The following is a 142,071-nucleotide window of genomic DNA, read 5'->3' as shown; positions in this document are numbered from 1 at the left end:
CCAAAGTTTATACAGAAAGCCAAGCTAAAAAAATCATTAAGCCTACAGAGGAGAAATCAGCCTACCTGATTTCAAGACTATTAAGTAAGAGTGACACACTGGTAGAGAGAGAGATCCATAGGTTAATACAGCAGAATAGAGAAATAAACATAAACATTTCCAATTGGATTTGACAAAGTCCTGAAGTAACTCCAAGGAGGAAAAATAGACTTTTCTTGCAATTGGACACCTACAGGCATAAATCAATCCATAAATCATACCTTACACTAAATTTAACTCAAAATGGATCTTGGATATAAGTTTAAAACTATAAAGCTTTAAAAAAAATAAATAAATAAAGCGTGGTGGAAAATCCTTGAGCTCTAGGGGCAGGCAGTTTTTAGATCTGACGCGGAAACACCAGAGGCCCTGGGGAAGGAAGCTGGGGCTTCTCCCGCCTTCTGCGGCCCGGGCACCTTGCGTGGAGCCGAGGCTGAGCAGGCAGAAACGGGAGGAGCAGAGCGTCCAGGCGGCCCCGCTGGTCTTGTTTGTATGTGACTGAACATGGAAGGAAAGAGGGCAGGAACAAGGAAGGAGGAAGGAAAATGAGAGGAAGGGAGGGAGGAGGCAGAGGGAAGCCGCGAAGACGGAGGAGGACGCGGGATTGAGAGAGAGAGGGGGAGGGAGAGAGAGAGAGAGAGAGAGAGAGAGAGAGAGAGAGAGAGAGAGAGAGATGGAGAGAGAGAGAGAGAGAGAGAGAGAGATGGAGAGAGAGAGAGAGCGCCCGGGGTCGGCAGACGGTGTGGGCGGCCGAGGAGCCGGAGCGGCCGGCGCCAGGCCCCGCAGCGCCCGCTCTGTGCGGACCACACGCAGGGGCGCCCGTGCCGCGTGGAAGAAGTCGAGCTAAAGGCGCCCTTCAGCCACAAGCCCACCCGCCTCCAGCCCTCGGCGTGGAGCTTTCAAAGCTCCTCGGGGCCGCCGGGAGCACGAGTGTGGTGGCGATTTTAGCGTCGGCAGGTGCCGGTGAGATCGCTGGACTTTAGCACTTCAGGGGCGGGTAGGACTGTCTTTTTAGTTTGTTGAGCTTGACGCACAAGGCGTACAAGACAAGGCAAGGGAGCAGCAGAGTATTTTAAATTCGGAAGTTTTCAGAAGTGCTACTGGCTTGTTTCTAAGTAGTTGGGTCGGTAGGGACGCAGGATTTAGACTACGAAGGGTAAGAGTGTGAACCCCTGGGTGAGTCTAATGGCTTCGTCTTTTCTTCCGCAGGTTTCTTTCTAGACTCCCACGGGTACTTTGGCAGAGGGTCCCGATGTTGCCCATGTCCCGCTTCTTGAAGCATGAGGAGTGGGAAGAACCAGTTATCGCACAATTAGGAGGCCCTTAGAAGAGCAGAAAGACGGCAGTGGCTTGGGCGTGCGAAGACAGCAATGCGAAGGCGCAGAAGGCGGGTAAGACGGAAGAATTCTGCCAGGGAGGGCGTCTCCCAGTGCCTACCTGACTTCCTTCACAGAAAACTCAAGGACTTTTTTGCGTGACTTCCAAAGTCATCAAAAATACTGAGGCTCTCAAAGAGAGGAGAAACCCACTCCCTATTCCTGAAGTAGGCAAAACCAGGCCCTGTTCAGCTTCCTCTGTGGCTTGAGTTCTGGACTGAACAGGATCAGGAGACCCCGGGGAGGGGGGTGACTGGCTCCTCAGCGTACACCTGACTCTGAGTGTCTCCTCCGACTTTCACAGCTTCTCAGACTTTAGCATCATCATCACCGGACTCCACTCTGAGTTCTTGATGCAATAGATTTGGAATTGGTCCTGGAATCTGACATTCCACTTGAGAAACCTAAATGCCCCTAACAGAAATCTTTGTTCTATGTCCACTGCGGTTAATATCCCGCTGTTTGTTTAATGTGTCTGAAGAGAAAGAGTGGCTAATAGAAAGAGAGATTACATGGAATATCTGCATTATCTCATTCAAAAACGTCCATCCTAAAACAAATCAATAATTGGGCCCAGCACATGCAGCCAAGCTGGCTGACTTCACCAGTATTCCTCCCAAATGCCTGCAAAGGATATTTTAACTACAGAAGAAAATCCAGGACATCCCAGCCTGACGAAGAATGGCAGTTAGACTGATGCATTTGGAGCAAACATTGCCTTCCTTTTGTGCTTTAAGACACATTGATTCAACAGGAAATGTGTACACAGGTAGAAGCTGTTTTGGAACCATAAAGCATTGGAAATTTTTTAAAGTTTTCATCTGTGGATCAGAAATTCCTAGGAATTCCTTATTCATACAAACCAGATGTGATTGGACTGATGAAGAAAGAACAGAAGGGATATTTGTTTGGTTACCAGTGGAAGTGCTCAACACACCTTGGGATCCACTCGCCTTCTACCGTTTTCCATTCTGACTGCTGCTGCTTCAGCTGTGGACCTCTGTTTGCTGCTAATGGAGATTCACAGGCCACTTTTTTTTTTTTTTGAAATTTGAAACAAGGAAAATGGGATGACAGAAGGAACATAGAGAAAGGAGTCTTGTGGAATATCAGTTGGAAATGTGTTATTCCATATTTATTTCTCCTGTTGTCATATTGGAAGGTATCTAATTTTCCTATAGTCTGCATTCCAGTGACCAGCGACCTGCCACTCATTCATCTAAAAAGACTCTAGTCACAGCAGTCCTTGTTCATTGCTGGATGGAGTTTTTCCCTGCGCTTTCTGCCTAGAGACTGGTCGAGAAATCAGTCAACAAATACTTGTACTTCTGCTCTGTTTATTTGGCCCATAAAACAAAAATAACTATAATGAAATGTTCACAGAGCTCTTTTTTTCCCTTCTTCTCGTCTTTCTGTCTCTTTAGTGATAGTACAAAATGGGAGCCAAAGTGAACAGCCTGTGAATGTGCGCATTATGATGTGGGTTCAAGAGTTGAAATCCCTTTGTTGAGTTCTCTTTTTGTCTTCTTTCTGCTCTCCCAATCATCTTAGCTGAAGTGGAAAGTCACAGCATAGAGATGCAGGAGAAAAATTCAAGGCAAACAACGGGTTGAGGTTTTGCTTCCTATGTGTGCATAAACTGAAAAGGAAAAAAAAAAAATTTTACTGAGGTTTTTTGAAAAAAGATCCAACCCAAGTCAGGGCAGACTCACCACACACTCTGGAGGTGCCGGGGATCGAACCCGGGGCCTCATACATGCAAAGCATGCGCTCTACCACTGAGCTACACCCCCGGTAGGGGGCAGCACATTGATGGTTAATACTTGTCTAGAGTAAGTTTTGTTTTCTGTAGCTTTCCATCTCTGATAACTGGGGCTAGTGGTTAGTGTTAGTACTCAACAACATTGGCAACTGGCTTGGGCAGAAGGAACCAGCCGAGGATACAGATTGTTTATAGTGTGAAACCCAAAATGGAAGGTAAAAGATGGGAAACACGTGTTCGGTAATACTCACAGAAGTTTCCACTGTGGCTTTAATATACCACATTGGTAAGGTCTCCTTCTACTGTGCCTGGCAAAGAATCAACTCCCTATTTTCGATTCTTAGGATTTCTTCCAGATATGTCCTAACCTGAGACATAAGGCTATTGAAATCCTGTTTTCCCTGCCTGAAACACTTCGTATTTGTTGTTCACTCAATTGGAATATTAACGAGTGCATTTGTGAAGAAAATTCGAGAGTGAACTTTGAGAATTTCATCTTAAGGATCTTTTTGCTCCGGATCTAGGCACACGAATTAGGCCATCTAATTTAGGAGGCCCTGCCAATGGTCCAAAAGGGAAATTGATAAAGTCTCAGTGAAATAATAGATTCAAGGAAGGAGGAAAGGTTTGAATTATGAGAGGGAGAGCAATGACAAATAGAAGATTTACAGGATAAAGAGGAAAAAAAATCACACTAGCAGCCAGAAGGAAGCACAGACATGGAAAGGTTTAATAATTCTTTTGGGAATGGGAGAAAGTCTCAATGATGGAAAAATGGACTATTTTGCTTATCTATGGGAATTCTTGGGTTTTAAAACTTTAAAAAATAATCTGTGTCAGTTAACTTTTTTTTTTTTTTTTGGAAGACCTCAGTGGACTATACAACCAAAGGAGAGAGTGCAATGTTGTTCATATAATATATTTGTAAACATCACCTTGATTGGATTTGCCAAAGGAAACACACACAGCAAAACTGCTAGTTATTGATTGGATTTGCAAAAGCCAGTGAGTGATATTTGCACTTCTGTGATGCAAAGTACATCAACTGCATAATGTCAGCACAGCTGCCGAAACCCGGGATTGAACCAGGGACCTTTAGATCTTCAGTCTAACGCTCTCCCAACTGAGCTATTTCGGCAAGCTGATACTGCAACCTCTAGCCATTCTCCCAAATATAAAAATTTTCATTTTTCAAAGAGATCACACAAATAAGACAAGTATCTGCTAATACTAACTGATAGAATCAAAAAGGGAGAGAAAGATCCAACATGGGAAGTGGGATACACAGCAGACTCATAGGATGGCAGATGTCCTAAACAACACTCTGGCCTCAGAATCAGCCCTCAAGGCATTCAGATCTGGCTGAAGAGCCCATGAGAGTATAGCAGGCATGGAAAGCCAAGATATCATGGAAAAAAAAAAAAAAGACCTAAATGAATGATCTCTGTGAGTGAAATCCCAGTGGGAAGAACGGGGCCATCAAAGAAGGAGGTACCCTTCTCCGAAGGGAGGAGAGAACTTCCACTTTGACTATGACCCTATCGGAATAAGACCAAAGTCAGCGAACTCTAAAGGCTTCCATAGCCCTGGCAACTCATGACTAGAGCCTAGGGAGATTACTGACGCCATGAACAGGAGTGTCAAATTGTTAAATCAGCAACAGGAGTCACTGTGTACTTACACCCCATGTGGGATCTGTCCCTAATGTGTCGTCTAAAGCGAAGTGATGCTATAACTAGTACTGAAACAGTATTTTTATACTTTGCGTTTCTGTGTGGGCACAAACTGATGAGGTCTTTACTAATTATATACTGAATTGATCTTCTGTATATAAAGAGAATTGGAAATGAAAAAAAAAACAACCTGGTGTTAAAATGGAAATGGCATAGAAAATTAATTAATTCGAAAAAAAAAATTATGTAGGATCTCTGTCTTTAATGTGCTGTACATTGCTATTTAATGCTATAATTAGTAATCCAATGGTAGTTTTTTCACTTTGTGTTGCTATATGGGCAAAATGTTGAAATCTTTACCTAATATATACTAAACTGATCTTCTGTATACAAAGAGAATTGAAAATGAATCTTTACATGAATGGAAGGGGAAAGGGAGCGGGAAGGGGGAGGATTGCGGGCGGGAGGGAAGTTATGGGAGGGGGGAAGCCATTGTAACCCATGGGCTATACTTTGGAAATTTATATTCATTAAATAAAAGTTAAAAAAAAATCCACTTTTTTAAAAGCTGAATAAAACATGCAAGTACTGAAAAAAAAATTTTTTCATTTTATATACCGTGTTCTCATTCTTCAACAGCTAACCTTATGGTGTTCAGTGTCACCCACCTCTCCTCATCTTCTACCCCAAAATAATATAGACTCAACTACAATCAAGGTCTAAAAATAGGATCCAGTTTTGGAGACAATGATAGATTGGTAGAGGAAAGGGGAAAGAATAAATAAAAATAGGAAGGTGCTTTTCCACCTCTTGCTGTTCCATGACCCAAACGCTTACCTGAAATATATAAAGAACTCCTTAAAAAAATCCTTCAAAAAAGACTAAAAGCAAGAAAGAGCAAATGAGCACGCAATTGACAAAAGAGGATACCCAAAATAGCAATCAAGCAATATAAAAAGTGCTCAACATCATTAGCTATCAGGGAAATGCAAAATAAAAACACAGTAATACTAAATATTAGTAATATTAAATATTAGTAATACTAAAAAAATACAGTAATACTACTTTTCACCGATGTCACTTAACACAAAAGACCTGATGATATCAAGTGTTACAAGTCTGCGGAGCAACTGGGACTCCAGATTATTGCTGATACCTATACTGAGAAACTACTTGGAAATATTAACTTAAACTAAATATGCATGTAATCTATGATCTCAAAACTGCACAACTACACTTATACCAAGAGAACTGCATGAATGTTTGCCTTGAAAGACGTGAACAGGAATGTTTGCAGCAGTATAGGACATTTCAGAAAAAAAAAAAAAAACAACAACCTAGGCGTAATCCAATGACGTTTAAAATGGATTAATAAATCATGATGTATAGTATTCTTCCAGTGGAATACTCAAGCAATGGAAAAGCACTACAGCTACTAGCAACAACACAAATGTATCTAATTTTTTTAATGTTGAAATTTAAAAAAAATCTATACTTGAATGAGTACATACTTGCTGTAGTTTGAATGTGTCGCCTCCAAAACTCAGGTGTTGACAGTGTGATAATATTGATATAGGGAGCCCTGTAGGAGGTCGGTAGGATGTGAGGACGCCCATCTGGTGAGTTGGTGTGTAAAATGCAGGGTTTTCCTCAATTTACCAAAGCATAAAATTATTTATAATGGACCATCTCTCACAGCTGGTCTTTTGGGGAACCAATTTTGGCGAGTGTTGGTCTGGCACAGGAAGTCAGACAGGAGAGAAGTACCCAGTGTGAGTTCTGGATGTTTTAGGCATTGCTGAAAGGGCTAAGCATGGTACTGGAAATGCCGGTTTACCAACTTCAGAATTTCTCCCTCATCTGGACTCAGCCCTAGGACTTAAAGAAAACCACCAAAGTTGTAAGAACTCAGTGATACAGTGAGTGTAGGAAAGCTGTGGCCAACTGTGCTCTCTGGATAAGAAAAGCAAGATTGATTGATTGATTGATTGATTTAGGGGCAGAGGCAGATGGAGGGAGAGCGGTCTTCCATCCGCTGGCTCACTCCAGCCAGCATTTTGGAATTCTGGAAAGGCTGGGATTTGGGTCCAGTCTTTTTGTTTGAAGATGATTTTTTTTTTAATTAACACCTTTGGTAAACATTTACTACTTGTACGTTTGCATAGGGTACGCTGCAATTTTTCAACACGTGTACATAGTATAAGCCTTTTAAGCCAATTAGCCTGTCATTAATGTGTTTTGCAGCCTGCAGCTTGTACCTAAGAAACGGTTTGGTTTTTTCTTTTTTGCCCATCTGGAGATATTAGACATTCTTACATCAATTATAGCAGGAGCTCCTCCTGCTAAATCATATAGAATCAATGTTGGGGTTTTCTGAGTTTCAGAAACTTCCTGCTGCCTCGGGACCACCTGGGAGCGAATTGTAATAAATTTTCTGGACAGTTCTGAAACCGTCTAGTGCTCGCTAAGAATCGAGGCTTCTTGCTTTTAGCCAACATCCTAAAGATTTATTTCTTCCTCTCCGACGGTCGGAACCTTCCCGGAAACAGGAAAGAAAACGCCATCTCTCGTTCGCCTCAGCCACGGATCTCTCCAACCCCGCCCCGCCTCAGCCTCTGGGAAAGAAAAAACTTGGCAAGCGAGGTGGAAATACAGATCTTCAAGTGGCGTAGACGGGTCGCGGTGCGCGCTGGACCCGTCGGGAGTGGAGCCGGGGCAAGGCGGAGGGGGCACTGAGCGGCAGCCGGGCCGGGAAGGGCGGAGACGCGGGGGGTGAGGTAGAAGAGGCAAATGGGGTCGAGGAAGAAGGGTAAGTCTGTCCCAGAAGAGAACCTGGCTCGAGGGGCGGCGGCCTGGGAGAGTCCGAGAGCGCCGTGCGGCGACCGCGTCGGGTGGCGCTTTAATTCCCTGTGCGGGAACCGCTGACAGTGATAGCTGCTGGGGGAGCCGCAAGGATTGCCCGATTCTCTGGGGAGCAGGAGTGGGGTGCCGGCTGCCTCGGAAACGGCGGGAGCGTCTGGTTTCTTCAGGGTTTGCTTACAGGCAAAAGATGAGAGCCCCACTTTGCGCCTTGTATTTCTGTTAGAAAGAAGCCTGTTGAAACGCAGCTTTTCTCCGGAAGAAGCGTCCTGGCGCGGTTGCACCGAGCTCCTGGACTCCTCGCGGGCTGCTCACGGTTCCAACAGCGGGGAAGCGCCGCACTGTGGCTGCGCACAAGCAGAGCCGCGGGGCCATGGGCATTGGCTGCACCGACAGGGAGGAGTGAGACTCTCACAAGGGGGATGACCTGAAAATTGACTGCGGGTGGCTTGTGAGCACCTAGCGTAAGGCCACCACAAAATGCAGCAAACACTGGAGTTAGAGGAAAGGCTTATTGTTGGGTGGGGGAAGCTGGAGGGGCTGGGTGGTGAGGGCGAGCGAGTAAGGGAGCGCAGGTTCGGTTTGGGAAGCAGATCCTGTTAAACCTTTGCGGGAGGGCAAGGAGATAGGAGCGGCCAATTCCATTAGGGTGGTGGTGGAGCTGACACCTGGGGTTGGGTCATTTGGTCACCTGGTGTCCAGCAATGGCAGTGGGGGCTAGAGCCAAGGATGGTGTCTGGGGCATAAATCACGCCACAGATAAGACTGTGCCATTTTACTAACATTCCCCCCTTTTGTATTTTATAGAGCAAGTGTTGTATGGGATTAGATCAGCCCCAAAAGTCCATGAGGGATGGAGGGACAATGATCTGTCTTTAGAGCTGCTTCCTGCAAACATAGGGTGACAAGTTACTCTCTGCTGGCATGGGGGCGATGCCTGAAGCTGTGATCTCCTGGTTGGGGAGCCGAGTAGATCCCTATAGCACTATTTGGTTGATTGATTGCCAGGTTGGTGAAGGCTGTGGTTCATTCTATCATCACCTCCTGTAAACACTTAAACAGACAAAGTAGCAGCCAGGATTAAAATAGCAGCCGATGGTCCTAGTAATGGCATTAACCAAGTAATAAGAGGATTTCACAGAGGATGGGGGTGGGGGGTGGGTGCGGTGTCCCTGGACCCCAAGTGAAGACTGTTAGATGGCTGTGGTTTTACGTGACCTGATTGGTTAACATAATAACAACCCTGTTAAGGTCAGTCTGTTCCTTAGTACCACACCTGTTGGTGAGGTGATATGGCCTTAGAGACCTCAGATGGCATCAGCTAAGGTCTCAGTGGACCTGGTAATCTCCTCTTGTGACTGGAGTTGTAATGGCATCGAGATGACGTTGTGGCCCAAAGCCATTCCTGAGATCACTACTGGGGAGAGGGAGGCTGCGAAACTGATCCCAACCAAGACTAGGAGAAAGGCAACTCATCTCTTGTGGGTAGAGGGGCTTGTCTGTAGAAAAATTCTGGACAATCATACTATGTTAGTTGGGGAGAGGACCATCAATACACCAGGTCGAGAGTAGAGCCATTGATGTAAGAGCAGAGGGTATGATTACAAAGGAATGAGGCCCCAAGTGGGCTAGACAGGGTCTAGAACAAAGTCATTATTGGAGGACCAAAGAAAGGTGCTCTATAAACCATGAATAAGTTTTCTGATTGAGAGGCAAATAGAAACTGACAGAAGGGGCTTGACAATAATCAGGTGGGATTTAGGGCCTTGCCAGTTATGAGGCCCAGACCTATCTATCTCTTTATATGGGGTACATAATAAGGGAAGTGTGAACCTCCTTGGGGAAGGCACCCTGTTGACTTCAGTTACCTAGCTGGCCTGGGAGGAGAACTGGCCAGGTAAAGGCAGGTGGCATCTCTAACAGGAAATTTACAGTTCTGCCTGCAATGTTACTGATCCTATTTGGCCATCCCCTCAGCAGTGGTGGTTACTTTGGAAGCTGGGCCGAGTGAAGGGCTTTTCAGCTTAGAGCTGCCACGCCCACAGCTGTGATACCCGCGTGGCAAGATGTTGCTGCGTCGGGGGTCTAAAGCTGCAGGGTTTTGGGGTGCGCGCTCTGTTGGAGTTTAGCCTCAGGCGATTCCTGTGCAGTCCGTGGTTGTAATGACCCCCGACTCACATTAAGGAAGCCAAGACTGTCCTTGCTAAATTTTGGGGGACACCGTGTCTCTGCTCTGCTGATGATCTCATTATGCATTATCTACCAGCTGTGTTTACACTTTACTGCTTACCCTCATAATTCTCAGAAACTAAAAAATCAAGAAAAAGAAGTTTCCCGTAAGCCAGGAATGCAAGTCAAAACATATCATTAGGTTCCCATTGTAGTAACAGAAAAATGTTAAGGTTACTCAGAGGTTATCTCCAGGTACCTAGAGGGCAAGCAAAACCTTGGACAGTTATTCCCCTAAACAGTTCAGTAAGTAAAACTAAGCCAAAGGTCAATTCTCATCCTCAGTTAGTGAAACTAAGTCAAAGGTCAATTCTCATCCTCAGTAAACGAAAACTAAGCCAAAGGTCAATTCTCATCCTCCGTAAATTGTCTAAAAACTATGTCCCCACTAAACCACTCATATGACATCATTGTTTTAACTCATTTTGTCAACCTTTGTGATAAAAGTTTTTTCATTTGCCTGCAGCATTGTTCTTTACTATATAAACCCAAGCCTTACTACAATAAATCGCAGCAGTAACATACACATAACGTGTGTGTGTCTGTCTGTCATTTCCCCGCCGATTTCTGACTCTCCTGGCTCTTCGTTCCCTCGTTCTCCCTCGGTCTGAGACTCCGCGAGAGCCGGTCCGCGGCATAGAGCCAGCAAGATCTGCGGCTCTGACCTGGGTGTCCTTCGACTCCAGGGCAGATCCATTTCCAGTGACCCAACTCTTGGCTGGCAGAGCTGCCAGGACTCTTCATAAGCTAACTTCTGAAGCCCAGGCTTACCACATTGAAAGCCAATGCAGTGGACTGGCCTGTTGGGTGTCCTTGATGGGAGATCACTGTGCAAAGCAGCCATTATTGGCCTGCCACCTATCTTTACATTGCTTCTGATGCCCAGCCTTCTTTTCCTCTGGTTTTTGTTAAAGCAGACCAGAGGATGCAAGTCAAGGGAGTGCCCAAGTCCCATCTCTAATCTTTGGTGGCCTAAACTAGAAGCCTACAGTCATGGGCATGTTCTGATAGTGGTTTTTCTGTGAGGTAGACAATGCCCATGAGGAAAGCTATGTCCTCACTTTAAAACTTTCCCTCCCTTTGTTTGGTCTGAAAGCAAGATTATGCCCATTTACTGTGCCCATGGCGAAGTAAATCTAGCCGTGAAATCATAATTTAAGCACTCTTTTTGCCTATGCTATTATTACAGAAAAATGTTAGCCATCCCTTTTTTAGAATTAAACTGTACATCCCTGGAGAGTACTTCAATAGAGTCAGTTTCCCATCTTGAAGAGAATAGAGAAATGAGGCAAAAGGTCAGGCTTTCCAGATCATTTACTGACAATCACAATATCAAATGAAAACTTAGCAAGCAATTTCAACCATTAAATAACAACGTATGAAAACATTTACCAGAATGTTTAATGTAAATCAATGTTTTATGAAAACATTTACCAGAATCTATACACTTTTTTATTTTAAAGATTTTTTAAAATTTATTTGAAAGAATTACAGAGAGAAGTAGAGATAGAGAGGTCTTCCATCTGCTGGTTCACTCCCCAGATTGCCGTGATGGCCAGAGCTGCGCAGATCCGAAGCCAGGAGCCAGGAGCCAGGAGCCAGGAGCTTCCTCCGGGTCTCCCACATGGGTGCAGGGACCCAAGGACTTGGGCCATCTCCCACTGTCTTCCCAGGCCACAGCAGAGAGTTGGATAGGAAGAGGAGCAGCCAGGACTAGAACTGGTGCCCACGTGGGATGCCGGCGCCACAGGTGGAGGATTAACCCACTGCGCCACTGCACCGACCCCAGAATCTATACATTTTGAGACAAGAATACATGTATTTGGAAACATCTCTTAAATATTTGTTTGACCAGCAAACTCAAGCACAAACATGTCAATGACTTAAGCAGTTTTAGGTTCTTTCTACCAACAAATTTAAAATATTTGATACAGACATTCAGGACACAAACCAAAATGTGTCTTCAATTAGCTTAGCAGTTTAAATTTATGAGCAATCTTTTATCTGTAAGCAATAAAACAGTTCTTAATAAATGTTCCCATGTAGATATACAATATATATACACATAAAACATACAAGATAGAACAATACAGCAGTTTCAGCAATAGCTTCTTAAAATATCTAACTTTAAAAATATTACCAATTGATTTGAATTACATTCTGCTCTTAATAACCTTGATTAACCATACTTTCTCTCAGTTGGAACCTGTAGTGCATTATTGGTTTCAACTGCTTACAGAGCCATCCCAAAGTACTGAATACGATAGAAGTCACTAGAAAAGTCCATCAGAACCTATAGGAGGACACAGTTAAACACAGATGCAACAGTGTTTTAGTTTTATGAGCAGCAAGTCTGATTTATAGTATTTAGAGGAGAACACAAACTATGGATGACAGAAGACTTTAAATAGCCATGTGTTAAAATTATAAACTTATTCACCAACAAGAGGCACTTGCTCACAATATTTTTGAAAGCACCTGTAGGACTTTATAGCCCTTTTCGGCCTATGGGTCTTTCTCATAAAGATAACCATCATGTCTGGTAACACAAGATCATTAGACTTTCTGACTTTTGGGCATTTTTATAGTAGCATTTCACATTATCATAACTTAAAATTTAGCACTACTTCACATCTTGATAGTACCTTTAGTATAATCTGAATAGCCTGCTTAGTTGGTGTCTCTGCAAAATGAGAGACATATCCTTTGACATTTCCAGGGCCTAGCTGGAAATATCAAAGTCCAAATTCTTTGGAACTTTCATTTTTTGAATGCCTGTCAAGGATGCATAGAAGGCTTAAAATATCTGATATAAACAGGATCCCTTAACATCATGACATAATATAGACCAGATTTGAGCATTGTTACAAAGTGATTACTCAAATGCTTTAGAATGAGTATATATTCAAACAAATTATAACTCCTTTAAAACTCAGTTGTTTCTAAACAATAGAGGACACAATAAATTATTTTAACAGAACACAAAATTGTCTCTCTTTGGTTGTTCCAAACATCGAAAATAAAACCATAAAGAGTTAGTGCATGAAATCATATTCCATAACTTGGAACAGTTTTAACGCTCAGAACGAGGGAAGAGAAAATAGCTTACTGGAGCTGGCTAGAAAAATGACAGAGTCCCAATTAAACAAAACTATTAAAAGGAGATGCTGCAGGGTTTAAACAGATTTTAAGATGATTTCAAGATATTGTAAAAACCTCATTGCTTTAACAGAGGATCAGATTTTAGTTCTATGTGAGACAATAGCTTTTGCTTTCCATATACTTGATGTGCATTTTGAAATAACCCTTTAGAAATCTCCAAATTAAGACAATATTTTCTAAATAAGATAACACATTAAATTTCAACTTTAGTTACTTTCAAGCAATATTGAACTATTTTCATATGGACAATTTATGAAAACATGTTAGCAAATTCAAATAGTTTTTTCCACAGAATATAAGGTGCTAAGAGTACCAAAGTCTACAGTTAGACACATTTATCTCATTTGCTTTACCCAATTTATATTTACCGATTACACTTGGATGACTAAAGATGCAGATATTATACCATACCTCTATCTGAATTATAGATTTCTACTCCTTTTATAAAACTCTAGCTATAAATTGGTAACATTAAACCAGAGACTGCAAAATCCACTTTAGGTGCTATGATGAGTATTGATTACCCATTGTTGTTTCATCGAGTACTGATTACCCATTGCTATATCATTGGAAACCTGCTAAAACAGATTGCAAAACAAGTTCAATAAGTTACAAAGCTATATTTTTCAAGGCAGCAATCTTCCTAGATTCAAAGGGAGAAATTCCTTCAAACTCAATGTCCAGTTACAGTTGAAACAAATTCTCATGCATGAGATTGTGATTTACCAAGGACATCTTTTTAGACTTTAATTGAATTTGCTTCTAGTTTTCCTTTTACCCAAAGAACACCTTAGGCCAATGGTGCCCTAGTCAATGGTCAGCTAGTTGGGACTGCCTCTGAAACAAAAGTTCAGGCAGCTTCCAGACAGGTCCCATGGGTGACTGTGGAATAGGGGCTGATGTGCCAGGAACAAGAAGTCCAGTGGAGATTATTCACCATTATGTTAGGTTTAATGGGAGAGGGCATCCACCAGAGCAGGTGGACACCCCTTCAGAGATTCCTAAGGAGGAGAATCTGATAGCTGACAGAGTAGGGGGCAGTTAGGGAAAAGGAGATATGTCTGGAAATGGTCATCAACCCAGTGAGCTGGCTGGTTTGGAGGGCCAGTCTAGGAAAGGCTCACTCATGGGACCAGGAAATCGGGTTTGTAGGGGCTGAGGAGATTTGAGCATTGCTTCAGTCTCACCAACAAATTACTCTCTGAGGAGGGAAGAATAGAAATGCAGTTAGTTTTCAGCCAACCCCTTACAGGCCCCAAACCCATCAAAAGACCTGATTATCCTGTCTGGCTTGCTCATAACAAAACAAAAGAGCCATCAGAAGGGTGGCCTAGGTGATGTGAGAGCTCAAGAGGATGCTACTCTTTAGGTAAAATTGGAACAGGAAGGGGAGGGGTGAAGAAGGCTGTTCCCAAACTTGCCTTTGCTTCTCCAGGAGGAGGATGTTAGAAAGGATCATAGATAAGGCAGGGGGAGTAGACTTTGGACAAGAGCTGGTTCTGAGATAAGGTTGGAATTCCCAGGCAGGAGGGAGAGGTATAGTGAGCAAGCCAGAAAAGTGAATGTAGAATAAAGGGGTTTGGACTTTTTAGCGAGAGCTTTGGAAGTTAAGAGGACTGGAGCTGGAGGTTTAGAGCTGAGATAGGAGAAAGCTTAGACATAGGGAACTTTTTCCACTTTCCCAAATGCTCACAGACGTGATAAAGATCCTGAATAGTGTCAGGGTCAAACGTGGACTGGTTGTCAAGGTAGGAGACAACTGAGAGGAGGGCGGGACAGAATGTGGGTCAGAGAAGTTCCCAGGGTGACCTATGGAGTTGGACTGGTGGGTATTGAGGGTCCCCAAGATCATGGCCATCTGACGGGGAGGGTATGAGAACAGAGTGTGGGTTGTCACCCATGCACCCACTGGAGCCTAAGGCCTAGAACCCGTGGAAGGCGTAGAGACCATGGGAGGTTATGGTGCCTGAACCAGGACTTTGAGTCAAAGCAGAGTGGAACCATAACCCATGGTAGAAGTTGCCGAGGGAATTCCCCATTCCCTGTCTTACCTCAGGATTTGGAAAGGCCGATGTGTGCATCGGGATCACAGAGCATTCAGTGGCATGGAGGAGGTCCAGGAGTGTTTTGTGGCTAGCACAAATCCAGGATCCTGAAGCAGCTCAGATCCCTCGGGGGAGAGCAAGGTCAATGGGGAGCCTGGATCTGAGTCATGGCACCAATGTAAGGCCACCGCAAAACACACCAAACACTGAAGTTAGAGGAAAGTTTTGTTGTCAGGAGGGGGAAGCCTGACAGACCAGGAGTAAAGAGAGCACCTGTAAGGGAAGAAAGTCCTGTTATATCTTTGCCAGGGGGCATGAAATTAGGAGCAGGGAATCCCATTAGGGTGGTGGTAGAGCTGACACCTGTGATTGGGCTATCTGGTCATCTGGCTTCCAGCTATGGCGGCCATGGCTAGAGCCGAGGATGATGTCCTGGGCATAGATGGCTCCACAGATAAGACTGTGCCATTTCTCTAACACCCAGGAGGTGAGAGACAGGCACAGTTTGGAATGTGAGAACAGGATGGGATGCACTGTGGAAAGACTGTCATTGCTTGGCTTCTATAAATGTAGGAAGAGACTGCTTTTCTGCTTTCTGGAAATTTAGTACAGCTTTGGGCAAAACAGTGGCAGAGAAAAGATTACCTCGGTTCTGTGTCTCACATGCAAAACGAATTTCCAACTGGACAAGGCAGAGAGAAAAGCAAGATTTGTTTAAGTTGGAGACTTCCTGGCAGAGTGGCCAGGAGCAGGGCTCCAAGAGAGGCAAAACCCAAAGGGGCTGATGGTAGTGGGGTTTTTAACACAATTTTGGGAGAAAGAAAAAAAAACTGACTCAGTTAATTATCACTTCCAAGGTGGGGACAAAACCCATCAACAGACCTGATTAGTAATCTTATTTGCCTGTGTGGCTTGCTCATGATAAAACAAAAAGCCATCTGAGGGATGGGATGGGTAACTTGTTTTCAAAATAAACTTGAGCTCAGGATGGACTCGCCACTCCCTTGCTAGTCTCATGATAAGACTGGAAGCTCCTAAGGAGTGGGGCAGGCATTTTTGACATTGTTAAAGAGAACTTTTGGGGGAAGCAAGAATTTTGCACCCTCAGTGTCCACCAGGACCGACCTGACTGCCTATTAACCCATCTGACTCTTCACAGTATCTTGTCTGCCCCCAATTGGTGGAATGAAATAAGGCTCAAAATACATTTTTTTTTTTTTTCTCTTGAGCAAGATGACATTACTGTGCCCAGGAAGCATCTTCCTGTGGATTTCTGCTCAATGCTGGCACCAGAATCTAATCAAGAGTTCCGATCTAGAGATATGGATTGTTCAGCAGCATGGAAGGCATTCTGGAGAATAAACTTAATGAGTTTGAAAAGCATCCACTGGGACTGGGAAAACAAAAGTTCATTTATTGTATTATGAAAAACAAGGAAATGAGCTTTCCCCTAGCCTGATCTTGGACCCTGGAAATCCGAGCACTTGCCTTTTCAGGCCGGAAACTTCTTCACAACACCCAGAGAAGTGCTATTCGCTGTACCACAGCAGAATGGTGTACGTGCTGTCACAGGTGGAGTAAAGCTAAGCGAACCTGGTGCTTAGAAAGTAAGAATGCAGGTAGTGAGGCTGGAGCCCAGGACTTCATGCATGCTAAGCATGTGTTCTATCACTGAGCAGAACCACCTTGCAATAATGCCAATTTTACAAGAAACGTTTTCACTTGGGACTGCTATTGTCTTGGGACTGCTGTTAAGTCATGAAAATTAAGTTAGCTTGTGTTTTCATTTCTGCTATTTCTAAATTCCCTACCCTGTGCTATTTCTTTTACACATGGCTGTACCAGAAGAAAGAGACCTTAGTGACACAAGGAATGATGCCTCCTGATTTATGGGCTGGCCACAATCAGCCAGCCCCAAAGATCGCCTGGAGCCTGCTTCCACTGCTTCCACTTGAGTGATCGCAGGCCTGCAATGTCTCTTGCAGCTTTTCTGAGAATTGTCTATGTTCTTTCGCTTCTTGGAAACATAATAATGTTCCACATAATCAAAAAATAAAACTGACTCAGGTGCATGTGAAAATACTCTGAAATTCAACACAAATGGGAACAAATCTAACTGCATATCAAAAGAATAATAAAGGCATTGAAGAGAAAAAGAACTCATCTAAGAAAAGGCTGATCTCATTGAAAGCACAGACAGCAAACACACCTTACACTCTGTAGCAGTGCTATTTTTTGTACTGTTAAAGATGTAGCGATTCTGATTTGTTGTGTGAATTTTAGGATTGAGAAAATGAGTATATTCACGTATTTTATGTATGAATGTGTGTGTGTTGAAACAAAGGCTTTCACTGTGGAAGAAAAGGGAAAATAATGAATAGTATTGTTTATGCTACACTGGAATTAGAGACACCAGTATGGAGTTTTATGATCTATATATATAATTCAGGGCTGTGCCAGGGAACTGAAGATATATCTTGCAGTGCTAGTATGTAAGTGCTCAGAAATGGTGGGGATGATGGATTCAAAAGTCTACAGAAGGCTGCTTGAAGGGAACCTCACTGGACAAATCTGAGACACTGAGCATAAATTATGACAAATTATTTTCACTCTTGGACACTTATAAGAGCAATCTAATTCACTAAAATCAGATTTAGAAAGCATCTTTCTTGTTTGATGATACTCAAATTCGTTGATAGCCATGATGTTATAGGGCCATGCACTCACTAATTCCCCTAGTGTTTACTGCCCTCTCGGGCTTATTGTTGAACCAAACTCATCGCTAAGATGAGTAGAGAAATCAGTAGGAGGACTTCTGGTTTCTCATGCACATAACTTCACAGAAAACAAAGGAAACTAAGGTGACTTTTCCTCAGGATTCATTTTCCCCTACACTTTCCTTTTTTCTCTTTCTCTTAATAGTTCAAAATGGAAGCCACAATGCCAAGTTTGTTCTGATGGTATCACACTACGCTGAGTAATGCCTCCCAAAGAAAGCAAACCCTGGAACCTGTAAGTGACCTTATATAGAAACAGGGTCGTCGTGGCAATGATGGCAATGTTGATGCTGACAGCAAAAATGACCCCCAGTGGAACTGGCTGGCTTCACTGCCCAGGTGACCACCTGAACCATCCAGGCCAAATCAGCGCTGGCCATCTCCTATACTGGATGGCACACAGCTCACATTGCATGCAAGTTTGCTGAGCTTAAGGGAAAGAGTGATCATGATTCTGATAAAAAGCTGGAAGGTGGCCCTAAATTCTTGAAATCTGGCAATGCTGCCATTGTTGATTTAATGCTGGTGAGCCCATGTGTGTTGAGAGCGTCTCTGACTTCCCTCTTCTGGGTCATTTTGCGGTTTGTGATGTAAAACAGGCAGTTGCTGCAGATGGGATCAGAGCAGTGAGCAAGAAGACTGCTGGAGCTGGGAAGGGCACCAAGTCTGCCCAGAAAGCTCAGAAGACTGAATGAATACTACCCGTGATACCTGCCACTCCACTCCTAATCAGTGGTGGAAGAATCGTCTCAGGACTGTCTCAGTTGGGCATTTAAGTTCAATAGTAAAAGACTGGTAAATAAAAGCACATCATAAAACATTCAGAAGAAATGGAGAGTGTTTTGTGGACCTTCCTGCACCCGTGTGGGAGGCCCAGAAGAAGCTCCTGGCTCCTGGCTTCAGATCGGCACAGCTCAGGCCATTACAGTCATCTAGGGAGTGAATTAGCAGATGGGAGACTTCTCTCTCTGCTTCTGCCTCTCTGTAACTCTGCCTTTCAAATAAATTAATTAATAATAATAATAATAAAACAGCATTTTTTAAGGGAAACAACTTGACCAAAAATCTGCCACAGAATTTTGAGACGCATTAAAACCAAGTTTAATGAGATAAAAAAAAATTCCTCTCCGATAGATTGCACAGCTGTCTCAGGTCAAGTTACTCACTTGAGTAATCATCTAGAAAAGTCAATTCCCAGGTAAGCGTGAAGTAGTGGGAACAAACTGGAAGCTCATGAGCTTGGAGATCTTCAGTGGACACAGCTGTCCCAGCAGCAGTGGGTCCCTAAATTCGCTGATGAAAACGTCTCCATCTTACAGCCTGGAAACAAAGACAAGGAGGGGAATTTGCAGCTTGCAATTTTTCTTCTGTGAAACCTTTCCACCTTGATCTTTTCTTTCCTGCTTTTTAGATGAAGAACACTGTAAAATGGAACCAAACGTGCCTGGCCTGGTTAATTGGGCGACGCCCTTGCGGTTCTGGGGAGAGAGCAAGGTCCCTCTCCTTGGTCTATCTTTTCCTTTCCCGGCGGTGCCAAGCTCAAGTAGAAACGGGCAGCACTTCCACGAGCGGCGGCACTAATTTGAGCAGCACATTGAAGTGAAACAGGTTCACTTTCTGTTTGAGAAAGGGAACTGACGCAGAAAAGCAAAAAGCAGCATCGCTCAAAAGCAGGAAGAAAACTGGAGGTGCCGGGGATTGAACCCGGGGCCTCGTGCATGCTAAGCACGCGCTCTACCACTGAGCTACACCCCCTCGGCCTGCAGTTTCTCTCGGGAATATATTCAAGCAGAAGAGGGCTTGTTGCTAGGCACCGGCGGCGTTAAACTGGGGTCCACGCCACGTGACCTCGGTATCTCCGGGTGTGCCCGGCTCGGCTGAGAGACACTCCCAGGGCATCGCCCGCCGAAGGCGCCTGCCGCTCTGGGGTCCCCGCCACCTCCGGCAGCGCCCAGACGACGCATTTTTCTCTGGTTTCTTCCCTCTCTGCTCTTTCCCCGGGTAGCAGAGACTGCGTGAGATCCCCGCGAGCAGAGAAGGCCGGGGCGCAGCTGCGCGCTCTGGACGCGGGCCGGGAGGGGCGAGCGCGGGGCCGCGGCAGCCACGGCCGCGCGTGGCGGGCAGAAGCCGCGCCCCCGCCGCCGGAGTGAAGGCTGCGCCTCGCTCTCCGCAGGTCCCGGCTGCATCCCAGACCTCTCGCCGGAGGACATCCCTGCAGTCTCCGATGCTACGGTGCCCGCATCGGGGTAAGAAGGACACCCGTGGTCCTTGAACAAACTCTAAACCGACCTAGGGAGCCCCGAATTCAAGAATTAACTGGAATTTTCACTGCAGAAGGGCGTCCGGGCCCTGTGCCTTCGTCCCCACCTCCATTTTCGGTGGTACAGATAGAGCGTTCCCGAAACCGACCACCTCTCAAGCTGCGAAAACCAAGTTCAAATAGAACTAATACAGACAGCAGAGCGAGAACTTTTTAACAAAATAAAAATTCGTTCAACCTGAACTCTTTAGAACATTCTGCAAAGCAGTTTTTGGGTTAAAAAGAATTAATTAATTAATTAATTAATTTCTTGAAAAGGACAAAAATGCAAACGTGACGTATCAGAATCTGTGAGATAAAGATAAAGCATTAGAAAAAAAGTTTCATTCCATATCTATAACAATAGCAATGAAAATAATATAAATGAATCACATCACCAAATATACAACAAAATAAACAAAAAGAATGCAGAAGGAAAGGTTAATAAACATAAAACCAGAAAATGAATTACAAAAAGTAAAACCAATTTTTAAAAAAAGCTGGATACTTGAAACAATCAGCAAAACAGACAAATCTCTGGACAGCCTAATCAACAAAAAAGAGGATAAGTGCAAATACAGTACACAGTATTAGGACCTCTGGGAGGGAACATGGCGGCCAATATGTACTGGGTCAGAAATTATTTCTACTCTGAGAATTCCTCCAGCAATCCTTATCTAATCAGACACATAGAAGAATTCAACAAAACTACAAGTGGCAATGTGGAAGCAATAATAGTGTGCTGTTATAGATGATGAGATTTTCCAACATGTTTATAATGCCTGTGAATAAGCATGTGAGTCCATTATCAGAGAGCTGGATCGGAAGTGGATTAGCTGGCATTGGAGCCTGTGCTCGATAGGGCATGCCAGCGTTGCACGTGGCAGGCAGTGGTTTAACCCACTGTGTCCCCCAAGCTCTGTCTGTCATTTTTTTTTTTTTTTTTAAAGGCAGAGTTACAGAGAGAGGGAAAGATGGAGAGATCTTTCATCCACTGGTTCACTCTCAAAATGTCCACAGCAGTCAGGGCTGGGACATACTGAAGCCAGGAGCCAGAAGAAATTGAGGAAGAATTTGAAACAACAGTTGAGGCCGACTTGACTGATAAACAGAAACATCAATCGAAGCACAGGGAACTCTTTTTGTCCTGCCGGTATGAATCCTACCTGCAACAGGTATTGGGGAAAATGCAGTGATGCTTTTCTGAATGAGACAGAAGCTGTGTTGTCATATCTTGATAAAGAGGATACCTTTTCTACTCATTGGTGTATGACCACTCAGGGAAGAAACACTGTTTAATGTCAAGGAAAATGTGCATAAAGAAAAAAAAATGGCAATGTCACATGAAATAATTAATATTAGTAGAAGGACAGAAATTATAACTTATAAAAAGAGCCAAATGGAAATTCTAGAATTGAAAAGTACAATAACTAAGATGAAAAATTCACGAGGCTTGCATTAGCGTTTTCTGAAGAAACAGAATCGATGAATCATCCTGTTGAGAGAAATAGATGGAGAGAAAGAGGCAGATGGAAAGAGAGAAAGAAAAAATTGAGAGGGGAGAGAAGGATGGAAAGAGAGAAATCTTTAGTAAGGAATTGGCTCATGTGATTTTGGAAGCTGACAAGTTTAAAACCTGCTATGTGGACCAGTTGGCTGGAATCCAAGAGATCCAGTGGTGCATGTGAACAGTGCTCCTTTTGTATTATGAATTAATTCCATGGTCTGAGCACTGTGAATGAAGCTATCGGACTGGAAAACTGAGCTAAACTGACACACAAAACTGCCAGTTTCTCAGCCAATATCATAGGGAGCCCTGCAGTATACATAGGGCTTTCAAAAATTCATTTAAAAAATGAGTCATTTTCTCAAAAACTGCATGAATTTCAAAATTTCTGCACCCAAATAAATTTATCTTTTCATTTTTCCACTGACTTTTTTGAAGTATTCTTATATATACCCTCTCAGAGTAGTCCTGTGGTAAGCCAAAATGGCAGGCCCTTATATCTCCACTGCAATATAAATTTTTGGAAGATTTGTTTTCTGCATCTGAGATTGACCTTGGAATGTTGGTAGCACTCCCAGAAATTTAGGCAATCGTTTTCTTCTGAGAGAGTATCTAGATCAGAGTTCCTAATGTCCTCCACATCTCCACATCTTAGTTATTATCTCCACAAATATTATCTCTGCTTTATTCTCTCTTATCCATTAAGTATTCTAATAACACAAATATTAAATCTTCTTACCCTCTCTTCCACCAGTACATTATTTTGTATCTCCATGCTTTCTTCTTGATAATTTCTTCTGAGTTCTTTTCCAGTTCACTAATACTCTGTAGTCATATTTAAATAGCTTTTAATTTGTCTTTTGAACTTTTAATTTTGATTAACGTATATTTTCATTATAAATAAATTTTTGATCTGCTGCCACTGGAGGTGCAGCTGGAGACTAGGCCGGGTTCTCTACCACTGAGTGAGAGGAGCAGTCTCCTCTGGGAGCGGTCTTCTGTGACCTGGCAGTCAGCCCCTTGCTGCCGACCTGGAGGTAGAAGAGGATGAGGAGGCCAAGGCTTCCTCTGGGAGGACGTTGGCTCTCTGGATTATCTGGGGTTTGTAGTTGACATTGAATCCAGGCTAAGGATGGAAGGTGTAGAACTTAAAGAAGAATGGTAGATGAAGTTTTTCCAATGCCCACTGGAAGAAATTAATGACTCCAAACATTGGCCTGACACCGGATCCTCGTGATGGTTCTGTGTTGTCAGATGACTTGGATGAAAGTGGAGTGATTGATTTAGATGACTTAAACACACCGTCAGAGAACAGTAATGAGTTTGAGTGGGAAGATGACCTTCCAAAACCCCAAACTACGGAAATAATTAGGAAAGGCTCAGTTACTGAATGCACAGCGACAGAGGAAAAAGAAGAGGGACAATGCTGGTGTATGTTCAGGACTGGGGAACAGGACCATAGGGTTGATATGAAAGCAATCAAACCCTTTAAAAAAGTTATCAGCCACGGAGGATATTATGGGGATGGATTGAATGCCATTGTTGTTTGCTGTTGGTCTTATGCCTGAGAGTGATCAACCTAACTATGGATTTCTGATGGACAATCTCTTTAAATATATTATTGGCACTTTGGAGATGTTAGTAGCAGAAAATTATATGATAGTTTATTTAAATGGTGCAACAACGTGAAGAAAAATGCCCAGTCTGGAATGGTTCAGGAAATGCCATCAACAGATTGATAGAAGGTTATGAAAAAACCTGAAGTCTCTAATCATTGTGCCTCTTCCAGGTCTCCCACGTGGGTACCAGAGGCCCAAGCACTTGGGCCATCTTCTACTACCTTCCCAAGCCATAGCAGAGAACTGGATTGGAAGTGGAGCAGCCAGGACCTGAACCAATGCCCATATGGGATGCCAGCCCTGCAGTTGGCGGCTTGACACTCTATGTCACAATACTGGCCCCAAGATCAGTGCATATTAGAATTTGTTTTATTTTGTAAATGGTTAAATACATTTCCTGGGTAACTTAGAAAATTAAGTGTCTCACAAGGTGAGGGACCGTCAGACTGATACTCATGAATACCCAAAGGTCATGTGTATAATCTAAGTAGATTAGTACCATCCCCAACTGTTGTCTAACTTAACAGGTATTGTCCCTTAATTTGAAAGTGCAGCTACAAGTGCATTGCACATTTTTTCCTTTTTAAAGACTGAAAGCCATTTTTAGAATTAGAGGACTTAAGAGGTTAAGAATTGGAGTTTGTATATATGTATATATGAGACATTTTATCTTCTGGTCCAAACTCAGAAGTTCATAAAATCTTAGGTTTGTTCACTAATGTGAAATAAGTTGTATGTCCAGGGTATTGCTGTCTTCCGTGTGTGTGAATGCTGTGAAGTTCTGCAGAGAACGATGAGTTATTTATTCACTCTCATGACTTTTTCTGTAGAAAATGGGCTGCTTTTTAAACTGCTCACTCGGGGCACTTTACCAAATACTTCCACATCAGTTATTTGAGTTTAGTGATTTGATCTGGTCAGAGATGGTCTGTCTTCAAGTTTCTGTTGAATTATCTTTGTCAGTACTGTAAATTAGGTTAAAGCATCGTGCTGTTTTGGATGATAGACATGCTTAATATAAGCATATACACTCCTTGTTTCATTTGGTAAGTACCTGTACATTCAAATAAATTGTACTTTGAGCTCAATTACGTACCAAATCATTCAAAAACAACAGATGGGTCTAACACCATATCATATATTTGAGTGACTCACATGTTTGGTAAATTTAATATCCTCCAGACTTGAAGGTCACACTATCTCCAGCCTTTTGTGTGTTTTACAAACGAGTAGCAAAAAATGGAAGAGAGCAGAAGCCTTTAAGGTTTATCCTGTCTTCTACTAAGCATATATATTTATTTATATAAATATCATTTATAGTATGACATTTATAGTATTTATTATTTATAGTATGATGTTCATTGGTTCTATTTCTGGTGTCTATTGTATCTATTGATTTTCCTTCATGGAGACTTGTCTCTTCATGTGTGCACATATTTGATTGTATGTTACATGCCGTATTTGGGAAAAACATTTATTTATAGAAATAATATGAAGTCTACATTGTTTTGTTCTTGAAGAGAAGGCTTTTCTTTGCACCTTCAGGCACCTGGACACGATGAAATCCAATCCAGACCACCTGAAAGCCAGCATCAAGGTTCGGGGTTTTATGGGCTACCCACCTGATATAGTAAGCCAGACTGCAGTGTGTGAGTGTACAGGCTTACTCAGAGCTCCTCCCGGCTCCTAGCTAGCAGCCAAAGAGAGGGGAGTGATAACCAAAGTCCCCACGCTGGGCATCCCGGGGTCTCATTTTGTCCTACTAACCCTCTGAGGCTGGTGAAAGCCTAAGTCGATCTCTTAGTGTCTGCTTCCAGATTAACAACTGTCTTCAGGGGAAAAGTGACTGCAAGTGCTGTATCTGTTCTTTTACTGTATCTCAGCAGGTAATTAATTATAAGGTTATTATATTTAAATGTTTTATTTAAAGAGAATTATTTTTATATATCATCCAACTTTTTTGCTGTCTTCAACAGGGTGATTTGTAATCCATTATGAGGACCAGAGTTATATCTCTCTTCACTTTTTATAACTGAAAACTAGAGTCAGCAGCCCTGAATGCCAGATAAATCCATCACACTTTAATCTCTGGAAAATTCCTGTATTATGAAAGTGTAACTCTGCCTATAGCAATAGTAATGTCAGGCTTAAATCTAGTTGTTTGATTCCAAAATGTTAACTACAATAGTAAATAGTACCCTAAGATTTTATTTTAGATAGAGGATATTCAAACCAAAACTTTATTTAAGGAATAGAGGGTTAGAGATATAATCCATTACCTCATATCTATGCTACATGCTCATACTGCAGACTTTGTATGACTTCACAGTGCTGACCTCTTCCTCAAAACTTGAAACCATTGTCTTCAAAACTTGAAACCAATGTTCCTATCCTCATCTCAAAAATTGCCAGCACTACTCATGCATATGCATGAAGTAGTTAGGGGGAAAGGAAGTAAGAAAGTAATGTTGTTTCCGCTAAATCTTTAAAAAGCATTTATTGGAATAGTAAATCTTTGACCTTGAGTGCAAGTTAGAAGAAGACAATTCAAACTCACCAGACCACATCTAATTACCTCTCTCATTCTCTTTTGCCTCCCCTATGCTTAATTATGTATACATTTAAGTATACATATTGTAAAGCAATAACTTTAAGGGGGAAAAGTCTTATATACTATCACTAGAACTTCTTATAACCTGGACTTTTAAAATAGAGCTTATCTTGGCCGGCGCTGTGGCTTAACAGGCTAATCCTCCGCCGGCACACCGGGTTCTAGTCCTGGTCGGGGCGCCGGATTCTACCCCGGTTGCCCTCTTCCAGGCCAGCTCTCTGCTATGGCCCGGGAAGGCACTTGGGCCATGCACCCACAAGGGAGACCAGGAGAAGCACCTGGCTCCTGGCTTCGGATCAGTGAGATGCGCCGGCCGCAGCGGCCATTGGAGGGTGAACCAACGGCAAAAAGGAAGACCTTTCTCTCTTGTCTCTCTCTCTCACTATCCACTCTGCCTGTCAAAAAAAAAAAAAAAAAAAAATAGAGCTTATCTTTTGGAGTGGCTTGAGATTTACATCAAAATTGACTGAAAACTGCAGAGTTCCCATACATTCTGCCATATACCCACAACCTCCCCCACTAGCAACATCATCAGAGTTGTACATTGGTTACAGTTAACAAAGCCCACGTGGATGCATCATTGTCACCCAAAGTCCATAGCTTATATTTGATTTCATTCTAGCTGTTATATATTCTTTGACTTTTAGCAAATGCATAAAGACATGTATCCACTATTATAGTATCATACAGAATAGTTCACTTCTTATCCCTGGACTTTTTACATCAAAAATAGAAAAGCCATGACAAAAGAATAAAGGGCTGACATAGTAAAATATATAAGTATAGTTTTCTGAAGTTCTCATGATACTATCTTTTTCTTCTTGTGGGATGAATGGGAAAACAAAGACCAGCACGACATTTTACAAACCACTACCCCCAAGTTATCTAAATATTAATAAAGCAGACAAATTTTGATGTTTTAATGTGGATACTCCCATGTAATTCTGCTGCGAGAAGGAAAAGACCTTTGTATGCAAAATTAGGTGGAGATTTTTAAGAGAATGTCAAGACTTTCTAACATTCTGTAAAAGGAATTCGCTGTTTATTTTCGTGATGACTCAGTATTGGTCTAGACTCAGCACTTTCTACCGCATGAGCTCAATTCATCATCTGGAATTTTCTTTTGAATGTTCCCTTAGCTCGGAATTATCTATTAGGGATAAGAAAGTCAAAAGGCTGCCTCTTTGCAGTGGGACTGATGACACTAAAAAGACTAGGCACCTGCCATGTGTCCATTTTCTTGTGACAGAAAGTCCACTTTAGGATGACTGCACTACCACTGGTTGTATGGAGACTTCCTTGAAGCAGTTAAGGAAGCACTCCTGCATGGGAAGCTACTAGGTAAAGGCTTCAGGGCCCTTGGCTACTGATGCTTACTCCCTGTCTATAAGTGTTTCCCAAATATATGTTTGTATGTTTGCTTGTTGTTTGAAAAAAAAAAATACCATTTTGCGTGTGAAAGAATACCCACCTGTTAAAAAAATTCTCATACAATTTCCATGGAATCTGTGAAGTGATGAGAAACAAAATAGTGATCTGAGACACATAAGGGAATTTAATAAAAGGAAGGCTAGAAACTAAGAATCTATTTCTCCATGTCTCTGGGCCTCTACTGAAAACTAGGAATGAGGATAGGAGGTGAAGAATTTGCCTAAATGAGAACAAATCATTTATTTCATTTACTGTACCTGGTGCTGTATGGTTGTTTTAAACAAAAAAAAAAAAAAAAAAAAAAAAGAAAGAAGAAATTGTTCAGAGATAGTGAATACTTTGTTACTTGTCTCTCTTTCTGGTTAAAGGATCTCAGGAGACTCATGTTTAAATCCCATATTATTCTTTCTTGGCTTTTACCCTGAAGTATGATTTCAAGTAGGTGGGAAACTGCTTTAACACAATGAGTCCCCAATGGAGTTCCAGGCTCCTGGCTTCAGCTCGACCCAGCTGTCATAGTCATGTGGGAAGTGAACCAGAGGCAAATCTCTCTCTCTCTCTCTCCTCTCTCTTTTTCTCTCTCTCCCTCTCCCTCTCTGTGGTTGCCTTTCAAGTAAAGTAAAATAAATCTTTTAAAAAAACATACAGTGTGCCCTTCTCATGTCACCGTCCCACAAACCAAAGTAGTCATATTCATCTGGAACCAGCGTGTCTCTCATTGGTCATTTGCCAGTCTCAGAAGTTGTTTCCCTGTGCCATGGATGGCATGTGATTCTCATTCATCACAAGGATGGTGTACATATCTTCTTAAGGAAAACGTAGAGTTAAACATTGTCCTGAGGAGCGATTAGGGAAACACTGAGACAGAGAAAACAGACTTCTACTGACGTAGGACTTTTCATAAACTACAAAGAGGTATCTATGGTATGAGCAAGAGTATTTCAAAGTGGAAAATTTAAAATGAATCTTATTAAGATCCAGTCTAGATAAGGTGGTTTCCTGTACCAACCGCCGAGTTTTTTGAAGAGCAAGTAATCTGGGGAGATCAGACGTGAGAGAATTTAAAAGTTGGTGAAGAAGACTGAGGGAATCAGCTAGCAACTGATATTAGTATTCTAATGAGCCACGCTTGAGCCCTTTATCAGATAAAGAAAGAGGAAAACTCAGACTATGGTATACTGATTCAACAATTCTGATTTGTTGATGGTTCTTATCTAAAAATTCAAGATATAATTTTTCCTGGATATACTGTAAATTCTTAACACTATAATGGAAGCCAAATCCATTCAGAAGACTGAATAGTCTCAATTTGAACATGACACCTTGGTAAAGATTTAATAGCTAATAAGGATACTGATGCTGTATATGATTTTAGAAAGCTACAATAGGAAAATAAAGATTTTTAACTGCCTTGGACACTTCAATCAAACATGGAAAAATATTGATGATGTATTAGAGGAAAATCAACATCTGAAAAGTAACTCTATGGGGAATATTGAAACCCATTTTAAAGCTAGAACTTTTGAAGCTTTATAAAATTCCCTAAACAAATACTATCTGTATTGTAAAAACAATTTCTCATAGTTTTAAAAACTCAGAAGGACATACTCAAAAACAACAGAAAATATATTGATTAACCATCTCAAAACTCTCCTATATAGCAAAAGATTTTGATGTTCCCAAGATAGCCATTTGGTGGCGCCTAAGTTGTTCTCTGGAATTTCGAAGCTGCTATAACACAAAAGCAATCCTAAGGACAAAGACAAAATTGTTGAAATTTATCAAAATTTTTGCATAAAAAAATTTAACCAAGGAGCTCTAAAGGGTGACTGAATATTTTCTTATCTGTTTATCTTAACTCTCCCCACACACACTCCCAAAACTAAACTAGGATTATCGGGACATTTCAAATGGTTTTTATTCATTTGTCCAAATTTTTAAAAATTTAACATGGATCATTAATATGCTCAAAACTAAAACTTTATAATCTTTGGCTGGACTGAAGTTTTCCTTCCAGAATAATTCAATTTGGTGTTCTCAAGCAGAACTTTTTATAATAACAGAAATGTTCTGTATCTCTGTTGTCCAAATGGCAGCTATTGTGTATTTGAAATGAGACTAGTGGAAATTCCTGTTGCTCAAAAATAATAATAAATATTTTAAAAGCTTTTAGGCTTTATTTTTCCACTTGAGAAATATTTTTATCACTCTTAATGGATAGAAAATTCCATTTCAATGGTAAAATTCTTAAGATTTTCTCATTAAAATGTATACTTTATTGTATCATTCTGAAAACTCTGAGAAAGTAGTACAAATTCATGCTTTAAAAAAAATAAATATTTTCACATTTTCAGAAGAGCCTTTTTAGCCTAAAGCTCTATCTCTAGCCCTAATATGATCTAGCTACAAAATCTCTGGAACTCTTACATTATCAGAGAAATATGTAAAGTTTAGATTGACTGCCTCTGACAGCTCCTACCTTGTTATATTCTAATTTTTTAGGTATTGTCAAAATCCAATATCAGGTATCTAATACTATGTTCAGCAGACACAGTTACATTTCTAAATAGATATACCCTTGAGTCAGAAAACTGGGTGTTTTGGAAAAGACAACATGAAACTGTTAACCTTAGAATTACATTGGAAAGGACCATTTTGGATACTGTGAAACAAAAATAGGTCTTTACACTCTGAAGCATCCAACTAGCATCATACTTAACCCTGGTACTTGCTCTCTAGGCCCTCTCCTGGTCTTGCGTATATCATTGTGGGCATGGAGTTCACACTCTGTTTACTTGGGTTCCCAGAATTCCCCACCAAACTAGCCTGGATCCTCCTGCTAGGGCCTGCAAAAGCTTCTTTCCTGATGCATCCTTGTGAAAGCAGACCAGCCTATTAGTGTTCATGCCCCTACTCCTAAGAGGCCCAAGAGTAGTTCTTGGCCAGGCATGTGCAGGACATTTGAAGATGTATGGTTATGTTGAGCTGTTCACAAGAGCATGAGTAGACTTTGCAAAAATAAGATGGAATTAGGAATGGAAAATGATAAGAGAAATGTCTGCGATGTCTAAATTTAATTGAAATGGAGGAAAGATGGAGGGAAGGAGAGATGGTGGAGGTTATCAGTCGACAAACTATGGGCTAAGAACCAAAGATTGTTTCATGTTCTTGAATGTACGTTAAAACCGTCACTCAAATCCCTTCACACTCCCTTAGCCTCACTGCAACCAGCTCACAATCCCGAGCAGCCCAGAAACAAGAATTATTGTTCCTTAGGGAATACCCTCCTATCCCCAAACTCTCCTTGATTGGAGTTACCTCACCCCACTTATCAAGGTTCAGTGTGTGAACATCTGCCTTCCCTCCATTTTATAATTTTTATTATAAAAGATGCTCTTAGTCTGGAAAGTTCTATATAGGTGCTAAATTAGTTCCTTCTGATACTTGTACAAATTTCTCCCAAGGTGCATATGAATCTACTCTCTGATGAAGCATAAAAAGGGAAAAAAAAAAAGTTCTTAGGACATTTTCCAACTGCTCTCTGGCCTTGAGACCAGAAGTTGCTGGAACTTGTCTCGGGAACCGGTCCCTTTTTTGGCTAACATCTGTGATGGCTCAATAAACCCTTTCATTTCAGAGATGGAGCAGAAGATGTGTATCCTGGTTCTCTCTTCCCCCTCTACCCCGGCTTTTACGACTAACTAACCACGCGCTGCTTCCCGTGCGTCCACAACAGAGACCTTCCAAATGGATGCGAAGCCTGTATTTTAGTTTAAACTTTCTGATTAAAGTTGGGAGCAACAACGTGTGAAATAGGAAGAGAGCAGCCGCGAGAGGGCACGAGCAGAGAAAGCAGGGTGCGGAGGCCTGTTTCCTTCCCTCTGCTCTGTCCCTGCTCGCAGCACTGCTCGGAAAACCCAGGGACCCAAGGACACCCTGGATACAGCGTTTATTTCCTTCTGTGTCCTTACTGTTCAGTAAGACAGAGATGTAACCAGTGGTAACCAATGGGGTTGGGTGTATTGTTTTGGTGCCTTGCTTGTTGTTTGGGTTCTAGAATCCCGATTCGGTGCTACCCGGATCCCTTTCACCCAGTCTCCACCCAAGGGTGGAGTTAAGGCTTCGGGGTAGACAAATTTCGAAATTGCAATAAGAATCGGTTTTGCTTCCCGTGCGAATTAGAAATGAGAGAGAAGAAAAGTGCTAAAAATGAAGAAAGCGTGGAACAAAATTTCAGAATCAATGAGCTGGTCCCGTGTGAATTAGAAATGAGAAACGAACATGCAAAAAACAAGGAAAGTGATTTATAAAAAAAAAAAAAAAAAACTGGAGGTGCCGGGGATTGAACCCGGGGCCTCGTGCATGCTAAGCACGCGCTCTACCACTGAGCTACACCCCCTCACGGAATAAAGAAGGCCTAAACACTTCTATTGCCTGTAACTACCATTTTCGGTTCTGGAAGATCTCTTATTTTAGCAAATCCAATTCTATACCGAATACTTTCGCCGCTACGCTGGAAAAAAGGAAACGGAACGCGATACCGAAAGCCCCCGCTGTGGTCCCGGGATCTTTTTCGGATGCCCCCGGGACGTGCACCTGCCGTGGGGCTGGGGGTAAGGGAGGCAGATGGGGAGAAACCCCGCCTGGGGCACGGGTCTCACAGTGCAGGAAGACGGAAAGCGATAAACGCTGCATGGGAATTTAGGTCCAGGTGACGGGTCAGGCGGGGAACTGCGGGGGTGTTGCGTGGGTCGCGGCTGCGGCAGCCTCCTGCACCCAGCTTCCCGCTGACGAACCCGCGCGGGCTGCGACCCCGCAGCTGTCAGACTCCGTTGGTGACCACCTGGGCGCGCACCGGCGGGAAGCGAGAGGCCGCAGCAGCGTTCGTGGCGCCCCCTCCTGGGAGAAGCGCGCCAAGTTCTAAGCGCTAGGTTCCTACTGCCCTTTGCTACCGTTGGCACGGCATTCAACCCTCTTCTGTTTAAATTTTCTTCTGATTCTCCCACCACTACGGAACCTAGGACTTCATGGATGCCTGAAGCCACCGCCTCCCTGCCCCCGGGCCTCCAGACCAGTGATTTGCTGAGATCTAGCTGGCCTGGGCATTTAGGGTCAGACGGATGTGGGGCGACCACAGGCGACCTTGTGACCCAGAGATGAAAGGGAAATAGACGTCCATTGACTGAGTTTAGAACACACTCCCCCCCAGCTATAGCATCTTGGCACTGAGAAAACAGCAGCAGGTCTCTGGCATCTTCTCCCCCGAAGTGAATCACAAAATCGAGCTGATCTTCCCCTTAAAGTCAGGTCACAAGATGCTCATCCCAAAGCAGGTATCCCCTACACCCGGAGGAATGACATGGGAACGCAAAGGATTGAACAAATAGGCCTTGCTAACTTCTCGATTTGTTACCATTAGATCATAATTTGTGGCCAGTTATGTTTCTGCAGGACTATTTACTCTTAATCAACCTAAGCATAAGAAAATCCACATAATTCCCTGCCACTTTGGGTCTTCATTTCTTGTGTCTGCGACCATAGCACCCTGAACATGCCCCATCTCGTCTTTTCAACAAATTGCTGTAAGACATAACCTTGGATTATCTGACTGGAGTCTCAAGTTGTTTCCTCTCAAGTCACCTATCTCTCTCTCTGTCCCCCCCCCCCCCACACACACACCCTATAATAGTGGACCATTCCTATGCCAGACCTTGTGTTAGCGGCACAAATGCAAAATGAAAGTTAGTTAGTTATGATTATTACTATTACTAGCTAATACATTGCTAAGTTATATTGATCTACTAACATTTCTCTCAGTGACAATTTACTGAAAAAAGTCACCTTTCTTTTTTTCTTCTCAACTCTGTTTCCCTCTGGGAGTTAGTAGTCTGTGACTTCTGAGTACAATTTTCTAAGTTTTCTGAACTCTAAAGTTTAATTTTAATGCAAGAAAAATAAAAATTTAGAGTCAGAAAGCCTAGAAAATTCTGAAAATGTTAAGCATTGCTTTGAGAGTTGGGTTAGAACACAGACCCACATTTTTTGTCATATATCATGTTTCCTTTCTTTTAGAAACAGTTTGCTGAAGCAACAGAAGTAGTCACAGAGCAAGCACATCTGAGAATAGCAGCAGTAATATTGACAACCACCATTTATTGAATAACCAGGAGACTTGCCATTGAGTTGGGTACTGTGCTAAAGATTGCACATGTACAAGTACGAGTACCCTTATTTCATTCTCATATACCCAATGAGTCGATACTATCATTATTTCCATTTTATAAGATAAGAAATGGAGGCTTTGAGAGTTTAAGGAACATCCCCAAGACCCTACAACTAGTAATGTCAATTGTAGTGATTTTTTCTCCAGAGCCAATGCTCTTAATCACCAAAACATATGGCCTCCAAGGAAATCAACTCCAGAGAGGAATAAGCCTGAACATGTAGCCAGAATAATCAATGGTGTGGAAAAGAGAGAATACTATTCATGAAAACGGGTGAAGGACAGTGGAGCAGAGACGGCTTTGGGATCTGGAAAAGCACAATGAGTAAAATGACGTTGAAATGACAGCGATGGGAAAAGCAAACCAAGCTCAATCCCCTGAACCCTCTGAGAGTTTAAGAATTGAGTTTGTGAAATAAACTGACAGCAGGCAATTAACAGGAAAATATATTCAAGTTTATGAGGTCCACAGGGTCAACACAAGAAAGAAAATCGAACAACCCGAAGCCCCACTGAGATCTAGAAGCTTACAGTGCAAGAGAGAGGGGAAAAGGGATGTAAGAAGCTTAAGGGAGAGTGAATGATTTTGGGGATGGATGAATGGGCCCTCTTAAGAATAAGTGACAGCCGGTGATAAAATCTGCCTGGGCCTGTGTCAACCTTCAGTCTCTGGTGATAAAATTTCTTTCCTGGTGAGTTTTCTCGGGAGGGATTCATGAAAGTGTGCATGTCTGAGACTTTGTCTTTAAGCCAGTGAGAGTTCAGAATAAACCTCTCCTGCCTTTGATGATCCTCAGAGCTACAAAACTGAGAGATTTTCAACTAAACTCAAGATCTAAGCACAGAATTTCAAACTTCCAGTCTAATGCTCTGCCAACCAAACATTTTCTGCCTTGCCTAGGGCGATCATTTGGTGGATGGGCTTCCCGAACTGATAGTCACCATGAAGGAAAACCTCCCACGCCCTGGGTAGGGCTCGTTTAAGGAAGAACTATTCAGGCTTCGACTGTTTTTGGAGGTGCACATAATGGCTGGACCCACTTGTCCCAAGCCTCACAGAATAGCGTCTTTACAGTCTCGTAAGTCATTGACCCTATTTCATATTCATTCATTCATTCTTCCATTCATTCTCTCTCTCTCACTGCTTGCTCCATTACAGTTCGTGACGTCTACTTAGATTTTCAAAATTTTAGAAGTTTCCGTGAATCGTCTGCTACAGTAAATTTCAATTTCAAACAAGGAACTTCGGAATCTGTTAGAAAAGCCCTACCCCCATCACGCTGCTTTCTCAGCATCATATGTGAAAACCCTGTTTCACCAGGTGGCCGCGTGGCCTAATGGATAAGGCGTCTGATTCCGGATCAGAAGATTGAGGGTTCGAGTCCCTTCGTGGTCGTTGTTTTCCTTTGCCGGTGTGGTCCGTGGTCGGCTGGAGTACATTTGGAAAACAGAAGATTCGTGGTGCCGCATTTTCCTTGTTGCTCTCTTCACTTGGTCAAGTAGAACTCTTTAATTTAGTAAGTGTGCAGAAGGGATCCGCCTGACGCCGTGGGACAAGTGCCTGACAAATGAACAAGGCAGAGACAGAACGCGTCCTCAGGGTGCTTACCCTCTCCTCTACAAGACACAGAATCAAGTCAGCACTGAGCTAGACTGAAGCTTGCTTAAAGTCATGAAAGAAATAAGCAAGGGACTGAAATTAAAAAATTAAAGAACAGATGGACTTTCCCGTAGGCAGCCTCTTGTCCGAGGTCTAGACGAGCGCTAACACTGAGAATCTGAGTTCTGGTTACTGAACACCTCTTTTTGGGGCAATAGGGAAAGTCACTACATAAAAAAATCAACAAAAAAGAGGTAAAGGTGGGTTCATCTTTGAGGAGCAGGGACTCTGACAAGGGTTGTCTGTCACGAAAGCTCTGAATAGGATTAGAAGTGAGTGTTCTCCAGGGTTTCACTAGCTCCCACGAATCCAACTGCCATCGCTTCTCCAATTCTGGTATCAGAGACAAGCCCGCAGGCAGAAACTGCCAAAAGCTCTTATTCTATGGCAACTTCTATTAGGGTTGCCACAATAGGTTCAGTTTTAGCAAGAAGAGAGCAAATGTGAATATTATACAGAGAAAGAGCAATGAGAAATGGATAAAAGTCCTTATTGGAATTGAGCTCCAGTAGCTAAAAGTAATTCTTGAGAACCTTTGCTTTACTGAAAATATATGGTAGTAGAATAACATGCTTTAAAAGAAACAATGCAATTCCTACACTTAACAACAACAGCCATTAACATTTACTGAATGCATACACTGTGCCTACACTACTCCAATTATGATAGATTTGTTAGTATTTCTATTATGCAGATGTCAAGACTGAGGTCAAAAAAATTACTTCTTGCCCAAAACTACACAACTTTTATGTGGTAAAATCTATTACTGGAACTGAGACAAACAAAATATGTTATTTCTGGAGTTCAGTCTCAGTCTTACGTATTTATTTATTTCAGTTTTATTTACTTGTTTATTTATTTTGAAACTCAAGAGTTACAGAGAGAGTGAGGGAGAGACAGAGTCTTCCATCCACTGGTTCACTCCCCAGATGGCTCTAAAAGCTGGCAATAACTGAGCCAGGCAGAAGCCAGGAGCCAGTAGCTTCATCTGGGTCTCCCATGTGGGTGGCAGAGGCCCAAGTACTTGAACCATCTTCCGCTGTTTTTCCCAGCTGGGAGCTGGGTAGGAAATGGAGGATCCAGACAGGCACCAGTTCCCAGATTGGATGCCAGATCACAGGTACCAGCTTTACCCACTAGGCTATGATCCCTAAAACATATTTTTGTTGTTTATTGTCATGATGCTGGTTTTTGCTTGTTTCTGGTTTTATTTGGTAAAATACATTCAACATAAAATTTGGCACTTCAATCTTTTTTAAAAATATATTTTAATTGATACATAACAACTACATATATTTGTAGGGTACAGTGTGGCATTTTAATACATGCATATAATGTATAATGATCATTTTAACCATTTTTAAATATAAAATTCAATGGCATTAATTATCTTCCCATGGTTGTACAATCTATTTACAAAACTTTCTTGTCATCCCAAACAGAAACTCTGTAACCATTAAGAAGTAATTCCCAATTTCTCTCTCCCACCCTCAGTGTCTGCTCATCTCTAATCTACTTTTTGTATCTATGAAACTGCCTCTTCAAAGTGTCTCACATAAGTAGAATTATACAATATTTGTTTTTTTGTGTCTGGCTGGCCTATTTCACTTAGCAAAATGTTTTTAAGATTCATCCATTTTGCAGCATGTATCAAAATTTCACTCCTTTTACATATTAATACTATTTCATTGAACATATATATCATATTTTGCTTATCCATTCCTCTGTTAATGGTTGAATTACACCTTTAGGCTATTGTGCACAGTGCTACAATGAACACGGTTTTGGTTTAAATATCTGAGTCCTGCTTTCAATTCTTTGAGTGAGGAACCACCAACCTGGATTCCATAATGGCTGCAATATTTTACATTTCTACCAGCAATATATGTACCACATCCTTATCAACACTTTTTATTTTCCATTTTCCTGTTTATAGCCTTTTAGTGGTGTTAAATAGCATCTCCTTTTGGTTTTGCATTTCCCTGATGAATAATGAAGTTTAGTATCTTTTCAAGTGCTTATTGGTCATTTAAAACTTTCTTTGGAGACAAGTCTATTTGAGTCCTGTGTCCATTTTTTAATTGGTTGTCTTTTCATTTTTAGGTAGTATGAAGATTTTTTTTTAAATCCTTATCAGATAGGTGCCTTGTAAATATTGTCTTCAATTCTATAGGTTATCTTTTCACTTTTTGAATGTTCTTTGATGCATAAAAATTTTTAATTTTGATGAAGTCCATTATATCTACTTTTTTCTTTTGTTGCCTATATTTTTGTTGTCAGGTCTAAGAATCTATTGCCAAATCTAAGGCCATGATTTGCCCCTCTTTCTTTCAAGGGTTTTCTTATAATGGTTATAGCTTTAAAAAAAGAAGAAGAAGAAGAAGTGAAAAGAAAAGCAGCAGCTTTCTAAAGGCAAAGGGTAGTACACACTCAGATATGAATGCAGGCAATGTCACAAGGGAGAGTTGCCTCACTCAGGCTGGGGTCATCCTTTCCATAGGATAAGGGGTGGTGCTTGGGGCAGGGCCTGACTGAAGATTCAAAGGAGGCTGGGTTTGGAGTGGGGCTGCAGTACATGTGGTGGTCTCCAGGAAGGTATCACAGCACATGGTACATTATAGTTGTAGCTTCTATATTTAGGCCATTCATCTGTTTTAAATTAAATATGTATATGATTTAACTAGGGCCCCAAGTTCATTTTTTTTTAAAAGATTTTATTTATTTATTCGAAAGGTAGAGTTACTGACAGAGAGAGGGAGAGACAGACAGAAAGGTCTTCCATCCACTTCCATCTCCAAATGGCCACAACTGCTGGAGCTGTGCAGATCCGAAGCCAGAAGACAGGAGCTTCTTCCAGGTCTTCCAAGGATGCAGGGGCCCAAGCACTTGGGCCATCTTCCACTGCTTTCCCAGGCCATAGCAGAGAGCTGGACAGGAAGAAGAGCAGCTGGGACATGAACTGGCACCCACTATGCCACAGCACCTGCAGGCCCCCAAGTTCATTCTTTAGTTATGTGCAGACCATGTACCATCTGTTAAAAGACAATGCTTTCATCACTCACTGGATACAGCACTCTTATCAAAAATCAGTTGGTTAAAGAGCCCGAAATAGTCAAAATAATCTCGAAAAAGAACAAAGTTAGAAATCTCACATTTCCTGATATGAAAACATATTACAAAATAGCAATAAAACCATTGTGAAGCTGGCAAAAAGATAGATACACAGATTAATGCAAAGGTCAAAGAGCCCAGAAATAAACCCTCATGTATATGGTCAAATGGTCTTTATCAAGAGTCCCAAGGCCACTCAATAGGACAAAATAAAATCTCTTCAAACAAAAGGTATCAGAAAAACTGGATATTCACATAGATAAGAATGAAATTGATGCTTAACACATACAAAAATGACTCAAAATGGATCAAGGTACCTCAATGTAAGACCCCAAAGAATAAACCTCCTGGAAGAAAACACAGAGAAATCTTTGTGATATTTTACTTAACATTTCTTGCATATGACATCAAAAATATGGACAACAAAAATAAAAATTAGACAAATAGTATTGCATCAAACTTTGTGTAGATTAAGGTATGAAATCAACATAATGAATAGTCAACAGATAGAATGAGAGGAAATATTATCAAATCACACATAATAAGAACAGATATGAGAAGCTGTCACTTCTTCCCCTCAGGGTCTGTATGGATGGGAAGCTGCAGTCAGGAGCCAGAGCAGAGACACTAACCCTAGCACTCCAATATGGGACTTAGTTACTAGGCTAAATGCCTGGTTTTTCATCAAATTATTTGGTTTGCTCTTGAGTTCCTCATATATTCTGGGAATGAATCTCTCCACAGATGAATACTTTGCAAGTATTTTCTCCCATTCTGTAGATGGTATCTTCACTCCGTTGATTGTCTCCTTTACTGTACAGATTTTTAGGTTGATGCACTTCCATTTGTTTTTGTTGCCTGTGGTTTTGAGGTCATGTCCAGTACATTTTTACAAAGAGAAATGTCCTGAAACATTTCTCTTATAATTTCTTCTAATAATTTCAAAACTTCAGATCTTCCATGTTAAGTCTTTGACTCATTCTGAGTTGATGTTTACATGGTAAGAGACAGGTACCTAATTTCCTTCTGTACATGAGCACTCAGTTTTCCCAACACCATTTACTGTAGAGCTTTTCCTTTCTCCAATGTATATACTTGCTGCCTTTGTTGAAAACCAGCTAGCTATAAAAATGTGAATTTATTCCTTGGTTCTCTATTCTGCTCCATTGGTCTATGTGTCTGTTTCAATGTCTGCCATGTGCTGTGTAGTGTGTTTTGAAATCAGGTATTGTGATTCCACCAAGCTTTGTTCTTTTTCTTCATGATTATTTTGACTATTCAAGGTCCTTTGTGGCTTCATGTGAATTTTGTGGGTTTTTTTCTAGTTACTTGAAGAATGTCATTGTTATTTTGATAGGAATTGCACTGATCATTAGATTGCTTCGGGTAGTATGAACACTTTAACATTTTTAACAGTGTATGGGGGCCAGCGTTGTGGCATAGTGGGTTAAGCTGTCTGACACCAGCATCCCATATGGGTGCCAGTTCAAGTCTCCTGGCTCCTGGCCTGCCTTCTGCCTGGCCCACTCTAGCTGTTGTGGCCATTTAGGGGCTGAACCAGCAGATGGAAGACCTCTCTCTCCCTCTCTCTGTCACTCTGGCCTGGAAGAGGAGCAACCGGGACAGAATCCGGCGCCCCGACTGGGACTAGAACCCGATGTGCCGGTGCCGCAGGCGGAGGATTAGCCGCAGTACCGGCCCTCATGTGGGTTTTTGTTTGTTTGTTTTTTGACAGGCAGAGTGGACAGTGAGAGAGAGAGAGAGAGACAGAGAGAAAGGTCTTCCTTTACCGTTGGTTCACCCTCCAATGGCCGCTGCGGCTGGCGCACCGCGCTGATCCGAAGGCAGGAGCCAGGTGCTTCTTCCCAGTCTCCTCTAAGTGGACCCATGTGGATGGGCACCAGTAGCAGTATGGGGCATCTGTCAATGTCAGGGCTGCTTGGAAGCCAGACCATATCACTGCAACCATACTGGGTACCTGCCAATGTCTGAGGACTGCATGGGTAACTTCATGGTGCCTGCTGGGGCTGACCTGATCAGTGCTGTCTTCCCAGCTGCTTCCTGAGACGGTGAGTGAGGAGGACCGAGCTGCTGCTTTTCAGGGCCTCAGTGGGCCTACTCAACTGATTCTTCAGGACACAGGAAGGTGAGCAGGGTTACCCAGTAGCTTTCTGGTTGCCGTAGCAGGTAAAGCCAATCAGAAAAGGAAGCTCAGCCATTTCTGTGGGCTGATCTGCTCAGGGCTGACTGCCTGGTGCTTTTTTGGGACCATGGATATGTGGGTAGATCAAGTGGGTGTTTCTAGGGCAGCAGGAGTGTAGATAGGGATGCTTGCTTACTCTCTGTGGCCAATAGTATGTAGATTGTGCCACCTAACTGCTTCAGGGACAGTGAGCAGGTTGGATCTGCCCAAATGTTTTCTGGGTGCGTTTGCAGACTAAGACACGTAGGGTGGGCTTTCCAGGGGCTACAATAGGGTGGGAAGAGCCTCCTGGATTCCAAGTAGGCAGGAACTTAAAATAACTCTTTGCAGGAAGAGCTTATGTAGAGGAGGGCACAGTGAGGACTCGGCTCTTTCTTGAAGGCCACAAGGTTCTGTAACAGTCTACTGCCTCAGGTGTCTGTGTCACGAGTAGGACTGTGCAGGGCCTCATCAAGCAAAGTCCCTCTTGGTTCAGCCTTGATCTTGAGACAGAATGGCCCATGAGGTGTACTTCATTCCCTTCTTTATAATATCATTGTGCATCTCTGTATACCGCAATGTCTATCTCAGTACTCACTGTACTGCCCCACTCAGCGGAAAGTGGAGTCTTTCTCTGAGCTATGCCATCCAAAGTTGGGAAATGGGGGGCAGAGGCAGTCCCTTGGTCATCTGGCTAAGGTTTTCCAGAGGTTCAGCTGGCAGGTACTGGCCTGGTGTTAGGGACTCTGGGGCTCTGCCCAGCACTGGGTTTCACTATAGCAGGCCTGGGACTGGGTTCAAGTTTAACAGTTGCACTTAATTACTTATTCCTTTCCCAAGTGCAAGGTGTCTCTCCCCCGACTTCCTGGAGTGGGGGCATAGATGATGTGGGCAGCTCTTTCCTCCTTTTCTTCAAGGCATCTTTTTTGTTGGCATGCTTTCCTACTGGTACACAGTCTCTTACTCAGATTCCTCTGCTCTGTAAACTGGTATGTGAATGACTTCAAATTGGTGTCTCTGTCAGGAGATGATCAGTGAAATATCAGACATCATTTTGCTCCATCTCCCATCATTTCATTTTAATTAAAAACTGAATCTCTTTTGAGAAGGTCAATTCCTATTTCTCATTTCAGAGTTTCCTTTTAAAAGAAGAGCATACAAGGGCCATCATTTGGTGCAGTGTGTTAAGCACAACACGAGCATCCCATTCAAATCCTGGTTGCTCCACTTCTGATCCACTTCCATGCTAATGCACCCTGGGAAGCAGCAAAAGATGGCCCAAGTACTTGGGTTCCTACCACACACGTGGGACACCTAGGTGGAGTACCAGGCTCCTGACTGCAGCCTGACCCAGCCCAGGCCATGGAGGCCATTTGGGGAGTGAACCAGCAGATGGAAGATCTCTCTCTCTCCCTCTCTCTGTCACTCTGTCTGTCAAATAAATAAAATAAATCTTATCAATAAACAATATATGGATAGCATAAAGGGTGGCTATTGAGCACAGTAGTTAAGATTTTGCTTGAACACAGTATTAGAGCACCCAGGTGTGAATCATGGCTCTGCTTCCAATTCCAGCTTTCTTCTATGTATACCCAGGGAGGCAGTAGGTGATGGCTCAAGTAGTTAGGTCTTTCCTGCCCACATGAGACATCTGGGTTGAATTCCTGACAGCTGCTTTCAGGCTGTTCTGGCCCAAGCTATTGTGAACACTTGGGTACTTGTTATGGGCACATGATATGAAAGACCTGTCTCTCCCTCTCCCTCTCCCTCACCTCTCTCCACCTTTCAAATTAATTTTTAACTGCCAATAAAAGGGGGCCAGTGTTGTGGCACAGTGGGTTAAGCTGCTGGCATCCCATATGAGCACCAGGAGGATGGCCCAAATACTTGGGCCACTGCCTCCACATGGGAGACCTGGATAATGTTCAAGGCCACTGCAGCCTTTTGGGGAGTAGACTGTGGACAGAAAATCTCTCTCTACCTCTGTCTCTGGAATTTTGCCCTTCAAATAAATAAATAAATCTTTAAAAAATATAAACTGCCAATAAAAGAAAATTAAAGAAGAGCACAGGGCTGGCATTGTGGTGTAGTGGGTTAAAGCCACCATCTGCAGTGCCTGCATTCCATATGGGCGCCAGTTTGAGTCCTGGCTATTCCACTTCCAATCCAGCTCCCTGCTATGGCCTGGAAAAGCAGCAGAAGATGGTCCAAGTGTTAAGGCCCCTGCACCCTCATGCAGAAAAAGCCCCTGGCTCCTGGCTTTGGATGGGCCCAACTCCAGCAGTTGTGGCCATCTGGAGAGTGAACCAGCAGATGGAAGACCTCTCTCTCTGTCTATGCCTTTGCCTCTCTGTAACTCTTTCAAATAAATAAAAAAATTTTCAAAAAAAGAGCATACATTAGTTCATTTCCAAAGTAAGTAAAGAAAGGCCATTTCATGAATAAGCTCAGAACAATATACTGAGTGTATTTCACAGACTAATGAAATTTGAGAAATTTAACACTGTATCATACTATTATATAGAATAGAATAATTTCATCAACAAGTACATTGCATCTAAAAATTGATTTACTTTTTATATATTTAAAAGCTTAACTTAAAAATATCCCCATTTGGAGCCGGCGCCATGCCTTAACAGGCTAATCCTCCGCCTTGCGGCACCAGCACACCAGGTTCTAGTCCTGGTCGGGGCGCCAGATTCTATCCCGGTTGCCCCTCTTCCAGGCCAGCTCTCTGCTATGGCCTGGGAAGGCAGTGGAGGATGGCCCAAGTCCTTGGGCCCTGCACCCCATGGGAGACCAGGAGAAGCACCTGGCTCCTGGCTTCGGATCAGCACGATGTGCCGGCCGCAGCGGCCATTGGAGGGTGAACCAACGGCAAAAAGGAAGACCTTTCTCTCTGTCTCTCTCTCACTATCCACTCTGCCTGTCAAAAAATAAATAAATAAATAAATAAATAAATAAAATCCCCATTTGGTCAAGCCAATAATTCTTCCAGCCCAGTATGTACAATTCTAAAACTGGAAGGAAGCAGTGTCCTCCTAGACATCGTCTCATGAAATGTATATGTGTGTTCAGAAGATCAGAGATTTCTGCTTTCGTCATCCTGATGACATCCTGATTACATGACTGAGAACAAACTCCAAGTCTGAAAAGCTCACAAAAAGCCTGTGCAAGCCAGCTCAGCCGCACCTAATGGCCCCTGCCCTTTATGGCGGGCAGCCTGCCTAATTCTCTGGTGGTGGCGAGGAACAGTCACCGTATGGCAGGAGACTGGGCCTTCCGGAAGTGGACAGCATTCTGGAGGAGAGATTGTCCAAGCAAGGAAAGCTCCTTATCCTGCGATGGCTTAAAGAGGCAGACCAGGGAATGAAGAATTACGTATTCCTTCATCACCATCAGTATGGAAATTTTAGCGTAATTCATCTGTAAAATGAGGAAAATAATAGCTATAAGATTGTGGATTTTGTTTGTAGAGATTCATTTGTTTATTTGAAAGAGCTACAGAGAGAGATCTTTAATCTGCTGCTTTACTCCCTAGATGGCTGCACCAGTCAGGGCTGGGCCAGGCTGAAGCCAGGAACCAGGAGCTTCCTTTGAGTCTCCCACCTGGGTGCAGGGACCCCAGCACTTGGACCATTTTCTGCTGCTTTTCCAAGGCAATTAGCAGGGAGTTGGGTCTCCAACCAGCACCCATATGGGGTGCTGGCATTGCAGGTGTTGGCTTAACCCTCTATGCCACAGCACTGGTCTTGAGAGTATAACCTTTATTATTTATTTGAAAGGCAGAGTGACAGATATTCCATCTGCTGGCTCACTCCCCAAATGGCCACAATTAACGGGGATGGACCAGTCTAAAGCCAGGATCCTGGAACTCCTTCCGTGTCTCCCACATAGGTGAAAGGGGCCCAGGTATTTGGGTCTTCTTCCACTGATTTCCCAAGTACATTAGCAAGGAGCTGACCTGGAAGCAGAGCAGCCAGAACTGGAACCAGTGCTCTTCTCTGGGATGCCAACCTCGCAGGAAGCAGCCTAATGTACTGTAGCATAATGCAAGCCCTGAGAGTATGACCTTAATTGGCTTCAGGATGGAAACCAATTAAGGTCATAGAAAACTTAAGAAAACTGGCATGAAAAAAGAAATTTTGAAATGAAACTATTTTAGTTAGTAGTTATGTTTATGGTTTTTGGTCACATTCTAAAGAAAATTTAACTTTTATTACTAGTCAAAAATGAACAGCACTTATGAATTAAATAAACATATTACTTTGAGATGTTGAGAAAAAAATGACTAATTATAACCCAAGCCTAAAGCCCTGGTAGGGGATAGTTTGATAATTTTTAAACCAGCCTATGATGCTGCTACTACCCATTCCTTCAATTATTCTATATAACTTTCTAAAGTTAGTATAATCTGGAATTAAAAATATATATATTTATTTAATTATTTATTTGAAGGGTAGGGTTACAGAGAGTCAGAAGCAGAGAGAGAAGTCGTCCATCTGCTGGATCACTCCCCAAATGGCCGCAACAACTGGAGCTGTGCTGATCCGAAGCCAGGAACCAGGAGCTTCTTCGGGTCTCCTATGTGGAGGCAGGGGCCCAAGGACTTGGGCCATCTCTACTGCTTTCCCAGGCCATAGCAGAGAGCTGGAGCCAATATTGGAAACCTTTATCTTAAAGACTATAAGTCATATACTTTGGTAAAACCAAAGAAAGTAATTATTTCTCAATTGGACTATGACAATACTCAATACTACTCATTAAAATAATCTTTAGTGCAGAAATAGCTCTTTGTCCTCTGCTATAAGATTTAATCATCGTTCTGATTTTTAAATAAGATCTACCCAATGGAAAAAAAAAAAAAACAAACTAGGTAAACTGGGGCAAGTGCAGCTGTGATGCCACTTAGAATGGAGTGCATGGGTTCAAGTGGGGGCTAGACTTCCAAATCCAGTATCCTGTTAATGTACACCCTGGAAGGCAGCAGATGATGGCTTAAATAATTGGGTCCCAACCGCCACATGGGAGACTCAGAAAATGCCTGGCTCCTGGCTTCCACCTGAACAGCATCAGCTGCTGTGGGCGTTTGTCGGGTGAACCATTGGATTAAGGTTCTGTGTTCCTCTCTATCTTTCACATAAAATTAACATAAAACATTTTTAAAAAGCAAGTTACCAGGGCCAGCGCTGTGGCATTACTAGTGAAAGGTTTTGGTCTTAGAAAAAAAATGAAAATCTAACAGGCAAAAATCTAAATTCTAAAAGAAGTTTTGTCACAACTGACAGAAAAACTGTACACTGACCAAATAAGAGATTTCATTTAACCACTAAATTTTTATCAGCTTTATTGAAATATAATTCACATATCATAAATTTCACCCACTTAAAACATATAATTCATGATTTTTAGTATATTCACAGGTGTAAAACCAGCTATCAATTTTAGAAAATTATCATCACCCAAGAAAAATGTGCTTCGTAGTTAATTCTCTTTTTCCCATTTTCCTCCAAAGTCCAGGCAATGAGCAATCTTTTTATGCTTTTTTTTTTTCAAAGATTTCATCTCTTTATTTGAAAGGCAGAGATACAGAGAGATATTTCATCTTCTTGTTCACTTCATAAATGGCCATTTTTCATTCAGAGAAGAATCAGAGAAGAAAAATTGGAAGCATTGTTCCTAGTGGTGTTATTCCTAATTGCCAGAAAGTATGAACAATTCAGAAATTCAGATATCCATATATTGAGAAATGAATAAATAAAATATTAGCTATAAGAAGAATGAAGTACTATTTCACGGTACAATATGGATGGACATGAGAACAATGATAAATGAAGAAACCCCATCTTAAAAGACCACATGTTATATATGATTTTAGATTAATCAAAAAGAATGAAAAGTGGGTCATTAAGACAGTTTCATCCAATTCTCTGCTGCCTTGAGCCTGTGTCCAGCTTTAACGTCCAATGCTCTCATAAATAACCACTACAGTCTCTTAAAAAAAGATTCAGAAATAGCTGATGGAGAGTGGCCGTTCTTCCAGAAATTGTCCTTCATGAAAAATAGTTGAAGGAGAGGAAAAATAAACTGAATTTTTTTCTATCACGTATTATTCACATGCCTAAAATATATAGCATTAACGATATTCATGAAATAAGCCAACATTTTTTTGAAGATTTATTTTTTCATGTGAAAGGCAGAGTTACAGAGGGAGGAAAAGATAGAGACTTCCCATCCACTGGTTCACTCCCCAAAATGGCTGCAATGGCTGGGTCTGGACCAGGCCAAAGCCAGGAGCCAAGAGCTTCATCCAGGTCCCCACAAGGGTTCAAGGGCCCAAGGACTTGGACTATCTTCCACTTCTCTCCCAGGCACATGAGCAGGGAGTTGGACCGGAAGCAGAGCAGCAGAGACTGACACCCAAAAGATGGGTTGAGGGAAGGGATGGTGATGCAGGTGGCGGCTTAACGTATACACCACAATACCCGTCCCAGCAAATTTTCATATAGAAAACACCTAAATTTAGTAAACCTATCAGTAAAATAGGTCTTAAAAAATATCTCCCAATCTACTTTATGAGATTGTTCTACAAAGTAATCCATACCCTCATGTCCTCACCCCTGTAACATTGCACATTCATGTTCCCTATTTTTCCTTAGCATTCATCTTTAATAGATGGTATCATCTTATTATTTTGTTTACTTCCTCAAGAATATAATCTGCATGAGTATAGATTTTTTTGCCTGTTTTTGTCATTAACTATATAGCAAATACCATGTGTTTGCTGAATAAACAATATTTGCTAAATGAACATGTATTTGTACAAGGGTACTTCAAAAAGTTCATAGAAAAATTAAGGGTTTATTTTGATGCAAAAAAAAAAAATCCATTCGGGATCCCTGTCACTCATATGGAAACCCAGATTAAGTTCTAGGCTCCTGGCTTCAAGGCCAATCCAACCCCTATTTTAAGGGCATTTGGAGAGTAAACCAGCAGATGGAAGACTGATCTCTGTCTCTCTGCCTTTCAAATAAATAAAATAAAATCAGTGTAAAATTTTACAAAAAGAGTGCCTAAAGTGGGCATCCTGGAACGGTGAGCCAAGCCACCGCTTGCAACTCCCACCTCCCATATCAGAGGGGCCTTTAAAAATTTAATGGAAAATACATGTTATGAAAAAAAATGGAAAGGTAGGTTGGATGAATAATTTGAAATACCTTGAATGTTTAGTAGCACAAGGTGATTAAACGCAATAGTATTTACCCTGAAGAATGATTTTTTTTCCCCTTTGTAAGGAAAAAGAATGGCTGTCCCTTTGTTAGGTGAGTGTTCCCCATGGAAAGAGCACAGGATATAAGTGAAAAGCATGTCAGAGCACCTTGGGAGTAGTGCGACTGCATTTCTATAGTAAATAAACCAAACGTTTACAAAGAGGTGTGTGTTAATACAGAGGAACAAAGCACAGAAAAAGTACAACAAATTGTTGCGGGTGATTCCCTCTGGAAGAGGAAGTTACAGCTTTCATGTTTTATTTAGGACTTAAAGGTACTCGGTTTTAACTGAGGACACAAAACCATAATGAACGAGAGTATGAATGTGCATAATTTACAACGGCATGTTTGAAAATTAGGACGATGACTTAGAAAATGCAGAGGATGTGAAGGGTCTGTGCAAGGTTTGTGTAGAAATCGCCCTGTGGACTCAATTCTAAGCGTGGGCTCGAGTCCGACTAAGCTATCCGCGAACCCCTCGCTTCTTCCGCACCCCACGGCAGGGAACCAAGGGGTCCCACATTTCGCGATTTACGATAGTTTGGAGATGCTAACAAGCTAACCCAGTTAGTCTCTGCTCTTTGCCCCGAATGTCCCGGCTTCTTACTATCCCGATGCTTCCGCGTGAGTTTTTTCCCTGCCGACGGTTTTTATTTTTATGAAAACAGTTTAAAATATATGGGTGGTTCTGTAAACCGCTCAAATTACATTTTTCCTCAAAGTAAGCGGGAGAAAAATGGATGTGTCAGAAGTGGGATTCGAACCCACGCCTCCATTCGGAGACCAGAATCCCCAGCGCGGGGAAGCGGAGCTTGAGTCTGGCGCCTTAGACCACTCGGCCATCCTGACACCCTGCCGGAGAGCGGAAATTTTCCGCTAAAACAGAGCTCTGCGGGCGAGGTTTCTGTGACGTGGCCACCGCGATGATGTCACGGTTGCTTGGTAACGGCGAGAGACGACAGCCACCTGTGGATCGAAAAGGGAAATTTGACAGAAGTAGAAAGAGCCGTTCATACATAAAAGTGAACCCAAATCTCTGGGATCTTCAGCTGCAGAGGGGCCCGCCCAGATCTCGGGACGGAAGGAGAGGAGGCCTGCAGGCCCGAGGTCACACGCTTGAATGGGGCCCTGACAGGAAGTGGTGCTCCGACCAGACCGACCGCCCTGGACTGCCGGACTCGGCGCTGACGCGACCTCGGCCTGCCAGAGGCCGCCGCGACTGTGCCTGGTAGGCACGGGGAGGGCTCGGCACACACCGTGCTTGAACTCGACTTGCGTCCACGGCTGTATTTTCGGCTGTGAATTTCAGAGACTAGAAATACGGATTTGGCTCAGGTTAGGTTTTTTGTCTATATAACTTGAGTTGTAGCAGACTCTTAGATTTCCATAAACTCCCGTGTTTTTTTCTTTTTTTTTTCTTTTTTCTTTTTTTTGCCAAGGAGAAAAGGGTGGTGAACATTAGTTTCCAAGTCGATCTCCCTTCAGATATGAGATTTACCATATTTCTTTTAAGCTATAATCCTTTTGGAAAGAAGGAACTGGTTCCTTACATAGCCACAAGTACCTCTTCATTATTTGTAATTTTTTCCTAGTTGCAAAGTCCACATGAATTGTATACAATAAAAAATAAAAATTATCCATAATCATGGTCAGAAGTAACTACTTTTAACATTTTTACAAATTCAGCTAGTCTTCTCCATGGCATGCATTTTTCTTTTCCAAAAATGGTGATGTGTAGTACATACCTTATGATTTTGCTTTTAAAGTACTATATATATACATATTTTCCAAGTAAATATTCTTTTGTATATCCTTTAAAATTCTATATACTATATTTATTTGACAGAAATATCTTTCATCTGCTGGTTCACTCCCCAAATGTCCACAATGGCCAGGCTGAAGCCAGGAGCCAGGAAATCAATCTGGGCTCATAGGTAGCACAGATTAACTACGTGAGCTAGCACCTGCTGCCTTCCAGGGTGCACAATAGCAGGAAGCTGGAATATGAACCAGGCTTGGGCATCCCAAGCGGTGTCTTGAACTGCTGTGCCAAACACCCACCCTTTGGATAAGTTTTAGTGACTGCAGAGATCCCATTATCAAACCAGCTTTGCTAAACATTAGATTTCTACTTCTTCATTTTCATGAGCAATGCTGTAAAGAACAGCCTACTGTAGATACTTCCAAACACAATTTCCTTACATTACTAGAAGTGGAATCACTACATTGACGTTCATCTAGTTTTAAAGGCTTTTGATACACGCAGTCTTGTCTGTCTCCCTCTCCCCGTCCTCATCATGTGAATCAATTTACATACGCCAAACCTGACCAACACAGGATACTAGGGTTAAATGACAACACTGAAAATAACAAAACACTTTAATAGGCAAAATAATGGTTAAGAATTTTTAACTGTTAGTGAGGTTCAACATTCATATTTAAAGAATTTCTGTACTTTTTCCTTGGTAAATGGCCAAGTTTTTATTGAGGTATTCATCTTTCCTTAACAATCTGTAAGACCCATTATTTAGAATAAACCCTTGTTATATAGTTTCTTTTTTAAAGATGTATTTATTATTTGAAAGGCAGAATTACAGAGAGGCAGAGGCACAGAGAGAGAGAGAGAGAGAGAGAGAGAGAGGTCTTCCATCTGCTGGTTCACTCCTCAGATGGCCGCAAGGGTGGGAGCTGCACCAATCCGAAGCCAGGAGCCAGGAGCTTCTTCCAGGTCTCCCGTGTGAGTGCAGGGGCCCAGGCACTTGGGCCATCTTCCACCGCTTTCCCAGGCCATAGCAGAGAGCCGGATCAGAAGTGGAGCAGCTGAGACTTGAACCGACACCCATATGGGATGCCAGCACTACAGGCAGCGACTTTACCTGCTCCGTCACAGCGCCAGCCTATATATAGTTTCTATTTACTCAAAAACCAAAGCAAATTCCTATCCATTACCAACAAGATTTCCAGGAAGTCTCTTAATTATTTGATATATTTCCATCTCATGGAAACTATGGGCTATAAAATTAACAAGGTTGTCATGCTAATGTTTAAAACCGGTCTATGGCCCACACTTGATAGATCATGCTATATATTAATTGACTTTTATTCCTGGTCATTTCTTCTCTCATCCTTATTCTTTCTTTATGGCATGTTTTTAAATGCTGGTACCTTGACAATATATTTTAAATGGCTTTAAATTATTTTAGGAATAAGGTGAGATATAATATATAAATATTTCATTATTTATTAACAGAAAACATCTGCTAAAGAGATTTTGGAGGCATTGATAATTTTTAAATGTCATTTATTTTCTTGAAAGGCAGAAATATAGAGCTCTCTCCTGTGCTGGTTCACAGCCCCCAGGGCTGGGTCAGGCTGAAGTCAGCAGCCCAGAGCTGAATCAGGGGCTCTCAGGAACGTGACAAAGCCCATCCCCTGCTGCCTCCCAGGGTGCCCATTAGCAGGCTGATGGAATCTGGAGTAGCCAGGCAACAAGGGCATCTCAAGGGGCATCTTTCTTAACTGTTAACTGCATGCCTGGTCCCTAACCAATTACTTGGAGTAAGGAGGGGCCTGAAATGAAGACAGGAATGACAAAACTAAACAAGTAAGGACTTAATTCCCAAACTCAAATCAATCTTTGACTCTTGTGAGGCTCATAAAATTATGATTTTTCAGATACCATGTTCAGGATTTAGAATAACAGGGATGGGAGTGGAAACTGAGATGGGCTTGACCATAAATCAATAGTTGTTGAAACTGGGAGATGGGTGTGAATGTTTCAATGTTTTCCCTGTACTTGGGAATCACCATGGTTTCATCAAAAACATCTATGCTAACATTTTAACAATTTTTTTTCAGTTTTTTGAAAAAATATAGATTGAAAATGAGATCTTTCTACATTAAAATTATCTTCTCACTTTTTTTTTTTTATAGATTTATTTGTGTATTGGAAAGGCAGAGTTACAGATAGAGAGAGGAGAGAGATTTTCCAACCATTGGTTCACTGCCCAAATGGTCACAACAGCTGAGGCTGGGCTGAACTGAAGCCAGGAGCTAGGAGCTTCTTCCAGGTCTTCCAGATAGGTACAGAGGACCAATCGCTAGGGCTATCCTCTGCTGCTTTTCCAGGTGCACTAGTGGGAAGCTGGATTGGAAGTGGAGCACTTGGAACACGCATCACAGACGGCAGTTTAACCCACTATGCCAGAACGCTGGCTACTTCACTCCTTTCTATTACATTCCTTTTGAGTGTCCCAAACCCCAAACTAGGTTTGGCAGTTACAATCATACACATTCAAATAAATTCTGTATGTGCAATGATGTATCTAGTAAAGAGACAAAAGTGTACCTGAAAGGTTACCTTCAAATGCAAAATTAAGCCAACAAATAAGCCAGATGTGAGAAATGTACTTACTCTCCAGCACAGAAGAAAATGTAACTGAGGCACTGTCTGTTGTCTGCATGTTTTGAATATAAGCCAGTTCATTTACATCCCTGCAAAGCCAAGCCCCTTTCAATAACCCCATCAACACTGCTTTGGTTGGGCTTCTCATTATTCTTCGCAGACACCTTACACTGGAGAAATTTCCGGGTTAAATAGGCGTAGGATTTAGTAATTTAACTACTTTAAGGCAATACTTATTGCAAGACTGAACACCAGCCCCCCAGCCTCAAGAAAAGGATCCGTGGGGCAGAAATGCAGACTGGTATTTGAGCTTCCCGTCAGATTACTGCGGGACATGCTGAGGTTTCCTACAGCACAGCTTCACTTATCCCCACAGAGTCTTTTTGTGCACTTGTCTTTTTCACGTTATTTCCTCCCCTCTTCACTGACCTTAATTTTTCTAAGGGCAGAAGCCATGTTCTCTTGTATTCTCCCAAGGAGTCAAGTTCCGCAGGCGAACCCAACAGTAGCTAATTGTGTATTTCAAAGAATCATTGTCCTCCGTTTGTGAAAAAGGCAATTCACCCACCATCAGTCCACTAGGAACCTTTTCAGGTGTTTTCTTTTTCCCCTGGTAGGAGATTTGTGATTTTCCCACGCTTATATTCTTTGGTGTGGACCTCAGATAAGGAATTAATAAATGGTTCTCAGTTACCACCTGATTTATTTTGCCTTTAGGTGACAGACAATTCCCATGTACATTTTCTCCTCTTCTCACTCACTCGGTTTTTCTTGTTGTTTTAAGATCTAATTGTTTGAAGGGCAGGAACCAGGCTGAAGGCAGAAGCCTGGAATTCCATCTGGGTCTCCCAGGTGGGTGGCAGAGGACCAAATGCTTGGGCCACTATCTGCTCCTTTCCCAGGCACATTAGCAGGGAGCTGGATGGGAAGCAGAAAAGCTCACACTCAAGCCAGCACTTCCATGTGGGATGTTTCCATAAAAAACGGCAGCTTAGCCCAACATGCCACAACGTTGGCCCATTGCTGCTTTCAATAAAAGTGAATTAAGAAGCCACTCCTAACGCACTAGATCTACTGGGAACAAGGTGGACTCATTGTGAGATCCTCTGAGTTAGTCTGGAGACAGCCCCATCAGCAGGGCAGCAAGAGTAGGAATCTAAACCAAGGGCATGTTTCCTTGTGAGCCTTGACTCTCCCTCCCTGCCCCAAAGTGGGCTAAATTCATGGAGAGTGGATTGTGATTTTGAGTGAGACTGTTTACCCCAGTTTCCATAAGTGCAGAGCAGTTACAATGCAGGTATTTGAGGTTAAAGTACTGGCACTTCTCTGCTCTGCCCCTCCCGTGCAGAAAAGCACCGTCCATGTAGCTATTGTAGGGCAGCGTTTAATGTATGTGGTCATGTTCCACCTCACTTTAAATGCTAGCTTTGCACTTCCTAGCTGTGTACTTGGATAAGTCATTTACTTATGACTTATAATGTCTGCTTCAGTTTACTTATCTGCAAAAGAGTGCAATGGCACACACTTCATAAGCTGTTAGGAACATTAAATAAGTTACCACGCATAAAGGTCTTCATGCTACATGCCAAGCACCACTCTGTGCCTGTTGTACTTTACATACACATATGTATCTTGCAAAATGTATTCATATCTCAGTGTATTCAGTAAAAGCTACTCTGGCCTCCTGGAAGCCCGTTTCTGTAGCCCCTGCTTATTTTTTCTTCCCATAAACTGATAAATAAATAAGGACACAAACAGGACATGCTATCAGCAACTTGTGGTCTTCAGCCATGGAACCTCAATGCGTGGTACACAATGAAATCCACAGCAGACAGAATCTAAGCTCATGTCCTCAAGTGGAAAAGCTTCAATCCCTAGGAATAGGGCTCTTCCCTCAGCCTGGCACTTCCTCCCTTAGGGCATCGTGAGACTATTCAAGTGCCTGGGTTGGTGGGTTCTGGAACAAAGTTTGGGCCCTTTGATCTACACCAAGCACTGCTGCATTAATTCATTGTTAATTACAAAAAGGACTTAATACTTTCCTAGTGAAACTACAGGATGTCCAACATTACTTTCTCAGTACTAGTAGAATGCAGTGACATAGTTCTAAGAAAGTAATTTTAGCATCCAACGGGAAGCAAAATATTTATCAGAACAGAATTCTGGGCTCATATGGGAAAGCACTACCACCACCACCATCGCTCCCCACCCACACTCTAACATCTGTGAACCCACTTACTAAGAGCCAGAAAATGACAACAATGTAAACATTCATATTTACTTTATTTTTAAACAGAGAGGCATGTACCCAAAGAAAAGAAACCATCATGGGGGCTCATTCAAAGTGATCTGCCTTCTCACTCTAGAATGTTGCATGATTCCATGGCCATGGGGATGGAGCTGCCTCTTGATGGTACGCTCATCTGAAAGGTCAATCCCCCTATCACCCAACGGAAGTGGACAAAAGGAGGCAGGAAGTCAATGAATCCCTGAAATACTTCCCCAGAATCCTTCCAGGGATGTTGTAGGACCACCAATCCATATATGTGACGTGGAGGGGATCTACAAACAGTAGACAGTGTTGGGCAGAAAATTATTCTGGATGATGTGCATCCAGCACCAGGATACCTCTTTCATTAGTATGAAGGAAGCAGATGAATCCTTCAGAAAAGATAGAGGCAGAGACACTGGTTAGAACATTATCTCATAACAGAGGTGGGGCATTTTCCACCATTAGTGTAAAATAACTGTAACTAACCAAACACATGTAGGCCTTGTTAATTGAGTTATTAAAACTATGGCAGACTGGAATCAGGGCTCAAGGTACTATTTCAAGAGAAAAAATGAATACAAGTGGCCATGCTGATAGGGCCTTGACATTCCATTCAAAATTTTTAGATGACAGCAAATACCCTTGGTTGCTCTGTAGGGTTGAGCCAGAAGGTGGCATGAGGATCTTGAATGGCTCTGCAAATCCCAAGACTCTCTGTATTTTTACCACCTCAGGAAGCATGTAAAACTAAAACGTATGAAGCACTGGAGGTGGACTCTGATTTTTATTTTTGGGAAATCTTGACACTTCTCATTACATCTCTGAATTCCCAAGGGAAGAGAAAGGATGGTAGATAACATGGGCATCCTATTTCCCACTGAAAGAGCATGGAAAACGGTTAAGGATGCCCAGAGTGACGGACAGGAAGCAGCAAGGCAACAAGATGCCTTGTGCCCGGGACAGGATTATGTCCAAGAGCCCTTTTGGCCTAAGTTCGCCTCCTCAAGGAGAAGTCTCCATGGAATGACCGTGATTCCCAACGTGGCCAGAAAACCCATCAATCCCACTCATGGGACAGATGATCAGAGGAGCCGCGCTCTTCCCTCCCGAGTAACTCAGACTGAAGTAGGGCCGGACAGGACCACAGAAGGTAGCATGAGAGAAAGTGAAGGTGTGACACCTCTCTGTCACGTTGTAGAAGGACACCTCACCTGCATCATAGTCCAAGAAAATCCCTACCCGCTGGAGAGGGGTCCGCAGGGGCAGGGCAGTCATTGGGGAAGTGAGAGCCCAGTATTCTTTCCCATACCACAATGACACTGCCCAGAATCCATTCTGGGGGGCTGAGGTTACGCCACCTTTTCTGCACACTGAGTCTTCACAGACACCTATGGTCCACTTGGCTTTATCTCCCACCTCTACCTCCCAATAATGTCTCCCAGCGATGAAGCATGGAGAGCCCAAGACACAAGGAAACAGATTGAACCGCTCCGGGTTGTCAGGCAGGTCCTGCTGAAGGTAACTGTAGCGCACTTGCCGCAGATTATCAGAGAGGATCAGGCTGGGGTAGGCTGTGTCGGGGTCCAGGGTCACATCCACTGCAGAGACACAGATGCAAGAGTCAGCCTGAGGTCAGGAGAGCCCACTCGACAACTCCCAACCTTTCTCCTACCTTCTGGAGAAGTGAATGAGAGCTCCCCACTAGAGGTTGCGTCCATTTGATGATGAAATAAATCCTAAAATTCACATTTCAAGAATTACTGCTTGGGGGTGGCCAAGACACTGGTTAAGACCCATGTCCCACAACAGAGTGCTTGGATTCACCATGTCCCACAATAGAGTGCTTCAATTCAATACTCAACTCCAGCTCCTGACTCCAGCTTCCTGTAAATGCAGGGGTGATGGCTCAGGGAACTGGGTTCCTACCAACATAGGGAAGACCCGAATTGAGCTCCAGGCTCCCAGCTTTAACATTTCCCAGTCTGGCTGTTGCAGGCTTTTGGGGAGTGAGCTAGCAGAAGGAAGCTCTCTTGCTGTTAGATAAAAATTTTTAAAAACTTACTTCTTGGATTAGCTAGTTGCCTTTATTAGTAAGGATATATTAAGTATTGAAAATTTATCCCCATTCCCTTTCTTTCATGTCTTAAGCCACAATATCCACTATAACCTGAATTTGAGGTTTTCTTACATGTCTGCAATACCTTATCTGAAAACTTTAGGAACCAATAGTTTTTCACAAAATTCAGAATGTTAGATTTTTGATAGGCAGTCTATGAAACATAATCAATGCTTCCTCACACAGGATGATGCCTCTACATAGACCCACCAAAGTTCAGCTTTTGCTAACATAAGTAACATTATAGAGACCTGGGATTTGAGAGCTGTGGATAAGGGGCTGGGAACATGTACCACTTTATCCACCTTTCAAATTGCTCTTTATTCATTCTGAGGCCTTTACTCTGCAATCCAAACTCTGTCTTCTAATGCCTACAATCTCAAAGTTCTTCTTAGCCAGTCCACACCATTCTATTCTACTTGCTCTTAATTTTAAAACTATATATTACCCATGTCATATCCTCTGATAAAAGCATTTAGCATTATAACGTCTTACAATCATGAGGTACTTTCCTGCTTTAAAAGTACTGGTGAGTACTCTCACTTGCTCTTTACATCTTGTTCAGAGGATTCTCAAACATTGCTTCTCAGAAAACAAAGCTTGTGTAGGCTAAATGACTCCCACAACAGGTTCAAGACAGGCAACTGGCAGAGCGATCAAGAGCCCCAGCACCCTCACTTCTTGGCTGAACAAACTGTTCCCCACAGCTGCCCATTTTTCTTGTGTCCTGGGTACACCTCATAACTTCAACTAGACAATATAAACTCCAAGAACAGGGCCTTATACCTTATACCCTCTAAAACATCCTGCACAATGTTAGTGCAGGATGTGAGCTAGATGCTCAGTTAATGCTTGTTCAAAGAATTAAATACAGGTCAGACATATTAAATGTTCAAGTGATCATATAGATAGGATTAAGTATTAATGGGATCATATATAAATAACATCAAGTGTATGGTAATAATGACAGAATTAAAAAGGAGAGAATGTTCTAACATGGGAAGCAGTTCACAACAGATACGTAGAATGACAATTGCTTTAAACAGCACTCTGACCCCAGAATCAACCCTTAAGGCATTCTGGTCTGGCTGAAAAGCCCATGAGAGCATTTCAAGCAAGGAAAACCAAGACACTGTGGCAAAAATATGTCCTACATGAAGGATCTGAGACAGACCCCAGTGGAGTAGCCATTAAAGGATGTGCTTATGGCCTTGTCTAAATACTGATGGAGTTTGTGGAGTCAAAAGGCTCCATAGCCTTGGCAGCTCATGTCAAGAATTGGGTAATCACTGATATCATACATGAATGTTAATAGTTAAATTAACAACAGAAGTCACTGTGCACTTCTCATGCAGGACCTCTGTCATCAATGAGTTGTATTATGAGAATTTACTGTAAAACTTTTTCTCAGTTTTTTTGTGTATGTATGTATGCAAATTGTTGAAATCAGTATAGAGTTGGTCTTCTGTGTATAAAGTTCATTGAAAATGAATTTTAATGGAGAATGGGACTGGGAATGGGAGAGGAGGAGCAAGTACGGTGGGAGTGACAATAGGAGGGTGGGTATGGTGGAAGAATCACTATATTCCTAAAGTGGTACTTATGAAATTTGTACTCATTAAATAAGATTTCTTTGGAAGAAAAAAATACAGGTCAGAGCCAGTTGGCACCAGTGAATGAGGACCAACTGCATGTACTCGTAATCTTTCTCTCCATGAAGAGGATTCCACAAAACAGCAGATACCTGTGTGACCATGGAAAGTGGGATTTGGAGGACTGGGATCTGAGAGTCTCTCTGAATCACAGGGTAAAGGCAGTTGTGTAGGAGAGGGAGAGTTTCAAGCTTTTCCCTGAGGTGCAGTGATGGGATGGCCTAAAACTCCCAGGCTCCCTCCAGCACTCACTAGGAGCTGAACTCAATCACCCCACTTGCTGCCCTTGAGGTTGGGCAGGCACAGCAGTTTAACAGCGATGTTTCAGTGTTGAGAAACTGCAGCTTCTATTCTAACCCTTTATAACATCTCAGATGGCTTCTTCCCATGGCTTCAGTTCTGAGGTGTTTCAGGGAGTAATGGTTTGTGAAACATCAGTGGATTTTTGTGTTTGTTGTGGATCATTTTTATACATGTAACATGAAGGAATCCAAATTCAGGAAACTTCAAAAATCATTCACAAAAATTAGCAGGTAGGCTCACATTTTATTTTATTCCAACATAGTTCGTCCCCCATTACCTACCTGAGTATAACTGAGCCTCTCTCAATTCTGAAAGAACAAAAGAGAAAAGCAGTTGTGGAAGTCATATTAATATTTCCAGGAAATGGGTGACACCAGGAGCTTTGGTTACTCATCATAAAGCAGCCATCTCCACCCAGAAACCCCAGAGCTCCTGCTGTCAGCCATGCACTGATTTCTTCATACAAAGTATGACTCCATCACCCAGCCAACAGATTTAAATAAAAAGAGTTTGGGAACCTCAGACAGGATAACCACGTGCCGGAGATAGCCAGAATTTGGAGTCAAATCATGCCAAGATCGGCTGGCTCAATAGAAGGAACTGTTTTAATTCCATTTCATGTACAACTGTTGATTCCCCTAAGTCACTTCTGTTGTAGCGGCTGTGTGGAGCAAACGCCACTCACTGCCACTCACTGCCACTCTGAGGCAAACAAGACTAACATGGCAGTTTATGGCTGAAAAACCATTTCACATATACTCCTGTTGAGCATTTAAGTGGCAAAAGAGGAGCAGGAGTGAAGGAGAGCCAGATCATGGAAAGTCATGCCTGATCCTACCACTTCCGGTATTATCTAACATAGTGACTGGTGTCTCCCCATTTGTCTTGCTTGTGGAGGACACAGGCATGTCTCCTACATCTATGTTGCTAGATGTCAAATGAAAAGATTTGACAAGATGAAATGCAAACAAGGAGTTAATATACGTAACATAGGAAATTATTAAAAATATGGGGTTCCAGCCGGCGCCGCGGCTCAATAAGCTAATCCTCTGCCTTGCAGCGCCAGCACACCGGGTTCTAGTCCCAGTCGGGGCGCCGGATTCTGTCCCGGTTGCCCCTCTTCCAGGCCAGCTCTCTGCTTTGGCCCGGGAGTGCAGTGGAGGATGGCCCAAGTGCTTGGGCCCTGCACCCCATGGGAGACCAGGAGATGCACCTGGCTCCTGCCATCGGATCAGCGTGGTGCGCCGGCCGCAGCACACCAGCCGCGGCGGCCATTGGAGGGTGAACCAACGGCAAAGCAAGACCTTTCTCTGTCTCTCTCTCTCACTGTCCACTCTGCCTGTCAAAAAAAAAATTAAAAAAAAAAAAAAGGCTTCCATCATTTATAATAAGAAAAGGGTTTTCCTACCTATAAGTATATTAGTAACTAGCCAGCCAACTCCTAAGTATAACTCATGAGCAGAAAAATTTAAATGTGGAAAAATATTCTCCAAATGTCTAGAAATACAGGGCTTAGGATGTGTCAGGCTCACTCTGCCTTTCAAATAAATAAATAAATCTTTAAAAAAAAAAAAAAAAAAGGCTTAGGGGCCTGCACTGGAGCAGAGCAAGTTAACACCCTGGCCTGAAGCACTGGCATCCCATATAGATGCCAGTTTGAGACCCAGATGCTCCTCTTCCAATCCAGCTCTCTGCTGTGGCCTGGGAAAGCAGTAGAAGATGGCCCAATTCCTTGGGTCCCTGCACCCGCGTGGGAGACCTGGAAGAAGCTCCTGGCTTCGGACTGGCACAGCTCCAGCCATTGTGGCCATCTGGGCAGTGAACCATTGGATGGAGGACCTCTCTCTGCATAATTCTGACTCTCAAATAAATAAATAAATAAATCTTAAAAAAAAAAAACATAAAAAAAGGCTTAAGAAATGGTGCTTTATCTTACTTTACAACATTGTAAACATTGTAACTGGGACTGGCATTATGGTGTAGCGGGTAAAGCTGGCACCTGTGATGTCAGCATCCCACGTGGGTGTCAGTTCAATTCCCAGCTGCTCCACTTCCTACCCAGCTCCCTGCTTATGGCCTGGGAAAAGCAGTGGATGATAGCCCAAGCACTTGGGCCTCTGCACCCATGTGGGAGACCCAGAAGAACCTCCTGGCTCCTGGCTTCAGTCTGGCCCAGCTTTGGCTGTTGTAGCCAACTACGGAGTAAACCAACAGATGAAAGATCTCTCTCTCTAGCTTTTTCAAATAAATAAATCTTAAAAAAACATACCCATAAAATTTTTTTTTAAGATTTATTTATTTATTTATTTGAAAGGCAGAGTTACAGAGAGGCAGAGGCAGAGAGAGGCAGAGAGAGGGAGGGAGGGAGGAAGGGAGGGAGGGAAGGAGGGAGAGAGAGAGAGAGGGAGGGGGAGGGGGAGAGAGAGAGAGAGAGAGAGAGAGTCTTCCACTCGCTGGTTCACTCCCCAAATGACCAGCAATGGCTGGAGCTGGGCCAATCCAAAGCCAGGAGCCTGGAACTTCAGGAGCCTGGAACTTCTTCCGGGTCTCTCACGTGGGTTCATGGGCCCAAGGACTTTTGGGCCATCATCCACTCATTTTCCCAGGCCACAGCAGAGAGTAGGATTGGAAGTGGAACAGCCGGGACTCGAACCGGCGCCCATATGGGAGGCCGGTACTGCAGGCGGCAGCTTTACTTGCTATGCCACAGCACCAGCCCCAACCCACAATCTTTAACTATTATTTCCCTCATTTGACAGATAAGAGGATTACACTGTAAAATCTTTATTAATGGGCTGGCTTTGTGGCTTATCAGGCTAAGCTGCCGCCTGCAACACTGTCATCCCATACAGTCCCTGGTTCAAGTCCCAGTTGCTCCACTTCTGATCCAGTTCCCTGCTAATGGCCTAGGAAAGCAGTGGAAGATGGACCAAGTGCTTGGGCCCCTGCACCCATATGAAATCCAGATGAAACTCCTGGCTCAGGTCTGGCCCAGCCCCAGCCGTTGAGGCCATTTGGGGAGTGAACCAGTAGAGGGAAGATTTCTGTGTGTGCTTCTTCCTCTCTTTAATTCTTCCTTTCTAATAAATACATCTCTTAAAAAAAAAAAACCTATTAAATGGCAGAGCTGGGTCCAGAACCCAGGCTGCCTGACTGCCAACGCTCACTCCTAACAACTCTGCTGGTAGTGCTGTCTCAGTCAGGGCTGCTCGACGACTCCTGTGCTGGTTGTACCTGTGTCCACACACAGTAGGAACTCAGTAAATCACAATGATAAATACTGGTTCAATCACCTCTCAGCTACTGTCTCAAGTAAAATATCATCAGGATAGTTTCTGGTCATTCTTTTACTTAATAAGAAAATTTAATAATAATCAAAGTAATTCTGGATTAATCTTTGGATTGACTATTTCCTCCTCCATCACAGTAGACTGAAGACTGAATATAATTACCAGACTTCAAATTAGAACAAGAAGCTATTAATTGAAATAATTAACAAAAGGGAAATGTAAAATATCAAGATAGGCTGGCCAGTATCACCCTGGTCCTGTTTTCTCCCATAATTTTCAAATAGATGCAGTTCTTTCCATGACATGTCAACATCAAAACCCCAGCAAACAGATGAATTTACCTTGGATTTTCTCCATATCTGACTGCATTTTTTCTAAGGAGAGAAAAGGAGAAGACACTCAGTTTGCATGCCACTATCTGGAAAACATTCGCTTTAAGACACACAAATACTCAGAATATAAATCCATTTCCCCTCATAATCCCTCCCCTAATGGTACCTGTGAACTGCTTCAGACTTTCCGTCAAGAATAGACACTTTTGGGCAAAAATGTGGATTTTCTCTTGCAGATCTGGAGGTGTAATCCAAGGTTCAGGGATTCTGATTCTTTCAGCCCTAAATTAAAACAAAACACAACAAAACAAAACAAAACAAAAAACACATGTGAATCCCTTCCCTAACATCACGATCTTTCAGGGGCTAGGAGAGGCCCTGGGTTAAATTGACCGACACAGATGGAGTTTAAAAGGAGTCAGTGCAGCTTTTCCCATCTTCTCCTCCTGGACAATGACCCTTTATCTTACTCACTTTTGGTTTCCCCAGGAACCTAGCTCATGGACATAAACATAGCAACTCCTCAGAAAAGGTTTACTGAATTAAATTATGGGCTGACCTCGCCACAAAGCAGTAGATTCTATGACAAGTCCTTGACATTTATGTAATTCAGATAATTATCCAGAATCCCCAGGCTCCCAAATACGGAGAGAACGACATCTTCAGAAGGATAATGCACTCTCCAGGGGTCAACAAACCAATTTCCTAATCCCTGGAAGGAAGTCTCTGGCAGACTCTTAGTTGCCTACTGAAAATTCCTCCTGCTTTCTAAAGTTTATGGCTTTAGGGATGCCCAGTCTTTTTCGTAGTTAGATGTGATCTGTAGCTAAATTCTGGCCAATCAGAGGTTAAAACGTATTGAAGTATCTCATGGTAGGTAATCTTAGAAGTCTGATAAAAAAGGAATGTGGTATGACTTATCGCCTTCCTCCTGGTTGGTATTCCTACAGTTATCTTGGGCTATCTGAGGGCGATACCTTAGGGATGGGAGAACACTTGAGTCTCTGTGGATTCCTGGAGCCACCATCCCAGCCCCAGGCTATCTACCTGCACATTCCAATATGGTGACAAAAATTTGTATTATGTTTAGGCCTTAGGCCAATGAAATTTTGGAGTTCTTATCTCATATAGCCAAATCCAATCCTTAATATCTGCTGGGTGTTCAAGGATCTACCATCTTATGTTAGGACAGAATTAGATTTGCATCAAAAAGTAGCAGGTGGGAGACCAGGAGAAGCACCTGGCTCCTGCCATCGGAACAGCGCGGTGCGCCGGCCGCAGCGCGCTACCGCGGCAGCCACTGGAGGGTGAACCAACGGCAAAAGGAAGACCTTTCTCTCTGTCTCTCTCTCTCACTGTCCACTCTGCCTGTCAAAAAAAAAAAAAAAAAAAGTAGCAGGTAAAGGTAGTACTTGCTGGGGTCATCTGGCTAGCAGTACAAACTTTAACAAATGTCCATCCTAAGGGCCCTCAGGAACTTAACTTCCATCAACACGATTCTATCTACATAGACCTCCAAGCTAACCTACGCTATCTGGGAGGCCCTCCCCCAACCTCCTGAAATGTTTCCATGTAATTCAACTGCATTTTCCCCTGGAGGATTTTCACCACTTAGGATTTTAATCACCTTAGAAGTCCGTCTCCCTCCAAGTCAATCTCGGCTCCTGTAGGCACTCCTGCACTAAACGTTTAATCGCCCCAAGACCTATTCCATTTGCCTACACCTGCCATACTGCACACACAACTCTGTCCTGGCTTCTTGCCCCCAGTGATAACATCTCAACTCCCAGGGAGCTCTTTCTCACTTGTCACTTGATGGTAAAGAAACAATGAAAATAAGAGCCAGAACCCAGTTGGCTGGTAAGTAATGATACAAATCCAGGACAGTTACACTCTCCTTATTCTTTATTTCCTCCAGTATAGAAAAAAAATGATAGAATGAAAGGGAAGGAACCCTGAAATGCACAGGAAGGAACAGCTGTAAGCCACCCATGAACTCTGCCCAAGTCCCTGTTAGGTCCCCACTCTCTCCATGGAAATGTACCCATCCCCCCAAAACACTAGTGCCCTCCCACCTAGCAGTCTGTCAGAAATTCCTAAGTTTTACTGAGAAGAGCTGTGGTTCACCTAGTAGTTCCTTGCACACTAGTGACCCTTCAGGGACAGGCAGGACAAGTGTGGATTTTGTAACATGTCCATCTTAGGCACTGGATTCCTTTTGGAATTAATAAATGTGATGGATACAGTCTTCTTGTGCTTGATTTAACACTAAGGGGAGAGAAAACTATACCTGCTCAATGTGTCCCCGATATCCTACAAGAGAAAGAAAAGAATAACCATGAAAAGCCGATCATAAAAAGAAAGGAAAAAGCCAATCAAAACTTGTTTTCTTTCACAGATCTTCACTGAAAGCTCAACTATGGATGGTCCTCCTGGGAGAAGCCAGAGACAGGATCTCTGGGACCTAACCATCTCAAGGAGCTAAAAACCAGGCAAAGGAAACTGGGATGCATTTACTACCTTAGCATTTCCTATGCTGTCCCTCTCTCCCTGCCAGGCACCGGGCAAGGGTCTCATGATTTAGCATTTACTAACTCATGCATCCTGCTCTCAGTCCTCAACAGCCTACTGTCCAGTTTATTTTCCTTTTACTGTGAAATAACCTCAAATACACAAAACGGCTACTACAAAAAACTGCTTTCCCCAAACTTAGCAATCTTTAATTATTCACCTAACTTATTTTTTCTCTCTCCCCTCTGATATATAATACACATGACAGATTTATCTTCAGAACCACTTGATAGGTCATCATTTACATTATCTCTTTATACTTTCATATGTAGTTCCTAAAAACTACATTTTCTTACATAATGACATTACTTATCAAATTCAGGAAACCAAACACTGACACATTTACCCAACCCAAGGACCACACTCTAATTTAATCAATTGTCTTGAAATTCTTTACAGCTACCCCACTGCACTGCTGGGTAACGCAGGACCATTCACTGCATTTAGTTATCATATCTCTTTAACTGGAACAGTTCCTCAGTACAGATCTGTCTTTTATGTCACTTTTTAACATGTAAGTTTGTTGGGTATTTCCCTCATGATTAAATTCAGGTTGTAGGCCGGCGCCATGGCTTAACAGGCTAATCCTCCGCATTGCAGCGCCGGCACACAGGGTTCTAGTCCCGGTTGGGGCGCCGGATTCTATCCCGGTTGCCCCTCTTCCAGGCCAGCTCTCTGCTTTGGCCCGGGAAGGCAGTGGAGGATGGCCCAAGTGCTTGGGCCCTGCACCCGCATGGGAGACCAGGAGAAGCACCTGGCTCCTGGCTTCGGATCAGCGAGATGCGCCGGCCGCAGTGGCCATTGGAGGGTGAACCAACGGCAAAAAGGAAGACCTTTCCCTCTGTCTCTCTCTCTCACTATCCACTCTGCCTGTCAAAAAAAAAAAAAAAAAAAAAATTAAAAAAAAAAATTTTCAGGTTGTACCATCTTCATATAAGATGAAAGATATAAGATAAGATATAAGATAAGATATAAGATAAGATATAAGATATAAGATTGAAAGACAGAGTTGCAGAGAGAAGGAGACACAGAGAAAGATACTCCATCCATTGGTACACAATGGCCATAATTGAAGCCAGGAGCCTGGAATTCCATCTGAGTCTCCTATGTGGGTGGCCAGGACACAAGTACTTGGATCATCTTTCACTGCTTTCCCAGGTCCATCAGCAGGAAGCTGTTATGATGGCCCCAAGGTTGTACCATCTTTGATTAGTATATATTGTATCCTTCTAAAGATACATGATACCTGCATGCCCCTTATTTGTGATACCAATTTTGATCACTGTACAGTTACTATTTTCCCTTTTGTAATTATTAAGTAGTCTATAGGTACACTTCCAATCCCAATCAAACTTTCCATCTTTTATTACTCATTAACAGTTCTTATCTTGGGGAACAGCACTGTGCATAGCAGGTAAAGCTGACCCTGTGACACTGGCTTCCCATATGAGCACCAGTTTGTGTCCTGGTTGCTTCACTTCTGATCCAGCTCCCTGCTAATGGCCTGGAAATAGCAGCAGAAGATGGCCCAAGTATTGGGGTCCCTGTAGTCCCCAGGGAAGACCCAGGTGAAGCTCCTGGCTCTGGCCTGGTCCAGCACTGGCAGTTGTGGCCTTTGGGAAGTGAACCAGCAGATGAAGATGCCTCTCTCTGTCTTCTTCTCTTTCAAAATAAATAAATACAGGGGTCAGCACTGTGGCCCAGTGTGTTAAAGCCCTGGTCTGAAATGCCAGCATCCCATATGGGCACCGGTTCTAGTCCTGGCTGCTCCTCTTCCAATCCAGCTCTCTGCTATGGCCTGGAACAGCAGTCAAAGATGGCCCAAGTCCTTGGGCCCCAGTACCCACTTGGGAGACTTGGAAGAAGCTCCTGGTTCCTGGCTTTGGATCGGCCCAGCTCTGGCCATTGTAGCCAACTGGGGAGTGAACCAGCGGATGGAAGACCTCTCTCTCTCTCGTCTCTACCTCTCTCTGTAACTCTTTCAAATAAATAAATCTTTTTTTTTTTTTTTTTGACAGGCAGAGTGGACAGAGAGAGAGAGAGACAGAGAGAAAGGTCTTCCTTTTGCCGTTGGTTCACCCTCCAATGGCCGCCGCGGCCGTCGCACTGCGCTGACCCAATGGCAGGAGCCAGGTGCTTCTCCTGGTCTCCCGTGGGGTGCAGGGCCCAAGCACTTGAGCCATCCTCCACTGCATTCCCGGGCCACAGCAGAGAGCTGGCCTGGAAGAGGGGCAACCGGGACAGAATCCGGTGCCCTGACCGGGACTAGAATCCAGTGTGCCGGCGCCGCAAGGCGGAGGATTAGCCTGTTGAGCCACGGCACTGGCCAAATAAAATAAATCTTTAAAAAAATAAAAATAAATACATCTCTCTTTTTCAGATTATTTACTTAGTTGAAAGACAGAGTTACTAAGAGGAGAGGCAGAGAGAGGTCTTCTATCCACTGGTTCACTCCCCAGTTGGCTGCAATGGCCAGAGCTGTGCCGATCCAAAGTCAGGAGCCAGGAGCTTCTTCTGGGTCACCCATATATGGGGGCATGGGCCCAAGGACTTGGGCCATCTCTGAATCGGAAGTGGAGCAGCCGGGACTGGAACCGGCGCCCATATGGGATGCTGGCGGTTTTACCCTCCAGGCCGCAGTGTTGGTCCCCATAAATACATCTTAAAAACTTTAATTCTTGTCTGAATTTTTACTATGATGGCTGCCAAATGATATTCTAAGTTCAAAATTCCTTTTACACTACTTAGCTGACATTCTACTGAAAGGTGGGATTTCCTTTTCTTATTAGTATGGACCCAGACTCTTATTCAGTGAGTTATGATCCATTATTGTTCTTATATTTATGGTTATATTTTATAGTTAATATAGGATATAATTTGGCCACAGAAAGAAATGAAGTACTGATACATGCTGCAATATGGATAAACCTTGAAAAAATTATGCTAAGTGAGAGGAGCCAGGAGGCGGCATTTGATGCAGTGGCTAACATGCTGCTTGTGGGGGAGGTGGGGGGCAGCACAGTGGCAGAATGGATCAAGCCATTGCCTACTATGGACGTTAGGTGGAGTCCCAGCTACTCCACATCTGATCTAGCTCCCCGCTAATGCGCCAGGGAAAGAAAGCAGTGGAAGACAGCCCCCATGCTTGGGCCCCTGCATCCACATGGGAGACCTGGAATAAGCTCCTAGCTTTGGCCCGGCCCCACCCTGGCTATTGTAGCCACTTGAGTGAGCCAGCAGACAGAAGACCTCCATCTTTCCCTCTGTCTAACTCGGCCTTTCAAATAATCTCTCTCTTCCTCTCCGTAATTCTGCCCTTCAAATAAGTAAATCTTAGGGGAAAAAAAAAAAAAGAAGATGCTGCTTAGGAAGCCTGCATTCTGTATCTGAGTGCCTAGACTTGACTCCTACTTCTGCTTCTAATTCCGGTTTCCTGCTAGTGTGTACTCTGGGAGGCAGCAGCTGATGGCTCAGGTAGTTTGGGTCCCTGCCACTTACATGGGCTCCTAGCTTCACCCTGGTCCAGCCCTGCCACCTATGTGGGAAACCCACATGGAGTTCATGGGTTATGGCCAAGGCCCCACCACTGAAGCCATTTGGGGAGTAAACCAGCAGATGGATCTCTGTCTCCCTTTCTCCTTCTGTAACTCTGTCTTTCAAATAACTAAATCTTCGAAAAAAAAAAAAATACATTTAACTAGTTTCTGTAAACATCCCCTCTAGATGAAGTCCCATAATCCCACCTTATCTTTTAAGTATCTTCCCACATCCTCTCACAGTCAAACTTCTCGAAATAGTGCCTGTTCCACTAGCAGCCTCCATGCACCCTGCCCGGTCAGCACTCAGCTCCCCTAACACGGCTCCTGCCCAAATGCCTCCACTGTGGCCGTTTCATAAGGCTGCCGACAACAGTCATATTTTTCAAACAAATGGATTAGGAGCTCTGATATTATGTGACTTCGGTTGCATTAGACTCCTGCTCACTCTCTATTTCCTTAACTGTTCTTCCTTCCTGCTCACACTCTGCTTCTCTCATCAGTCGTCTTCTCGGCAAGTTCGTTCTTCTCTCCGTGGCAATTAAATCTCAGAGCTCACTAGAGCTTAAGCTGTCTTTCTTGTCTTTTTTTTTTATTACCTGTTGAGCATTCCTAGTTTAAAAATACAAAATGCTCTAAAAATCTGTAACTTTTTGAGGGCCACAAGTAAAAAAAATTCCACATCTGTCCTCATACGACAAGTAACAGTCCAAGGCAGATGCACTAAAAATACTACGTATAACTATCTTCAGGCTACGGCTGTGAGTATGAGATCAATGTGAAACATAAATGAATTTCATGTTTACACTTGGTCCCTATCTTCAACATAATCCATAATATATTTGGAAGTATTTTAAAACCCAAAAATATCCAAAATACAAAAAGCCTCTAGTCCCAAGCATTGTGGATAAGGAATAACCAATCTGTGTTCTAAAGCAGGAGTTAGTAACCTTGTTCTTAAAAGGTTAATTTCCATGTGGGTGAAAACGAAAAAAAAAAAAAAAAAAAAAAAAAAGGCTAGATAATAAATATTTTAGGTTTTGTTAACTTCATAGTCTTTGTCACAATGATTCATAATACGTAAATGAGTAAGCATAGTTAAGTTCCAATAATGTATGAAAACAATTTCAGTTTTATATAATTTTACCTATCACGTAATACATTCTGCTTTTTCAACCATTTTACAGTGTAAAAACCATATTTAACTCCTACAACATACAAAAACAGATGGCGGGCCATAATATGCTGACCCCTACTCTATTCTATCACCTGTTTTTGATGGCATTCATCAATATCCGTGATAACTATTCACTCACTGTCTGTTCTCCACACTAGAATAAATAAACTAGAAAGTTTATTCACCATTTAATCCCGGTGCCTAGAATAGATGATTAACATGTGCTGAATGAACAAATATAAGCAACCAGCATTTTCACATTTCTTGTTTTGCTCGGCTATCTGATGTACTTTTGTTACCTTCTAAAAATTAATTGCTTTATTTTATTTATTTGAAAGGCAGAGAGACAGGGAGAAAGAGGCAGAGGTCTCCCATTCACTGGTTCATTGCCCAAATGCCCACCACAACGAAGACTGGATCAGGCCAGGCCAAAGCCAGACACTCAGTCTAGGTTTCCTACACAGGTGGCAGGGAACCAACTCTTGAGCCATCACTACTGCCTCCCAGGTAGATTAACTGAGCAGAAACTGGAATTGGGAGTGCAGCCAGACCTCAGACATTCCAAGTGGTGTCTTAACTGCTGTGCCTGCCCCTCTGTTGCCGCTTTCTCACAGGTACTACTGAGGTTAAACCACAGGACTGCTTAGACCAACCAGTCCTGCTCAAGTGCTTATTGTTTTATAGCTGTGGTAATGCACATGTATATGCTAAAATTACAGGATATCGTAATGAAGAGGATTCTTTAAATGACACGTGGTCCAAGCCTCTCCTTACATAATGAGCGAATGAAGTCAGTGAGGCCCCTAGAAGAACTATGCCTGTGATAAGAACTACTTATCAGTGCAAGGCAGGCCCGGACAGAGTATCATCCTTTTATCCTTCCATGAGACAATGTTGCTGACTGATCCAAGTTCTATCACTCAGAGCTTGGTGTACATGGTTTCCTTCCACCACACCAATGCAGAGCTTGGCAAGCCCTTGCTATACCTGCCGAGCTGACAAGGAGACAGGGTCCTGGGTTCTACTTGGCGAAGGAGAGGGGAGACTACTTCTAGGGGGAACTGCCTGAGCATGGCTCTCCACGCCTTACCTGCAAGAGCTCCCTGGTGGGCTGTTGCTGCTTCTCCTCCAGCTGGGCAATCAGGCTGCTGAGGTGGGAGATGTTGCAGGAGAACTGGGTGATGGCCCCGTTGATGCTGTTGTAGATGGCCAGGTCGAGCTCCTCAAGGCGGGCCAGGAGGCGGTACTCATGCTCCTTCAGAGAGTGATAGAGCTGCTCAAACTCCCAGACGATTTTCTCCCTCTCCATCTGGGTCAGGCTCTGTGCAGACGACAGAGAAGGGCAGTAAAGAGAGGAGAAGCTCCCTTCTAGATCCCTTCACATTCCTTCCACGACCACTCACTCCGAAAGTGCATCACTTTATCCTGGGATACTCAACACTGTTCATTTTTACTCACTATTTCTGTCTTACTCACTAGACATATGCCGCCCTGGAACTGAGTTACCCCAGTGATAATTAAGGCATAGTCTCTGCTGCTAAGGAACTCAGTCCAGCAAGTCAGGTTCGTATGGTGCACAGTCACGGATGGGGAGTTAAAGACAAGGTGACAGCCTTTCTGTCCCACATCTTAGCAAAGCTGTGATGCTTGTCGTTTCTTACTGAACTTCACCAGGATGCCAAGAAAGATGTTGTAAAGCTGGATAAGATGGGACGGTGCTGTGACATAGTGGGTAAAGCCTCCGTCTGCAGTGCTGGCATCCCATATGGGCACTGGTTCTAGTCCCAGCTGCTCCACTTCCTATCCAGCTCTCTGCTATGGCCTGGAAAAGCAGTGAAAGATGGCCCAAGTCCTTGGGCCCCTGCACCCATGTGGGAGACCCAAAGACGCTCTTGGCTCCTAGCTTCAGATTGGCACAGCTCCAGCCACTGCAGCCATCTGGGGAGTGAACCAGTAGATGCAAGACCTCTCTCTCCCTCCCTATAACTCTGCCTTCAAATAAATAAATCCTTTAAGAAAAAGAAGCTGGATAAGAAAGATAAAGACTCTTGGGGCCAGTGTTGTGGTATTGCAGGCTAAGCAGCTGCCTGCAGTGCTGGCATCCCATATGGGTGCTGGTTAGAGTCCTGGCTGCTCCACTTCCGATCCAGCTCCCTACTAAAGTTTCTTGGAATGCCAAGAAGATGGCCCATTTGGGGAGTGAACCAGCAGATGGAAGATCTCTCTCTAAGATTTATTTATTAATTTGAGAGGCAGAGTTACAGACAAAGAAACAGAAATCTTCTAATCACTGGTTAACTCCCCAAATGGCCGCAACAGCCGGAGCTGGGTTGAAGCCAGGAGCCAGGAGTGTCTTCTAGGTTCCCTCCCATTGCTTTCGTAGGCTGTGAACAGAGAGCTGGATTAGAAGTGGAGCAGCAGGGACTCAAACCAGCATTGGCACTGCAGCCAGAGGATGAACCTGCTAAGCCACAGTGCTTTGTAACTCTGCCTTTCAAGTAAATAATATAAAACACTAAAAAAAAAAAAAAAAAAAAAAAAGGTAAAGACCCCATGAACAAATCTAGGCACAAGACCAAGCAGAAGAAATGGTACAAAGGCACAGTTCGGGGCACTTTTAATAACCTAGACTTCTTTGACAAAGCTACTTATGATACATTCTGTTACAGAAGTTACTCTCAGTTTACAGACCCAGCTGTGGTCTCTAAGAGACCAGATTCTCAGCTCCCTCACCAAGGCAGCTCTTCAAGAGCTCCTCAATAAAAGGTTAATCCAACTGGTTTCAATGCACAGAGCTTAGGGCAGCACTGCACCCACGTGGGAGACCCTAAAGAAGCTCCTGGCTCTTGGCTTTGGTCTGGCCCAGCCCTGGCTGTTGCAGCCATTTGAGGAGTGAGCCAGCAGATGAAAAATCTTGATCTCTCTCTGCCTTTCCCTTTCTCTCTCTTCCTAACTGTGCCTTTCAAATCAGTAATAATAAATCTTAAAAAAAAAAAAAAAAAAAAGGCATAGAGCTCAAGGAATACCAGGGGAAGATTCCTAGCTGCTGGTGAAGACGCATAAACACGCAATGTGTGGGGGGGAAAAAACCAAACTTTGGAAATTGTACATTTGGAAAAACAAAACTTCACTAAAAAAAAAAAAAAAAAAAAAAGGTAACAGCGTGTGGTAGGGGAAGGTTGTACTGTCTTAACAGAAGCAATGTATAAACCAGGCATTCCAGGAAGAACAGGAGTTCACCATACAGGCAACAAGTGGAAGACCTTCCAGGCAGAATAAATGGCACAGCAAAGGTGGAGGGAGACAAGCAGGCAAATGGTTTTGTCTGGCTGCAGCAGACAGCAGAAAAGGTAAAGAGACCAGGTCACACCTCGCCTGGAGGGTAAGGGGTAAGAACTTTACTGCAACTGAGCAACAGAGAGAAAGACCATCGCCCAGGGAAAACACAGGCCAGATACAGGCATGCCCTGTGCAGGATGGCCTGCACCAATTAAGCACAATTTCACTAACCAGTCTCCTTGGGCCCAGATTCCAAACCTCTCTCTGCTCAGGGCTTTCACCAGCCATCCTGTCTCCCTGGCTTTGGGGGAAGGGCAGTTTCCTCTTGCTGCTGATTTATCCACCACAGTTTGTCTTCCCTTCCTTCTCTACCCTCATGCCCTACAGTCAGCACTGCTAAAATTCTGTTCTACCCTCCCTCCCTCTCTCTCTCCCTTCCTCCTTCCTTCCCTCTCTCCCTGCCTGCCTGCCTGCCTGCCTCCCTCCCTCCCTCCCTCTCTCTCCCCTTCTCTCCCTAACTGCCTTTCAAGTAAATACAAAATCTTTAAAAAAAAAATTCTGTTCTAAACAATGGGTCAGCAAAGGGCTATAAAGGAATCCAACAACCTTTTATCAAAGCACAGCCCTGCCTCTTTATTTACATATTGGCTGTGGCTGCTTTTGAGCCACAACATTACTGATTAGTTGGGACAGGACCCATAGAGCCCCAAAGCTACAGATATGTACAATCTGGCCCTTTGTGGGGAGTTTGCCAACGCGGGTTCTAAATTCAAACCCTTCTGAGACACATCCCATGCTGACCATCCCTCTAGCCCCCTTCTAGGCACTCACTATACAATTTGGTGACACACACCCCCTTCATTTATAAATCCTTTTCACAAGCTCATGCCTTTTTGCCACTGGGTAAGTCTTTTCAAAGACAAACCATAAAATACAATCTCAGAAACAGAAAAATTAAACCTGAAAGAAACCTTAAAGGTCAAGTACCAGTGTTTCTCGAGGGGGTTGCCACTGGCATGCTGGCAGGGACAATGTTGTTTAGCATGGGGCTGTTTTTCACATAACAGGATATGTAGCACCCCCATCCTACCCTCCCCAGTCACCTTACCCACTCTGCCATAATGCCAGCCCCCCAACCTACCCATTTCCCAGGTGAAGTGTGACTCTAAACAAATGGCTAGCATGAGAGCCAAGACGCACATCCAGGTGGCCGGATTTCAGAGGACGGCTGTGTCTCCTCGTTGACAATCCTGCCCAGAAGACAATTGTTGTGTGCACTATGATTGAAGTGGACTCAGGTTCAGGAAGAATATTCTTCGTCCATGAAATCTCTTTCGAAAGTAAGGGGAACTGTGGTCTCAGCAGATTGTGTGGGCAGAGCAAGTGGTGGAATCTAAAGACACCTTAGGAATGAGCTCCCCGCTTAGAAGCTCATTACTGCATCCAGGCTAGAACTGACACAATTTCTCACAGATTCCAGACACTGCTAGTCTAGGAGTTTGCTTTTTCAGATGCAAACACCTCTAATGGTTAGAGGTCTGTAACATTTTATTTATTCCACCCACACTGTAAATACTTAGGCAGTGAATATGTAAGTGTATATGATAAAACCCTGTGTACTTTTTGTTTTTCCAAAACAAAACTCCCAAATACCCATATCAGAATTAGCACATCAGGTTCCTGCCAAAGCCTTGGAAGACTGGTCAAAGAAAACAGAGCGAAAAACTCACTCTGTTTAGAAAGGGGAACGAACACTCCAGAAAGGCAACCAGTGGGGCTGACACAAATCCATCTCCAGCACCTGTGGGAAGGATGGTGCACCACAGGACGCCAGCTAACTATGCTCAAGAATTTCACCTATCTCAAGTCTGCCAAACATCAGTCCTGGCCCACAAGCAGCTAACAAGCTAAACTTTACTGATCCAGCAGGTATCTATGACTTCCAACCACAGCACCTCCATCCTCTTCCCAAAAGTAGGGGAACCCCTTGGTTCTCCAGGTTAAGTTTCCACTGCCACGTGGGGTTGTTTCACTTGCAACTGGAAGAACTGAGCAAGTTGGCTTGATAGAAGCACTGACCAGCAAAAGCGCTAATATCTGGGAATTCCCAAAGCCCTTACCAAGAGTTCAGCTCGTGCCTGCTCCCCCTGCGCCCGGCGCCTCTTTTTTAAGTCTTTCACCCTTTTTAGATGGTCCAGCTGGTTCTGGATTTGTTCCTAAAAAAAAAAAGAAAAAAGAAAAAAGTTGGGCAGGTTATAGTATAACCATGGCTGTTCTGCTTCCCCACATATAGAAGCTACAATTCTGATGCCAGGTGCCTGGTGTGAGCCTGTGTTCAGACCACACCACCATCCAAAGAAGACTCAGAGCACAGGGGCTACCACCTCTCTTCTATGACAATGTGTGCATTTCTTAAATGAATCCTCTATCCAGTTTAGCATTAGGGTGACTGGACTAGGAAATTTAAAGTAAAGTTGTAGATCTTCCACAGAGGCCCACTGAGAAAATGAAGCAACTTCTCTAACTCTCCTCATGTGTGACGGGGTAAATACCACTTTCCCAGCCTATTCCAGTTATAAGGAGAGCAGGTGAAATGATGCAGTTAAAAGCTCCATAAATGTTAGGTGACTATGCAGGGATGCATTCACATTTAAACACGGACACAACTACAGGTATAATCCTGTGGCCCTCAAACACACAGCAAACAGACAACATCAAGGACGCCTTGAATGTCTCCTTAAAACTCTTTTGCACGTGATACTTTGTTTCCGTGTTATTGTTTTGCTGCCGCAGTGGGTTCAACAGTTTGCAAAAGGCTTTGCACTTCTTATCCCCTTAATCATAATACCTGTTCCCTCCCGTGTCTCAGGATGGCGAAATGCCTTACTCAAGCAGTGGAGAAATGTGTTCCTTTCCATGAGCTTCTAGAACAAGACGGTTTACAGGAAGTGCTTACAGACTAAGTGACGGGCATCTGCCGGATGACTCGGACCCCGCGGTGGGTTTCCTCTATAATTGGGGAGCAGAGTGTCTCAGGAGCTTATCGATGTGTGCACGGCTTTATGCACATCTTTTAGGGTGTCGGGCTTGCAGGTGGGGGTGGGGGAAGGGCTCCAGGGGGCGTCTTTATGTCCATCGCGTCCGAGATCTGGGAAACAGGGAGAGGAGTGGGGGTGGGTGGGTGGGGCGACTTCGGGCTTCCCCAGCAGCTACAGGTTTTCCTCCAAATCCGAGTGCGGAGGCTCGGGAGCGGACAGAGAGGAAATGACGGCTGGGAACCACACGTCCGGCTCAGCCATTTTCTAGGCAAGAAAATAAGGGGAAGCCCCCGCGGCTCTCCCCTCCCTTTGTCCGCCTCGCTGCGCGCGCGCCGGGGGGCCCTCACCTTGAAGCCCTCCACCGCCTCCTCGAGCGGCAGCACGCTGTGGCCGCGGTGCTCGCGGGAGCGGTCGCACACCACGCAGATGGGCATCTGGTCCTCCTCGCAGTACAGCTTCAGCGGCTCGCGGTGCTTCTCGCACACGCCCATCTCGCCGCCGGGCCCGGACGGCCTCTCGGTGCGCAGCTGCTTCACCAGCTGGGTCACGTTGGCCAGGTGCCGGTTGGGCCGCATGTGCCGCTGCGGAAAGGTCTCTCGGCACTGCGGGCACGACACGTTCGTCTCGGCCGAGCCCCAGCAGCGGGCGAGGCACGCGCAACAGATGTTGTGGCCACAGTCGAGCATCATGGGCTCGACGAAGTACTGCAGGCACACGGGGCAGGTGGTCTCCTGCTGCAGGCACTCGGCCACGCTCCCGGAGGCCATGGCGCGGGCCGGCGGGGGCGCACGGGCATGGGCCCCCGGCGCCGAGCCCTGCGCGGAGCCCGACTCCCCGGCGCTCTCTCCGGGTCGCTGCTCGAGCCGGGCGGGCAGGAGGGCGGTGCCCCTCGGGCCCGGATTCCCTGGGAGGCTCCGGCGGCCGGGCCGCTCGCTGCCCTGTTGTACCCCTTTGAGCGAGGCCGGGAAGGCTGCCGCCCGACGGCTACGCGGGTAGGGGGCCAGGCGCGCGGCGCCTCGGGCCGGATTCACAGGGGCAGGCGCGCCAAGCGCGCAGGACAACGTGGCCGCGTCCAAGCGGATCCCGCAGGCCGCGGAGACCCCGCCCCGGCGCGACCGGAAGAGGCGGGGCGGAGTGGGCGGGGCTTGCGTTCCGCGGCCTCGGGGCCTAGCTGTTTCCTGCCGCGGAGGGCGGCGTGGCGGGGCGCGCGCCCCAGGGCGGGACGGGTCGGGACGCGACCTCCGAATTGGGCGCTGAGGACCCCTGGTCTTTTGTGAGGTTTCCTTTGGGCGCTCAGGCCTCTGCCCTCGCCAGAGAGAGCTGGCTTTGTGTAGTACTGGGAAGCGCAGGCCCTGAGGCCAGCGGATGGGGCTGCAAACTGAGCTGCATCCGGTACGTGACGCACTTTGTTAAGCAGAGCCATCGTTTGTTGCGGCTCGCCGTTTTGTTTAGGGGGGGAAAATGGGTTTATTTATCACTCTAACATTTCCGCAGGGAGAAAAACCGCGAGCCCAGTTCTGCTACTCCCTATCTGTGCTCACGCAAGGTGTTTTACCATTCTGAGCCTCAGAATCAGTATACCTCAGCAAGAAGGTAGACTTTATCGTTTAATTTTTGAGCCGTCAGGATGTTTATCCGTGAAAACAGCAAAATACCCACGGCGTAGGGTTGTTGTATTGAGCGGCACCTAAAAACCGCTTGTTCCTTTCTGAAGTTCAGAGTGCGAATCCCACAGTGCCCCGCGGTCTTGGAATCCCAGGCTGTCTGTTCTCTTATCACACAGTGGATTTCCCGTCATCCCTGAGTTGGTATTTGCTGGTTTCCTTGGGGTTTTTCTCAGTGTGGTTCTTGGGTCTCAGCAGTAGGGCCTCTGCTTCCGGAGCTTCTGTTTGGAGGGATCCGAGGGGCGAAGTGGACATGGCCAAGCCCACATCTTCTGAACCACACTCTGAGTACCCAGTCTGTGAAATTCCTGTCCCCAATAACCGTAGCCCACTTACAGAAAAACATAGAAATATTGGGCTGGGCCATACAGTGCGGAGAGTCCATTAGACCTAAGATATTTATGCATATTTATGCATTGCTTCTCTCCTCTCTTATCTCTCATCTGGCTGAAGAAATAATAGGAATGCCGCAAAGGTGCAGTGCTTAAAGTAAGAATAAGCAGGCAGATCGATAGGACAGAATAGAAATTGAGAGATAGACTAAAATGTTGAAGAATGAAGAATTTGATATCATGTAGAGGAAAAATCAGATTGGCTCTAAACGTTAAAAAAATGATCCTGGAACAACCGGGAAGGTGTCTAGGGGGGAAAAAAGACTACTTTCTTTTTATTTTTACAGATTTATTTATTTATTTGAAAGCCAAAGTTCTTTCTCAAAGAGACAGGGACAGAGACAGATATTTCATCTGCTGGTTCGCTCTCCAAACAGGTGCAACAGCAAGGGCTGGGCCAGGCTGAAGCCAGGAGCCAAGAGTTTCTTCCAGGTCTCCCATGTGGTTGCCGGGGCTCAAGCAACAGGAATCAGCATCCATATGGGATGCTGGCAGCTTAAACTGCTGTGCCACAATGCCAGCACCCCGATCTCACTTCTTAAATCAGAATATGTTCTAGGAAACTGAAAAGATTTAAATTAAAAATAAATTCATAAGACCCCTAGGAGAAAACCTTATTTAATAATAATGCTTTTGGGCCGGCGCCGTGGCTCAGTAGGCTAATCCGCCAGCTGCGGAGGCCATTGGAGGGTGAACCAATGGCAAAGGAAGACCTTTTTGTCTCTCTCTCTTACTGTCCACTCTGCCTGTCAAAAAAAAAAAATAATAATAATGCTTTTAATCATCTAGAAAATGTTCCTGAACATGAAACCCAACCCAGAAAATACAAATGGGCAAATTTGATTACATAAAATTAAAAATTAAATGACTTCTTCACTAAAAGATACTTCTGAACAGTTTGTTATGATGTGTGTTTTGTTGTTATGATTCTTATGAGTCTAAATAAATTCATATTTTAACTAAGTTCATATGCCTGTGCTTTGACAGCACTAACTCCATTTTGAGCTTTTTCTTGTAATACAAGCGATAAGTGACCCAAGGGGCCGGCTGATAGTCAAGAGGCCCCCTTGGCACTGCCAGACTGCTAAGCCACATTGACAACTGTGTGCTGATATGCAAATGAGAAGATTTGGATCCTGGACATCTTGTCCCCAGGTTGATATCTGCAAGCTAAGATAATGTACCTGCTGAGACAATGAATACTAATTCCTTCAAACTGGTATTTGAGGGAACTCCCACTCTGCGTGGGAGTTCACTCTGAAAGGAGCCTCAGCTGCTGGACGCTCAGCCGGAGAGAAAGCGCTGGACTTCATTGCTGATGATTTGAAGACCTGTCGAGCCTCCCCTGGAAGAAGCCTGTTTTCCCAAGCAATTTGAAAATTTCCTTCACAGATACACGGTGTTTGCTTGGTTACTGGCACTTTGTGCTCTGGTGATTTTCTTTTACCTAGTTTTGCCTATCTTTGCATACATTTCTTTTTAAAATTGTTTATCCTGCTTTTATGTGCTTATTGCAATTAACCAGTTAACTCACAAACCGTCTTTGCCTCACTTGCTTTGTCAAATGTAGAGGAATTTACCCCTCTTGGGAAAATTATAATCAAGGTTAGGATTGTCACCAGGTGTTGGGGAACCAGGCTTCCCTAGCCAGTCCATCACGACACAATTGAACATTTTAGCAAATGTGCTGAAAGATTAACTTTCTTGAGACAAAATACTTTCACACACACACACACACACACAAAAAAAGCAAAGGATACAAACAGATGGTGCAGGAAAAAAGTACGGATGGTGCCAGTGCTGTGGCTCAGTAGGTTAATCATCTGCCTGCAGCACTGGCATCCCATATAGACTCTGGTTCTAATCCCAGAGGATGGCCCAAGTGATTGGTCCCCTGCACCATGTGGGAGACCTGGAGAGGGCTCCTGGCTTCGGATCCCCCCATTTGGGGAGTGAACCCACAGATGGGGGACTTTTCTTTTTGTCTCACTTTCACTGTATGTAGCTGTATGTAGCTCTACCTCTCAAATGAATAATAAATAAGATGTTAAAAAAATAACACAGTCAACAAATATGTAATAAAAAACCTTGGCAATACTCAATACTTTTTGGTGACAATGGTGAGGATAGGCACACTGGGAATGGGAATTGGGAAAACACTATTGGAAACATTTTGGCCATAGTTTGACATGTTTTTAGTGCATATATTCTTTTACCACCTATTCCACTTCTTGCCAATCTGCACAAAGATGATTTACTATACAAGAGCTGTCATTGAACTATAACTAAAATCCTGGAACTAACATGAATATCATAGGGGACAAGTTACATTAAAACACTCTGTGAGCATATAATGACATACCTTGCAAGTACTAAAAAGAAAGATCTCTATATACTGATTGGAAATATGTTTGAGATTCATTCAATTTATTCAACAAATGTTTGAGTGACAAGTATGTGCTAGGCATTTTTCAAGGTTTCAGGACACTGGGGAAAAATAGGTAAAATTCTTCAATTGATGGAGTTACTTGCTAGAGGGAAAGACGAGGGATACTAACCACATCAAGAACTAAACATAAGATGAAGAGAAATGAATCCGTATGTGGAGGATGGAGAGTGATTGGCTTGTTTTATGTTCAATTATCAGAGCAGATCTCTTTTCAATGAGGTACCTAATGGCTGCTGTTTGAGTCTCAACTCTGCATATCTTTTTGCACATATTCCAGAGAAATTAAAATGCCTGTTCACACAAAAATCTGCACAAAGCACTATTCATAATAGCCATGCCTGGAAACAACCCAGATTGATTGGTTCCAGGGTCTGGGCTCTTAACTTTTATACTAAACAGCCTCTTAATCTGAGCCAAGCCTCCGCTAGGTCTTCCCCCACTACCCTGATACGCACCACCCCAACCCACCTCTCTTTTTTCCCCCTCAGATTATTATTTTACTGAATTTATCTAGTTCTCATGACAATGTTCCTGATATAGGTTATTTCTTTCAAGCACCTCTGTGAAAAAAGACTGTACAAGCAATCTAGGACAAGATTCAAGAATCTGAGCATACTCAAGTACTACGGTCATGGGAAAATATGAATGCCAATAGATATTTAAATAGTCTTTCCTTTTCAATTGGCGATTTATTTCCTACCGCATACTATACTGTTTCCCCAGGAATAAATCTTTCAAAATAGTTGGGGGGAAGCTAATCTAACCCAACCTTTCGAGTAGCAAGGGTTTGGGGGGTTTTCTTCAGTGCAGACACTTTAACATGAGCAGGGTAAGCATGTTAAAGACGCGAGGCAAAAAATCCTGCCTTTGTAGAGCCCTCAGCCTCCTGCAGGCTGAGTGCAGGCAGGGATCTCAGCTGTCTTTTCCCTTCTCCTATGCGCATGGCATTGCATCCTCAAGAGGTGCAGGCCTCTCAGGCCCATGGGATCTGGCCTGGCCTTCAAATGCTCTGACCAATAGAATGTGGCAGGGGTGATTCTATAAAGTTCTTAGCCACCATGGATGATGTCTGCACTAGTCTGTTTGGGCTGCCTTAAAAAATATCACAGACTAGATGGCCTAAACACAGAAAGGTATTTTCTCAGTTATTTTCTGGGTTCTGGAAGTCCAGGATCAGGGTGGCTGCAGCATTGGTTACTCCTGAGGTCTTCCTTCTTGTAGGCTGTAGGCTGTCTCATGTCTTGATGTTACCTTTGCTCTGTGCACACCCATGCCTGGTGACTCTTCCTCTTCTTCCCCCTCCCCACAGGGGAAATGCACACATTTAATGACCAGATTATATACATTTATGTTATACATATAGCTAAACATTATTTACTCTTACCATGTAGAATATGTTGTGAAAAGTTCTGCTTTGCTTTTTTTTGGGGGGGTGGTATTTCTTTCTTATTTATTTGAAAGGCAGAGTTACAGAAAGAGGGAGATCTTCCGTCTGCTAGTTCACTCCTCAAATGGCCACATGGCCAGAGCTGGGCCAGACTGAAGCCTGGAGCTGGGAATTTCCTCAGGGTCTCCCATGTGGGTGCAAGGACACAAACACTTGGGCCACCTTCTGCCGCCTTCTCAGGCCATTAGCAGGGAGCTGGATTGGAAGTGGAACAGCCAGGTACAAAAACCAGCTTAACCCACTACACCACAATGCTGGCCTCTCTATGTTCTTTCATATATATATATATATATATATATAAATTGCTGGTCACAAGTCAGTGAACAAAATTTGGAAAGCACTAATGTGTTACAGCGTACTAACTGCTCTAGAGTGTTCTCAAAGCTAATTTATAATTTCAGGGGAACTTATAGTCTTCATCTTTCTTAGAATTAGCCATAATGGTTTTCTATGTTCTTAGGAAAAAATAAAATGAAATTTTTTATTTTTAAAGATTTATTTATTTATTTGAAAGGCAGAGTTACAGAAAGGGAGAGGCAGAATCAGAGAGAGAGAGAGAAAGTCCTCCATTACCTGGTTCACTCCCCAAATGGCTGCAACAGCCAGGGCTGGGCCAGGCTGAAGCCAGCAGTCAAGAGCCAAGAGCTTCTTCCAGGTCTCCCACATAGGTGCAGGGGCCCAAGCACTTGGGTCATCTTCTGCTGCTTTTCCAGGCATATTAGCAGGGGGCTGGATCTGAAGTAGAAACAAACTGGTGCCCATATGGGATGCTAGTGCTGCAGGGGGTGACTACCTCACAGAACCCCTAAAATGATTTTTAACATAGCCTTGTTACTGTGTATCCAGCCTAGGCTTGGTACATATTTCCTGTGTACTTAAACCTCCCACCTTCTCAGGCCCAGCAGTTGAGGGAATGACTTGCAACTTATGTAACAGGACCTTATGTTTGTATTGTGTATTTCATATAAAAGTCTTTTTTTTTTTAATGTACATTATTTCAGTTGATGCTCAGAAAAACTCAGTGAGGTAAGTAGGGACAATATTATCAGATTCCCTTTACAGATAATTAAGTTAAGATTCAGAGAGGCTAAGAGACTTTCTAAGTTGTATGCCTAGTAAAAGGCCGAAGTAGACTGAGATCCATCAACTTTTTGGTTGAGAATTCTGTAAACCACATAGCTTCTGGGAGGATAATGTAACCTCAAATATTTTTAACCCCTTCGTCTTCACTTTCCTTTTTAAAAAATTTGTCTTTATTTGAAAGAGAAATATCCCTGCTGCTTTACTTCCTACATGCCTGAAACACCTGAGGTGGACCAGGGTGAAGCCAGAAGCCAGAAACTCAACCTTGGTCTCCCACATGGGTGCATATTGGCAGGAAGCTGGAACTGGGAGCAGCGTTGGAACTTGACTTCTCAAGCAGCCTCAGAATCGCTGCACTAAATGCTCACCTCATCCTCATTTTCTTAGTATTGGCTCAACTTCCTACAGGATACAATAAAAACCTACGCTTCTCTTCCAATGAAAACTTTTGGCCATTTTATATGCATATATAAAATTAGAAGGCACTATTTTGTTGGCTGTAGTGTGATGGAACATAAGCCTGATCCTGAAGGCCAAGGAATTGGACCAGAAGTTAGAGAGGATATAAAACAGAATGTATTAATGAGCTTTCGTCTCTGTTTTACTCTTGCGAGAGGGTTCAGTGGAGAGCTTTAATGCTTCAGGATGAGACTTGAAATTTTTAAAGTGGATCTTAGTTTCATAAGGTTATTCAGACTCAGATCTTGAATGAATCATGATAGTAGCCTTCAAAACCTTGGTACTTTATGCTTTCCAAAGGTGCTAGGATTTGAATGCCATGAAGTAGCACCTTGACAGTAGGGACTCCATTTTGGAGAACCTGAGACTCCATTCTGGGAAGGTACCCCCCCCCCCCACCGTGAGACTCTGGTCTGAAACTATGATCTAAAACAGTTAAACAATAGCAGTCCACTACATCACACTTGGCAGAGCACAGAAACCCCTACCATGATTGCTCAAGCTTGGAAGTGAGTAGGCTACACCTGGGTTAATGATAAAAATGTAATTTGTCTATGTCCTACATATGATTAAAACCAATACCTGGATTAATGTCAAGATTATACTTGGAATTGTTAAAATTGTAACTGGTATTTTCAAGATTATAATTGATACTAGTTTCGCATAGGTTTTAGGTCAGCTTGACCCCAGTAACCATGTATTCCCCCCGATCCTAGCAACCATGTATTCCCCTCCTGATTTTGTGGTTTTTGCCTTTATAAACCCTGTTGCTTTGGGCTTCAGAGTCGAGAGTTCTTTGGGGCATGAGCCCACTCTCGGCCGGCCGGCAATAAAGGACTCTAAAATTTCTCAGTATGTGGCACTCCTCTGTCAGCACTCGCTCAGGCACAACAGCCACAATACAAATTGATTCATGTTTTTGTTTATTAATAGTTCACATGTTTCCTTAAATGAACAGTCCATGTTCATTTTTTTTTTTTTAGATTTATTTTATTTATTTGAAAGACAGAGTTACAGAGAGTATAGACAGGGAGAGGTATATAGAGAGAGGTCTTCCATCCACTGGTTCACTCGCCAGATGACTGCAACGGCCGGAGCTGTGCTGATCTGAATCCAGAAGCCAGGAGCTTCTTCTGGGTCTCCCACGTGGGTGCAGGGGCCCAAGGACTTGGGCCATCCTCTACTGCTTTCCCAGGCCATAGCAGAGAGCTGGATCAGAAGTGGAGCAGCCGCCCATATGGGATGCCAGCGCTTCAGGCCAGGGCTTTAACCCACTGCTCCACAGCACCAGCCCTCCTTTGTTCTTTAAATCTTTTTTTTTTTTTTTGACAGGCAGAGTCAGACAGTGAGAGAGAGAGAGAGACAGAGAGGAAGGTCTTCCTTTTTCGTTGATTCACCCCCTCAAGTGGCTGCTATGGCCGGTGCACTGCGGCCGGTGTGCTGCGCCAATCTGAAACCAGGAGCCAGATGCCTCCTCCTGGTCTCCCATGAGGGTGCAGGACCCAAGGACCTGGGCCATCCTTCACTGCACTCCCAGGCCACAGCAGAGGACCCATATCCTATAAGATTTGAGCCCCACCCTATGATTTCCTGAAAGACCCTGTCTCTAAACAATCACTTTGGGGTTTAGAATTTCACCATAGGAATTCACTGGGAAACAAAAGTCAGTCCATAATAGTATCCAACTAGTCCTCCGTGGGACATCACAGAGGGGAGGTGGCTCAGCTGAGGTCATACAGCCCGCCGTTCCCTGACAAGGACACCGATCTCCTGAATGAAGAGGAGCCCAGGTGCGAAATGGACACCTTGTCAGTCAGTTGTCAGTGCCACATGGAGCTGAAGAACACGCCAGTGAGCCCCAAGTGAAATATTCAGAATAAGGAGTGGGAGTGGCAGCATTAGGTTACTCAGCAAGTCAGTCCATATATGGGTGCTAAGTGTGACAAGGGACATGGGGGCCAGGGTGTTACGAGGAAGAGTAACAGAGTGGGTGGAAAAGGTGTCTGGAACTGCAAGGGAGAAATAGTCAAAGGCCCTGGAATGTGTTGGAGTTTAGGAAGATTTCAGTGCCTTTGTGAGATCCGGGAATATCTCTCTTCCCTTCCTGGGCCAAACTTGGACAAGAAGATGCCTCTGCATTGTTTGCAGGTGGTCCCGGCATAAGGCTCCAATTTGTAGCTTAATAAATAATGTGTGCAGATCAAGATGGAGAACACTTTCAGTATCTAAGAGGGCCTCCTCAACACCCACACCGAGAGATTCCTCAGAAGAGATCACTTTTCTGATCTTCTTCTCCTTCTTCTTCTTCTTCCTCCTCCTCTTCCTTTCCTCTTCTTCCTTTCCTCCTCCTCCTCCTTCTTCTTTTAAGATTTATGTATGTACTTGAAAAGCAATGAGAGGGAGGGAGGGAGAGAGGGAGGGAGAGAGAGAGAGAGAGAATCTTCAATCTGCTGGTTCACTCTCCAGATGGCCAAGCTGAAGCCAGGAGCCAGGAACTCTCTCTGGGTCTCTCACGTGGGTAGCAGCTACCCAAGCACTTGGGTCATGTTCTGCAGCTTTCTCAGGCACATTCATTAGCGAGGAGCTGGATCAGAAACAGAGTAGCAGGGACTTGAACTGGTGCCCATATGGGATGGGGGCCTTGTAGATGGTTGACTCACACAGTAAGCACTTTATTATGTCTATTTTTTTTACTTATTATGTCTGTAATTCATCTTTCCTCTACTCTGTAGTGATTCACAATATGAATGTATCACAATTTATTTGATTATCATGCTATTAATGGGTATTGGGTTAAGTTCTTCCCTATTATTAAACTGCCATAAACATTTTTGTATTTGTCTATAAGTAGGCAAATGCTCTCATTTCTAGAAGTAGAAATGCTAGTAGAAATGTCTAGCTTTTTAAATAATGCCAGTTTTTCAAAGTGGATGTATTAGTTTACATTTCTAGCAGCAATGCCCGAGCACGCTCCTACTGTCTCAGCGATCTGCACTGGTTTGCTCACTTCCCCGTTCCCATTCGAAGGGTTTGCAGGCAGCGTCTCGGGCGCGGTAGGGCGTCGGGACGGAGGGGACTCTGTCCTGCGCTGTCCGGGTCCGGCGGAGTGGTAGGATCCGCGTGCTTCGGTATCCCGAGGGAAGGGAAGAACTCGAAGCACCGACTTCTGGCCCAGACGAGGGGAAAAGCTCGCAAGCTGCATCACAATTCCCGACTGCACTGAGAATTCTTTCTCTTATGGGAGTTTGCATTTCCACTTCCCAGAGCAGACTCCAAGGCATGAACGCAGAGGGCGTAGGCGGATGGCCCGTTCTTCACCAAGGACGCATTCCTGCCACCGTCTGACCGCGGGTGTCAGGATGGCCGAGTGGTCTAAGGCGCCAGACTCAAGCTCTGCTTCCTCGCCATGAGGATTCTGGTCTCCGAATGGAGGCGTGGGTTCGAATCCCACTTCTGACACATGGCTTTTTTTTCCCTCAAACCCCGTAATTCCAGCTGTTTCAGCCTTTTGTTTCCTTTCTTTTACCTTTTCCTTTTCGATCCTAACTAATATAACAGATCCTCAATGAGGTCCTTCTCGTTCCTTTTCCGTTTTGTCCGTCACTTAATCACAAACCACGTCTTGTTCCGGTTGGCTCATTCGAGACGCATTGGGAGCAAAATTCGTCAGGAGGAAACACACTGACCTATACACAAACTAATTCCTGGTTGCTTCGGACCCCATACGTAATCAGGTCCTTTTATCCGATGTCCTCACTCTGTTAGAACCCATGAAAAATCAAAAACAGCGCTATTCGACGTTGATCACCAAAAGAGAGACTACGAAAGGTTCCACCGAGATTTGAACTCGGATCGCTGGATTCAGAGTCCAGAGTGCTAACCATTACACCATGGAACCCTCCCTGGGAGCAGGTGGATACACTGTCCATCTCAGATCTCCTGCGTAAGACTTTTGCCAGAGAAAGATTATCGCAGAAAATCAGACATCGCGTTAAAGCAAAGCTCAGTCTCATCTCTTTGATCAACTTAGAAGAATTTTCAGAGGGTAATATTTTTTTTTTCCGGATATAAATTCTCTGCACTTCTCAGCGGCGGGCAACAGCAACGCCCAAGATAGGGGTGGGCGGGGCGTGGGAGGGGTCGCACACTGTTTCCCCAGTGCCTTCTTCCCAGGTCTCGTCCCTTCCGTCTTAGGGGCAGGGCAGAATCCTGGTCCGCGAATGTTTTTACCCCTGGAGTTTTGATTTGCTTTCCTTTCCAACTGACGGCAGGATAAATGGGATTTTAGTCTCACATTTGAAAGAGAGTAAAGAAAAATACACCATCTCCGTTCTACAAGTCTTTTCTCATCCTGTGATACCTGCAGAAGCCTCGAAGGCAACCTGTGAGGATCTGGGTACTTAGCTCAGCTCTAGTGGTGGGCTTGAACTTGGGAGCGAAGGGCCGTGGGCCATGGTCATTGATAGTCCAGGGGCTTCCACTTAATAGAAGCTCGATCGGTGTATGTTGTATGAATGCATAAATGAGTGGATGAGAGGATGAATGAACTCAGGGGACGGATACTCAGCTTATTTTTAGGCCTTTTGTAGGGATTCTTTTTGCTGTCACTAGATAAGCTAGATTTGACAAGACGAAAGGCCCCCAAAGAGAGGGCCATTCCAGTGTGGGTGACAAAGGAGAATTTCATAGTTCTGAACAGAGTCATTTATTTTTCTAAATCTTAACAATATTAAGACAAAATGCTTACTTATCTAGTAAAAGTAAGAGCAATATGTAATTAGCAGACCACATGAGTGTAACATAGCTAGAAGAGAAACAGGTGTGAATGACCACTGCAGTCATGTAAATATTAGTTATTGGCCATCTATGCCTAATGTGAGGCTGAATTTCTAAGGAACCCTCAAATCTTTTTCTGGCATTTATCCTTTTATTGTGTCTTTTACCAAGCAGGGTGCCCATCACAAATTAGCTGCTCCGTAAGTATACCTTTATTTGAACGTATTGTTTGGGAAGTGAGGAAAAAAGCAGTGAAATTCGGACTTCCAGCTAGGTGACCACAAAGTGCTCCTCAGTGTCCAAACCTCCCAAGGTAATCTCTCCATTCTCTCTTCTCTTGGTCTTAAACATTGTCTAAGTTGTATCTGATCCAGCTGAAGAATGGACTAAGTCTTTCTTCCTTAGCACAGTTGGCATTCTTGATTCTCTGAGCCATCATCTTGTGTCTGGGGAAAAAAAAAAAAAAAAAGCACCGATTACCAGGAAAAGAAAAAAAAAGTTTCCTCCTTTTTTGTTACTGATGAACTCTATAAACCAAATTATTTTGAAAACTGGAAATAGATGAAACCAGAACTTTAAAATCTTACTATTAAGATAGGCAAATGGGGAAAGGATCTACATGATTGTTTTTTTCACCTTTAGCACCTTGAGAAGAATAATGGTAAAGACTGGGAAAATGTGAGAGATGGCCACGGTGTTCATTTATTTATTGTTGAGTCTGGAATTGTCCGTGGTCGATTCACAAACATTTCAAGGCGATTGCAAAGTCCGCTGAGGGGAATGGCTCTAGGGAGAGACGCCTAAACTCCTCAATCCAGAAACAGTTTGTTCCCTGTTGACTCTGAGCAAGGGTGGTTTGCAAGGCCCCCTGCAGCAGAGCTGAGCTCAGGAAGAACAAGTCAGTGTAGCATCATCAGTTGTGTAGACCCACCTCAACGGGAGGGTCGTGGAAAGATTTTGAAGTATCCAGCCCTACAGAGAACGGAGGAGCTCGGGTCTTTCTGGATCTTCATCTTTTTGTTTATTTTGCTCATTTCAAAAATTACATTATTTTGTGTATGAATTCGCTGAAATCGCAAATATTTAATTTTCATGATGAATGAAAGCAAAAGAAAAATGGTTCTGTACCTGATAAAATGTATGGTGTATGGGTAAAAGCAAACATTATACAAAACTTTCCAAAAATGTGCTGTGGACAAGTGCTAAGATGAGCGATGGGCCGAGTGATAACGGAGCCCAAAGGCCGGCTCAGATGCGCGCGAGGAGAGGAAAGGCGGCCAGGGAAGCGCCGGCTGAGCCAGGGCGCGGGGCAGTTCCCCTTCACCTGGGTCCGGAACTTGCAACCAGAAGGCTGCAGCGGTGCTGAGAACAGCGGGAGGTTCGCACAGAATTCAGCCCTGCGGTGAGGCAGGCAGGACCTGTGTCCAGCTCCCGGCGGAAGCAGGGAGATGGACAATCATTCATTCGCCTTTCATGCGGTGTCTGCCCAAACAGGTAGCCGGCACATAGCAGGTGCTGGATATTTTCTTAAAATAACAAATGAGTGAAACACCTGTCCCATGTCGGATATTTCTGGGTGGTGAAAATACAATGATTGTCAAGAGAGCTCAGTGGGAGCTCAGCGGCTCTTACTTGGAATACTTAATAGATGTATCAGGTTGGGTGCTGTTTGGGGGACGGTGTATATGGGTCTTATCTTTGACCCCCGAGAAAACAGACTTTACAGGCTGTGTCAACTGTCCGCATTGAGCATGGAGGGAAAAACATCTATTGAGACAAGAGGGGAAAAAAAATTAGTTCCTAGCTGGCAGCGGTGGGATTCGAACCCACGCCCCCGAAGAGACTGGAGCCTTAATCCAGCGCCTTAGACCGCTCGGCCACGCTACCACCCACGAGAAGGGGACGCACCCAGCCTGCCCTCCACAGCACACCGCTCAGCCCTGGGGCCTCCCGCGCTCCCTCACGGCTCCCCGCACCTTCTGCGGGCCTTCCGCCAGCACCCGCCCCGCGTTTCCTCACGGCCAACGGCCCGACGTCACCCACGCGGCCCACCCCGGAGGCCAGATCGGGCCGGCGCAGGTCCTGGGCGAGGTGCGGCCTCAGGCGTGCTCAAGGCACCCGAAGTGTCCGCCGGAGGAGCCGGCGAGGGGACTGGGCTTGGGCCGGGAGGCTGCGCCTCTCTCGTCCTGAGTATCTTTGTTATCCAGCCTGTGAGATCACAGTTCCGCCTTGCTGGGAAATGAAGACGTTTTCCTACGTTGGTATAGGTTCCGCAAAAAAGACTTTTCAGTTGCCTCCTTAGCGCAGTAGGCAGCGCGTCAGTCTCATAATCTGAAGGTCCTGAGTTCGAACCTCAGAGGGGGCAACGCAAGGAAGTTTTTTTCTTGCCCTTAACCAAAAGCACTCCATCTTTCCCGCCATCCTCCGGCCTATGACTCAAATCAGGACGCATCAGAATCCTTCTGTGTCTGCCAGGGCGAGGCGTGCACGCTGCACTGCTAGTCATACCCTCCGAGCTCGCCGGTCCGCCCTGCGGCCCTGCCTTCCTGTCCACCTCCAACGCCACTCTCCCAAGCTTCCTGCACTCATAGGCCTCTGATTGTCTTTCAGTTTTCTTGGAGCGCTCTGCTCTCATCTTCCTGGGATGCCAGAGCCGCACATCCTGCCCGGTCACTGCTAAGCCTTCAGTTCTTGGTTTAAACCTCATTTCCTTTCTCTACTAGCCTGGAGAAAGTTATCTCCCTTTACAACCCACTCTGCTGGAGGTGGAGAGTGGGTTATGGTGTGCATAACTTTCTCACTCTAATTTTCTACCACTGTCCTCCCTTTATTCAGATTTAAGTGCATTCACGCTTTCCATGGTCCTTGTATAGATTACCTAAGTCTGTTTTTAACTGTGTAGTGGAAAACACCCCCGAGCCCGGTTGGAGGAAGTGCTGCTGAACCCCCAAATTGGGTCCCCTTGCTCAGGGCACAGCAAGCTGCTTACTGGCACCGGGTTGGTGGAAGAAGGCAGGCGTTTGCAACGGGCACAGCAAGGAGTCGGAAAGCTACTTCTTAATTCCAAGACTCCCGAGGGATTGAGAACCCTGACAAAAATTCAAAAGGGGGTTGAGCGGCGGGGCGATCAGCCCGTGTTCAGGCCTCTGGTTGGTCCACAGCTCTCAGGGCCTTCCTGGGACTGGTCAGCAACAGGAGGCTGGCGTGTTCTGAAGATTCTGTGACGGCAAGGCGGGCTCTGTCCCGTCTGGATTCTGCGGGTAGACTGGCTGATACTTTATTGATCAGGGCTTGAAGTTCGTATAAATCAGGCCGAAATAGAATCTAGGGGTGAGACGTTAGCACGGAGAGGATAACTGGATTCCGAGTCTTCGCAATCTGAAGTCCTGCCCGGACGCCTTGGCGCTGGCACCACTTCCTAACTTTAGTGAATTAATCTTCAGTACAGAGTTGACTTGTGACCGCCACAGTGTGGACACGAACTGCAGGGTACGGGAGAGAGACTGGGGTGTGTTGCAGCAAACGCCAAAGGCAGGAGGGATGGGAGCTTGCTTCCAAATACAGATCAGAAATGTACCACGTGACAACCATTGTCTGAAACCCAGACTTTGAGGAGGAAATTTTTCTTGTAGGATGTAAAGTAGGAAAGAAGATGAGAGAGGAAGTAATTTGTCTAAAGTGGCACAACCAAAGCGATTGAAACGATCTTCTATTTTACAATAGTTATAATACTGATAATGACAACACCTACTTTTCATTGAGCTCTCGGCATGTCCTAGACACTTTTTTCAAGGATTCATTTGCATCATCTCCTTGAATTTGGAAAAGCAGGTCATGAGACTATACTTGTTTGTTTCGCTTAACATTTCCGAATATTTTTCTGAAATTTATTGCACCGGTAGTTGAGTGGTTGTATATAATTCTTTGTGTCGTGGCTACTTCTCCTTGATAAAGTATAAACCCAAGACAAAGCAGATTGCTTTGCTCAAGATAAGCTGACAAAGCCATTTTGTTGTGTGCTTAGTGCAAAACATTCTTAGGATCCGGGGGACTTTGGAAGGTAAAGAACATGGCAGGGCAGGCGGATATGTCTTCAGTTAAATATACTTCTAGAAGTAATTGTGTGGGTTACATTATACAAGAACGGGGGCAGAAATAGCTGGAGCCGCATTGGAAAGGAGCAAAGGTTGGTGGTTGTGGACATTTACAGAGTGAACCAGTGGATGGAAGATCTCTCTCCCTGTCTCCCCCTCTCTCAGTAACTCTAAGTTTCAAATAAATAAATAATTTTTTTAAAAAAAGAACAAATGAACAAAAAAAGTGGGCAAAAGTTAAGTTAAAAGCAAGGGACCAAAATATAAGTAGAACTGGGAAAAGGAATTGTTTGTACAGTTAGCTTTCTTCACACTAGGACAAATGGGTTGAAAAGACCTAACATGGGGCCCGGGTAGCTCAGTTGGTAGAGCATCAGACTTTTAATCTGAGGGTCCAGGGTTCAAGTCCCTGTTCGGGCGTGCCATGTGACTTTTTAAACTCTCATTCTAACTCCATCAGTGAAGAAAAAGCACTGGAGTAAGATGAGTGACAGGGAAAATGTTAGGAAAATAGTAACTACATGCCGATTGGTACCGAGAAAGAGCTTGTTAGATGCTGGGTTGGGCTCTGGAAATACAGGAGTGGACAGAGCAGATTCAGCATTGATGTTCATGGAAGTTACAATCCAAGGAGACGGGATGGTGTGGTGGATCGTTAAGGCTGCCATAACAAATCGGGCGGCGTAAAACATTTATTTTCTCAAGGTTCTGTAGGCTAGTAGTCCAAAATCAAGGTCCTGGCAGCGCTCTGTGCTCCCTTTGAACGCTCTGGGGAAACCTTCTTTGATATTGTTCTGTGGTAGGATAGCGCCCATCTCTGCCTCTGTCGTCACGTGAGCTTCTCATGCGCACACCCATCGCTGGGTTCAGGGCCTGCCCTAATTCATTATGACTTCAACTTAACAAATCACATCTGCAAAGACTCCATTTCAAACAAGGTCACGTTGGGAGGTTTCAGAAGGCCAGGCGATTTTGTGGAACATGGTTCAATGCAAGACTGATGGTGAAGGGAGTTAGAAGATGAAGCAAAACTTGCTGGGAAAACTGAATTATTATTGTATTTTTTATTTATTCATTGAAAATATACTAAATGTTTCCTACTAGGATACTATTATCTGGCAGGAATTGAAGGCGGAGGAACTTGAATGGATTTTCTTTTAGAAATACTGATAATTACAGGTCAGGATGAACTAAGAGAAAGAGGCTAGGGAGTTTGAAACAAAACCATGCTGCCCCCTCTGAGGTTCGAACTCAGGACCTTCAGATTATGAGACTGACGCGCTGCCTACTGCGCTAAGGAGGCAGATACCAACATGGTCTCCCCATGTGTTTTTACTACTGAACTTCATCTTGCCATCTAGGTCAGCTCCACATTCTTTTCATCTTGAATTTCTAAAATGAAGTGCTCTTCTGGAATGTCCCAAAACTTTAACAGCTCCCAGCCCCTGCAGCAGAGGAGCAAAGTCGCTGCTGACCCTACTGCTTTTGGCCCCCTGACTAGACGGATGACTCTCACTTCTCCCATCAGGAGGAAAATTTCCTAAACTTCGAGTCCAGTAACCTGCGTAGCTGCCTGCACCTGCGTCCAACCACTTTCTCGAGGTAAAAGCAATCTCGTCTTTTTCATCCCTCACCATCCCCCTCTCCTCCGATATCTTTTCTTTCCCCTGGACGCTTGGGACTCAAGTCTTCTTGGTGCAAACTCTGGGGATCCGCCAGTCAGACGACGAGGGAGCTGGGGAAACTTCGTGGACGGTGAGCGTGAAGTCATTCTGATTTCCCCCACGGGCCCTTCCGAATGCACGGAGCGGAGGAGCAGCGGTGCCATCGCTCCTGGGCTTTGCAGAGGTTTAGCCCTGTACGTCCTGTCTCAAGGGAGAAGCTACCTTGGGATTCGGAAAAAATCTGGTTTTCGGGGATAGAGGCAGAGATTAGAGAAAATACAGATCAAAACAAAGCAAAGCAAGACACCATGTGAACAGTCGCTGAAAGCAACTTCGACTTTACTGTCAAAAGCGTTCGGCTGAGTTTCTGACGCCCACGACCGCAGCTGTGATTTTGTAGGCGCGGCGGGGCCCTCCGCGTGGCGCCACGCAGAGCGAGGAGACTCATGAGTGCGGTCTTAGCGTCGTAGCTGTGAGTTGGGTTCCGTCTGAACATTGACTGCTGGGTTGAGATAGTGAGAATTTGCATCGAGATAGTGCTTGTGTAATTTTGAACATTACGAATATTAGGAACACATTCTTCAAAGAGTTCAGGTCACGCCATGAAGGCTGGTCGTGCGTATGCCAGCACGACCCAGAAGTCACTGAGAACGTCTAAATGACTGTTATTTGAATGATAGATGTCAGGACACACACTCCTGCATTTGGGGGATAGATGATCAAACCAGAGCATACTGCACAACATGCCAGAGAGAGTTTGCATGTGCATGGACAGAGGAAGATGGAATTTCAAGTCCAGGATGAGACAGGCAAGAAGTTTGGAATCAGTCAAACGCATGTTTGCTCCCACAAAACACCAATGCTCATTAGAAGAAAACACCTTTAGACGCAGGCATAATATAATGGCTCCCTTGATTACTCTATTTCCTAATTCAGAGGTTGCAACTCATGGGCAAATAAAAGAGGAAATCTAGATACCATGTATTGGCCCCCTGTTGTGTACAGCTGATTCACCCAGGTGACCTTGCTCTCTACAGTGTATCAGGTGATGTGTCAGATCCCAGTATCAACAACAATAAAATACAACAAAATATTTGCCCTGGTGCTCACCTACTTTAATATGAAATATAGATTGAAATTGTCCTCATGATTTATTTGAATATTTAATGAAACCACCAGAAAAATAAACAATTGCTGATTTTTGGTCAAATATAAATTACAGTCTGTTCATCAACCTGCATCTTTGCAAGCAGTGCATATGTAAATCCTAGAAAATTACATTCAAACTATAAATTAATTTTTTTTTATTTTTTAAGGAATACAAATTTCATAAGTACAATTTTAGGAATACAGTTATTCTTCCCACCATGGTCGCCCTCCCGCCCACACTCCTATCCTATAAATTCCTTACCAAAGGAAGCAAATGCCCTCATATGCTAAGTCTCCTGCACACTTTGTATCCCACACTGCTAAAAGTGATTGTGATTTGCTTAATGAGGTTTGTGGTCATTTTTCTCAAAAGCTGCAGAAGTTCATGATATGTTTGACTTTATAAAAGTGGAAGATGATAGCTTCCTGAGATCTGTGCCTACAACATAGCTATTATCGTAACTGGCCATGAAAAATATGTTAAAAGGTTTGCCTGTTATAACATCCCATTTTCTAAGTGTGGAACATGAAGCATGTCCTTCTCTAATTTGGGAATATTTTATGGGTGCAAATGGAGAGGACTACAATAAAACAGAAATTTATACCTTTGGGTTTTTGTTTGTTTGTATTTGAATGCTGTCAAAGAACAACATTTCTTCAAGTTTAGTTTGAAGATCTATTTGGCTTTTATTAGCAGTTCATGAAATGGGCAGCCTCCTCTCTAGGAAATACAAAGATGCTCCCTGAGACAGACAGGGAAGGTGGGCTTTGCAGTCAGAGTTGTAACCTGAATGAGAATCAGATTGGTCATTTCAACATTACTTTTCCTACAGGGTTAGAGCAGAGGACCATTCCTCCTCATGCTGGCTCTCGTAGACTGGGTACCTTTCTGTTGGTTGTTGTCAATCTCTCATTTTTTAGAAAACTGTCCCATTTCAAAGTTCACCTTGATTACTTGGTACCCACCATGAGTTATTCCACTTTGTTTTGATCTGATTTATTGAGGTCTTGTGCAATAGCTGAATCCCAAACAATGACCTCAAATCCCAAACAATGTCAGCGTGCATTGCAAATTAAGTAAGAACTGTGATGCACACTATAGTTCTCCCTGTAGGTTCCACTAAAAAGTTTGAAAAACAGAATGGGTTAAAAAAATGTTTAGAAATGAAAAAAAAAAAAAAAAAAGAAAGAAAGAAAGAAAGAAAGAAAGAACCACCAAAAACATTGCCCTGGGGGCAATGGTATGGAGTCTGAGGGCTGAGGGCAGCATGTTACCACACCCTCTGCTCTGCAGCCTGCTGACCACGGGAACCTGAAACCATTCCATCTAGCATTCCACAGTATTCCTTTGTCTGCCTGGAAAATGGTGTTGAGGCACCAGATTCAAGGTTTGTTATTCTTTTGTTTTCTTCCTATTTTTCCAATTTCACTTCTCCAGAAAACAAGTATCCTCTTAGAGAAGTTGTGCTCCTCCCTGAGATGTAGGGAGGCAGATAGGATAACATTGATTAGATTTGTGAGCTGGAAGACCATGTCTTTACCATGCCTCTGTGTGATCTCATGCCCTGACCTTTCCAAAGGGGAGTGGTTACATAGCCTGATTGGCAGGTGGGCATACGGGTGGAATCACGTAGGGGCACGAGATCACACAGGGGGCATGGTGAAAGCATGGTCTTCCAGCTCACAAATCTAATCAATTTTATTATATCTACCTGCCTACATCAGAGGCAGAGAGAGAAGTGGGCTGAATTCAGCTTAAATGACCAGTTCTCTAGGGTGGGGTCAGACTGGTCAGTAGGCACTCAGGTCGGTCCTGGTGGAAAATGAGGAAAAGGAGAGTCCCTCTAAGAGAGTACAAAATGCTTTCCTGCCCCCAAAAAGTTACCTTTAGCAAGGTCAAGGTGTGAATCCCACAGCAAGTTTCTCCCCCAAACCTGCTTTAACAAAACAGAAGTGCCTGCCCCACTCCTTGGGAGCTTCCACTCTCATCATGAAAACAGCAGTGGAGGTCTACAGTCCTGCCACCTTGAATGCACCTGCCTGATCTCTGATCTCAGAAGCTAAGCAGGGTGGGGCCTGGTTAGTGTGAGAATGGGAGAAAAGCAAGGGAGTGGTGATTCTGCCCTCTGATGGCTCTTTTGTTTTATCAACAAGCCAGACAGGGCAAATAAGATTACAAATCATATCTTTTGATGGGTTTTGTCCCCTGCCTTGTAACTGATTGTGAGCTGAATCAGTCCCCCTACCCCAAATTGTGTAAAAAAAAAAAAAGCCCATGCCACAAGCTCCTTCCGGTTCTGCCTCTCTTGGAGCCCCCTTCCTGGCCCCTTAGGCCGGAGGTCCTGACTTAAATAAGTCTCGCTTTCCTCTCTGCCTTGTCCACTTGGAAATTCTTCTTCCAGGTGAGACAAAGAACCGAGGTAATGTTTGCCACTGCTGTTTCACCCACTGGTAACACTCTCATGGGAACTACCTTCTGAGGACATCCCACCAGGCCCACCCCTCCCACACCACAATTCCATCAAGTCTCCATCCTTCATCTATCAAACCTTAACGTAAGACTTTAAAGTTCAAACATCTGCATGAGTTTGTTACCGGAGTGTAGTGGAATGAGAAGGCCATGCCAAGGTGGCCACTGGCAAGCGAGCGTCAGTTAGTCAGGAATGGCTTTGAAACCCACCTGGCAATGGAGCCTGCCTGGCAACAGGTTGTGATTGGATGGCTCTGGAAACTGCCTTTATCACATTACTAGCCTTTTCTCTGGATTGGGCTGTTGCAAATACAGCCTTTGAATAAGTATCTACCACCACATGAACAAACTTAAGTTTACCAAAGGAATTAATGTGGGTGATGTCCACTTGCCATTTATTAGGAGCAAGGCCTCGTGGGTTCACTCCTGCTTGTTGCAGTGGGCCTAATGGGGCGAGGGGTGCACAATTCTTGCAAGAGCGCATAGGTGTTTGCATTGGCTCATTGTTAGCTCTGAGAAAAGCAATTTTATGTTGCTTGCTGACATATGAAATTTTTGGTGTAAAATACGGGCTTGTTCTAAGTGTCCAATGGAAGCCGTGTTGCAGGAGATAAGATGATCAACCTTTCTGTTGCCTTGGAAAATAAAGCCAGGTAACCCAGTATGTGATCTTACGTGTGAGATATACCATGGGTATTTTCTGTTCTCAGTTAGCTCTTTAAGTGTTGTGAACATCTGGTCAATTGGTTTACTGGTCAGGTTAAAGATTGCAAAAGGGATCGTCTTTGCTACCTGTACTGAGTATTTGCTGTCCGAAAATATATTTACTGGTCCATCTTGGCTAAGGAGTAGAACCTTGACTATTGCTCTTATTTCTCCCAACTGTACTGATCCCCCATGGGGTTCTACATGGATTTTATCTTTTTCTATTAAAGATTTGATCACTATTCCAAAGAGTGACTTGTTGGCATCCGTAAATGCACATGGTGCCATGGGTATAGGTTGATTAGCAGGGAAAGCATGTTTTGCATAGTCTATTTCTAAGGTTTTTAGTGTCTGGAGTAGCCTGTCTGCTGGCAGGTGATTGTCAATCTGTCCTGGGAAATTTATCATTAAAGTTTGAAAGAGCGTGCTGTTCTGCATCAATGTTGACAGTTCCAATTGTGATAGTGGTAGGACTACTATGTCTGGCTCTGCGTTAAATATCTTATTGGTATAATATCTTAATTTAAGTCCCATCATAAGGATGGCATCTACTTTGTTTACTATTTTACGACAATCGCTCCAGGCTATGTGCACCCAAAAAAGTGGTCCATGTCGTTGCCAAATAACTCCTAAGGGGCCTTGAAGGTAGATATGGTTATGGCAAATAGAGGCACCTGAGGGTCATATCTAAAGGTTTTTAAATTTGACAACTGGGTGTTAATCTTTTCTATAGTGGATTTGGCTGCTGGTGTCAATGTGATTTTTGAGGAAGGGCTGTTTAGTCAGTAAATCGTATAGCGGTCTAAGTTCTGCAGGTGTTAGGGGAAGGAAGGGCTTCAGCCAACTGATTTGGCCACATAGTTGCTGAAGTTCATTAAGTGAGTATTTATGCTTGACTTTTAGGTTTGAGCCCAGGGGAGATATATGGGAGGAGATTTGATAACCCAAGAATTGAAAGGGAGGAAAATGTTGTACTTTTTCTGTGGCAATAGACAAACCCAGGAATTGTAAATTTCTTACTGTCTCACTTAGACAGGCATTCAGAATTGCTGCATTCTTGTGAGCAAGTAAGATATCATCCATATAATGTATGACCAAGCACTGATCTTTAACTGTGCTGGTCTCATGAGAAACGTATCTTTGGCAAATGGCAGGGCTATTTTTCATGCTTTGTGGGAGTACTGTCCACTGGAATCTTTTTGCAGGGAGCTGGAAATTGGGCTCCCATACTCTAAAGGCAAAGTAAGCCTTATCCTGCTCTGCAATGGGGATGGAAAAGAAGCAATCTTTGATATCAATGGTAACTATGTGATATCCGTTAGGAATGGCCCCTGGATGGGGAATGCCGGCCTGGAATGTTCCCATCTTTTTTATATTTTTGTTAATAGCTCTCAAATCCTGTAGAAGCCTATATTTTCCCTGTTTCTTTGGTATCACAAAAATGGGCATGTTATAAGGGCTAGTGGAGTGTTCTATGTGTCCCTTTTCCAATTGTTCCTGTACCAATTCTTTAAGGATGCTAAGTTTGGGTTGTAATATTGGCCACTGCTCTACCCATATGTTTCCTGTTTTTTTCCCATTCAATGGGGATTGGGCTTGGCTTTTGTATGAGGTGAGCAGTGGCCCCTAGAATTGGGGGTGAATCTTACTTGTAGATTCTCCATTAAAGCTGCTGGCTTGTGGAGATTTGTGATCCGTAGTAAGGACTGCTTGCATTTGTGAGAGCACATCTCTCCCCCACAAGGTCATGGAAACCTCAGCAATTAGCGGAAAGATGGTTCCTGTATCTCCATTGTCATCTCGCCAAGTTACGGGCGTGATGACTTGATCAGCCAATTTTAATCCTTCAACACCTTGGAGGTCAGGTCCAGGTGCTGTCTTCCAATGTTGTATTTTTCTTGCATCCCTAGCTTTTAAAACAGTAACATCTGCTCCCATATCAATTAAACCCACAAAGGCAATGTCATCTAAATATAGGGTCAATTTTGGCCTCAGATTGAAGATGGGCATCGACCAGTTAATGGTAGTGGGACTCCCTCTTACTTGCTGGGCTGAGGGCCGCCCCACTGGGAGTTTAAAGGTTTGGTCTTGCAATCTTTTACCCAATGAAAGCCTTTTTTACATCTGGGACACAGCGTTTTGGGCTTGCCCCATTTTGCAGCGTTTGGGCAGTTTCGCCGTAGGTGTCCCATTTCCTGGCATCCCCAACAAACCGGAGGGTCATTAGACTTCTTTGTGCTCAATTTGTTAATGGCTTCAGTCAGGGCCTGTATGGGAGTATCAGCAGGGTTTACCTCTTTTGTGGCTATTATCCATTTAGAAAGGTCTTCATTACAGACTGGGGCAATTGCTGCTTTTGCCTCTTTGGTAGCACCTTCCCAAGCTAATTGTTTGACCAAATTGTCTTGATCAGGGTCAGGCAGTAATCTTTTCTCTACTGCCTCCAAGACTCTGGCAAGGAAATCGGGGAACCATTCGCTTGGGCCTTGAACTAGGTTTCTACAGAGCTGACTATAATCAGGAGGATTTATATTTTTTAAGGCTTTACGTGCCAAATCTCTGACCTGATCAAAATAGGCAACTACTCCAATACGGGCCTGTTCTTGAGGATATATGTAGGTGCCACGGCTTGTAAGCATATCAAAGGTTATTGCTATTCCATAGGCAGCATTATTCCTTGCCACAGTTTCAGCCTCTTCCTGATAGGAGGCTTTCCACTGTAAAAACTGTGGTGTTGACAAACATGCCTTGAGCAGTGCAACCCAGTCAAAATGAGTTTGGAGGTTTGTTGCCCATTGTTTGAGCACCTGTTCAAAGTAGGGAGAGTCAGGACCTGACTCTTGAGAAGCCTTTTTTAGCATAGTAAGGTCAAAGGTTCTTGTCTTCGAGCAAGAAAGAATTCAGGCATGAGAAAGAGAGCAGGGGAAAGCAACATAGCAAGGTTTATTAGGGTAGGGACATCCTTAAGAATGGATGGGCACCTCTCCAGACAGAACCTGAGAGAGAGTACCCAGTTGCTCAGACTGGGGGAGAGTGAAGTTACATGGTTGAGTGGAGAGAGTACACCTGGGCAGGCCAGGCAGGTGACTCAGCAGGGAGGCAGAGGGCTGAGCACAGTCCGTTGAGGCTGGGGGTTTTTAAGGGGATGGGCCTTGCCTTCTCCTCTTCTCCTGGAACAAAGGATTTTTGGATGTAAATACAAAACATTCCTTTCTGAGTTTTCCCCTGAAGTTATCAGACAGGGGAAGCCTGGCAGGCTTCGCCCCGCCTTAGAGGAAGGATGGTTATCAGGTAGAAGGGGCATAGCAGGATGTTTCAAGTGCAGATACTAGGCTGCACCTGGAAGGTTATTGGGATGACTTTGAGATGCTGATGCTGGACCTAGATGTCAACTCCTTAGGCCTTTGTCACACACACATAAGCTCACACCTGACTTCTACCTAACAAGTGTAGGCAGCCAGGTTCTGATGGAGCCATAGCATAAACCATAGCACTGCCATTGGCTTCTTTCAGGCCTTTTCCCTCCTGCACTGTTCCTGGATTTCTGTAACAGCCTCCAGCTGGATTCCTTTGTTCCAGTCTGCTTTCCAGCCTTGCCTGCCTCTCATTGTTCCTGTGTCTGGGGCTGTCACACACAGGTGCTCTGTAGAAGGTATCTGCAGAGAAGGCAGTGGGGACAGTATACAGACCTGAGCTCTGCGAGCCAGCCTTGAAGAGAGGTGGCTTTTCCCTTGTGTACTTCATCAGACCCGAGGTGGCTTATTGTTGCGCAGTTTGCATACATGCACTCTGTGAGGTGGCTAGGATTCCACTTCCACAGTCCTGACAATACACAGTAGCTTGACTTCCTCACAGCATGGTGACTGGGTGCTGGGACATCTCAAGATTGAGATTTTCTTATGGTTTCTTAAGGTTTTCTTATGGCTTAGGCCTGGAACTGGCACAGCATCACTTCAGTGAATTGTATTAGGTTAGCCAAAATCCACTGTGAGGTGAGGACCAAAAAAGTGTGATTGCCGAGAGTTGCTGCCTTGAGGTCGGTTTTTGGAAACTACTGACCACACAAGGTAACTTTTTCTTTCTTAGCAGCCTTATTTTTATCTTTTTTTCTGTTGGTCCATGTACCTTTGATTTTCTGGCCAGGTCTAACTGAACTAAGACTCAGAGATTTCCCCAGATATTTACACTTTTCAGCTTTGCACCTGCTGGTGCTTCAGGCAAAGGATCTTGCCACGCCATTCTTAATTAACTGCTTAATTACAACTCCTCTTGAAAACACATTGTACCTCTTCTAGGAAATCATTCCTGTCTTGGTGGTCCTGCCTCGCACACTCTACTCTTACATCTATGGAAGAGCATATGAATAAGTCTTAATTCTCACTGGCTTGTTTGTTTCTGTTCTTTCTCAGGCAATAAGCTACTAGGAAGAGGGCAGTCTGTCTCTGAGTTCCTCCAGGAGAACCTGGTGTACAGGCACAAAGCAGAGTCTCAGTGCAAGGGGCTGACAGGAGTGACTGAACAAATGGCAAGGTACTGAACTTGACACTGTGCGGATGTTAGGGTATTTGTACAACGTCATGGAAAAATTATGTATGCATAAGATCAAGAACTAAAAAGGAGAAAGAAAAAGTCCATATGTTACCGGAGAAATTGCAGGATTCTTGTCTTCACGCAAGAAAGAATTCAGGCGTGAGACATAGAGTAGTGGGAGGTAAAATAGCAAGGTTTATTAGGGAAGGGACATCCATAAGAACGGATGGGCACCTCTCCAGACAGGACCTGGGAGAGAGTGCAGTTGCCCAGACTGGGGGGTGGGAAGGAGCGAGGTTACACCTTGAGTGGAGAGATTACACCTGGCCAGACCAGGTGGGCGGCTCAGCAGAGAGGCAGAGGGCTGAGCGTGCAGTCCGGTTGAGGCTGGGGGTTTTTAAGGAGATGGGTCTCTGTCTTCACACATCTCCTCTTGAAACAAAGGATTTTATGGCTGTAAATATTAAGAAGCTCCTATCTGAGTTTTCCCTTGAAGATATCAGACAGGAGGAAGCCTAGCTGGCGCCATCCTGGGTTCAGAGGAAGGGTGAGCAGGACCCCCTAGAGAATGGGGATCCGGAGCAGGGTGTTTGAAATGCAGATACTGGGCTGCATCTGGGAGATTGTGGAAGATTTGTCAGGCAGAAGGGGCAGGGACCACCACCTGGCAGGTTATCAGGTAGAAGGGGGCAGGGCAGGATGCGAAGGCCAGGCTGCCCCTGAAACATTATCTGGATGACTTTGAGATGCAGATGCATATGCTGGACATAGATGTCTTCTCTTTAGGCCCGTTACACACACATAAGCTCATAACTGACTTCCTACCTAACACATATTCACTCCTGGGACAGGACTTGTCTCCTCCTCCTCTTCTTCTTCTTCACTTTAACACATGGGTATCATCATATGTATCAGATGGAAACATATAGAACAGGCAGGTGAACAACCTTGTTACCTTGTACCAAGCCCACTGATCAGCAACACTGGCCTGACCTGGGAGTTTCTTCCAAACGCAGAATCTTCGGGCCCCAGCCTAGACTTAACAGTATTAGAATCTGCATTTCAGCAAGATGCCCCAGTGATTTTTTTTTTTTTTTTTTTTTTTAAGAAAAAGCATTGAAGTTTGCTAAGCACACACGACACAGCTCTCCACCTGTTCCCTTGCTACACGCTCGGCTACTTGTACAATCGACCTTTGGCAAAGATTCCGAGGACCACACTCCCATCTTCGCCAGGGCCTCCTGCGGCTCCGGCTCCGCTCCGTCAGCCACTTCTGGCAATCTAGGCTGGCAGTGGGTTGGGCCGTGAGGCCAGCGCCACGCAGCGTCACACAGACCCGGGCGGCGCTCAGCTTCTGGCAGCCTGGTGCGGCCCTGGAGAGCGCCGGGCGCGGTGGCGCGCGCCTGTAGTCCCAGCTCCCCGGGAGGCTGAGGCCGGCGGATCGTGGGTGCTCGGGGGTTCGGGGCTGCAGTGCTGTGTGGAGCGGGCGTCCGCACCGGGCCTGGCACCAACATGGGGCTCCCGGGGGAGCCCGGGGGCACCAGGTTGTCTAAGGAGGGGGGACCCGGCCCAGGCCGGACACGGAGCAGGTCAAACTCCCCGTGTTGGGCGGCGGTGGGACCGCGCCTGCGAGCAGTGCCTGCAGTTCTGCCCGGGACATCCGACGAGACCCGGTCTCTTTTTGAAGATTGCTTTTTCCAGAATTTTTTTTTTTTTTAAATCTCGATTATTTTTGTATACAGAAGACCTTGAGACTTGACGGTGGAGCTGTGTACATCCTATCCTTTGCTCCATCTTAAGGTTTTGGGCTCAGGGAAGGGTGGAGCCCTCACTCCGAGGGCACCAGAAGAAACACTTTCTAAGGCTTCATGTACCCGGGATTTCTGTACGCTGCCCTTTTTATTCCCCGCAAGCAGCAAGGCAATATTCTGTATTGCATTTTGCAAATGCACCTGCATAAGAATTGCGTTGCACAACCTTACAATCCAAGATGGGGATTTGCCATAAGTCCGAATTCCGTTTTGGGGGCGGGCAAAAACTTGTACACAAATAATTAAGGTAGCATTATTTTGCGATAGTCAAAAGCAGGAAACAACCCAAATGTCCTTCAGGGAGTTCAAACTGTGCTGAAGAGTCGTCCAGTGGGGGGAGGTGGGGGAAAGGAATTCTTGAAATGGAACAGCTAGAGAGTGGGGAGCACAGTGAAGCATGGGGAAGCGTGTAGTTCCAAGGCCCAAAGGGGGATTGCTTCAGAAACACAGGGTTGTCAGTAGGTTTGCCTCCTGCACAAAATTAAGTCTGTGGTCAAGACAGACCCAAGATATTTGGAAGTCGGGAAGCTGATGGTAATGGTTTCCTGGGAGCAGAAGAGCAGCAAAGAAGGGGAGACAAACACTGTTTTGGCAGCAAGCGTGGTGCTAGATGGAAAGAAAGAGGGAGATGATGCATGAGGGCAAGATGGGAAGGCACGTGTTCCTGTGGAAACAGGAAGACTTAGGCATTCTGCAGATGAAGAGAGGCAGGTAAAGAAGGGAGAGCAAACACACAAGGGCGGAGTAGAATGGGGGAAGTGGTCAGAAGCACAGAGGAAATATGAAATACCCTTGGAAATGGGGGAAAACGTCTCCCCTGAATGGAAAGGAAGATGCTGGGATATGCCAATGGGGATTCTCCTAGCTTTCTCTCTTGCAGGGCTCTGCAGCTCTCACCCCCACCTCCAGCCAGGAGTCGCTTCTGCAGTTAAACTCAAGTGACTTCCTGTTCCAGAAACTTCCTGCAGTCCCCTTGCTATCCCTCTCTGCCCTCTAGGGTTGCATAAAGTTCAGCTAATGAATATTAAAGTCAGAAAACTCAAGGTCAGTGATAAAATGTAACTAATAGCCTTCATATCAAACTTCTCTCCTTCACATCTACTTGGCCCACCCACCCTCTTTATGCGAATTTTAGAAGCTGGCAGAGAATAAGACCAGGGTGGGGGCAAGGTGGTACATGAAGTGGAAAGAATGGGAGAAAGAGTCCTTTGAGGGGCCTGACTTCAGCTCAAAACTGTTGTAATAACTCCATGGGAATGCAGAAGGGCTAACTTTGAAGAAGGAGGAACATGGACCAAATGGAACAAAGTTCAAGCCAAGAAAGAAGATACTAGATACAACAAAAGCAGATGAGTGGTTTTCCTTCAGCACATTCATCTCTTCCTGTTACATCTAGTGAGATGAGGAAGGAGATTTTGGGGCTTTCTTTTTTATTTTGAGAAAACTGTGTTTTTCTTTAGAGTCTAAAGAATATTTTCGTGTTTACAGAGGAAAACTTAATTATAAATTCCAAAAAGTCACCTGCCGAAACCCGGGATCGAACCAGGGACCTTTAGATCTTCAGTCTAACGCTCTCCCAACTGAGCTATTTCGGCTCCGCCCACGGGGCTCTGAAATAAACTCTAATGGCTTTATCTCTTAATTTTCTATTAAAGGGTTTATAAACACCATGACAAGAATTCTCAGGAAACCAAAGATAAATGTAAGAACGCTCCGTGTCTTCGAATGGCTGACCATTTCATGAAAGACGAGAAGCGATCACTGTGACGGGACTGCCGGGAGACGCCCCTCCGGTTCAGTTCCCACGTAGACGAGTCGAGGCCCCGCCATCCAGTTACGTTGCCACTTCTGCTTTCCAGATTTTATTGTTTGGTGCGGAACAGGAAGTTGGTGCGACAAGAAAATGGGTTTCCGCTCGCTCCCTGACAAACCGGGAAAGGAAAATCATTTACATAGAAATGCAAACCTCAGCTGGTAAGCTTTTTGCTTGGAGTTCTCACCACCTTCCCTGGTGGTCTAGTGGTTAGGATTCGGCGCTCTCACCGCCGCGGCCCGGGTTCGATTCCCGGTCAGGGAACATTGCTTTTCGTCCCCTCACACACATCAAGGGGGTTAGTGACCGAGTGAGTCAATTTTCTCCTCAATGTTTTGTCTTGACCGCCTTCTCTCACCGACGGCTGCCAACTGGTGTAAATCGGGTTGCCGGCGCTGTCCCGAGAGCCGTCAGGTGTCCAGGGCATGCTACGGGGAGCGCCAGCGAGCGGGACGCATGGCGGGCGCTAACTTGAGGTGTCGTGGAGAGCGAGAGGCAGCGAGCAGCAGCGGGGCGCGTTCCCCGCGGGTCCGCTCCGCCTGCCGGCTCTTCCCTCGGGCGGCCCCGCGTCGCTCGCGGACGGCGGGATCTCCCCAAGGCCTCCACGCCTGCTTCCCACGAACGCACAAGTTGCGTTTACATATTCTTCAACGAAATGGAATAAGGGAGAGTCATCAAAGGGAAGACAAAACCCCTCGGAAGACGGAGACTCGGGCCGGCAGCGCCCTCAGCGCCTCGTCGCCTGCTGCGGGTCGAGCTGCGGGCATTTCTGTCGCTGTAAGTCGCACACAGGTGGCGGTGTTCCCACAGCCGCGGGCCGCGGGGAGCCCAGCAGGAGCCTCGTTTTCCGGGATGGCGGATGAAACCCTCAGCCGCACTGGCTCTCCCGGCGCCGGCCGGCAGCGCTAGGCTCCGCTCGCTTCCTTCCCGGCTGCCGCACCGCGTGTTTATCCCAGGACCCCCGGGCGACCCCGCGCCGCCGCTTCCGCGTCTCCGCACGGCTCGCCGACGCCCTTCGCGCCGGGCGCGCTTCTGCGGGGGCCGGGGCCACATTCGCTCGGGGCCCACGCGGTCGGACGGGTGGGCAGGAGTCCCCGCGGCCATCGCCGCCGTGGAACTCGCTCCGTACCCGGCCTCAGGCGGACGCCCTCTGCGTCGGAGACCCACGGGGCAGCGGCTCCGAGCCACAGGTCCGCGCCACCGACGTCCAGCCGGGCGGCGGCCTCGCGGGCAGCAGTGCCCACCAACAAAACGCCCCGGTCAGGAGCCGCGTCCGAAAGCACAAAGAGGCCGCATTACTTCATAAGGCAAACATAGACAAACCAGTTTCCCGGAAGTGGTAGCGTGGCCGAGCGGTCTAAGGCGCTGGATTAAGGCTCCAGTCTCTTCGGGGGCGTGGGTTCGAATCCCACCGCTGCCAAGGATTTTTTTTTTCTTGGGAATTACTTCATTCTCAGTGTTCATCTCCAACATTATGAGGCCCTCAGCCCCCTGATTTTTTTTCCGCACATTAGGAAGACTAACAAACTTCAGGTCATATTTAAAGTGCTACTTATATCTTATTTTGAAAAGCTAGCTGCCTCATTTTGAATTTTCCAATTTTACAGTTCTTTATTTTCCTTTTTTAAAAATAATTTTTCACTTATATAAGGCGAACAGGTTTCATGTATTTCATACATACAGCTTTACACAGTTACATACAGTAAACTTACATTTACTCATAAGTCAGAAATCACCGTCCCTGGGGACTATTTCTCCATTATTGAGAGGCCAACGTAGTTGGCCCTGTGGGTACAGCAACGAGTAATATAAAAAAATACCTTCGCTGCACATATTTTCTTATTAAGAACTAGTGAATGTCAGACTCCTGGAATTTGTAAGTCAAGACATAAAGGAATAATTTATGCTCAGAATCATCTGCTGTTCTTCCTCCAGGCTCACACTATGCTTGGACACCGAGCTCTATGGAGTAGAGAAGAGGTGGCTGGGGAGAACCCTGGTACCCTAACCCCAGGTAACATTCCACCAGCGCCAAATACCGTGGCTCCTCTGGGGACTCCTTGGCTTCTTAAGTCTCTGTGGTTTCTGGGAGGCCTTCTCTCAGCTCGGAGCAGTTCTTTATGTACACATCGCATTCTTTTTCTGTTTTTCCAGGTCTTAACTTGGAAGTTGTTTCCTCCTGAAAGGTTTCCCTGATCTCCTCCTTCCCTCCTACCAGCTGGAGAGTTCCAACTAGGGAGGGTATGGAAAGAACATAGTGGGGGGGGGGGGGGGGGGAAGAGCACAGAAGGCCCCTGTATATAGAACTGAGAGTTCAGTGGGGTTCTTTTGGGGTTCAAAACATTAGATGTTTTTGCCCAAATATGGTATATAGCTCTACTAAGAGAGAGCTGGCTGTTTGTGTGTAGGCTTTGAATGATGTTTCAGATTTAAGAATGAGTAAGAAAACAAAATGCATTCTATGATAAACGGAAGGACAGTCACCACATTGTTCCCAGGGGTTACTGTTGAGACGAAGTTTTCCACAGATCTCTTTCTTCTGCATGTACCGTGAGTCTCGGTAGTGTTTTTCCTTGCCAACAATGAATTTTCTGTTTCCCCAGGGACACCAATTGGGTGTTGAACGAACTCCATTCTTGTGTAACTACTGGGAGTTAGTGTAGACCCCACAAGTCAAGGGCTCAGACCTTGTGAGATCTCACACTCAGGGTTCAGGAAATCGGGAATAATGAGCATGGGAGATAAGGGGGACCAGTGTGTGAGGATGAAGGAGAAATGGAAAATATAAACACCAGTCATTCCACTCAGGCACCGATGGTCAAGATATTGACTACTGAGCTCCAGGAAATGGTTACTGGAAGAGTGGGATATCTCACTCTAATCAACTTTCCTGGGTTCTCCATACTTGATGTTTTCTTTTTTTATGCCTTCTTTTTTTGAGTAAATGTTAAATTTACTGTATGTAACTGTGTAAAGCTGTATGTATGAAATACATGAAACCTGTTCGCCTTTCTATAAGTGAAAAATTATTTTTAAAAAAATGAAAATAAAGAACTGTAAAATTGGAAAATACAAAATGAGGCAGCTAGCTTTTTAGCCACAAGGCTGTCCCTACTCAGGTACCAGTAGCACATCTCAGACCTCCAGTACTTCTGCCTGACTGGCTACAAACTGGGGGCTCCTGTGATCCCCTCCCCAGGTTGGACAGTTTGCTAGAACAGCTCACAGAATTCAAGAACACACTTTATTTACTAGTTTCTTATGAACAACTCAAGATCAGCCAAATTGAAGAACTACATTAGGAGAAGCTATGGGGGGGGGGGGGGAGTACTGGGAGTGTCTGTGCCTCTCTGGGTGAGCCACCATACCAGCACTTCAATTCATTCACTAACCTGGAAGATCTCTGAACCCTGATATCCAGGGATCATTGTGAAGCCTTCATCAATATGTAGAATTTACATAACCGTGATGCTGGGCAAGCTTCTTAATCTTTCTATGCCTCAAATTCCTTATCTCACATGGACAACATTATACACATCCAATGAGCTAAACACGTGTAAAGCCCCTTGAACAGTGCCTGGCACATACTAAGTGCTGGTAAGTATTTATTATGTTGATGAAGAGATCAACTATTAGCAGTGATTGTGCTCGCTGAAGAAATAATACTAAGTAGGAAGTTTCAAGGACAATGCATTAGAGATCTCACTCAGGGTTCAGGAAATCAGGAATAATGGGAGATAAGGGGGACCAGTGTGTGAGGATGAAGGAGAAATGGAAAGTGTAAACACCAGTCATTCCACTCAGGCACCGATGGTCAAGATATTGACTACTGAGCTCCAGGAAATGGTTACTGGAAGAGTGGGATTTCTCACTCTAATCAACTTTCCTGGGTTCTCCATACTTGATGTTTTCTTTTTTTATGCCTAGTAAGATTTGAGCTCACTCGGAAAGTTTTTCTACACTCCTCACATTCATAAGGTCTCTCCCCAGTATGAATTCGCTTATGTCCAATTAGGGCTGAGCACTGACGGAAAGAGGTGCCACACTCATCGCATGTATATGGTTTCTCACCGGTGTGGACTCTTCTATGCTGCTGCAGCACAGAGCCGTGGTGGAAGGCCTTTCCACACACATCACACTTGTAAGGCTTCTCCCCAGTGTGGATTCTTTGATGGTTGGTGAAGTTGGACTTCCCCCGGAAAGCTCTGCCACACTCTGGACATGTATAAGGCTTCTCTCCAGTGTGGATTCTCTGATGGACGGTAAGGCAGTGTTGATCCTGGAACGCTTTCCCACAGAGCCCACATGGAAAAGGCTTCTCCCCAGTGTGTTCTTGTTCATGAGCCCTGAGCTTACAGTTATGGCGAAAGGCTTTCCCGCAGGCCCCACACTTGTATCGTTTCTCTTCAGTGTGGATCTTTCTGTGTTTGGTGAGCTCAGTCCTGCTGCTGAAAGCTTCTCCGCACTGGGGGCACCCATAGTGTTTCTCTCGAGTGTGGATTCTACTGTGCTTGTTTAGGTCCGAGCTCCGACTGAAGGCCCTCCTACACTCACTGCACTTGTAAGGGCGTTCCCCAGTGTGGATTCTTCTGTGTTTGGTGAGGTCTGACCTTCCGCTGAAGGTCTTCCCACACTCCTCACATTCATACGGTTTCTCTCCAGTGTGGATTCTACTGTGGATGTTAAGGGACTGCTTAAACGGGAAGGCCTTCCCACAGTCACTACATCTGTAGGGCTTCTCCCCAGTGTGGATGAGCTGATGGTTCCTGAGACAGTTCCTGGTTGTGAAGGCCTTCCCACAGTCCCCGCACACGTGAGACTTCTCCCCACTGTGGGTTTTCTTGTGTCGGCAAAGAGCTGATCTACTACTCAAGCTGTTCCCACACTGTGTGCAGTTAAAGGGCTTTTCCCTTGTGTGAATTAGCAGGTGCACAGAAAGCTCATTTCTGGTCTTGAATGCTTTCCTGCACTCATTACACACATGGTGTTTTTCACCAGAATGAATTTGCTCATGGAGAATTAGGTCTGAATGCCAAATGAAGTCTTTGTCACATTTGGCACGTTCATGGAGTTGCTGTTCTGTAAGAACTCTATTATATGGATTACGCTTTGAGTTTGAACTGAAGATTTTACTAAGTACCTTCTGATTCTTTCTTTCATTGAAAGTTACTTCTTCAGAGCCATCTTTGTCTTCTGTCCATTTCCCCCATAAAGGTGTTTCCCACTGAGTCTTTAGTTTGACATGTTGTACGTAAACTTCTCTGACTTCAGGATCCCGGGAAATAACTTTGGGAAGACTGCTACTTTTCAGCTGGAAGACATCTCTGTTTTCAAACACCTCTTGTTCTGAACTTGCCTTCTCATTCCCAGGCAGTGTTCTATCAGTTGATACTTAAACAGCAAAACAAAAATGTCACAGAAAAGGAAGTAAGTGAGATGGGAGAAGTGAAGCTAAGCGAAGCTGCTTAAAAAGTAAATGACATTTCCATGCTGGAAAAATTGCTGACATTGTGGACAAAGATCAGGACAGACTGAAATATGAGAAGATATTTTGTTTATTTATCTATTTTTCTTAATTATTTTCTTCTTTTGGCTAGCTTGTGGTTTTTTTTTTTTAATTTTCATTTATTTAGTTTTATTTTATTTAAAAGGCAGAGAAACAAAGGAAGAGACAGAATAAGACAGAGAGAGTGAGAGAGACAAGAAGAAAGAGATTTTCCATCTGTTGCTTTATTCCCCAAATGCCTGCAATAGCCAGGGCTAGGCCAGACTGGAGCCAGGAGCCCAGAACTCAATCTCTTGAGCTCTTGAACACCTTAAAACGTTTTTACATGTTATTTCCTCTGCCCAGAATGCCTTCCCCTTCCTCAACTTATTCTCTAAGCACTGGAATAACTGATAATAACTGATACACAGAGAGGAGATGAACTTTCTGAGCATTTTTTAAGGGTCAAACTGCAAAACCTCTATTACATAGGTTGCAAAGAACCAATTAGATAATGACAGAATAACTGCCTTGATAGCTTTTTGTGATTGTTTCTTTTCCCTAAATTATCAGGCATGAATTTTCTTTCTGGGTCTGTCAGGATGGATGCCCCTCCACTAAGAAGGTTCTGTAACTGTTATGGCATATAGAAGATGGCAGGGAATGAAGGCTTCTCTATCACTCACCTGACTGGGAACAGCTTAGGGACTTCCCGTTCCACAGATCCTGAGCACAGGGCTCTGTTTCTTGCTCCAGATAGGAAATTAAAGGAGGTTTAGGAAATCCAAATCCTAGATACAGAAGGAAGAAGAGTGGGTATAACAAGTACAGAACTGTCCTAGCACTTAGCCCTGATCCCCCTCATTGCATATGGAGAACCACATGGACAGAGAAAAGGGCTTATCAGGTGTCTGTAACACGGAAAAGAACGTGTATAGGGACTTCCTGGGAGACAGTCATTTGGGTGTATTTCCATGTTCTTTTTAGGGGAATGAGGGTCTGTATGGGAAGACTGTTTCAGGTCACAAAAGGCCCTTCATTACTAGGATCTGAATTCAGTCATTTAATGGAAAATGAGAGGTTGAGGAAGTAAGATTTCAGGGAAAGTGGAAGCTAAGTGTCTCCTTTCCACCCAGGCAGAACTCCATTCCAAAGAATCAGAAAATAGCAACTAGGCTAGCAGTGTAACAGAAGCAATGGAGAACCCTAACTTTTGGATGAGATTGCAGTGATAAAGTACAAGGGATCTGACTTTCAATGGGACCCCCATATACATCAATAAATAAAGCAGTTCGAAAAAAGGATATAAGAAGGCACCAAGACCAGTGCAGGGTAGATCCTTACCAAGTGATACCATGTTCCTATAATTTTCCAACATCACATCTTTATAGAGTTGCCTCTGAGCATCAGTCAGATACTGCCACTCTCCGTTAGTGAAGTCCACAGCTACATCCTCAAATGCTACTGACTCCTGAAAACAACATGTTTCTGAAGTCCTGGAGAAAATACCAGTTTCTTTAGGAAACAGAGGCAGAAGAAAGGAATTTGTAGGCGGAAGGTTTGCAGAAGTGAAAGGCTGTTACCATTTGGTGGGCTTTGGTGATGAGATAAAAAGAAACATGGGATTACAATAGCAAAGATTAATGAAAAAGCAAACAATCCACAAGTGTCCAACAAACAATCCAACAAAATGTCCCTTACGAGAAGGATCACTTTGATTTGGGAGTTGGCTAGCCAGACAATGCAGGGAAAATAAGGCCATGTTTAGGAGATAATGATGTATTTTCAGGAAGGACAGAGGGGACTTACTTGGGCCTGGCTCATCAGTGTGGTTTCTGTGGCTGGAAGGTTTCTTTGGCTTCCATCCTTAGCAAAGGCAGGATACTGAGGAGTTGATAGAGCTGAGGGAAGAGAAATAAATCAAGCTCTTTTGGCACATATTAACAAAACCTTTGCTTTCCTCTTCTCTTTCTCAAGCATAGATGCTTCTGAAGCTTTAATGCAGGAGTTAAGTCTACCATCACACAGGATCCCACTTCTCCATTGTTTCTCTAGTCTCGGCTTCCGGGTTGGGCATCGGGCCACAGAATAGCAGCAAAGCCAGCTGCAAGTGAATTCTCCTCCTTTTTCACCCATTAACATGCTTTTCTGTGGTCTTCGTCCTAGAGTAATCTTATTTGCCCCTCTGTGTCTGCCCCCCACCCCCCCCGCCATGATCAGATAAAAAGGCCCAAATCACAACCTGCTTGTATGACGACCTTTATTTCTGTATTTGAATACTGAAGTCATTTCCTTCAAAAGCCTGTGGGGAGGAGAAGTGGGAAATGGAGGCCAGGCAAAGGTATTGAACAGAAATGTCCAGGAATAGGCCCAAGGCTTATTTCTTTAGGTTACTTAATGGCTTGTCTTCCTCTGTGTAGTTTGTTTGAAATTATTTTTTAAAGATTTATTTTATTTATTTGAAAGGTAGAGTTATGGAGAGAGAGGGAGAGATCTTCCATCCACTGGATTTCTCCCCAAATGACAGCAACAGCTGAGGCTACACCTGGCTGAACCCAGGAGCCTGAAATTCCAACTGGGTTTCCCACATGGGTGGCAGGAGTCCAAGCACTTGGGTCATCTTCCTCTGCTTCCTAGATGCATTAGAAGGGAGCTGGATGGAAACTGAAGCAGCTAGGACTTCCTCATATGGTGCTCATATGGGATACCAGCATCTCAGGTGGTGGCTTAACCTTCCCATGTGATTCTGAGAGGTTTTTCATAATTCTCTCATATTTACAGCCATCTTCCCACATCAATGTAGTACAGAGCTACACAGCATTTTAAAATGCAAAAAAAGGTGGGTGTTGTGGTGTAGTGGCTAAGCTACCATTTGGGACATCTGTAACCTGCATTGCAGTGCCTGGGTTCAAGCTTCCTGTTAATGAACATCTTGGGAGGCAGCAGATGCTGGTTCAAGTACTTGGATCCCTATCATCCACATGGAAGACCCAGATGGAGTTCTGAGCTCTTAGCTTTGCCCTGACCAAGCCCTGTCTGTCGTGGTCATTTTGGAAGAAAATCAAAATGCCTGTCACTCTGCCTTTCAAATGAATAAATAAATAAAATGCAAAAAAAATTTTTATTGGAGAGTCCAAGTGTCTATGTATAATCTACATGGATTGGATGAGAAGTACAGTTTTAAGTTCAAATTAACGGAGTCCTGGTTTACTCCTTGTAGGCCATCTGAACCTTTCTGTAGCTTCAATGTTTAAGGTGACTTATCTTTCTTGATTGTCTACACATCCCAAAGTCTGGAATAATTTCTTTCCTCTGTTAAGATACTGGTAGGGCTGGCGCTGCGGCTCACTAGGCTAATCCTCCGCCTTGCGGCGCCGGCACACCAGGTTCTAGTCCCGGTCGGGGCACTGATCCTGTCCCGGTTGCCCTTCTTCCAGGCCAGCTCTCTGCTGTGGCCAGGGAGTGCAGTGGAGGATGGCCCAAGTGCTTGGGCCCTGCACCCCATGGGAGACCAGGATTAGCACCTGGTTCCTGCCATCGGATCAGCGCACTGCGCTGGCCGCAGCGCGCCTACCGCGGCGGCCATTGGAGGGTGAACCAACGGCAAAAGGAAGACCTTTCTGTCTGTCTCTCTCTCACTGTCCACTCTGTCTGTAAAAAAATAAATAAATAAAAAAAAAGATACTGGTAGGGTCAAAATCACCATTTGGAAAGACTCTAGGATTACCCTTTGGCCTCAGGATCAGGAAACTATTGTTCAAGTTTTACCCAATCCTTAATTCAGAACCAGACTTATTTCTTCCCACAGAAATTTTCCAAAAACACTTTTCTTTGGTTTAGGCTATTCTTAGGTTCTGATCAAGATCAAGCCCATGTCTCAATTACAGTGGATACTGTCAGTTTTTCTACTGTCTCACTCTAAAAGCCCCAAATTACTTTATAATTCTTTGTCTAGAAAACAAAAAACAAATACACAGACAAACAAAAACTTCGTCTGGACAGCAGGGAGTTGACAGCACACATGTTTTCTCCTATAATGTTACATAACTGTCCTTTTCCTTATTACATCAATAAGCTCAAAGCTCTCAACTGGAATTTTCCCCCACATTTTATCATGAATATCTTCAAATACAGAGAAAAATTTAAAAAAGGTAAAGATCTGTATACCAACTTCTTACATTCTGCAATTAACATTTTCCAGTATTTGCTTTATATATATATACACATATCCATCTATCTGAAAGGCTATAGTATTTACATTATTTTTTATGTAAAATTTACTTATGATGAAATATGTAAGTACCTATGTAACTCAAACTTCTTCATATACATCCCAATTAATTTTTTTTTTTTTTGACAGGCAGAGTGGATAGTGAGAGAGAGAGACAGAGAGAAAGGTCTTCCTTTGCCGTTGGTTCACCCTCCAATGGCCTCCGCGGCCGGTGTGCTGCGGCCGGCGCACCGCGCTAATCCGATGGCAGGAGCCAGGTGCTTCTCCTGGTCTCCCATGGGGTGCAGGGCCCAAGCACTTGGGCCATCCTCCACTGCACTCCCTGGCCACAGCAGAGAGCTGGCCTGGAAGAGGGGCAACCGGGACAGGATCGGTGCCCCGACCGGGACTAGAACCCGGTGTGCCAGCGCCGCAAGGCGGAGGATTAGCCTATAGAGCCGTGGCGCCGGCCCCATCCCAATTAATTTTTACTATATCATCTGCATAACTAGGAAAGTTTTGTTAAATCAGCAGTTCTTAAGATTTCTTTTTGTAGCTTTAGAATTTGAAAGGTCAGTTTCTCATATTAAGAAAAAAAAAAAAAAGAGGTCAGTTTCTCCTCTGAAGTTAGAAATGAACTTAGAAGACAGGTTACATACGAAAACAACAACATGAAACCATTTCGTAAAGCATCTTGCAGAACGAGAGTAATACATTAACACTGTATGTTAGGTAACTTTATGGTCTCCCCTATGAATTGGAAGGACAATTTAAGACCTTTTGAGAAAAAGAGGACTGGGAGTCTTGGGTGAGGTATGAACATCAGAGTGTAAATATTTTTACATTTAGGGTGAAAAAATCAACACCCACATTTAACAATACCTATTATTTTCTACTTCTAAATCTATAAGAATAGGTTCTATATTATTAATGTGTACTTATGATTCCTTGTACAGTAGACATTTCAGGATCGTTCTGCAAGTTTTAACAGCATGCTGAGAGACATCTTATGTTGCTTTCTGCAGATAATATATAACAAAAAGCCTCCAGGGTGCACACAGACCTGTGTCCAGAAATCTGTGCCTTTCTGTATCTGATTGTATGACTCCAGATTTGCTAAACAGAATCTTTTTTTTTTTTTTTAAAGATTTATTTATTTGAAAGTCAGAGTTATACAGAGAGAGGAGAGGCAGAGAGAGAGAGAGAAAGAGGTCTTCCATCCAGTGGTTCACTCCCCAGATGGCCGCAACAGCCAGAGCTGTGCTGATCCGAAGCCAAGATCCAGGAGCTTCTTCTAGGTCTCCCACGTGGGTGCAGGGGCCCAAGGACTTGGGCCATCTTCTACTGCTTTCCCGGGCCATAGTAGAGAGCTGAACAGGAAGTGGAGCAGCCAGGTCTCAAACCGGTGCCCATATGGGATGCCGGCGCTTCAGGCCAGGGCGTTAACCCACTGCGCTACAGCGCTGGCCCCTAAACAGCATCTTTTAAGTCCCACACCCATCAGTTCCCATTTTACAAATTTTAATCACTTTCTTTTTTACATGTCAACAGTGAGTGCTCCTTTTTTAAAATCTTCTATTTTTTTTTTTAGGTTTTCTTCCCTCCACCCCCGAAACCTTTTATTTAAGGAAAACTAACTTCACATACTTCATAATTACAACTTTAGAAACATGGTGATTCTTCCCACCTCACTCATCCTCCCACCCACTCTCCCACCTCTCTTCCTCCTCCCTCTCCTATTCCCACTATTTTTTTTTTTTTACAGGCAGAGTGGATAGTGAGAGAGAGAGACAGAGAGAAAGGCCTTCCTTTTTGCCGTTGGTTCACCCTCCAATGGCCGCTGCGGCCGGCTCATCTCGCTGATCCGAAACCAGGAACCAGGTACTTCTCCTGGTCTCCTATGCGGGTGCAGGGCCCAAGGACTTGGGCCATCCTCCACTGGCTTCCCGGGCCATAGCAGAGAGCTGGCCTGGAAGAGGGGCAACAGGGATAGAATCCGGCGCCCCAACCGGGACTAGAACCCGGTGTGCTGGCGCCGCAAGGCGCCCACTATTATTTTTTACCCAGATGTATTTTCAATTAACTTTATAAATATACGATTAACTTTGTTAAGTAAAGAGTTCAACAAATAGTATAAAAAAAACTCTGTTCCTCAACAGTCAAGACAAGGGATGTTCAAAGTCATTGCTTTTCAAAGTGTCAATTTCACTTTTACAGATTGTCTTTTAGAATAACAAGTACTTCTAGAGTCTAGCCTCCCATTAACTCATCTTCTTTCATTTTCCTCAAAGCTTTATGGGAAAATCTTTACTCCTTCTTTTCGTACTGCTTTATCTTATATTTCTCAGGGACTCATTCCTTAATTTAAAAATCTCAGGGTTCCAGAAAAGTCATCAGAAGACTAATTATACACACTCAAAAAATTTTTTTTTAGAAAAGAATTGTTTATTTAAAAGGCAAAGTGACAGAGAGTGGGAGAGACAGAGGCAGACAGCTATCTTTCATCCACTAGTTTACTCCTCAAATGGCCACAGGTCAAGTCGAAGCCAGGTTTGGGTCAGGTGGATGCCAGGAGCCTGGAACTCTACCATGGTCTCCCACATGGGTGGCAGGGTCCAAGTACTTAGGCATCCTCCGCTGCTGTCCCAAGTGCATTAGCAGGAAGTTGGAGTGCAAGCAGAGTAGTGGGGGCTCAACATGGCATTCCAATAGGGGATGCCAATGTTGAGCAGTAGTTTAATGTGGCTCCCTATGTATTCCAACTTTATAAGTTGGCAAAGTAGTAATCACTACTTTGTATAGGAGTTTTTGGATTATACCACATATTTTATATGTGTAAATAATTATGTACAAATGTATAGGATATTTATTATATGTAAAATTATACATATAGCGAATTAATGTATATATTTGATAAATTGCTTTGTAGAATCTTTTTTCATGAATCTTTGACCATATCTGGCTAATGATTAGGGCAAAAGCTGAATAATTTATTTACTGTCAATTCTAAGTCTAGTACAGAAACAACAGAAGATTTTGCATAAGTGCTTCCTAATTAACACATTTTCAGTCCCTAGGAAAGCATTTTCCACCCTTCTGTGTTCCTACTTCATTCTGAGATCCACAACTCCTGCTACATACTGAGAGCCTCACCTGGTTCCTGAAGTAGCTGGGTATCAGGAGGTGTACAAAACAGCTGGCTTGGTGGACCTGGACTCCCATCTGACAGAACAACCTAATACAGGGTACAGAATGAATTCAAGGAGGTTATGGAAGTGAGGAAAATATGTGGAAAGATACAAGTAACACTAGTTTATCCATGAAGATTCTCTCTCTTTCTGAAATACAGGAAGGGGGGAGGGGGCGAAATACAAATGGAACTCTTTACTCTCTGTAACTACAGGCAGTAAAAATGATATCCACAAGGAAAGGCTTCCAGAACGTCAGTCCAGCCCGCCACTCCTGCTGCTTTCCTTTCTTTATGACTCACTTCTTCTTCCCGGTGATGTTTTATGGACTCTCCTTCACTTACCTGCTGCATCTTTTTACCAGTCTTCCTGTTGGTCAGATTCAGTTTCCACACAAATTATCAGGTGGTTCCTGTAGAGAGCAGTCTCCTCTGGGGGACACAGGTCTTGGAGAGGCCAGTCAGGGGCCCCTTCCCGACCCAGAGGACAGCTGCTCTATGCTTTGGTGTGTCAAACACTGCCCTGGATTTGGGGACTATCAGCAACATCAAGCCAGCTGTCATTCACCCTCTTGTTTCCCTGCATATTTGGTGAAAAGAAAAGACAGGAATGAGCTCAGAAAAACAGAGATCACAAAGAGGGGGTGAGCTGCAGGAGGTGGGAGAGCACAGTTAGACAAACTGAAAATGTTAACTCATCTTCAATACAATCTTTACTGCCACTAACTTGGTCTGACCCACCCTCACCCATTACCACCTTGCTGACTGGTCTCCCTGCCTTCCTGTTTCTTCTTAATAGGGCAGTCTGAATGATCTGTTTATGACCTAAGTTGGGTCATTCCATCTGTTTGCTCAAAACTCTCCAGTGGCTCAACCTTAAAATAAAAGCTGAAGTCCTCAACAGTGGTATACAAGCCCTCAGGATGTGACCTCTGCCCCTGACGTCACCCTCCATCATTCTCCCCTTCGCGTAATTCCCCTCAGCTACTCGGACCTTTCATTCCCTCTTAGAAGCACACCTTCATCCTAGGACTGTCTCCCTCACCCCACAGCTGATCATCTTCCTTCTTTCAAATGCTTGCTTACAGGGCATCTTCCCAAGGAGGTCTACTCTAAGCACCATGTTTAAAATTCCAATCTACCCCCTCCTTCCAATATTGAGATGCCTTACCTGCTTCACATGAATTCTTCTATTTCTCTATAGCGCTGTATCACTTTCCAACATGGTGCTTAAGTTGCTTATCTACCAGCTCTGTTGTTTCCTGTCGTTCCTACCCTCGCTAAAATGTAGGCTCTAGGCTCCATGAAGGTGGTGATTTTCGTCTTGTCTTGTTTACTGCTGTATTCCCAATACCTAAAACACAGCCCCCATTAGTAGGAGCTGGATTAAAGGATGGCTGAATAAATGAATGAAAAAACATACATAAATGAAAACCGAAGAGAATAAAAAAGACTAAGTCAGAGATGCCAGGGAGCAAAGGTGGGAGGAGGTAGGAAAAATGGATGGCAAAAGTCCCGTTTGCGGGAGGAAACCGAGAGGACCACCTGCGCAAATCAGACCCCAACGTCCCACCCCTCGACCGCAACTCCGGGGACCCTAGCCCGGGCCCGAGAGTCGGGTGGCGGTGCCGGGCTCCTGCCCACTCGCGCCTCCGCGGGCTCTAGGCCTCGTGTACCAACCCAGGGGCCCCTCGGCTGCAGATCTCGTTTATCTCCGGAGAACCTGCCCCTGCCAAAAAAATTAAAACGAGAAATACGGACTAGCTCCACTTCCTAGGTCGGCCAATAATCATTTCCGGTGACTCTCTAGGAAACTACTCAACTCGCTGGTCGAAGCGCTCCCAACACATTTTTCTTCACCTTCCCAAGAGTTTGCGTTAGTGCAGAGTAGACAGGGTCAAAGTTGCAGGGGCGGTAACATTTTGACCTATTATCGTCGCATAGGGAAATTCATCTAGAAATAGAAGTTTTGTGATAAGCGTATGAAAAAGTTATTGTTAAATATTAACTAAATACGTAAATTGTGTTTTCAAAAGTAAATTCATTCAGATGATGTAAGCAAAAATTAATTGAGACAATATTGACAAAAGGTGACAGGATATAATAAATCCCCATACACTCATCCTCATTTAATTAGTTTCTGTAGACTGGAATATCCTGTGAATTAGATGTTAGCTCCATTTTTACTTTTTTGAGGAATCTTTCACTCTCCACATAGCCTTTCAGCTTGTAGGGCTTGGTTGATTTAGATTCAGTATTTTTGGCAAGAATATTTCATAGGGGTTACTGTGCATTTTGTATTCAACTTTCTGGTTTTGAGATTTATCCTTAATGAACTATATAGCTTTAGTTCATGTGCTTTAACTGCTAGATTTTCCTTCGAATAATCTTATAAATTAACACGATTATTGTTTCATTCCAACTCAGAACTTTAGCAAGCCTTTTTGTCTTTGATTATATGGACTTCATTTTGTTTATATTGGCTCTTTTGAAACAATTATTTCGCTTAGCATTTCCCCTTTAAAAGGATAATTTCTCATACTTTAATGGCAGAGTGTTTATATTCTAATGCAGGGAAGAACTATTTAAAAAGTACTTGCTACAAAGAGGAAAGTTAAATGCATATTAGTAAGTGAGAAAGACAAATCTGGAAAGGCTACATGCTGTATGACTCCAACTAGAAGTTAACTTGAAAAGGCAGAACTATGGGGACAGAAAAGAGATCAGTGATTGCTAGGAGGTGAACAGGTAGAGCATAGTTAGTGAAAACAGTTTGATTATGTAATGGAGAGTGTATGTAACCCACAGAACGTACAACCCCCAGCACGAACCCTAAAGTAAGTTAGGGACTCTGGACAATGATATATCAATGTAGATTCATCAGGTGGTGCTGGTGGAGGATGTTGATGGGAGTAGGGACAGGGTGTATATGCGAACTTGCTGTACTTTCAGCTCAATTTTGCTATGCATCCAAAATTGCTTTAAAAAGTTGTCTATTAAAGTGTTTACCATTTCTTCAAACTTGGGCTTAACTTCATTATTTGCACATGCGAGTGTTGAACATTGTTCAAGTTTCTGCTGCTAGTAATTGTACTGAAATCTAAAATAATTAAAAATATCACAGAAAAACTCTGTATATTGGAAATATATTTTGAAAAATATAGGATGAATTGTTGATAACGCATGCTTGCAGGTTTTCATAAACCTCAAAAGTGTAACACATGTAAATATATGTGACACATAGTTCTCTTTTACATAAAGCTGCTAAGAAGAGGCAAATACTGGCATGAGTTAAAGATGCCTTGCAGCAATGTTGTTCAAACATTTCAATTCATTCAACAGGTACCACAGCAATTGTTCTAACAGCTTGGAATACATGAGTGGATAAAACGGTTAATGATCTGCCTTGTGAAGTTTACAATCACTAATTAATTCGTGTTTCCATTTTCTGTTTTTTCCTCTCTTCCTACGTTGGAGAGGATACACCTCATAGTCAAGCTAACATGCTCCCCAAACGTGGCACATGCCCTAAACTAACCACGCTGTGGTTCTGCCCGCAGTTTCTCAGGGTCTGCAGAGCCTAACCAAAGAGAAGACCCCCTCGGGGGTCCTAGAGGGGCAAGCGGCGCGTTACCATGGATACTGCGGAGCCTAAAGACGCCCTGCCCCTTTGGAGCTCCAAAGCTCCGCTCTCTGTTGGTCGAAGAGAGGGCGGCCAGGCCGTCTGTTTCCCACAGCTGGGCACTGAAGCAAGCGCGACTGCTGTGACCAACCCTAGAATTCTGATCACAGCTTTCACTTCTTTCCTCTCTGCCAATTTCTTTTCCCTTCAGGTTGATTATTTGTTTTATGATTTGTAATTATTGATATGATGTGGAAGAGGTTAGCTTTCATAGTCAAGCTAATCTGCTCCCTAAATGTGACAAGTGTCCCAAACTAACCAAGCTGTGATTCAGCCAGCGCGGTGTGCCAAGACGGACCAAGCAGAAGACTTCTGCGCAGGTCTCATCCATTCAAGGCTTTTTCCCCCTTTCTTTTCTCCTGGGCTTTTCATGCAGGGTAATAATGTGAAAGACAGCGTGGAGCTTCAGGACTTCCCTGGTGTTTAAAGCCGCACTGCCAGTGGACACAAAATGCAGGGCAGCTGCTGTCCCTTTGCTCAAAACGTCAGCCACTCTGGAGAAGGCACTTAGCCACTGAGACAGAGGCCCTGGCTGTCCTGAGTCAGAGCCCCACATCTTCAGAACTTCCCTGCATCCAAAACTAGATTTACCCATGGGCTACAGGAGAGGCTGTCAGTGGGCAGGTGGACCAGCTGCCACCCATAGTAACCAGAAGCAAAAGTGCTCTTTCCCAGGCCATCTGTACCCTTGCAGTCCTTATCTCTGTTGGAGGCCTGGGAATGGATCCCTCAGATTAATTTAGGACCCTGGTTCGGGGCTGTCATGGGACAAATATAGAGAAGGCTTGTCCCATTTCCTATTAAGGATTGCTGTTGGTGGGGAGGTGGGGCGAGAACAGATGTAAGTACAAGGAGATGTGGAACATTCCAGACACTTCATTTATGACCCTGTTGTATCCTCGTAACAAGGCCCCGTCAGATCAACAAGCCATGGCTCACAGAGGCGAAGTCAGTTTTACTAGCTCATACAGTTCTTAGAGGCAGAGCCAAAATCAGATCTGTTTTACAAAGCATTGCTCTTTCTGCTGATTGTGAACCATTCACCACTATCTTAGGCCTTTCTCTCTTCAATTATTTATTGGACAGGGAGAGTTGGACAGTGAGAGAGAGAGAGAGAAAGAGACCGAGAGAAAGCTCTTCCTTCCCTTGGTTCCTGGTCTCCCATGCGGGTGCAGGGCTCACACTTGGGCCATCCTCCACTGCCTTCCTGGGCCACAGCAGAGAGCTGGTCTGGAAGAGGAGCAACCAGGACAGAATCCGGCGCCCCAACCGGGACTAGAACCTGGGGTGCCAGCGCCACAGGCGGAGGATTAGCTAAGTGAGCTGCTGCGCCAGCCCTCTCTCTTCAATTTATAAGTGAATTTGGGAAATAACTCCAATTGGTGAATCACCTGGGAATGTTTTGAAAAAGTACAGAAAGAGTGGGAAGAAAAGTAAGCGGTTTTTCTATGTGTTGAGTAAGAGGAGAAATGTAATCTGAGTGGGAACACCAAAAGTGCTGCAAATCACTGATTTGATGGAGTCTCCCCAGATGGGTGAGTTGGAGCTAAGTGGCTGTGTAGGAGGAGTGGGGCAACATTAAGAAATAATCTAATAAATATTTGTAAATTAAAAAAAGAATATAATAGAAAATTCAGCTTTGAGCTTCTTTAGGACGACAGGCATGCATTTGTTACTATATTCATGTTTGGTAAGGAGGTCCTCACTCCGCTATGTTTAATCAGAGAATTAAGCTACACAGAAGTCTGTCAGGTATTTGGACTGGAAAATCTTCATTTAATTCAATGAGATAAAATGAATAGATCAGTTGTGCCTAATAGCTCGCCACTACTACAAGGCTTTAGCTTGTATTTTATTGAGAAGGAAATAGTCTAGTATGGTTGTGTAAGAAAAAAAAAAAAAAACAAAAATACCAGTTTCCATTGTTGAAGGTACATCAGACAGAGGTGGAGTGGAGCCTGTGGGGTGGCTACCAGCTGGGGGAACCTCACCTTCATGATCTTGTATTTCCTGTGGCATAGCACACTTCTAACACTGGTAGTTTTTAGGGTGCACTTAAAGGGATCACATGTGCATATCTGACTTTTTATTTTTTCACACGTGCCTTTTTTGAGTCATGTGCTCGCTACAGTGATTATATAGAAGCCCTGGGCCCTATCTGTTTAGAGAGTTGGGTTGCTTTGGGTGAAAAGCCTGGGTTTAGAGCTTACTTGTCCTCTTCGACTTCCTAGTACAATCAAGCCTGTTAATTTTGCTTTTTAATTAATTCTCAGCTCTGCTGTGCTCCATCCAGGTCCAGAACACTGTCATCTGCCATTGTCATTACTGCAAAGCTTTCGTCTTGAGAGAATAGTGTCTGAAAAAATTCAGTCTCTGTCTCTCCCTCTCCTCACCGCCCCTCACGCCCTTCTCTGGCGGTGGACAGCGCTCTCTTCAGGGGAACGGGTGTAATTAACCACACCTGTTTCCTTTCTGTTATGGATCCACTGGACACCGTGGAATGGGAGTCCCCGGGAGGAAGGGGGACTTCCTTAAGAGCCTCACACCAGAACAAATTTCTGTCAGTTTTTGAGCTGCAGACTCTGAGGGAGGTGAGTGCTTTTCAGGCCGGAAAACCTGAAAACCTGCCACGAAGGCAGACAGAATGCAGGGCGCCCCGAGACGCAATTGCCTTAAAAAAGAAACAGGCGTCTGCCGCGTTAGAGGGACCGCTTTGCAGGAATCTGGAGCAATTCTTTCTGCTAGGCGGACTGTCAGTGCCTGTGCCTTGAAATCCCATTCTCAGTAGCGCCACCTTGTGACACTGAGAAGAAATGGCAATAGGGGACTTGGGGGCTGTCTGGTTGGGCGTGCAAACTGATAGGAACTCAATTTTGGCATCTGAAATTTGGGGATCCTTTAGGGGAAAGGAAATCAACAATGAAGACACTTGAAATTCTGTTCATAGTGCAAGTGGAGGCTGATGTATTAATAGAAAAATAATAACAAAGAGAAACAATGGGCCATATTTGTGCTTGGAGTTCAACAGGACATTTCTTGCTAGCCAAGATATGCACAGTGGCAAGAAAGGAAGTTTATCCTTTGGTATTTCAGTTGACTCAAGGATATAAAATATGAACCACTGTTTTCATGTGGCCACTGTAAGTTTACACTTAAAATCTTAGATAAAGTTTATTATTCTTTGATAGTTTTTCTTTTTGGTGTTACACTTAATGATTACTGTATCCTGAAACAAATATTCTAATTTCTCTGGAATATTTCACTCAAGATAATCTATAGTTTTGTAAACTAGCAAAACTATTAAATGTCCTCTTTAAAAAATCTGTTTCCGACGAATGGTCAATATTAATATCTCTTAAAAAAGATTTTTTTTTAACATGGAACTGCCTTTTTTCAATAGAAGTAAAAATTAAGACTAGAAATAGTCTCACATTTCACAGGTTTTGTTGCTAGCAGGATTAATGAAAACTTCTAGTTTTCTAAGCTTTCTAGACTCAGAATTATGGCTAAGAGATTTTTGATGTATATTATTTCTAGAGGCTTTTTCTTTAAAAAATTCATATAGCAGTATATACTCAATACAAAAGACATGAATGAGATATCCCTTTTCCTAAGTTATCAAACTTAAAAAATAGTATACCAAGGGATTTCCAGTTATTTTTAAAACCCTAGTAACCAAAGGCAATAATTGAATGCAGGTGTCAGTTGCCAACCTGGAAGACTATTAATGCTTCTCGCATGTGCTAGATCCTAGGTGTGTGTATCTTTTTTTTTTTTTAAAGATTTATTTATTTATTTGAAAGGCAGAGTTATAGAGAGGCAGAGGCAGAGAGAGAGAAATAGAGCAGGATTTCAAAATGAACATGAGTTGAGCTTTAAAATACATGGAGTAAATTAATAGGAAATTATTAAAAGGTTTTGTCATTTTTGGACTACGTTATAATGAAAATTTTTTCTTTTATTCTTCCTGTTCTTCTGCTTTCCAAGTATAGTCTTCCATCTATGAGGGTTTCACATCCATGGATTCAACCAATGGTGGATTTTTGGAAAAAATTGCATTACGGATTTCTTCTCATCATTATTCTCTAAACAGTACAGTACAACTATTTATATGACACTTAAATTGTACTAGCTATTATAAATAATCTGGAGATAATTTAAAGTATACAGAAAGTCCTGTACAGTTTAAATGCAAATAGTATGCTATTTTCTAGAAGGGAACTCAAGCACCTACAGATTGGGTATCCCCAGGGTGCTGGAACCAATACCCCATGGGTACTGAGGTACACACATGGAACTCCAAGGTATGTTGTAAAGAATCTATGTTGTAAAGCCTGTGAAAGAAAAATGATATTCTCCTTCTCTTTCCCTAAGCCTATGTGTTTCATAAATTGTAAATAATTAGGTAATTCATATGCCTGCAATGTTAAAAGTGGAAGACATTGCTCCCGTGTTTATTTTATTTATTTTATTTTTTATTTTTTTTTAAGGGAAAGGGTTTATTGGAGAATACCCTACAGACCGGAGTGAAGGGGTGGCGAAGGAAAAAGAGAAGGAGACTGTAAGAGAGAGAGACAGAGACTTGCCATATTCTGTAGAAACAACTTTCATGGAGACTTTATAAAAACTATTTCTATCATTCTACCAACACTTACTATGTAATGTATGTCACAAACTGATTAAGATGCAGAAAAATCATACTGTTAAACCATAAGTCAAAATTTAGCATTTCAGGTTCTTGCCATTTACTTTTTTTTTTTTTTTTTTGACAGGCAGAGTGGATAGTGAGCGAGAGAGAGACAGAGAGAAAGGTCTTCCTTTTTGCGGTTGGTTCACCCTCCAATGGCCGCTGCGGCTGGCACATCTCGCTGATCCAAAGCCAGGAGCCAGGTGCTTCTCCTGGTCTCCCATGCGGGTGCAGGGCCCAAGCACTTGGGCCATCCCTTGGGCCATCCTCCACTGGCTTCCCGGGCCATAGCAGAGAGCTGGCCTGGAAGAGGGGCAACCGGGATAGAATTCGGTGCCCCAACCGTGACTAGAACCCGGTGTGCCGGCGCCGCAAGGTGGAGGATTAGCCTGTTAAGGCACGGTGCCGGCCTTGCCATTTACTTTTGTAAGAATGCTAAGCACTGGCTCAAACAAGATATGCAACATGGTAAGCTTTAGGATTTATTTGGAAAGTGAGAAGAATACAGAGGAATGTGCAGGCTTTATTAAGGGGGAGTGGGCCAAGAAGGGTAGATGGGAGCTCCACACCCTTAGATGGAGAGCGCAGGTGGGAGTCTGCAGGCAAAAGGGCAGGCAAGGCAGAGCAGTGCTGGCAGGAGAAGGGCAGGCCTCTCATTCACTTACAAATGGGAGTGGTTACATAGTCTGATTGACAGGTGGGTAGATACAGGTGAGTTCAAGTAGGGAGCAAGTGGCACCCAGCTCATGGGCCTAATCCTATCTCCCTGACCAGTCCCATATCAACACGATGAAGAAGTTCTTTGTTGTTGGAAAGCTCATCAATGCCTTTCCCTCAAATACACAAATAAACAAGAAAATCAAATGGGATAATGCCATATTCTAATATTTCAGAGTTTTGAGGGAATTTGGCAGATGGACTGAGAGTTCTGAGGACCTTTTCCTATGAGGTAAGATTTCAATTGGATGTGGAAGATTTTTAAGTGATAAATGTATCAAGATGTAGGATCAGTCCTTCTGACAAACAAAAGTTGATACCCATTTTCAGTGATAACAATTTCAGCATTCTATACTTTTCCTTCTGTAGTTTTTACAATAACAAAGCTTTCCTTGTTTTATTTATTGTCTGATATCATTAGCCTATCTTATAATTTTCATTTTTAACCATGGCTTATACAATTGACAGTTTTAAATTTAGTTGTAGAGAGAGATCCAAACTTTAAACTATGGTTATGACGTTCTTATTATGGAAATTGGAGGATCATAGAGTTTGAAGTCTGGCAAGAGAGATCATGAATTCTTACTACTCGCTCACCCTTCCAGTTACTCCACGCAGTTGGTGGCTTACTTGGCTTTTGATTGCCACAACATGGTCATGGTAGATGGGAGAAATCTTTCACATGCAGGAAGGATTTTGAATTTCTGAAAGACTGACTCATAGAGAAGTGAATCTCCAGCACTGAGACCCTCAGATTTTGAAGGCATTTCCCAGTAAAATAAAGTGAAAAAATGTGTGCGGGGGTGGAGGGGAGGGTGGTAGGGACAGCATGAAATTGCTAATTTTTGTTTTGTTGATTAAGACCATCAAGCTCTTTTCAAAAAATTCACCATGTTTTACAACATTCAACTGAAGAAAGCATATAAAAACAAGGAGGAGAAGGATATGGTTTTAATTTTTTTTTATTTACAGGTAGAGTTATAGACAGTGAGAGAGAGAGAGAGAGAGAGAGAAAGGTCTTCTTTCCACTGGTTCACCCCCCCAAATGGCTGTGATGGCTGGAGCTGCCCCAATCCTAAGCCAGGAGACAGGTGCTTTCTCCTGGTCTCCCACACGGGTGCAGGTGCCCAAGCACTTGGGCCATCCTCCACTGCCTTCCCTGGCCACAGCAGAGAGCTGGACTGGAAGAGGAGCAACCGGGACTAGAACCCGGCGCCCATATGGGATGCTGGTGCCACAAGGCGGAGGATTAACCAAGTGAACCACAGAGCCGGCCCCTAAGATATGGTTTTAAAAAACAAATTTTTCACTGACTTCATTTCATCTTATGAGAAACATCTTCTTTTCATTTTTCCAGATTGGGGGAAGGGGAAGAGTCGCTCAAAGACCAGCCCTGTTCTAAATTTGACATTAGGACATTTATCTAAAAGCTTTGAGAAATCGATATCTACCTTCTTTCATGTATCTACCAGGGAGGAAATAAATTAAAATCTATAAAGCCATGTTAATTTCTCTTTGGAGATATCTACACATTCCCTGAAAGAGTGCTTCTCAAACTTTAGCCTGATAGAATCACTTGGAATGTTTATTTATTTATTTTTTTAAAAAGTAGATTCCTGGGACCACCCTCAGATTGTTAACTCAGTAGTTCTGGGTTGGGGACCAAGATTTGAATTTCTAAGAAGTTATCATGTGATGCTGATATTTACTGTCCAAGGGCCACATCTCTCTCCAGGATTAAGTCTAAACTCATTATTGGGCCATAAAATGGCAAGAGCTAAACTACTATCGAAGTAACACTTTGATAGTAGGTACTCCATTTTACAGCACCAGAGACTCCATCTTGAGGAAGCACCCCCCCCCCCCCCCCCCCGTGAGATTCTGGTCTACAACTGTGATTAACAGTACACTGCATCCCACTAGGCAGAACACAGACACTCCCTAGCATGATTGTGCAAGCTTAAAACAGATAGGCTGCACCTGGATTAATGTTAAGATTGTAATTGATGTTAGTTTCACATAGACCTTAGGTCAGCTTGATCCAAATAACCTTGTATTTCCCCTCTCCCCCCAATCCTAGCAATGTACTCCCCCTCCCTGCCTTGTGGTTTTTACCTTTATAAATCCTGTTGCTTTGAGCTTCAGAGTCAAGAGTTCTTTAGAGCATGAGCCCACTCTCCACCGCCAGCAATAAAGGACCATCAAATTTTATCAGTGTGTGGTGCTTCTCTGTTTGCACTCGCTCAGGAACAACACTATAGGAGAAAGTCTCCAAAATATGGTGGCTTAATTAATATTATACAATATAGATATTTTTCTTCTATAATAGTTTGTAGTCCTTGCTTTGCTAGTGTGATTAGTATTCTTTTATCTTATTCTTGAATTCTCAGAGTTTTGTTTTCATTTGCATGTTCAAAGCTGGGTACCCTCCACATTTACATTCCAATCAATGGCAAGAGGAGTGCGTGAAGTGAGTGCAAGTAGCTTCTTTATACCTAGGAAGATGACCCACAAGGTGCACACACCATTTTCCTGGCATTGTGTTGGTGGAGTCCAGGCTAAGGAATGTGACTTACAGCACAGTGCGCAGATGAATTAAGACTTGAAGCAGAAGGTGGAATGTGCATTGGTAGGCTGCTGTGGCAATAACATTTGAATCAAGAGGACTGTCATTTTTCAAAAATGTACTGAGTTTTGGAAGAGAAATCGGCATCCAGCATAGTTCTTCGTTAGAATAGATGGCCATGTGAAATCTTTGCTGAATACTTTGCACACACCTCATTCATTAAATATAACTGCATTTCATAACTATGTGCTTGTCTGTAGTCCCTGATTAGTCCATAATTGTGTTTTATTTTTATGTCTGTATCTCCTTACCATTTCTATTTTCTATTTATTTACAAAGTTAAATATTATACCTAGTATAATTCTTGGTACATAGAGAACACTGAATAAATTATCTTTGAATAAAGTAACTGATTGGCTTCTGTTGATACAGGATAATATTTCTTTAACTCTACAATCTGGTTGATTTTTCTATCTAACTAATGTCTTGGTTGAACTTTTTCCTATCCTCAGTATTCTCTTCACTGCATTCTTCACATCTTTGTTTCTTAAAGTGTAAATCAGAGGATTAAGACTGGGTGTGACAATTGTGTAAAAGAGAGTGAAGAACTTCCCTTCATCTTGAGATATCTTATTCTGTGGCTTCATGTACATATAAATGATTGTCCCATAAAACAGGGTTACTACGGTGAGGTGGGAACCACATGTATTTAGAACCTTACGCCACTTTGCTGCTGACTTGATCCTCATTACAGCTTGAGCGATGACTCCATATGAGATGAGAATAAGTAATAGCGGTGTTAATAGAATGATTACTCCGAGAGCAAAAACAACAATCTCAATTACTTTTGAATAAACACAAGCCATCTTGATCAAAGCTGGCATCTCACAGAAAAAATTATCCACTTTCCTGTGCCCACATCTTGGTAACTTCAAAGTCAAGGAACAAACAATTAAGGCACTGCCAAGACCACCCAACCAGGCAGTCAGCACCATCCTCTGGCATAGCTGAGGGTGCATGATTACTGTGTAGTGAAGAGGTTGACAGACAGCAGCATAGCGGTCATAGGCCATCACAGCCAAGAGAAGACATTCTGTGGCTCCCAAGTCAAGGGCAAAGAAGAACTGGAGCACACACCCTCCATAGGTAATAGATTTCTTTGGACCCCATAGATTTACCAGCATCTGGGGGATAATGCTAGTTGTATAACAGAGGTCCAGAAAAGACAGATTGGATAAGAAAAAATACATGGGAGTATGGAGCTGGGCATCTAGATAAGACACAAGGATGATGGTTGTGTTTCCTACCAAAGTCACGACATAGAAGATGAAGACAACTGCAGAGATGATGCGTTCTAACTGTGGTCGATCAGAAAATCCCAGAAGGATGAAGTCTGTCTCGAAACTTCCGTTGCTTGTTTCCATTGCTTTCGAAAGGCTAGGAGACCATACCATAGTAACCAGCACAGATTTCAGCATTAGGTAGAAATAAAAATCCCTGAAGTTTGTCATGAGTATCTAAAACTTACTTATTTGCATGTTTTTTTCCCTCTTGGGAACATCTCTATTACATTTCCTCAGTGTTCAATATCCAGAGCCTCTGTGTATTTAATCCTATCAAAGTGAGTTTAAAATAGTACAGTAACCCAATTTCTGAATTATAAGTCATTGAAAAGGATTAATATATCACAAATGGTTCTGTGTATTTTGATTAAGTAATAAAATCATATAGTTAATTATAGAATTTTAAGTGTAGGATGTATTTTGAGGAGTTGTTTTTGACACCATGACACAAGCATTACTTGACCATAACAAATGTTTGCTTTATCAAATTAGTTGAAGTAAATATCTAAGTGACACATTTTCTTGGGATATTTATACCATTTGAAAGCATAGTCACTTCCACATGTCTATTTCCTAACCACTATAATCATAATCATAACCACAATTACCTCCAACCTCCTCTTCATATATTTGATCCTTTTCAATGTTGCATAAACTGTTCTTTTTTTTTTTTTTTAAATAGGCAGAGTGGATAGTGAGAGAGAGAGAGACATAGAGAGAAAGGTCTTCCTTTGCCGTTGGTTCACCCTCCAATGGCCGCTGTGGCTGGCGCACCGCGCTGATCCAAAGCCAGGAGGCAGGTACTTATCCTGGTCTCCCATGGGGTGCAGGGGCCAAGCACTTGGGCCATCCTCCACTGCACTCCCGGGCCACAGCAGAGAGCTGGCCTGGAAGAGGGGCAACCGGGACTAGAACCTGGTGTGCTGGCGTCGCAAGGTGGAGGATTAGCCTATTGAGCCGCGGCACCGGCCATAAACTGTTCTTAAGAAATAAATTTTGGTATTTTCTTTTTCACTGCCAATTTTGGGGTTTGTTTCTGTTTGTCAGGAAGCAACATATTTCTTATATTAACATTTATTTATGTACAAAGGCCATATGTTTTGTTGAATACCCTTAACACCATTAAATAATCTCATTGACTTGTTGTAGTTAAAAGTTGAACTAATTCCAGAGCCGTTTGGATACCACATACATGTAACAGCAATTTATTTCTACTCCTCACCTGGTCCTTCAGAACTAACCATCAGATAATTCAGACAACAAGCATTCATTAAGCTGATGACTTGTTTTTCCCCATGGAATTTCTCAATTATGTGAGGTCTTCAATTTTTTTAAATTATTTATGTGAAACTATCACTTCATTTTGACTCTACAAAAGTGCAGACAAGGGATACAAATGCCATCAACCTCGCTGTTCCTGAATATTATACAATGTCATTGAGTAAATGGAATGTTTAATGATAAATTTTTAAATGTTTTCTTCTGCAAATACTTCCTGATCATGAATTTCAGACCTAGATTTGTAGGGACTATGAAATAAAAACTCATATACTGCAATTATATAGTAAAATAATGTGAAGATAAGTTATTTAGAGTATATAATTATTATAAACTTTTTTGTTATAACATGACAGTATTATAGAGAAGGAGCTTCTATTAATAAGTATTATGAGATAGGGATGTAGTTTATCTCAATATGAAAATGTAAATGTAGGGGCTGGTGCCGTGGCTCACTTGGCTAATCCTCCGCCTGCAGTGCTGGCATCCCATATAGGCGCTGGGTTCTAGTCCTGGTTGCTCCTCTTCCAGTCCAGCTCTCTGCTGTGGCCCGGAAAGGAAGTGGAGGATGGCCCAAGTGCTTGGGCCCTGCACCCGCATAGGAGACCAGGAGGAAGCACCTGGCTCTTGGCTTTGGGTTGGTGTAGTTCCAGCCATAACAGCCATTTGGGGGGTGAACCAATGGAAAGAAGACCTTTCTCTCTCTCTCTCTCTCTCTCTCTGTCTCTCTCTCTCTCTCTCTCTGTCTAACTCTCTGTCAAATAAAAAAAAAATAGGTAATTCTAAAAAAAGAAAATGTAAATGTAATTTAATTATTGAGTGTTCAGCTTTAATGTAGGATATAAGCTAGGTCAACACATAGTGCTTGAGGGCACAAGTTCTGGATTCAAAACACCTGGCATCAAATTTGCACTTCACTGCTTGGAAGTCATGTGTCCTTGGGCAATTATTTAACCTGTTTGTGTATAAGGTTCTTCATATACAAAGCGATTATATAACAATATTCTCTTCAGCCAAGAAAGGTTGTAAGGATTAATACTTGGAAAAATTAATACCTGGAATTGTGCTTGGCTCATATTTAATTCTAAAAATGATAAATTATATCCATATATCACCAGATCATTATGATTTTAGATAGAGTATACTTTTTCCATTTATTTTTAATACTAGTGATTTTGCCATGAATTTCTAGAGCTAAACTGGAATATTTAAAAATTTTACATAACTTTAAAAATGAACAAACATACTTATGCACAGAAAATATGCACGAACTGAATGCCAATATTCAGCTCATGAACCTCAAGTCCAGGAGAAGGTTGGAGCTCCACAAAAGCTTTGATATGTCTGGTTGCATTCCAAAGTGCACTGAGTTCTTTTGATTGCTTCACAGTGGAGAGTGTTGAGAATTAAAAGGCCATTATATAAAGTTGAAACCGACTTCAGGAGCCATGATTGCAGCCTTCTGCCCTGCCTTGGAGATCCTGGCACAAAAATTATCATGCAAGTATTATGTGCATACTTCAGCAACAGGAAAGCCATTTGCACATGCTCCTTTAATCAGTGCTTCATACTTATTCTGAGTTCAAAGATTCTGAACTTTGGCTTTTTTCCTTTATTCTGAGAATCACATAGAATAGTCAATTCATTATGGTGTCCTAAAAGAACTTTTTTATTATAAAATGATATGTGAATACAAGAAACAAACTGAAAATAAACACTTGATGACTTTAAGTGAATATTCCTGTACTTATCACTCTAGCCAAGAAATAGGACTTTGTCAGCCACTCCAGGAGCTTCTCTTTGTGCCTCATTCCAATAATAATCCTCCATGTTCACTGAAGTATCCTTTATGTTTATACTAATCACGACCTTACATTTCAGGAGTTTCATGACTCAAATGTGCGTGTCTGGTCAATAAAGTTTAGTGTTGTTTATTAAAAAAGTTTGCATCTTTTAAGTCTTTTTTGCTATTAGAATCTCTTACCAAATACACTCAAATTTCTATTCTCAGACAAAGCATACTGTTAGCTGTTTCTGACATTGCATGACCTCTAATTGTTATGCTTTTCTGGTTGTCCTCTGCTGGACACACTGATTTATCAAATACCTCAAATTTGTGAATTCAAATGTGAACACAACATTCCATATGTGCAACACTACTGAAGAGAACAGAACACATTTTCTAAAATATATGTTAGTTACTTTTAGCAGGTATAAACATTTCTAGCTCTATTTAAACTTTATATCACATAAGACCCCAGATATCATTATTGGAAATGCTGCCAGGGCAGGAATTATACTTTATGTAATTTAATGTTGTGAATCCAAATATGGGATTTTAATTATGTGCTGTTTAACATTTTTCATATTGATTTAAGCCTTAGGTTTCAATCTTTAGGTTTTTAAAAAGTTTTAGTTTAAAGGCGAATGTGATATTAAAAATGGGGCAGAGCACTGGAGTTATAGAAATATATGATAAAAAAGAGACACACTACATTATAATTGAAATTCATTTTTTTACTATGGTCTTCAGTCCCAAATAATATAACATAAATTAGCAATTTGCTTTCCTCAGTAAAATTTAAGATAAATTAACCATATTTAGATATAATTTAGAGGTATGTAATAATATGGAGAGATAATTAGATCACAAAAATTTCAAGAGTAGCTAAAGTGTTGCAAAATCCAAAAACATGTTAAATTGGTCTTTTATTAATTATAAAGCAAGAAGCATATTGCTGCAGTTATACAAAATGCAAGTAGAAAAATAAAGCTAAAGACTCCGGATTCTTACCACCTGTATTTGTTTTGTACTCGTCTCAGGCATGCTCTTGTGTGTACTCTTGAGTAGCCAGTTAACCTCCTTAAGTCTCAATTTTTTCATCTGTAAAATAGTTATTCTAGCGGCACCTGCTTTGGAGGATGGTTGCAAGGAGGAGTAAATGATCTGTTAAGTATAAGACATTTAGCGAGATGCTTTGGTTAAAAGAGAAAATTTGATTACTTTAAAATCCACTCACTGTCCTTGTAGACTGACTCCTGAGAGGGCATCACTGGTATGATTTATATCTCATATATCACTCCCATTTTTGCGTTCATTTCAGACTGAGGTAAATGGTATTTAGATTTCTGTTTTCTACCTACCCTGTGTCTTTTTCTGTGGAAGATAACAGAGAATACTTACCAGAAGGCTGAAAGATTAGAATATATTTCTATTTTCTTGTAGGAAGAATCCACAGCTGTCATACTTCCACCTGGTTCAAATGTATCCACATTACTATTACAATGATTCCCCACTTCATTAATAATCGGAAAAGAATTTTTGTTGGATAATCGCTTAAGTCCTGAAAATTGGGTTTCACTTCCCAGTTTCACATCCTGCCCCACAGTCCCATTCAAATTTAAATTCAGCGGCTGAACTAACGTTGAACAGAGTGCCTAAGTAAAGTCAATGTTAAAGAAACTAGACATTGAACTAGTGAAAGAGTTGGTTTATGAGGAGTTAAATGCACTTTGAGTGAAATAGTCTTTTAGCGCATATTCTTGTTTACTCATATTATTTAAGTAGATTTTTGCTGAAACAGGAGAGCACACTGGTGGTCAAAGTGTATTCTAAGAATCATTAACTTGTGGTGGGGAAGCATTTATTAAAGTCAAAGTCTAAAGGCTACCTATGTTGATGTGATTAAGACCTTGGGGACTGGTGCTTCACAGAGGTAATTAAAGAAATCTATGAGTAAGGTCAGAGGCATACCCACAGAACAATCTTCTGAAAAGTTCCCCTAAGACTTTAAGTTTCACTTCTTCCTTTTCTTTGTAGATTTCTTCAATGGGAATTATTTAATAAGATGAATTTATTTATGGCCTATATTAAACTTACATTAAAAATTAAGCATATCGTGTAAGTCAGCTCTATAGATATTAACACACTTAACTAAAATTTGTTTTATTCAGAAACGAAGTTATCAATTATTATAAAATTAAATTATTTATATGTTTGGTATATAGGATGGAAAATATTTAGTATTTGATTAAAATATGGAATCATCACAATTCTAGATTCATGAACCATATTAAGGAGCTTCAAAAATTAATGGAAAATGAAATTAAAAGATAATGTGAGTTTTTGAAGCCCAAGTCCTTGGTCCCTGGCACCTGAGTCCAAGACCGGAGGAAGCTCTTGGCTCCTGGCTTCAGATCAGCCCAGCTCCAGCTATTGTGGTCATTTGGGGAGTGAACCAGCAGATGGAAGATCTCTCTTTCTCTCCCTTTCTCTCTCCCTCTCTGTAACCTTGCCTTTCAAAAAAATAAATAAATCTTAAAAGAAAAGAAATTTATTCTGGTGCAAAATATTTATTTATTTATTTTGACAGTCAGAGTTACAGAGAGAGAGAGAGAGAGAGAGATCTTCCATCTACTTGTTCATTGCCCAGATGGCTACAAGGGCCAGAACTGAGCCAGGCTGAAGCCAGGAACCAGATGCTTCATCTGGGTCTCTCACATGGGTGCAGGGGCCCAAGCAGTTGGGCATCTTCTGTTGCTTTTCCAATTCATTAGCAGGGAGCTAGATTGGAAGTGGAGCAGCTGGGACTTGAAGTGGCACCCATATGAAACGCAGGCATCACAGAAGATAATGTTAACTGCTATACCACAATACTACCCTCCTCCAACAAATTTTTTTAAATTCATGCATTGTTTTTCCATAATATACATTTCATGAACTTGTTTTTTTAAAGACAGAATAACAGAGAGAGGAGAAAAAGAGAGAGAGAGAGAGAGAGAGGAGAGGGAGAGAGAGATAGAGAGAGAGAGAGAGAGAGAGAGAGAGAGAGAGAGAGAGAGAGAAGGTCTTCATCTAATGGTTCATTCCCCAAATGGTCTCAATGGCTGGAGCTGGGCCAATCTGAAGCCAAGAGCTTGGAGCTTCTTTTGGGTCTCCCATGTGGGTGCTGATTATAGTTCTGGCTTATTTGAAATGTGCCTTGATGAACAATTTTGTATACATCTCTCAGGACACATCGGCAATACTTTCTTCTGGACATATACCCAACAGAAGAATTTCTGGTTTAGGCAATAAGTAAATAGTAAGCTTTATGAGCTATTTTCCTTCAATGTAGTTGTGTCAGTTTATCCCACCTTCATTATGCATATTATCCCATTGATCTATGTTTTCCCAACATTCCAAAAGTATTGCATCCTTTTACATTTTGTCAACTGAAAGGATATACATGCTATCTAATAGTGGCCTTGATTTTTGTTTTCCCGATAACTAATGAGGCTGAATATATCTTCATAGAGCTATTGTCATGCATAATTTTTCTTCTTTGAAATGTCTATTTGTAGATTATATTTTTCTTGCATATTTGTAGATCTTTATATTTGCTTTTAATTCAGTTGGTAATGCACCCAGCAAATGTTTTCTCTTCATTTGTTTATTGGCTTTTTTACTTTTAAAAATGTACTTCTTATTTGTCAGAAGTTCTTTTCTTAAAAAAATTTACTTATTTATTTGAAAGGCAACAGAGAGTAACAGAGACACACACACACACACACAAAGACAAAGAGATCTTCCATCCACTGCTTCACTCTCCAGATGGCTGCAATAGCCAGGGCTGGGCCAGGCTGAAGTCAGGAGCCAAAGACTCCATTCAGGTCTCCCACATGGGTGGCAGGGACCCAAATACTTGGGTCATCAACAGCTGCCTTCCATGTGTTAGCAGGTAACTGGTTTGGAAACTGGCATAGTAGCCAGGATTTGAATTCTCAGAGATAGTATGTAGGCATGCCAAGTGGCAGCTGAATCCATTTTGCCACAATACCTTTCCTGCTTATTTTTTGTGATGTGTCTATTACAGATTTTTGTTTTGTGGTTTTGGAAAAATCTTTTGATTATAGTAACCTATTCAAAATACTAGTAACAACATTGATTATAAATATGGGAAAAGAGACAAAAAGGGGCAGGGGTGTGGTGTTGTGATGTACTGGGGTACAGCTTGCAGTACCAACATCCTATATTGGTGCTGGTTTGGGACCCAGCTGTTCACTTCTGATCCAGCTCCCTGCTGAAAGTAGCAGAAGATGGCTTCAGTGCTTGTGGTTTCTGCATCACGTGGGAGACTGAGAAGAAGCTCCTGGCTTCCGCCTGGCCCGGTCCTACCTATATGGCCATTTGGGGAATGAAGCAGTGAAAGGAAGATCTCTCTTTCTTCCCTGCATGCCCTCCCTGCCCCTTCCTCTCTCTGTGTAATTCTTTCAAATAAATAAATAAATAAATAAATACATCTTTGGGGGGAAAAGAGCAGCAACCACTGCTGACAGGTATTTGTAGCTTTCCAGAGAGAATCCATAGACTGCAAATACCTCGTGTCTCTCTCCTGCTTTTACTACAAGAACAAACAAATGAAAAAAGAAAACAGAAAAGGTGAGAGGAAAAAATTAACACCTTTTTTTACTTGCACTATATTCCTCCTCACATTTTGTATTTCCAGTGTCTCATTTTAGACTTTCACGTTGACTATCTCAACATAATGTTATCATGATTTTTTTTTATTGTTTTGTTCACTTTGTTTTTATTGTTTTGTCTTTATATTAAGAGGTAAGTGGTTTATAATGATTATTCTGAATTTGTTCATATAATTTCTCTGACTAGGAAATTTTATACTTTCTAATGTTTTCTTCTCAGCCTTTTCTTCTCACCTTAGCATTTCTTTCTTCCACCTTGAAAATATCACTGTTTTTATAGAAAAGAACTTTTTTAAATAAAAGATTTATTTATTTGAGAGGCAGAGTTACCCAGAGAGGGAGACACAGAGAGAAAGGTCTTCCATCCACTGGTTCACTCCTCAAATGGCCACAATGGCAGGAGGTGGGCTCATCCAAAGCCAGGAGCCAGGAGCTTCTTCCAGGTCCCCCATGTAGGTGCAGGGACCCAAGCACTTGGACCATCTTCCACTTCTTTCTCAGGCCACCAGCAGAGAGCTGGATGAGAAGAGGAACAGCCTCATTTATTGCTGTTTGGTTGGTACCCGGCACCTTTAATGTTAGGTGAGGTCACTGCTCCCTGAAATTCTTGGTTCTTGTTGGCATGTGATGATGTTTATGCTTTGGGGATTAAGTATTTATTCCAGTCTTTGTAGTCTGGTTTGAAATTCTATCCAGGTTTCTAGAAACTATCCAGGCTACTTATGTTCTCTGAGCTGGTGGACACTGCTGTTCTATCAGCACTAGATGGCACCTCAAATCCAGGATTGATGTGAGTTTGTGATTGGTTGGTTTGATACCATTTCAGACTAGAGGGTACCCCAGACCCAAGTTTGTCTCAGATCTGCAGTTGGTCTATTGTTCAATATAGATGGCCTAAAAAAGTGTAGTCCATCCCTATGAGCCTCTTTCTAGGGAGGAAAGAATAGACCCTTTGTCTGCAGTCACTAGCTTTTGGTCAGGCAGTGTAGGATTCTGCCAAGCATTATGCTTGCTATGGGGGAACAAGTCCTAGGCCAAGATGTGGCAAATTGGTGCCACCAATACTCAATCACATCCAGAGTTTACAGCCTTATAAGACAGGTACAGTCCAGGGACCCATGATTCTATAATCTGCCTAATGCTGTGACATGTTCATGCTTGAGATCACTATACTCAGCCACCGGAGAGGCTAACCTGAACACAGGTTCATCTGAATGAGGCCATGGGTCTCTACCTGGCACTGGGGAGGGACCACAGACTCTGCTCATCAGCAGTGAACTGGGAGTAGAGACTTGTAGGATCTTCTCAATGTTGAATTTCACTGGCCTGGCATCGAGTTCTAGGGCAAAGTCCTGTGCTTACTTCCTCATCTTTCCTCCTAGTGGATGGAGTTGAGTCTGTCTCCCCACTAAGCTGATGAAGGTTTGGTAAAGGCTAGTGGAGAAAGTCTCTTGGTTATCAGGCTAATGCAGGTGCAGAGGCTCCATCCCTGGGTAAGGATCATGGAGCTGTACTGGGTTCCATTATGGTGGAGCTGGAGCTTGTTCGAGGTTTAAAGCCTACACTAAATTGGGTCTTTATCCCTGTGCTGGTGAATAAAGTACTCTAATTTTCTACTCCATCCATATCTCACAAGGGTGGCAAGGTCCCAGGTACTTGAGCCATTTTTACTGCCTTCCCAGGTATGTTAGCAGGAAGCTGACTCAGAAGCAGAGTAGCCAGGACTCAAACTGGCATTGTGATATGGGATGTGAGCATAGAAGGGGTGGCTTAACTCACTGTGCCACAACGCCAGGCCTTGAATTAAGATTTTAATTGGTTATAGAAGATTGATGTACCAGGTTTTTAAGTAATAAATCAAATGTCTAACAAGATTTGGGATCAGCTCTTATGACAGGAAAATTAATATTCATTTTTGGTAGCCATAAATTTGTCATCCTATTCTCCTGTCCCTTTTCTAGTCTTTATGACATCATAGAGTTTATATTGTCTTCATGCATTCCCTATTCTCTGATATCACCCTCCCCCTTCATATTCTTCACTTTTACCCAATATTACTAAATCAACCACTTTTTAAAAATCTAACAATTTACGATTTTAAAGTCATTTTCAAAGAGGAATCCAAATCTTGAAATAAAGGT

The 142,071-nt window shown here is 43.6% G+C and overlaps 3 protein-coding genes, 15 non-coding genes and 1 pseudogene across 21 annotated transcripts; 7 read left to right on the top strand and 12 right to left on the bottom strand.

Moving 5' to 3' along the window:
• Window positions 1-3,136: 3,136 nt before the first annotated feature.
• TRNAA-UGC (transfer RNA alanine (anticodon UGC)) lies at window positions 3,137-3,208 on the bottom strand. Its single transcript has one exon. It is a non-coding gene; the product is annotated as a tRNA-Ala (tRNA).
• A 1,034-nt stretch (window positions 3,209-4,242) lies between these two features.
• Window positions 4,243-4,315, bottom strand: TRNAF-GAA (transfer RNA phenylalanine (anticodon GAA)). The gene has a single exon. It is a non-coding gene; the product is annotated as a tRNA-Phe (tRNA).
• A 15,290-nt stretch (window positions 4,316-19,605) lies between these two features.
• TRNAA-AGC (transfer RNA alanine (anticodon AGC)) lies at window positions 19,606-19,677 on the bottom strand. The gene has a single exon. It is a non-coding gene; the product is annotated as a tRNA-Ala (tRNA).
• A 3,247-nt stretch (window positions 19,678-22,924) lies between these two features.
• On the top strand, window positions 22,925-32,313 carry LOC133756417 (BCL2/adenovirus E1B 19 kDa protein-interacting protein 2-like; annotated as a pseudogene).
• On the bottom strand, window positions 31,717-31,788 carry TRNAA-AGC (transfer RNA alanine (anticodon AGC)). The gene has a single exon. It is a non-coding gene; the product is annotated as a tRNA-Ala (tRNA).
• Window positions 32,314-34,935: 2,622 nt separating the features above from the next.
• On the top strand, window positions 34,936-35,008 carry TRNAR-CCG (transfer RNA arginine (anticodon CCG)). The gene has a single exon. It is a non-coding gene; the product is annotated as a tRNA-Arg (tRNA).
• Window positions 35,009-48,579: 13,571 nt separating this feature from the next.
• Window positions 48,580-48,685, bottom strand: TRNAL-CAA (transfer RNA leucine (anticodon CAA)). Its single transcript has 2 exons — window positions 48,648-48,685; window positions 48,580-48,625 (listed from the first exon to the last, which is right to left on the bottom strand). It is a non-coding gene; the product is annotated as a tRNA-Leu (tRNA).
• A 5,831-nt stretch (window positions 48,686-54,516) lies between these two features.
• On the bottom strand, window positions 54,517-76,853 carry TRIM27 (tripartite motif containing 27). Of its 2 annotated transcripts, XM_062184738.1 has the most exons (9): window positions 76,155-76,659; window positions 74,890-74,985; window positions 70,581-70,811; window positions 64,497-64,519; window positions 62,373-62,488; window positions 62,216-62,248; window positions 58,866-58,892; window positions 56,186-56,249; window positions 56,025-56,111 (listed from the first exon to the last, which is right to left on the bottom strand). In XM_062184738.1, exons 1-8 carry the CDS (start codon window positions 76,572-76,574, stop codon window positions 56,215-56,217), a joined length of 981 nt encoding a protein of 326 aa, XP_062040722.1. In that variant the 5' UTR covers window positions 76,575-76,659; the 3' UTR covers window positions 56,025-56,111; window positions 56,186-56,214. The 2 variants fall into 2 exon arrangements, with proteins under 2 accessions (XP_062040712.1, XP_062040722.1); XM_062184728.1 differs by lacking the exon at window positions 56,186-56,249 and having other exon boundaries at window positions 54,517-56,111; window positions 76,155-76,853.
• Window positions 76,854-86,654: 9,801 nt separating this feature from the next.
• Window positions 86,655-86,760, top strand: TRNAL-CAA (transfer RNA leucine (anticodon CAA)). The gene is made up of 2 exons: window positions 86,655-86,692; window positions 86,715-86,760. It is a non-coding gene; the product is annotated as a tRNA-Leu (tRNA).
• Window positions 86,761-87,127: 367 nt separating this feature from the next.
• Window positions 87,128-87,199, bottom strand: TRNAQ-CUG (transfer RNA glutamine (anticodon CUG)). Its single transcript has one exon. It is a non-coding gene; the product is annotated as a tRNA-Gln (tRNA).
• Window positions 87,200-89,882: 2,683 nt separating this feature from the next.
• TRNAL-AAG (transfer RNA leucine (anticodon AAG)) lies at window positions 89,883-89,964 on the bottom strand. The gene has a single exon. It is a non-coding gene; the product is annotated as a tRNA-Leu (tRNA).
• Window positions 89,965-90,369: 405 nt separating this feature from the next.
• TRNAM-CAU (transfer RNA methionine (anticodon CAU)) lies at window positions 90,370-90,442 on the top strand. Its single transcript has one exon. It is a non-coding gene; the product is annotated as a tRNA-Met (tRNA).
• Window positions 90,443-92,518: 2,076 nt separating this feature from the next.
• On the top strand, window positions 92,519-92,591 carry TRNAK-UUU (transfer RNA lysine (anticodon UUU)). Its single transcript has one exon. It is a non-coding gene; the product is annotated as a tRNA-Lys (tRNA).
• An 810-nt stretch (window positions 92,592-93,401) lies between these two features.
• TRNAM-CAU (transfer RNA methionine (anticodon CAU)) lies at window positions 93,402-93,474 on the bottom strand. Its single transcript has one exon. It is a non-coding gene; the product is annotated as a tRNA-Met (tRNA).
• Window positions 93,475-106,022: 12,548 nt separating this feature from the next.
• TRNAF-GAA (transfer RNA phenylalanine (anticodon GAA)) lies at window positions 106,023-106,095 on the bottom strand. The gene has a single exon. It is a non-coding gene; the product is annotated as a tRNA-Phe (tRNA).
• A 410-nt stretch (window positions 106,096-106,505) lies between these two features.
• On the top strand, window positions 106,506-106,577 carry TRNAE-CUC (transfer RNA glutamic acid (anticodon CUC)). Its single transcript has one exon. It is a non-coding gene; the product is annotated as a tRNA-Glu (tRNA).
• Window positions 106,578-107,651: 1,074 nt separating this feature from the next.
• TRNAL-AAG (transfer RNA leucine (anticodon AAG)) lies at window positions 107,652-107,733 on the top strand. The gene has a single exon. It is a non-coding gene; the product is annotated as a tRNA-Leu (tRNA).
• Window positions 107,734-109,557: 1,824 nt separating this feature from the next.
• Window positions 109,558-120,963, bottom strand: ZNF311 (zinc finger protein 311). Of its 3 annotated transcripts, none has more exons than XM_062184722.1 (8): window positions 120,876-120,963; window positions 120,367-120,549; window positions 119,541-119,775; window positions 119,162-119,243; window positions 113,608-113,699; window positions 113,143-113,269; window positions 112,485-112,589; window positions 109,558-111,704 (listed from the first exon to the last, which is right to left on the bottom strand). In XM_062184722.1, exons 3-8 carry the CDS (start codon window positions 119,547-119,549, stop codon window positions 110,191-110,193), a joined length of 1,929 nt encoding a protein of 642 aa, XP_062040706.1. In that variant the 5' UTR covers window positions 119,550-119,775; window positions 120,367-120,549; window positions 120,876-120,963; the 3' UTR covers window positions 109,558-110,190. The 3 variants fall into 3 exon arrangements, with proteins under 3 accessions (XP_062040706.1, XP_062040707.1, XP_062040709.1); XM_062184723.1 differs by having other exon boundaries at window positions 120,872-120,907; XM_062184725.1 differs by lacking the exons at window positions 119,162-119,243; window positions 119,541-119,775; window positions 120,367-120,549; window positions 120,876-120,963 and having other exon boundaries at window positions 113,143-113,294; window positions 113,608-113,690.
• Window positions 120,964-131,317: 10,354 nt separating this feature from the next.
• On the bottom strand, window positions 131,318-132,271 carry LOC133756416 (olfactory receptor 2W1-like). Its single transcript, XM_062187110.1, has one exon. It carries the CDS (start codon window positions 132,269-132,271, stop codon window positions 131,318-131,320), a length of 954 nt encoding a protein of 317 aa, XP_062043094.1.
• Window positions 132,272-142,071: the final 9,800 nt, after the last annotated feature.

The sequence above is a fragment of the Lepus europaeus genome, chromosome 3, assembly GCF_033115175.1.
Source record: "Lepus europaeus isolate LE1 chromosome 3, mLepTim1.pri, whole genome shotgun sequence".
NCBI classification, from domain to species: domain Eukaryota; kingdom Metazoa; phylum Chordata; class Mammalia; order Lagomorpha; family Leporidae; genus Lepus; species Lepus europaeus.
This window is presented reverse-complemented; position numbering and strand designations above follow the sequence as displayed.

Excerpts from the sequence above, each read along its gene's own strand:
- LOC133756416 (XM_062187110.1), bottom strand. The coding sequence starts at position 132,271 with ATGGAAACAAGCAACGGAAGTTTCGAGACAGACTTCATCCTTCTGGGA.
- ZNF311 (XM_062184722.1), bottom strand. Across the intron at positions 113,270-113,607 it reads CACTGATGAGCCAGGCCCAA|GAGTCAGTAGCATTTGAGGA; the intron begins GTAAGTCCCCTC and ends TGTTGTTTTCAG. Across the intron at positions 112,590-113,142 it reads TAGGAACATGGTATCACTTG|GATTTGGATTTCCTAAACCT; the intron begins GTAAGGATCTAC and ends TTCTGTATCTAG.
- TRIM27 (XM_062184728.1), bottom strand. The coding sequence starts at position 76,574 with ATGGCCTCCGGGAGCGTGGCCGAGTGCCTGCAGCAGGAGACCACCTGC. Across the intron at positions 62,249-62,372 it reads AAGTCTGAAGCAGTTCACAG|AAAAAATGCAGTCAGATATG; the intron begins GTACCATTAGGG and ends TTCTCTCCTTAG. Across the intron at positions 58,893-62,215 it reads AGATATGGAGAAAATCCAAG|AATTGAGAGAGGCTCAGTTA; the intron begins GTAAATTCATCT and ends TTGTTCTTTCAG.